The sequence below is a fragment of the Hibiscus syriacus genome, unplaced genomic scaffold, assembly GCF_006381635.1.
Source record: "Hibiscus syriacus cultivar Baekdansim isolate YM2019G1 unplaced genomic scaffold, ASM638163v2 tig00111096_pilon, whole genome shotgun sequence".
NCBI classification, from domain to species: domain Eukaryota; kingdom Viridiplantae; phylum Streptophyta; class Magnoliopsida; order Malvales; family Malvaceae; genus Hibiscus; species Hibiscus syriacus.
In genome coordinates this window covers 559,742-687,345 of record NW_024062981.1, presented here as the reverse complement: position 1 = coordinate 687,345, position 127,604 = coordinate 559,742, and the positions used below count along the sequence as shown (strand labels likewise).

The 127,604-nt window shown below is 35.4% G+C and overlaps 1 protein-coding gene and 7 pseudogenes across 1 annotated transcript; 2 read left to right on the top strand and 6 right to left on the bottom strand.

Moving 5' to 3' along the window:
• Positions 1–3,793: 3,793 nt before the first annotated feature.
• On the bottom strand, positions 3,794–5,628 carry LOC120152961 (small nuclear ribonucleoprotein SmD1a-like). Its single transcript, XM_039165018.1, has 4 exons — positions 5,513–5,628; positions 5,298–5,374; positions 4,345–4,536; positions 3,794–4,252 (listed from the first exon to the last, which is right to left on the bottom strand). The coding sequence occupies exons 1-4, from the start codon at positions 5,524–5,526 to the stop codon at positions 4,191–4,193; spliced, it is 345 nt and encodes a 114-aa protein (XP_039020949.1). The 5' UTR covers positions 5,527–5,628; the 3' UTR covers positions 3,794–4,190.
• Positions 5,629–27,402: 21,774 nt separating this feature from the next.
• Positions 27,403–36,260, top strand: LOC120152947 (annotated as a pseudogene).
• Positions 36,261–53,449: 17,189 nt separating this feature from the next.
• LOC120152937 lies at positions 53,450–60,207 on the bottom strand (annotated as a pseudogene).
• A 7,750-nt stretch (positions 60,208–67,957) lies between these two features.
• On the bottom strand, positions 67,958–69,529 carry LOC120152921 (annotated as a pseudogene).
• Positions 69,530–71,178: 1,649 nt separating this feature from the next.
• Positions 71,179–78,254, bottom strand: LOC120152935 (annotated as a pseudogene).
• Positions 78,255–79,038: 784 nt separating this feature from the next.
• Positions 79,039–82,492, top strand: LOC120152964 (annotated as a pseudogene).
• A 383-nt stretch (positions 82,493–82,875) lies between these two features.
• LOC120152946 lies at positions 82,876–86,361 on the bottom strand (annotated as a pseudogene).
• Positions 86,362–112,883: 26,522 nt separating this feature from the next.
• On the bottom strand, positions 112,884–115,001 carry LOC120152936 (annotated as a pseudogene).
• Between the last annotated feature and the right edge of the window lie 12,603 nt (positions 115,002–127,604).

The window sequence follows — 127,604 nt, the reverse complement described above, 5'->3', positions numbered from 1 at the left end:
AATTGTTTACAATATATTGTTTTTAATGAATAAAATGATTCATGTTATTGAACTATTACGTGACTTGATTATTAGTACATCAAATGTTAGTGAGTTATGTTTAAATGATTGTTTTAAACATTACAATTTTAAAGATTATAAAACGATAATTAAATTTATTGATTTGTTATAAAAACGAGTACTAAGACATTATAACAACATTAAAAAATTAATAAATTTAATGATTATTTTATAAAACTTTGATAAATTTATTATTTTATAATTTTTGAAAGTTCAATGACTAAAATAATTATTTAAGCATAATTCAATGACCTTTGGTATATTTTATCTGTAAATATAATAAGTCAAATTATGCTATTAGTCCATGTACTAATCATAAATAGTAAATTATTATTATTATTATTATTATTATTATTATTATTTAATCTTTACAATTTAATCATATCATATATTATGTAAATTATGATTAAAATTTTAAATATATAAAATAAAACCGACCAAATTATTATGTTGCAGTATCTGTTAAAAGATAATTGTCAATCATTTGAAATTGGATGATCAAACTTCTAGTATTTCTGATACTTAAATCCGAGACCTCAAAAAATAACAATAATTCTTTTACCGTTGAAGTCGTTTGATTCGTGTTAAAACCGACTAAATTAAAATGTAGTAGAGATTAATGACACAATAATTAGATTAACATGCAAAATCATTAAGACTTTGATAAGATAGGCATGGGGCCAGCCGACAAAGGAGAGGAGCTTAATCATATCACAAAGATGGAGGTCGACTCACTTTCTATATGAACATCACTTAAAAGCAACGAGTGATGGTGGCATTAAAAGATCATTTTTTTATTATTTTGAAAAATAAAAATTAAAAAAATGTTGAATAGATATGCAGAGGGATGATGGGGGCATATGAAATACAGAGTGAAGAAAAAGACAAAGTAAGGGATGTGATCTAGTTGGACCACGAATTGAATAAAGGAGGAAAGAAACTATCTTGGATTAAAAGGAACCGATGTTAGTGGGTCCTAGGGTTGAATTCGAGATAGACATAAAATTTTGTATACTGATAAATTTATAATTAAAAAAAAAAATTTATAAAATCTTAAGGAGTAAAAATAAATTATTAATAAAATTTTAAAAATTAAAAATATGTTTTTTTAGAAAGACGACTGTTCCAATACACTTTTCTTAATCTATCCCTTGATAATTTACTAGATCATTAGAGATAGTTTTTATCTCCTACTTGTTGGAAGTTTCCAAGAAACTATGTGTAGGAAGCAGCTTCCACTCTCATTGTTTAGGAGAAATATTTACTCATATAGTCATGCGGTTATTTATTACAAAGATAAAACCTTAAATAATCGTGAAAAATGACAAAAATTAGAGAGTAGAGGCAGAAAATGATTTTAGTACCTCGAAAAATAGATTATCGAACCTTAAACCTCCAGAAAAACTTGATGGGGGCAATTCCCGGTGTGGTTAGGAGATTCTTGATGCATTATGTATAAAGTTAACAATCCAACCCTGTATATCGACATCGGTTCACGACTCGAGCTTTTTCATGGAATAAAAGGTCAAAGCTTGGGCCAAATGATGGACCACATTTCCCCCCGTAGATAGAAACAAAACGAGAAGTGCTCTCATGCAGGTAGTTTATTAATTAGTGTCGTTCATACTTGACCCACCACATGTAAATCACACTGCTTTTATTCAGACACGACCAACGGAAGTGAAGCAATTGTATCACCAGAAGGACAACAGTGTCTAGGGGGAATGCACTGTTCCTCAGTCTCTCTGTCTTTAAGAAGAGCAGTCAATTCACGACCGCAGCAACATACAGGCCTTGTCAAAGTCGGCCTTGGTCCACATATTTCCCTTCACTATACGTCAAAGACCAGAACAAAGGGCATGTAATATTTGATAGGAGATAAATATAAGGTAGTAACTATTTAAGAATAACTTTCACCCATTTGACATCGAATGTTCATATCCCTGACATTCTTGATGTTCGAACTCAGAACCTCAACTTGAATAACAACAATTCTTTTATCACAAAATTGATTTGGTTTGTCTTAATTTTTACACTTACATACACCAAAGAGTTCTATCGGAGCAAATGGCTTTGGATTTAGTTACAATTCGGCCTTCCGCCAATACGCAAGTCCTAGCCCATCAACGTTGGGTTCAACGCCTGCAAAGAAAGAGGTACTATGTCCAGCTCAGAGCGGGCTCGGAACACAAAAAATTTAGGGAACACCACGTATTTAGTAGTTTAACTTGAATATTTTAAGGATACGAAACAAGTTACTTCGGTTATAAAGGTTGTTATTATTCATTGAGATCTCGGATTTGAGCATTGGACATGTTAAGAGTGTGAGCGTTCAATATCAAATGATGGAGAGTTATCTATGAATAGATATTGCTTTGTACTTACATAAGATTAATGGAAAAAACTATTATTTTAATGGTAAATTACATATTTAAGATCTAAACTAACAGTTTCTAATAGTGGGTACTAAAGTGAAACAAAATTAAACGTTAGACATGATTTTGAAAAAAAATAAAAGTTTAGGTACAAAAATAGACCAAGACTAATAGTTTATGCATGAAATGCATAATTTACCCTTATTTTAATTTTGTTTTGGTTATCCAACTATTTAAAAAAAATCACCAACACTATGTTTTGATTTCATTTTGATTGTCTACCGTTAAAAATTAATAGAACTATCAATGAAATTTTTTTATGATGATGTGACATCACCTTCTGGTGACACATCAACATCACCATTAACTTTTTAACAACAAGTGACCAAAATAAAATTAAAACATAACGTTAGTTATTATTTTTTTTAAAAAATGGATGATCAAAATAAAACTACAGTGATAATTGAGTAATTAAATATTTAGTTTACCCAAAAATTTAAGTCTATAACTAATTTTTTTTGTTGCCCTCCCGGTTCTATGGCTTCGTCTTAACTAATCCAGATCGATCCATGTCCCACACATGACTTTGGTGAGTGAATATCCCAACAAAGATTTTCTACATACACAGACTCAAACTTGAGATATTGTTTAAGCGATATCAAGCTACTTACCACTTGAACTAACCCCAGTTGGTTAAGTCATTAACTAATTATTGAGAAACTTTTTAAGGGTTTTGAGATTTATTATGTTTTAAAATTCAATCACTTACTGATTATTACATTATATTTATTAGTAGATTAATTTATATAAGATGTTATATATATTTATTATAAAGATACTTTTATTAATTTAATTTATTCTATTTATAATATCAAAACCAACCATATAAAAGGAGTCGATCGCAAACCTTTGAAATACAAGTCCACAAGTCTTGTCCCTGAACAAAATTCAACTGAAGAGAAGAATCAAGTAGTTTTCTTTATAATTAAGATATCATCGAATCAACTCATTTAAGTTTTTAATGAAAGTCGAATATGCTTCAATAAGCAAACCCTTAATTTTCACGTTTGGAATTGATCCTTCAATTTAGCTCCCGGCTTAAAAGAAAATTAGCTAAGCATGACTAATGTTATATATTATTGAAAGCAATTTTATTTTTCAATAGCTTTTACCTTTTCATGTTACCTCCTCCCTCATATATTATTGAGTTAGACATCATAATGCCTAAAATCCAAACTCTGCTACCCCTCCCATTAGTTGCTCTGACTTGATTAATGGTTTGGCTTTGCTTGATCAAGCAGTCCGATACAGTCCAGGCTTCACTAGGAAAATAAATGAATTTACTGGACTTGGAACTCAGAACAAGGGCCAAAATAACAATTATGTAACCAGTGCTCAGAAAACATAATTAAAAATAATGCGTTCATATCATCATAAGCCTATTTGATAACTCTAGCAAGTAACAACATCAATCGTCTTTAAGTAACATGCTCAACATCAACATGATCTGCATGACTCAAGTCCATGATTGCATCCTATTTTTACTTTCTCTCGTTCTAAAGGCAACAAATGGGAAAAGAAAGATTACCTGCTCACTTATCAGCACTAGATCATAGCATCTGATGTTGGGAATCTCAGGATTCACGTTTAAGCCATCCAGACCCAGGCTAATAATCATACACAACAGTAAAATGCCATATCTTAATATTTGAAAAATCACCCCTAGAACAAGAGTTTGGAAGCAAGGGCACAGGTTTAACGGCCTCGACCACGTCCCCTTCCACGCCCGCGACCCCGACCCCGTCCCAAAGGCTTCCCTGAATTTAACAATGCATTAAAAAAAAACAAAGCTTATACAAGTAGGAAACTTTCGAAGAGGGAAAATGGAGCCAGAGAGAAATGGCAGTACCAGCTGTTGGTTTCTTGGGTTTCACCCTAGGTGTCTCTTCAACCAGCAAGGTCTCAAGATTTAAGCTGTCAGGCAGAATATAGTAGCGGATATTGTTACCCCTCACACTAAGGTGATCCAAACTCACTGGATTTTTCCCCTTCAGTGTAAGTTTCACTGTTTTCAGATGAGTATTCATACTGACATCCACACCTACAACAAACACATCAAATCGAACGGTCAGAAAATTTGCATGCTAAAATGTTATGTTCAATAAGGAATTCCCTATGGTATAACCATTTAAAAAACCCAATACTTGGTAAAAGCAGATTTTGTCCAAATTAGAAACATAATCACCGGTTTCATATGAACTCCCACCATTCAAAATGCTCCAGAATAGAATCGAACAACTAAAAGAAAATAAACATGTCACAAAAAGTCATCCTATATACTATGAAAAGAAAATTTGCAGTAGATATAGGTTCATCACATAAACAAAAGTCTGTAAATGAGACAAATCCATCTAATACAAGTAACCAACTAATAACAAGATACCATACGTGCAAAGCGATTCAAAAGTCAAATAATTTATCAAATATAAGCTTCCTCAGAAAAAATGAGGCATAGTAACAAGCATAGCAAGTCCAAAACCAGTTCATCTTCAAAGGTGATAACAAGTGATATCGTGCACAAACACCTAAATCTATCCCCGATTTTAAGGTTAGTAATTTTACCAAAAGGAAAGCTACAGAATTCACAATTGAGAAGGGAATTATAATTACACTTAGCATTACTGACTTCAAGAAAAAATGAAGGGAAAAAAACTGAGAAAACAGAAAACCCTTAACTCCAGTCAACTGAGAAAAGATTTAGCAAATAACCTTCACCTTCTACAACTTGGCTAAAACGGAGAGTTAAGAGTTTAGCTAAACCCTAATGCAAGGGTTAGAAAAGGGGAAGGTAACGAAAGGAACCTGTGATGGTTCCGTGAACAACGGTTCCATTCTTGAGCTCAATCGACACCGTTTCATTGTTCAACTTCATCAAAAACCTGCTCCATCGTTTATTTCAAATCAGCTCCATTATATTGAGAATCAAAAAAAGAAAAGAAGATCTCCACATCAATTCGCACAAAGAAAGAGAATACAAAAGAAAAAGTATAATAAATCGCGATAATCAACAAACTGACCTAACGAGCTTCATGTTGAGGAAAATTAGGGCTTCAAGCAAAGGCGAGAGAGGCTATGGAACCGTGTGAATAAGCGGGGGGTTTAATGCCAGGTAGGGCACGGGGAGGAGTGGGCCGGTTTTTCGGCCGCCCGATCCCGATCCAAAAATCTTCAGCTTATATTCGGTCCCGTGCAGTCCAGATAATTTTTAGTTTTTTCCTCTCCCTGAATTCGCTCCAATTTTTAAATTAAAAGCTACCTTTTGAACCGACTCAATATGAATATATTAATATTTTAAAAATAATTAAAATAATATATTTTATAATAATTTATTATATTTTTAATAATTAAATAATATATTTTAATATTATAAAAATAAAATATTTAAAATTTATATATAATTGGGCTGGATCGATATTTTTAACTTAAACCTAATCTCATCCTAATCTAACTATTATAAAACCTACCCCCGCTTAAACCCTAAATTTTCAAAAATAAAATCTTAAAGAGTCAAATCAAGTTGAAACATGTCAGATTCGATTATTTTGACGTGGGAGGGAAATTCAAGGTTTGGAATAGTGCCACAAGCCCACAAGGCCTTTATACGACGCCGTAGCTGAAATCGTTGCTGCATTCTTGGGCCAAACTTTTATTAGGTATCCGCCCAAAACTCTTCCACCGGCTTAAATTTTAGGTCCAATTCTTATAGCGGTCCCTTTATTATGCTTAAATTTGTGATCTAGTATCTATATTTAGCTTCTTATGATTTAATCCTTTACTTGTACATTGTCCTTAGACAGTCCAAACAGATTCTCTTTATATAAATTCTAAGTTTAAGGGTTACTTTTTTTTTCTCCATTTAATAGACCCAATTTATCATTTTTGTTTATATGATTTTTTTACATCAATTTAGTTCTCGAAGTTATTTAAGGGTAACATTCTAACCCTTGAAGTCTATTTTGACTAACAAAACCGTTAAACTTCAACTTTTGTTGACACTAACAATTTCTGTGTCAGCCAATACTACTGATGTGACTTGACGACGACGTGAAATTTATTAAAAAAAATTAATAATAAAATGTTTAAAATATTTACTAAATATAACGGTTAGAAAAAAAATCCCTAAATTTTGACTTAATCTCTTAATCTCACTGAAATAAATAATAAAAATTTAAGAATTTTTTTAACTATATATTTAGTAAATATTTTAACATAATCTCTTAATCTACAGATACATAAGACTTTTGTTAGTCAAAATGATCAATAGACTTTAAGAACTAGGATGATGCCCTAAACAACTTGAAGGGTTAAATTGATTAAAAAATTATAGAGGTAAAAATGATAAATTACATTTACCATATGGATAAAATAGCTCTTAAATATAAATTATAAATCTAATTTTAATCTAGAGGAAGAAGTAACCCGCGAAATACGTTTTGTCGACCGTCTAAAATAAAATTAGATCTAATTAATTTCAATCGTTAGATCTAATTAATTTACAGCGAATACTAATGAGAAAATTAACCTTCAAATATTAGCAATATCAATATGTGTTTATGTTTGTGATAATACAGCTATATTTGTTATCTGTTTTAGTTTTAGGTTTTAATCTTTTAAAATTTATTAATTAGCGATTTCGATTTATAAATTAATTGATTTAAATTTATTTTACGAGTAATATTTGAACTTAGTACGATATTGAAATAAAATTTATAACTCCAAATTTACAGGAAAAATGCATATATCCAACCATATGTCATTTCCATATTATATGATAAAACAATAATTTGATAGCAACGTATATATTTTGTTCAGCATCAAACGATTCGAACCGGTAGCTAAAAAGCTACTGAAAAAAGATGAGTTCCGGCCGCCGTCGACCTTCGCATGAGTAGGTGACGCTGCATTTGTCGTCGACGACGATGGTGTACTTATGATTAGGCCTCCAAAGGAAAGGAGGCAAATGAATCAGAATCTAACACACACTAAAAGAATCTATCTGCTTCAGACATTCACAACAGTAACGTTGTTCAGGTGTCTCTTGAATCCCATGCCTCCGCCTGTGCCGGCTCCTCCGGTGCTTGGGGCCAGTGCGATCTATGCTCGTGTCCGTCTACCGGCGGAGGCATAGGGAGTATAGGCACCGTGTCACACGCGAAGTTCACCAGCGCGATCTGAGACCTGCAAAGTGGATGTCCGAAGGTTAATTGCTCTGGGATTACGGTCATGTTATTCGACAGTGCAACGAAGAACATGGAGAAGATGGATAGTACATGAATCCCAAGCTTGGCTGCCATTGTTGAGCTTTATCTTCAATATCTCATCTTCAACCTAAAAGAGAGGGGACTTGATATAACACCATTGGTGTCCGTTTCAATTTATACTCCATAAACTTCTTGTATAAAGAATATAAAAGAACTGGGGATGATCAAGAGAATGAGATGATGGTTTGTTGATGTTATGGAAGAGTTCAGGTTTTCATTATCTATCTTTATTCATTGATTTATATATGCTGCATTCCTTTAGTGTGAAGATTTTGTTAGGTCCCAAATTGTGTTAATAATATGAAACTTACCAGTCTGCAACTTTGCAAAACTATGACTCTGCAATAAACTTCATCCACCATACATACATACATGCACTAAGAACAATCCCCACCTCTTTTTTGAGGTGTGATTTGTGTTTGCAAACTATACACAATCATCCAAAACTCCAAGTGTATTGAGAAATGGTGATTTTCCCTAAACCCCAAAGGCTAAAAACCATTCATTCATGCCAACAGAGGAGCAACATGGTGCATCTCCATATGATATAAAGCCTAGCCCTCTGCTCTCTAATTTGCTTCGAACCCCTATGCCAGGAGCGACCCTTCAAATTCCTCGTCGAAAACGAGCGTTCTGTCGTATATACCAACAACAACAGAAACTAATCAAGAGAAAAAAACAAAGCACCTGAAGAGTTCCTTGTTTGGTAATAATAAGTGCAAGTAGTTTCAAGTTTTTTATAGGAAGAGCAGTTGGAGATTATGTGGTAGGTGACAATGGCCCCACCTGGTTGTGTCATTGGCGTCGGCAGGCACCCTCAGTGAAGAAGGCAAAAGGCAAAGCGGTTGTGGTGTATTAGTTTGTATTGTCTGCTTGCCAAACTAGTATTGAAAACGACTTGTCAATGACATCAGCTTATCGTCTCAAGGAAGAACGGGGGTCATTCATCTCTGCCTCCCGTGCATTATCCAGTCACTTGTGCTCCTGTTAGCTTTACCCCAATCATCTGTGCTCCTGTGTTCAATGTTTCTGTGTGTGTTTTGGGTTATTTTGTGGTTTTTGTTCTTTTTCATTGGAGATTTTCCTTCCGAAGAATTTGAAGATTTTGGACCCTAATATGCTTGAAATTTGGTGAAAGGGTACGCGAAGTCATGCAATTTTTATAATAATAAACGTGGTCTTCGTACTATTTTTTTTCAACGGGGGCCTTTCAACTCGTAAAAAACTTAATGTGATCAAAGACTATATTGACCAACGGCTCCGTTAATTTATGTTAATGTGGATGCTTTCTCAAATATGTTACGAAGGGAGTACTCTTTGCGGCTATTAGTAAAGGTAGAAATAATCAATTTCCGGTTACATGAACAATTGCTGAAGGGAAAGGAAAAGAATCATGGCTTTTACAAAAAATTCTGATTAATTTGGAACATTCTAATGGCGAATGACTTACACTAATATTGATCAACGACAAAAAATATTAATTAAATTACCACATTGATTTTTTTAAAATGAAGAGTCGTATTAAAAAAATTGTAAAATAGCCATTAGGTGTTTTTTTTCCACGTATCCTTTTACCTTGAGATTTTAATTTTGGATGTTTGTGTTTAGTTTATAGTATCGAGATTTTATCCCTCCTGTTTTACATAGAGTCATGGTGGATTTATAAAGTGAGGAATGATTTTTTTATTGATACAAGCGTCATTAAGTGTGAAATGTGAATATTTGAACTACTAAGATAGTATATTATTGTCCAATAAATGTCCTATATGTATTAGGACGTGAGTTCAAACTCCACTCAACACAAACTCTTTAGTTTCATTTTGTAGGATCGATTCTTCAAGCACACGTGTTATGCTCTGATTTTGTGAACCTTCTATAATCTTAGTAGAATTCGATAGATAAAACTCAATTTAAAATAGGATAAAGTATACAAATGGTCCCTAATTATAGGATATTACTTTATTAAGTCCATCGATTATTAAAAGTTACAAAATTGTCACTCGACTATTCATTATATTCCAAACTCATCATTTTCCATTAAAAAATTAGCAGTTGTTTAAATTAAACGTTAACATGATGACTGAGATATAATAGTCGTTTAAAATTTCGAGATCATATTTTATCATATCACAATCAACATGTTAACGTTAAGCTCATAATATCATCCATTTTTTCACGGAAAATGAAGAGTTTGGAACATAATGAATAGCCGATCGGATGACCATTTTGTAACTTTTTATAGTCGAGGGGCTCAACAAAGTAGCGCTCTATAGTATGAGGACTATTTTATAACTTTTAAGAATCGAGGGATCATCTGTATACTTTACCCTTTAAAATAATATCAAATAGTTCAATTGACTAATGAGATAAACGAGAGTTCATACATTTTTTTAATAAATCCAAAGATATCTCAATATTTTTAATTAAATTATATATATGCGTAAATAGTATGAGATAATTGTAAGATAAAATACGTTTAGTTTTTTTATTCATTAAACCCTGTCGCCGCCATCTTTCGGGTGTGTCTGGAATTGGGCTTTGACTTGAAAAGAATAGGTTAAAGTCGCCACCGATCATTTAAAAAAATATGTAGACTGATTAGACACCATCTTACCTGATCTGTGTTTTACCAGAAATATGTCAGGTTCGGGAGTCGGTTACAGTCAAGGAAGGATTAACACCCTTGAACTGCCATTTCAGTACCAATTAATTCGTCGGCTGTCTTAATTGCGAAAATTAAAATTTAAAAACCCGATTCCGATTACTTACCTTCGATTGATTAAAATTACTACTGAAAAAGTCAAAAATATGTTAGATGGTAAAATAAAAGAAATATCAAATAAAAATTACTTAATAAAAATAAAAATAAAAATAAATAACTAAATCAAAGAAAGAGAAAAAAAAGTGCTAAAAATGTTAAAAGAAAAAAATGTAACAAAATAAAAAAATGTTAAATTTTAGAAGGAAAAAATAAAATAATAAAAAATAAAATAAAAGAGAAAAAATAAAAAAAATGGAAATGAAATAAAAAAGTTAAAAAAAAAATAATAAAATAAATTAAATAATAATTAAACCTAAACATTCATACCAAATCAGTGACCAAAACAGAATATACACAAATATGAGGGACAAATTCGAATATTGACGTAATAACATAGTAAGTAATAACATGACTAAATTGCAAATATTTAAACATTAGTGCTTGAAATAAAAGAAAGCAAAGCTTCATTAACTGGCTAAAATGTAATATTACAACATAAGGGGACCTAAACTGCAATTAACCTATAATCAAAAACACGTAGAAGACCCCTGGAGAAAACGACGTCATTTTCATTCGAGTATTTAAACCCAAAATAAGGCATTTTTTCTCATTTCCTCTCATTTTCACCATTCTCCAAAAAATAAAGAGAGAGAGAGAGAGAGAATTGAGAATTCTCTCAACCTTCATCACCGGAGGAAGACCGACCCCCAGGCCGACCGCTCGTCTCAACGTCCCAAACCCAAAATCGAAGCCCAAACATCCAAAAAATCACTTCTCCGCCGTAGATCTAATTAAAAAGTTGCGACCTTTACCGTTTTTGATGAAACCTTTCGATTCTCCGGTGACTTTTCCTCTCTCGAGAAAAAATCGAAGGTTTTCTTTTGGTTTACGGGTTGCTTTCTTTATTGTGATTCTTGGTTTCTTTGTCGTGGATATGGTTTTGTGTTTTCGTGGTATTTAGTTGTTCGGTTGATTTGTATTCAGTTTTTCTTTGTTCGTTCTCCGATTTGTGTTGTGGGTTTGATTGTTGGTTTGTTGTTGTGTGTTGCTTTGTGATGGTTCTCGGTTGTTCGATTATGCCGTTTATTGGTCGATGTTGATAGGTTTGATGATGTCCCTTGTTGCTTGGCCTCACTGGAGTTTTTATAGCCCCGATTTTGGTCGTTTTGAGCCCTGAAATAAGAGGATTCGTGGTTGTTATGAGACCGGTCATTCCGGGATGGGTCAGTCTCGTGATATCAGCCGAACGTTTCGTGTTTGGCTCTGTTGACTGTTGGGGCACGTGGCCGCCACACGCATTGCTTGTGCGGTGCCTGACTAAGTGTCAAAAACCCTAGACTATTGATGGGCTTCACACCGGGTCTGCTTGCAGGTCAGGCTTGCAGGCTTGGTTTGGCTTTGACCTGAACCTTGACTTTGACCTGAACCTTGACTTTGGACATGGAAAAAATATTAAAAATAAAATAAAATGAATAAAAAAAAAAAATAATAATAATAATAAAATATTTTAAAACTATACATTACATATATTTTTAAAAAAGTTTTCAAAACTATATATTATATAGTTTTTCAAAACGTTTTTTTTAAATTAAATGCTATATATATTTTTAAAATGTTTTTAAAAAACAATATAATATATAATTCAAAATGATTTCTAAACTATATATTATATAAGTTTTTGACATGATTTCAAAACTATATATTATATATATTTTCAAAATGTTTTAAAAAACTATATAATATATACATTTTCAAAAATCGTTTTCTAAAATAAATATTTTCAAAAATTATACTATATATATATAAATACATAAATAATATAAAAAAATAAAATAAAAACAAATCCAAACGAAAATGAGTGTCTACAACTGCCCCTCTTTGTCTTATTTTCCTTTTTTCGTGTAACAAAAAATAGGACAAAGATAAAAAGATACAAATTTTCGTTCGATATGAAGGAGTCCCTGAGTCTAATATCCTCCTTTATGGCTCCTTTGTGGAGTTGAAATTGACTATGATATTGCAATTAGAAATAACCCCCTGTTAAATTGAGTTGCAGATGACTACTCTGTCGCGAAGTCGAGTCCATCTTGAAATGATATGAAATTGAAGCCGTAGTTTGAAATTTGAATCGGAATGTGGCTTCTCGTTGCCAATTGTAGTCAACTTCGGCCTTCTTCTCGGTTTAAAAAACTTGGTTTAAAAATTTGACTGGAAAATGGTTTCTTGACTCCACCATGTGGTTGACAGGCCCTCGAGTTGAACGAAATCGAACTCAAAAAGTTTTCTTTAAATATAGCTTTTCTCGACTTAAGCTATGTTGTCGGAAGATGATTTTTTTTCGCTAAAGCACAGCTAACCCAGGTGTTCTTCTTGACTTAAAGACCTCGATTTAAACTTTAATCGAAATGTAGTTGATACATCATCGAGCTGAATGGAATCGAACTTGAATATTTTATTTGACATATAACCCTTCTTGCCTTGAGTTATATTGTACTGAACTTGAGAGATTGCCCCAGATCTTCTTCTTGACTTAAAGACCTCGGCTTCAACCAGAAAATAGTTTCTCGACTTAAGTTATGCTGTAAATTTAACATGCCATTGAGCTGAATGGAACCGAACTCGAAGGTATTTGTTGACAGATAACCCTTCTCGCCTTGAGTTATGCTGTAAATTTGATATGCCCTTGAGCTGAATATAATCAAACTCGAAGGTCTTGGTTGACAGATAGCCCTTCTCTTCATGAGCTATGCTGTAAATTTGATATGTCCTTGAGCTGAGTGTAATCGAACTCAAAGGTCTTTGTTGACAGATAACCCTTCTTGCCTTGAGCTATGCTGTAAATTTGATATGCCCTTGAGCTGAATATAATCGAACTCGAAGGTCTTGGTTGACAGATAGCCCTTATCGCCTTTAGCTATGTTGTAAATTTGATATATCCTTGAGCTGAGTGTAATCGAACATGAAGGTCTTTGCTGACAGATAACCCTTCTCGCCTTGAGCTATGCTATAAATTTGATATGTCCTTGAGCTGAGTGTAATCGAACTCGAAGGTTTTTTGCTGACAGATAGCCCTTCTCGCCTTGAGCTATACTGTAAATTTGATATGTCCTTGAGATGAGTGTAATCGAACTCAAACGTTTTTTGCTACTAGATAACACTCCTCGCCTTGAGCTATGCTGCAAATTTGATATGTCCTTGAGCTGAGTGTAATCGAACTCGAAGGTTTTGGTTGACAGATAGCCATTCTCGCCTTGAGCTATGCTGCAAATAGTTCCTTTAAGTGAAAAATGGCTCCTCTTAACGGGTCTAAACCGGTCATAACTCTTTAGATGACTCCACTTCACGGGAAAGCCAAGTGGCATATTGTTGAAAACATTTTTGTATTTCGATATAACAAATTAAGTTAAATGAATTTTAAGATTTTACAAATGATTTTCTAAAAGTATATTCGATTTAATTACTCGAATATCAAATTATTACTCCAAGTCTTTTAAGATCAATTTCAAACCTTACTAAATAGGTAAAATTGTGTTTTATACTTAATATATTTTTTGAAACAATTTTCACAAAGTATTTTGAACCAAAATCAAGCCTAAAATCAGTTTTTCAGAGTGATGCACCGATGCACCAATCCATGCATCGATGCACCATTGAACATCGAATGCATTTCATGCATCGATGCACATACCATGCACCGATGCACTGAGGATTTTATGAAAACATCGAATACATTTGATGCATCGATGCACCAGCCATGCATCGATGCACTCTGGCTATTTTGAAACATCGAATGCACTTGATGCATCACACTCTTAGTGCATCGATGCACTAAGGGTCCAACAGTCAAAATATTTGAATTTTACACGGATGCACCGATGCACCATGGGTATGCATCGATGCACTGACGCTCCCAACTATTTTTAATTAATTGTTTTCACACTTAAACAGCTATATTGACTCCACTAATCATCCCCAACGTTCAACAGTGATTCAAGGTGTATTTAAGCAAGCTTAGAAGCCATTGATCAATAACAAGAAACATCAAGCAACTAGAATCAAGAGAGAATCAAAGAGAAAGCATCAAACCTCAAGTTTGAGCATTTCAAGCCTATTTTTCATTCAATATTTATTTTGCTTTCAAGAACACTTATTGTGCTCAATTGTATTCATTCTTGAGTGTTTTTTTTCTTTGTTCTAGAATTGTGCAAACAATCTACCTTGTGAGGATTTCCTTGTAAGTTTGCAAATTTGTATTGTTCTCTTTGGGAGAGAGTGTTCTCAAGAATTTGGGGTATAATTCTTGAGGGTTTGTAAGGTTACTCTTTGTCCTCAAAAGAAAGACAAATTAGTGAATTTGTGGAAAATCCTTAGTGTGCATAGCTAAGGTAGTGGACGTAGACTTTGGTTGAGAAAGTCGAACCACTCTAAATCGCTGCGCAATTTCTTTTAATTTTTTGCAAAAGCTTCCACCAAAATTTTTATTGCCAATTCACCCCCTCTTGGCCAATTCCGTCAATCGATTAACTCAACAATTGGTATCAGAGCCTAACGCATTTGAAGGTTTAATCGCCTCTTGAGTCGATTCGGGAAGAGTTACATCGATAATCAAAGTCATCAATGACCTCAACTTCAAACTTCGACTCCGGTCTCGATTCGATGCCCGTCAACAAGCCTCCTTTTTTCAATGGGGCTAATTATGCCTATTGAAAAAATAGGATGATGTACTTCATTCAAGCAAGTGACCTGAGAGCATGGAATGTCGTAAAAGAATGATACTTCAAGCCTCTCACTCATCCAAGATTATGGAGTGAAGGAGAGACAAAAATGTTCCAGCTCAACTCCAAAGCCATCCATATCATATTTTGTGCTCGTGGATCAGATGAATATGGAAGAGTTTCATCTTGTACAACCGCCAAAGAAATATGGGACAAACTTCAAGTCACTCATGAAGGTACCGATGAGGTAAAGAAATCTAAAATTAGTATTCTAACGCATAGCTATGAAAATTTCAGGATGAAACCAAATGAATATATCAAAGCTATGACTGATAGATTCTCAACGATTGTCAATGGTCTCAAATCATATGGAGAGATCATTTCAAATGAAAAGCTTGTGAGGAAGTTAGTGTACTCCCTCCCAAAGTCGTGGCAATCAAAGAAGACGTCAATCATCGAGTCTAAGGATCTAACATCCTTAACTCTTGAAGAGCTAATCGGTTCACTCCTCACTCATGAAATGATGCTTGATGATGAGGTAGACCTTGATTAGATTGAACAGACACCAAAGGAGAAGGAGAAGAAGAAAAACATTGGAGTTGCTCTCAAATCCACAAAAAATTAGAGTGATTCGGATGAAGATGACGATGACGAGGAAATGGCATTGTTTGCCAAACGGTTCAGAAAAATGATGAGACCTTACCGAGGAAGAAAATTTAAACGAAATGAAGGCCTAAAAAATGAACCAAAAGAGAAGGACCCGATCATTTGCTATGAATGCAAAAAGCCGGGGCATGTCAAATATGATTGCCCACAATTAAAGAGAAATGATCAATCAAAGAATAAGCACAAGGCTCATGTGGCTACATGGAGCGATGAAGAAGGTTCCGATGAAGAGGAACAAGAAGTAGCAAACTTGTGCTTGATGGCATTCGGGGAAGATTCTAAGGTAACCTCTAACTCATCTGATTTTGATGATTTATCCTATGATGAGTTATTAGAGGAATATAATGGGTTGGCTATGGATTATGAGAAATTGTTTTTAAAATATAAAAATGATGTTTCAAAATTGAAAAAAGAAAATAAACTCATATCCAAAACCAACAACGATCTTGAAAGTAAAATCAACGATTTGCAATCAAACTAGAAGAGTTTGAAAAGAAAATTTTGGATTTGCAAAATTTACTTTCAAAGTTCAATGATGATCATCAAAAGAAAATTGATGATCTTAAAATTTCTTTTGATAAAGTTGGAACAAAACGTTTTGAAAATGGAGAAAATTCAAAATCCAACTTTGTTAGAAAAAGTTTTAAAAACTACAATCATAGAGGTCCCCAAAGAACCTCTAATGGAAAAATCGTTAGAAGTATATGGGTTCCTAAAGAGCTCATTACTACTAAAGATAAGGATATCCTACACAACTGGATACCTAAGGGGACTAGGATTTTAGAAACTAATGAATATGGACCCAAAAGATTTTGGGTACCAAAAATTAGAAATTAATCTATGTTTGTAGGAAAATGAGCATTGCTATAAGGCACGGGAAATAAATCCAAATTCATGGTACCTTGATAGTGGATGATCAAGACACATGACCGGAGACAAAAATCGGTTCATTGAGCTTAACGCCAAAAATGGAGGAGAAGTGACTTTTGGTGATGATTCAAAAGGTCACATTGAAGGTATTGGTACTATTGGTAATACCTCTTCCATACAAATTAAGAATGTTTTATATGTGAATGGATTAAAGCATAATCTATTGAGTATTAGTCAATTTTGTGATAAGGGATTCAATGTCATGTTTGATATTAATGGTTGTAAAGTCATTGACATTGCATCTAATCGGATTATGCTTATTGGTCATAGAATAGGAAACATATACATGGTGCATTTAGATTCTATTGATATGACTAATTTGTGCCTAGTTGCTAAGGATGAACATGATAGTTGGTTATGGCATAGGAGACTAGGACATGCTAGTATGAGTGTTTTGCAATGGCTAACTCAAGGTGATTTAGTTTGAGGGTTGCCTAAGCTTAAATTTGATAATGATAAAATCTGTGATGCTTATGCTAAAGGAAAACAAAAGCGAGTTTCTTTTAAATCCATTAATGATGTATCAACTAGTAGAATATTACAATTGATCCACATAGCTCTTTTTGGGCCAACTAGGACTACTAGCTTGGGTGGAAAACAATATGGATTTGTTTTGGTAGATGAATATTCTAGATATACTTGGGTTCTATTCTTAAGTACTAAAGATGAAGCATTAGAAAAATTCATCATATTTTCAAAAGTAATCAAAAACGATAAAGGTTACTCTATAACTAGTGTTAGGAGTGATCATGGCACTGAATTTGAAAATCTTGGAATTACTGAGTTTTGTAATTCTAATGGTATTAGTCACAATTTTTCAGCACCGAGAACCCCTCAACAAAATGGAGTTGTTGAGAGGAAAAATCGAACTTTAGAAAAAATGGCTAGAACTATGCTTTGTGAAAATAATTTGCCAAAATATTTTTGGGCGGAAGCCACAAATACCGCTTGTTATGTTGTAAATCGAGTAATGATTATGCCTATTTTAAATAAAACTCCATATGAAATTTTCAAAAATAAAAAGCATAACATTAGCTATTTTCATCCTTTTGGATGTAAATGTTTTGTTTTAAACAACGGTAAAGAAAACCTTGGCAAATTTGATGCTAAAAGTGATGAAGGAATTTTTCTGGGTTATTCCTTAAATTCTAAAGCTTATCGAGTATTTAATAAAAGAACTTTAGTTGTAGAAGAGTCTATACATGTTGTTTTCGATGATAATCCTCTTCCGAGGAAGGATTCTTGTGTGAATGATGATGTAGGTATTATAAATACAAATGAAGTTAGACATAACGTTGAAGAATCATCATCAAAGGAATAAACAAAAGATGAGGTAACTCATGATCCTCTTGAGAATCCAACCATTGAAGAAAGGGAAGTATCTTATCCAAGAGAGTACAACTATGTCAAGGATGGTGAGATTATAGGTGATCCATCCAAAGGAGTAACAACTCGATCTTCTCTTAGAAATATTTGTAATTATGTTGCATTTATTTCATGCATAGAGCCTAAGAATATTAAAGAAGCATTAAAAGATGAACATTGGATTATGGCTATGCAAGAAGAATTAAATCAATTTGAGAGAAGTAAAGTATGAACATTAGTTAAAAGGCCTAGTAATAAATCTACTGTAGGTACTAGATGGGTATTTAGGAATAAGCATGATGAGAGTGGTAATATAGTGAGAAACAAGGCTAGACTTGTTGCTCAAGGGTATACTCAAGAAGAGGGCATAGACTATGATGAAGCATACGCTCCCGTAGCTATGATGGAAGCAATTAGAATGTTATTAGCATTTGCATGTTTTCATGAATTTAAATTATATCAAATGGATGTTAAAAGTGCATTTTAAATGGTTTTATAAAGGAAGAAGTGTATGTGGAACAACCTCCAGGTTTTGAAGATTCAAAATTTCCGGATTATGTTCTTAAATTGACAAAAGCGCTTTATGGTTTAAAACAAGCTCCTAGAGCTTGGTATGAAAGATTGTCAAATTTTTTAATTGAAAAAGGTTTTTCAAAAGGGAAGGTTGACACTACATTGTTTTTAAAGCACACAGGTAAAGATTTATTAGTAGTTCAAATTTATGTTGATGATATAATATTTGGTTCTACTAATGATGTTCTTTGCCAAGAATTTTCTAAGCTAATGCAAAGTGAATTCGAAATGAGCATGATGGGGGAGCTCTCATTTTTCTTGGGACTCCAAATCAAGCAAAGAAAAGATGTCATCTTCATCAATCAAGCTAAATACGTCAAAGACATGCTTAAGAAGTTTGGACTAGAAAATGGCAAACCTCATGACAATCCAATGAGCTCTTCAACAAAGCTTGACTTAGATGAATGAGATAAATGTGTAGATGTTAAAGTATATAGGTCAATGATTGGATCTCTACTTTATCTAACTGCAAGTAGATCGGACATTATGTTTAGTGTTTGCTTATGTGCTAGATTTCAATCATGCCCTAAGGAATCACATTTACTAGCCGTTAAGAGAATCTTTAGATACCTTAAGGACACTCCTAGTTTAGGACTTTGGTATCCTAGAGACTCTAGCTTTAGCTTGCATGTTTTTTCTGATGCGGATTATGGAGGATGCAAATTAGATAGGAAAAGCACCTCTGGTACTTGCCAATTCCTTGGAAATATGTTGATTTCTTGGTTTTCAAAGAAACAAAATTATGTTGCATTATCTACCACTGAAGCCGAATACATTTCTACTGGTAGTTGTTGTGCACAAGTTTTTATGGATGAAACAACAACTTTTTGATTATGGAATTGAAGTTGGTACCATTCCTATCAAGTGTGACAATACTAGTGCTATTTATCTCACTAAAAATCCGATCCAACACTCTAGAACTAAGCGCATTGAAATAAGACATCACTTCATCATAGACCATGTCACTAAGGAAGATGTAGTTCTAGAATTTGTTGATACTTTGCACCAATTAGCGGATATATTTACAAAACCTTTAGACAAGGAAAGATTTTGGACACTTAGGAGAGAATTAGGTTTGACCAACCTATCTTCACTTAGTGTTTAGAATAATTGTAGAACTTTTAAGACTAAATGAAAAATGCTTAATTTTTGATTGTATTCATTGCTATTAGTTAGGGGGAGTTTATGATTCTTGATGAAAATTTATTTTATGTTCAAAAGTTGTTTAAGGGTTAATTTGTTTGATTGAACATGATTAATTTTCTATATATGAGTTACCAATACCACTAGAGCTAATTATTTTAGTATTTTGAGTATTTTAAAACTAATTTTTGTCATTTCTGTGCTTAGTGCATCGATACACTTAACAGTGCATCGAAACATCCCTTTGAATGTGCATCGATGCACATGGTCATGCATCGATGCATCGGTCGGGTTTTGAGTTAAAATGCTTCATTTTCTTCATTTTCTCAAACCCTAAAAATAAAACTCTCCAAGCCATTCGTCCCTCTCTCTCTAAAATCTCCATTCTTTCTCAAAATCAATGATTTTTCGTCAGAATCTTCAAGCTTTTCAACTTGCAAACCTGCTTCAATCATTAAATCGTGCAAAACAACTCCTCCTCCCTTTCAATCCGAATTTTCAAGGTATTTTTCTAAAAACCTCTATTTTACAAACTTTTGATTTTAGAACTAGTTTTGATTAGTTCTAGAATGTACATTATATCGGGCATTGATTGTTTGTTGGTTCTAAACTAGATTTTACTACCAATTTCGTCAAAAACAAACAATTTTTAAATTTTTTTAATTTCGAAATTTAAATATATATATATGATTTCGAAAATTAGTAAGAGTTTTGATTTAATTGTTTTGTTTTCATAAAAAATATATATTATGATTATCAAAATAGTTTTCAAAACATGCCCATTAGGATATGGTTTAGAGAACCTTAAATTATTAAAGACTCATTTGAGTTTTGGGATTGATTATGCATATATGAGTTTCAAATTGCAGGTGACATTCCTTATTCCGATTTCCTTTAATTATGTCAAATCCTAAACGACCTAGGTCATCTTCGAGTCGATCAAACCAAAATCGTCCTCCCATTCCTCAACCTCCTAATCCCGTTCCTCCTCCACCTTCATCTCTATTAGGGTCTTGTTTTAACATGCCTGAGCGTCGTAGAGACGAATTGTACTCTAGGTACAAAAACTCTTTCCAAACTTATAGAATCCGTGAAGAACGTATTCCTTCGCTTCAAGCTATGATTGACAATGATTTCGAATACCTTCTGATTCTTAAAGCTTGAAAATTTGATAAATTGTTTAAGCTTAAACCTATCGTCTATCAACAATTGGTTCGTATTTTCTATTCCAATGCGGTGTGTATTCAAAATGAAACTCAATGTGGAACTATAGCCATTAGATCCTATCTTTTAGGCCAATATATTAATATTGACCCTGAGACTATAGCTTTCCGATTTGGGTTAGATGATAATGGTGTATATAATGAAAGTGAAAATGTGGAATATCCCTATGTTCCAAACTCAAGTGTTAGTACTCTACGATCTCATCACGATCGTTTTCTCCATTTGATAATCTCTTGGTGGTTTAGACCATCCAGAGGTAGGTACTCCACACTTCGTGCTAGGGATTTATGGTGGATGTATTGTCTTAAAAATAAAATCAAAATCGATCTACCCCATATTATCTTCAGTCAACTAGTTGATGTCATAAACATTGTTCCTTCAAAACATGTTGAAACATTAGTTTATGGATGTTTTCTTAGTAACCTCTTTATCAAACTTGGTCTAGACGTCTCTCTTGACAATCCTATCCCACTTCAAAATCAAATCAATCTCACATCCTTGAAGAAAGTAGATTGGAAGCAAGACGAGGTTATTGGTCAATGGGTTTTTAGACCCGGAAAGCAAACACCGGGAGCTAGTTCCTCACGAGCTTCTCCTAGCTCATCTCGTGCTCCTCCTCCTCCAGCTCTGGCTGATGACGATGATCCTAAATTTCAACAACTTATGCAAGACATCGATGATCACGTACCTGATGACGAGCCTGCAACGGAACCAACTCCACAAGAAGAACAAATGCCTCCGTATTTTCGTTCATTTTTGGAGACATTTGATTTACGGTATGCGTCCATGGATTCACGCTTCACATTCATTGAGTTCCAGCTCTCTACCTTGGGAGCTCGACAACAAGATATGAATTATCGTTTGGATGCACTCTCACTTGAGATGAGAGCTCGTTACCCTCCTCCTCCTCCCGATCCTTCAATGGATGAATAGACTTACCTTTCTTTGATTGTCTTTAGGATGAACTTGAATTGTTAAAACATTTTGGATTATCCTTCTTTGATTGTTGGATGACTGTTTGATATTTTATATATATTTTGGTTTGTTACAACATATGCATCAGTTATTTTTTAGTTGCAATATGACCAATTTACCATTTCACATTTTTATTATGAATATTGATTATGAAACTAATGGCTTACTCTCTTTTGATTGTGATCTTAGAAGCTTAAGCTATATATATATAGATATTTAATCAATTGGCTATGTTCAAATCGATTTTAAGTCTTTTTGATTTAATAAAAAGGGGGGAATATGTTAAGTGTTAAAAAGTGTTAAAATGTTTTAAAAGGGAGAAGTGTTATAGTAAGGGGGAGTAATTTTTCTAAAATTGAAATTGATTTCAAATGTTTAGAAAATATTAAAAATAACACAAATGTTTTGTTATATAAAAAAGGGGGAGATTGTTGAAAACATTTTTGTATTTCGATATAACAAATTAAGTTAAATGAATTTTAAGATTTTACAAATGATTTTCTAAAAGTATATTCGATTTAATTACTCGAATATCAAATTATTACTCCAAGTCTTTTAAGATCAATTTCAAACCTTACTAAATGGGTAAAATTGTGTTGTATACTTAATATATTTTTTGAAACAATTTTCACAAAGTATTTTGAACCAAAATCAAGCCTAAAATCAATTTTTCAGAGTGATGCACCGATGCACCAATCCATGCATCGATGCACCATTGAACATCGAATGCATTTCATGCATCGATGCACATGCCATGCATCGATGCACTCTGCTATTTTGAAACATCGAATGCACTTGATGCATCGATGCACTCTTAGTGCACCGATGCACTAAGGGTCCAACGGTTAAAATATTTGAATTTTACACGGATGCACCGATGCACCATGGGTATGCATCGATGCACTGATGCTCCCAACTATTTTTAATTAATTGTTTTCACACTTAAACGGCTATATTGACTCCACTAATCATCCACAATGTCTAGAAGTGATTCAAGGTGTATTTAAGCAAGCTTAGAAGCCATTGATCAATAACAAGAAACATCAAGCAACTAGAATCAAGAGAGAATCAAAGAGAAAGCATCAAACCTCAAGTTTGAGCATTTCAAGCCTATTTTTCATTCAATATTTATTTTTCTTTCAAGAACACTTATTGTGCTCAATTGTATTCATTCTTGAGTGATCTTTTCTTTGTTCTAGAATTGTGTAAACAATCTACCTTGTGAGGATTTCCTTGTAAGTTTGCAAATTTGTATTGTTCTCTTTGGGAGAGAGTGTTCTCGAGAATTTGGGATATAATTCTTGAGGGCTTGTAAGGTTACTCTTTGTCCTCAAAAGAAAGAAAATTAGTGAATTTGTGGAAAATCCTTAGTGTGGATAGATAAGGTAGTGGACGTGGACTTTGGTTGAGAAAGTCGAACCACTCTAAATCGCTGTACAATTTCTTTCAATTTTCTCCAAAAGCTTCCACCAAAATTTTTATTGCCAATTCACCCCCCCTCTTGGCCAATTTCGTCAATAGATTAACTCAACACATATTCTTCATGTGTTTCCCCTTCGTGGGTCTGAACCAAGTGAGACGATCTTTGGATAACTCTCATTCTCGGGAAAGCCAAGTGGTATATTCTTCAGGTGACTCCTCTTTGTGAGAAAGACAAGTGAGGTAGTCTGTCAGTTGGATATCATCTGTCTTGGAATTGAAATCTGGCTTGAAAATTTTAACTGGAAACTAGCCACTCGTCTTTGAGTTAAGCTGAATTGGATCCATTCTGAATTGGCTCTCGAACCCGTCTGAAATTGATTGTCAATCTTTCAATATGTCAAGTTGGTTGAGGTGTAGCTTCTCGCTACTGAGTTAAACAACCAACATTGATCTTTAAAGGTGTTTTAAAATCGAGTATCTTTTCTCTTGAAGTTGAAACTTGACTCTAAAAGCTGCAAAAATTATGTATGCGAAAAAAATGATAAATGTGATGCTCTTAAGTATGTCTAAGATGCATGCAACATGAATTAGTTCTGTTTTATCTCCTAGATGGAGTCTCGTTCTTTGACTGCTGATCTGGTCCTTAGAATCAATCATACCCCATTTTCTTCTCGGGTTGCTGACAATGTCACCATGGAGTGTTTCAAGTTCTATCTGATCACTCAGACTGGTTGCTTTCAAGGATGTGAGATGCTCGAAACTTGACATTGTTTATTCTTTCTTTAGTAGAGGCAAAATGAGCCTCAACAGTTTCAAGGACTTTTCACATTTGAGATTGTCTTGTTTGAAAATGTTTTTCTCCTTGTTTTATTTTAGGAGGGAAAAAATGATATGAGAATATAAAAATTTTGTAAAACATTGCCCCTTAATTCAAGCTCACAATCGAATCAAATCATAAATATAAGTTCACAAAAAATCAAAAGAATCAATAGCTCATTTAATGTTTTCAGAGTTATAGCTCTTTGAAAAATGTCCAAATTGATGAGTTGGCTTCAGGTTGGCTTCCTAATTTCTAAGGTTTCGACCACCAAAATGTCAGTTTTTTAACATCGCAACATGCCCCTCTTTCTCGGCTTGGCATTTTAATCGGATGCAGACAAAATGACGCAACTAGCATAATCAATTACTATACCTTCTATTTCGGTTCTCTGAAACCTTCCATTTGTTCAAGATTTGTAGGCTCATCTAACAAAGGCAATGTCGAAATATCGGTCTAAAAATGAAATTCCTGAGTGCTCATGTAAAATTGACTATAACAGGTGTTCCTTAACTCCCTTAGTCCATCTTTCCCGAAACTCCTTATTTAGTTAAATTTGATTTAATTTTCCATTGTCTGGCTAGCTGAATCCATAAAGCCGAGGCATTTAACCAATTGCTCTAGAGGGATATCTCAATATTATAATCACCTTTATCAGGCTAGCTGAATTTTATCCATAAAGCCAGGGCGTTTAACCAATTGCTTTAGAGGGACAACTCAAGATTATTGTATATTATAATCACATTTATCAGGCTAGCTGAATCTTATCCATAAAGCGGGGGCATTTAACCAATTGCTATAGAGGGACAACTCAAGCTTTATTGTATACATATAATATTATAATCTGAGTATGCAGATCCAATTTCTGAAGTTTGACAAGAAAAACCTGTTATAGTCTAGGTGTTGTTGAATGTCAAGAAATCACATTCTTAGAGTTCAATTTTCAAGCAACTAACCTAAACTAGATTCACTTACTCGACTATTCCATCTGTAAAGATCATGATCATCATTGAACGTCCTTAATAAAAGTATAGTAATGGCATACGCAAGATATGCCCATGTTGTCTGCTCCTATGCATACCTCAATATCAAGCCTCTTGTTCATTCCCTTATGAGAGGAGAATGCTATATTGGTTCTTGTAAGAGAAGAGTATGGTGTATGAGTGTATCTTCTAAGGTAAGGTCAAAGTCCTTGTTTTACCACTTTTAAATCATATCACTTTGTCAAAGATTTGCAACTCTGAATTATTTACAGAGTTTTTTTAATTCAGTTGATATTCAAAGAATTTCAAGTTGTAAATTTGATTCAATGCTCAGCATAAATTCATTGAAATGTCCTTATAAAATGAAATATGAGAAAGTTCAAAAGCAAGTTACAAAAAGAAATATGAGAAAGTAAATAACAAAGTTCAATCAGGATGCTGCAAAATGGAATAAAGCCTCATTAGGATGTCCCATTAGTTGGATTAGGGCATTCATCTGCACTTGCTCCCCATTTCTCAATTGTTTCACTTGCCATGCCTTCTTTTGAAATACCCTCAGACGCACGAATTTCTGTTTCGGGAGTGTCATTGCTTTTATCATAAAATTCCAACTCTTTTCTGTCAATCCGTAGCTGGATCAAGACTCTAAATTCGACATATTCTTGTACATCATGTCCATCTTCATTGTGATAACAACAATGGCTGCCACCTTTGGAATCTGATGTATTAGGATGTGGTGCAAGAAACCCCGTATTTATCATTTGCCTCCATACCCAAGCAAGAGGTGACTTCACTTCGGAGACTCTGGTTTTGGCCTTTTTACCCTTCTCCTTGGTGATTGCATTTTCCACATTCTCTTGATGATTAGACGGAGGGTTCTGTGCAACGTTAGGTGATTTTGAATTGTTGAAATGAATCCATATTCTGTTGCGCATTCTTTGGATGATCCTCTTAAAGGCGGGGCAATTTTTAATAGCATGCCTCGGAATACCACCATGATATTCACAGTGTGCATTTTTGTTATACCACATGGGGTATGAGGGCTTTAGAGGTTTCTCTGGATATGGTGACACCACATGTGTGTCAAAAAGCTGTTGATAAAGCTCCTTATATGTCATGGGAATGAGATCGAAATGCTCCTTCCCCTTTTCTCTCTTTGGTTCTCTCGAATCTTGTCTATAAGATGGTACAACTATAATTGGTTTTGATTTGGAGATTGTAATACCTTTGCTAGCGTTGAAAATACTGATGATCTCTCATTCTTTCTTCTTCAATGGGGTTTTCTACTTGACATACCTCATTGTTTAATGGTCGTTTCTACCATCTTTGTTTTGACTTCTTCACCAAATTTTGGATTGCGGTAATTATCTGAATTATTTTGAAGTCCTGATAAGATTTTAAGTGAAATAACCAACTGTGGAGTAGGCGGTACAACTGCCCCCTTAGATGCCCCTGCCCCAGGGGCATTCATTCGATTCAGGCCGGATAACATTGAAACAATCTGGTCAACCAGTAAGTCTTGGTTCCTAGTGATGGAATCCAAGGTATCTTGTTTATTTTCATTTATTTTTTCTTCCAGTTCCTTCCGTAACCTTAGCATGTTCTCTTCAAGTCGAGCAATCTTGGATTCCATTTTCTTTTTGTTTGAACGGGTATATCCAATGCTCGAGGCGGTATGTCCAGTGTTTGTTCCTTTTTCATGAGACATCTCTTATTAGTTAATTTGAATGAAATTAAAATGTGAAATATGCAAGAATACGTGATGCATGAAATGTTCGAGGCATTGATCCAAAAACACGTTTGTTATTATAAATAATTCTTATTGGGACAAAAGTTTTATTTCTTAAGAGACAACATTTTAAAGGTATATTCTTCTAGACCCTGAACAACTTCTGACAGGTTAATTCGTCTTCCACCTTCATCTGTCACTGGTTGAATACCCTGTCGAACCGTTCCGACCTCTCTGAGTTGCTTTTTGTACTTGTCCCAAGAAGTCTCGAATGGATGCATCTCTGGTTTTCACTCTTTGCTGAGTCTATTCGCAACGAAAACAGCATTGGAAACTTCTATCAATGGGAATTATCCGAAGTTTATCTGCTTGTTTCTTGAACTCGCCAGTAATGGCTTCTAGTTTCAGCTATTGCTTTTCCATCTTGTTCTCGTTGTCTTTGAATGGACTTCCCAGGTCAGTAACTTTTTTTCGCTTCTTGCCCCTGCAACTTTCGCCAAAAAGCTGACTTTTTATATGCTTGGTATAAACCCGACTCATTCTGAATCTTTTCTGACCATAGCCGGACTTCTGAGCTTTTCATCTCTTGTATTATGACCTCTTTGTCCATTAATGCAAATTATTTACGTTTAATGAACACGTTTTAGAGGATCATCACCTCTTTTGAATGATGCAAATGACAAAAAAAGAGTTAGTGAGGTAAATCAAAACAATAATGAAAATAAAAAGTCCTACCCCATATGATATCTACCCCACCTGCTTATTATTCCTACCCGGATATGATCTATATCCCACATGTTAATTTTGAACCAGACCTAACCGTATAAATTTCTAGTTCACATGCTTTGAACAGGAAATAAAGCAGGAAATAATCTCAAAGAAGCCTAGGGTTTGAAATGAGGTTTTGTGGTGGGCTCTAATTCCATGTAGTCTCCCAGTTTAGGTTCTAAAGAAGGTACCTGAGTTCTCCTTGCTGGTGCCCCCTTGGGCTTGCCAGACCCTTAGTCCTAAGCCCATTACAAACTTATGTGGACTAAGTTAAACTCGAGATGATACATTCTCTTATGCCCGCACGGTGAATAAATTCACACGAAGACATAAGGTATATGAATCCCGAAGGTTACTTGCTAGGCCCATACGGAGAATAAATTACCATGAATGCGTCACTTTCACCCCCACTTAAAAGGGTTCGGAGCTCGGGTATAGAGCCAGAGATGAAAACTTTTAAAAAATCTGAAATCATTGAAAGCAAACATCAGTACAACTATTTATTTGAAAAATAATCAAAGATAAATAATTAGAATCAAATAAATAAATTAAAATTAAAATTTATTATTTTCGCTTAAAAAACAACCGAAAATTAATTATGGCCTGACTTACTTACCTGTCCCCAGCGGAGTCGCTAAGTTGTCGCGGGCCGTCTTTCGGGTGGGCCCAGAATTGGGCTTCGACTTGAAAAGAATGGGTTAGAGTCGCCACCGATCATTTTTAAAAAAATATTTAGACTGATCAGACACCATCTTACCTGATCTATGTTTTACCAGAAATGTATCGGGTTCAGGAGTCAGTTACAGTCAATGAAAGATTAGCACACTTGAACTGCCCTTTCGGTACCAATTAATTTGTCGGTTGTCTTAATTGCGAAAATTAAAATTAAAATTTAAAAACCCGATTCGAATTACTTACATTCGATTAATTAAAATTACTACTAAAAAAAGTCAAAAATATGTTAGATGGTAAATTAAAAGAAATATCAAATAAAAGTTACTTAAATAAATAAATAAATAAATAAATCAAAGAAAGAGAAAAAGTGTTAAAAATGTTAAAAGAAAAAAAACGTAACAAAATAAAAAAAAACGTTAAATTTTAGAAGAAAAAATAAAAAAAATGTTAAAAGAGAAAAACTAATAAAAAGAAAAAAAACAAAACGGAAATGAAATGAAATGAAATAAAATAAAATAAAAAAAAGTTAAAAAAAATAATAATAAATTAAAGGTTGGGGACTAAATAATAATTAAACTTAAACATTTATACCTAATCAGTGACCAAAATAGAATATACACAAATTTGAGGGCCAAATTCGAATATTAACATAATAGCATAGTAAGTAATAACATGACTAAATTGCAAATATTTAAACATCGGTGCTTGAAATAAAAGAAAGCAAAACTTCATTAACTGGCTAAAATGTAATATTACAACATAAGGGGACCTAAACTATAATTAACCCATAATAAAAAACACGCAGAAGGCCCCTTGAGAAAACGACGTCGTTTTCGTTTGAGTATTTAAACCCAAAATGAGGCATTTTTTTCTCATATCCCCTTATTTTCACCATTCTCCAAAAATAAAGAGAGAGAGAATTGAGAATTCTCTCAACCTTCCTCACCGGAGGGAGACCGGTCCCCAGGCCGACCGTCACTCCGGCCGCCATCGTCGGCAGCCGGAAAAACAAAAATCCCCCTAACCGCTCATCTCAATGTCCCAAACCCAAAATCGAAGTCCAAACACCCAAAAAATCACTTCCCCGCCGTAGATCTAATTAAAAAGTTGCGACATTTACCGTTTTTTATGAAACCTTTTGATTCTCCGGTGACTTTTCCTTTCCCGAGCAAAAACCGAGGGTTTTCTTTTGGTTTACGGGTTGCTTTCTTTACTTTGATTCTTGGTTTCTTTGTTGTGGATATGGTTTCGTGGTTTTGTGGTATTTGGTTGCTCGGTTGATTTGTATTCAGTTTTTCTCTGTTCGTTCTCCGATTTGTGTTGTGGGTTTGATTGTTGTGTGTTGCTTTGTGATGGTTATCGGTTGTTCAGTTTTGTCATTTGTTGGTCGATGTTGATGGGTTCGATGATGTCCCCTGTTGCTTAGCCTTATCGGGGTTTTTATAGCCCCGATTTTGGCCGTTTTGAGCCCTGAAATAAGAGGATTCGTGGTCGTTGTGGGACTGGTCATCCCAGGATGGGTCAGTCCTAGGATATTGGCCGACTGTTTCGCGCTTGGCTCTGTTGGCTATTTGGGCGTGTGGCCGCCACACGCGTTGCTTGTGCGGCGTCTAACTAAGTGTCAAAAACCCTAGACTCTTGTTGGGCTTCCTACGGGGTCTGCTTGCTGGGTCAGGCTTGCAGACTCTGTTGGGCTTTGACCCGAACCTTGACTTTGGACTTGGAAAAAATAATAAAATTTAAAAATATATAAAATGAATAAATAATAATAATAATAATCAAAAAATATTTTGAAACTATACATTATATATATTTTTAAAAAAGTTTTCAAAACTATATATTATATAATTTTTCAAAATGTTTTTTTTAATGTTTTTTTTAAAATTATATACTATATATATTTTCAAAATGTTTTTAAAAAAAATCATATACTATATATATTTTCAAAATGTTTTTTTTAAAAACCATATATTATATATATTTTCAAAAGTTTTTTGAAAACAATATATATAGTTTTCAAAATGATTTCAAAACTATATATTATATAAGTTTTTGACATGATTTCAAAACTATATATATATATATATATATTTTAAAATGTTTTTAAAAACTATATATTATATATATTTTTAAAATGTTTTTAAAAACTATATATATCTTCAAAATGTTTTCAAAACTATATAAATATACATTTCAAAAATTGTTTTCTAAAAAAATATTTTAAAAATTATACTATTAATATATATATATATATAAATAAAAAATACATAAATAATATAAAAACAAAACAAAATAAAAACAAATCCGGACGAAAATGATTGTTTACAACAACACACACCTTGCAAGTATGGTTGGAACATAGAACTACTAAAAAGAACCAAACAATACTCCTAACTATTGATGCCCACATGATGAATTCAAGTTATATACTATCTTTTAGTTTATAAGACACAAGGAAATGTTAGATGCTAATTATTCAAGTAAATGCTTTAATGCAACTAATTTTGGGTTTTATATTGATTTAAAAATGGTTTATAACTGAAAATGAAATTAAGTTTGTTAATTGTTTTCGGTAAAATATAAAAATCAAATATTATAATTTTATTGTTAGGGGTGAGGTAAGGTCATACCACAATAAATTAAAATCAATCGAATGAATATTAAAAGCAAAGTGTGATTAATTTTTTTAATAACGCACCTTTTCTTTTATGTATTTTAGTTATATACCTAACACATAAATGTAAGACGATAGAGGAATTTAATATATTATTTAAATTTGATTTTTGAGCTTAAATTAATATTTTGAATTATTTTTAAATTAATTTTCCTTATATTTTGATATTATTTTTATAACGTCATCTATTGAATGTGTTCAAATTCGTATTTGAAGTCGAACTATTTTATTAATACGAACAAGAAATGACGTGAATATCAATTTAGACCATGTCACTAAATTCAAGTATTAAATTATATATTAACTCACTAATGATACCAACACATGTATATTAACATCAATATAACTTGAATTAAATCACACACATATATAATATGTTAAATGTAATTTTATTGAATTAAATCAGACACATATAATGTGGTTTTATTAGAATCGTGGTGTGAACAATGCATAAGTTGGTGAGTATTAATGATATCTCAATCCAAAGGGCGGGTGCCTGATGAGTCAACGCCACTACCAAGTTGAAATTCGTTTTATTCCTTTGTTTTGTATGAAAGTGATAATTAATATTATCCCGATATTATGCATTATTTCTATTAATTTAATTCTGATTATATTCCCATTCATCAAATTGTAGATAGAGGTGAGCACCAACATGACTCAGACCATGATGGGTCGTGCTGGTTCAAGATTTGACAGGCAATGCATGAATTTGCCCAGAAACGAGAATATGTGTATCACATTATATGTTTAATGGATGCATATATTATATATTCTAATTAAAAGTTTTAACTTTAATCAAGTTACATGAACAAATGCATTTTATGTTGAGCCATATAAATAACGTATCTGTTTTTCTAATATTGTTCTTAACTATTTTGTTGAAATGAAATTATTAAGTAATAAAAATAAAGGTTATTATATTGTTCTTAACTATTAATTACCTGTTAGACATTATTTCTCTTAACATTATCAATATAACATTTTTTATGACAAAGTGCTGATCACTATTCGCATCTTCATAGGGTTCTGTTTTAGTTGGCCTCACATAAGAGAAGACACAAATCGTCATTCGCGCTTTCGCTGAACCTCTAACATATACGAAAAACGTGGATCATGAAACACACATTCCATGAGAAATGTTAACATGTCGCCACGTGAGAAAATGCATTTCAAGGAGCACGTCTTCTAAAGTCCACATCATCCCTCAAAACATTTTAAAAATATATACTTTAAAAAATCAAAAAATAAAATTATAGGAACTAACATCATAATTTAATACATATTAATTACATGAGTTGAAGAGCATAATGAAGTTAGTTTATATAAACATATTGGAGTGTTTAGGTTATGTTTCTTGACAATTTGGGATAAAAGCTAAAATGTGTATTCCTTAACTTTTTTATCTTTATATTTAATGAATCTACTTATACATTATTGGTAACTCCTTCGGGATCTCCCCTTTAAAATTGTTAAAGCTCATATACCTAATCTATTTTTTTTGTTAGTAGAAAGCAACAATCTTGATTATCGTAACATTAAAAAAAATTACTTCTATGTGCTTCTTACAGATGTGTTAGACTCTTAAGCTCGTCAATTTCAGAAGGAAGAACATCGTGTAGCTTATTCCATTTCAAATTACTACAAAAATTATAATTAAATAAACTACATGAAAATTAAACATTATCTCATAATCTAGATTTAAAACAAAAGAACATACAATATTTTAAGGTGTTTGAGTCGCCCAAATATAATTAATCTTATATTCGATCTTACATGAGTATACCGTTTCCCCTTTCATATATACCAGTTTCAAAATTTAATTTAGTATAAACCTTAGTAATAAATATTAACCTAATGTAATTATTTAAATATATTAACATATAAAAATATCTAATATTAATTAATATAAACATTAATAATACATATTAACCTAATGCAATTTAACAATAGTGTATAAATAGATTCATTAGATATAGAAATAAAAAAAGTTAAGGAATACACCTTTTAACTTTTATCTCATATTGTCAAGAAACATAACTTAAACACTCTAATATGCATGTATAAACTAACCCTATTAAACTCTTCAATTCATAAAGCTAATATGTATTAAATTATGATGTTAGTCTCTGTAGTTCTTTCTAATATGCATTCCGTATGTGTCAGAGGTTCAACGAAGTAACAGATTGTTATTTGTGTCTTCCCTTACGTGGCGTCAGCTCGGACAGAACTCCGCGAAAGTGCGGATGGTGGTCTGCGTTTTATTATCATTTTGTCAGAAATAATGCTACATCGATAATATTAGAAGAGAAAATGCATGACAACTAATTAATAGGTCTGAGGGTGATATTTCGATAAAAACGTCGGTATTTAGACATTACACCATCGTTGTATGGATTGGTCTAGTTTTTTTGTGTTCCATCCAAGTAATGAGTTATAAGTGCCACCCAGAGGCGCATACTTCATGAAGAATCCGAGTCGGATGACATGGGGATACTAAACGGGCGAATCCTCCTCCTCGTGTTCGAGTCGATAAAATGGGATTTACAGATCCTTTATTTAGTTTCTTGTGTGAACCACAAGCTTCGAGCTATAGCGAAGCGGATACTATGGTGAAAGATCTGCGAGTATCGAGCGCCGCGCATGGTTGCAACATTGGCAAACGGAGCCCCCAACGGAAGAATTGGTGGTTCTACTGTCGATGTGAATCAACTTGTCATTTTAGGGTGAGTCGGCCTAATCCGAGTCATTTCACCTAATCTTCTCTGTTTTCCAAGCAGGGTCGATCCTGACATTTTAAGGGCCCTAGGCAAAATAAGATATATGGGCCCTTAAAAAATAATTTAAAAGTCAAGAATAGATTTTGGTAAACTCCAAACAAATTTTTTCATTAAAAATTATATGAGTAGATTCTATTACATTAACCAACATTATTTTACCAAATATATAAAGATGCATCACAAATTTTCACTCAATTTACTCCTATTAGATCTTCAATCATCTCTTAGAATCGTTTCTCTCAATCGAAAATTGACAACTCTCACCTACAAAACAACATACACAAATAAAATAGAAATAAATAGGATGATGACTAAATACAAAACGCGAGAGAAATATTAGGGACTAAACAACAGATTATCCAAAAATGCGTAACTTACATGGAAAAAGAAAAATTTACACATCAACACCTATAATAAGAGAATATAACTAAATTAAACCCCCCCTTATGAATAAAATACAAAACACGGAACAAATCAGGGGGACTCGTGAATAACCCATAAACCTATAATATATAACCCAACTTCATCCCCTTAGTTTCATTTTATCCCCAGTCCCCCAAAAGCAGAGCTAAAGCTCTCAATCTCCCTTCTCCCCCTCGGGCGAAAAGTTCGCCAAACCCGTGCACCGCCGTCTCAGCCATTGCTCCGGCCACCACATGTGGTGGTCGGACCCCTAAACTATCCGAAAGTAATCCTTTTTCTTCGATCTACCATTCTCAAACCAGATCCAACACCGAAATACCCCAAACATATATCGAATCCACTCGAAAATGGGTTGACCCTTCGAATGCCTAGCACTCTGGCGACCCACGACGACGGAGCAACCCCTACTCACCCCGAAACCTCCTAACCTGACCCGTTAAAAACTAGATCTAGACAGAAAAACAACATGCAATGACCTCGAGCTTCTAATCTGTTCGGCCTCCCTGCCATCGACCTACATCGGCGGCCTAACTCTGGTGAGACCCCTCTCTGTTTATTTTTTTGTTATTTTGCTGGTTAGCTAGGTGGATTAGAGTTGAAATAAACTTGTTTATTTTTTATTTGTTATTTCAAAATATACATATGGGCGCTACCATGCTCGAAAAGGAAAAAAATTATATATTTGAAATGCTAGATCTGGGTTTTTAGAAGAATTATCTCAGTAAAAAAAATAGTATGTAATATGCTTTATCCGAACTAAAAGTAAATATAATGGTTTGCTAGATAAGAAATGAACCAATAAAAAAATCATGCATTCGAACAATAAAAAAACAGTGAGTAATATGTAACCTTTGAAATCTATTATTCCTTGCAGATGAGTTTACAATGTCTTTGTAAGGATTTTTTTCGAAACCCCTTTACATTCTATTTGCTTGGGCCTTTAAATATCCAGTTACAATCGAATAAAAAATTATTTCACTTCCTTGTGTCCTTTTTTTTTTGCAGGTGAGTGAGATGCGTTGGAGTCCGTTAATGTTTTTTATATATCTCTATAATATGTTGCTCCCTATTGTTAGTAGAGAAAAATTAAATTAATCTCCCTTGTTTGGTGTGCTCCCGGATATACGTGAGTGAGTGGGAGTATAGGCACTAATGTATAATAGAATATAAGTGAGGTCTTGATCTGTTCAATTATAATGCTTCACGTTAGGAAAATGCATAGACAAAAAATGAGTTTTGAAAAAAAAAATGATGTATAAGAAACATGGAGTGGAGTTTAAAATAAAAAAAATAGTGTTTATAGTTAAATTATGTAAATAATTTTTTAATTCTTAAAATTTTAAAAAATATTTTTAAGAATAATCCTCTCCAAACCTAAATTCTAGGAGGTCCTCTTCTTCACTTGGGCTCAGGGCCGGCCCTGTTTCCAAGACGTCGGGTCGGAACTTCTTGACGAAGAAGTGTCGGGGTGATCTGTTGTTCATAAGCGATCCCTGCGAGCATCCAATGGGGTTGAAGAAGACTATTTGGGGATATATCGAGGGGTATTTCGGGGATTCATGAGATCCAAGACGAGGGCTTGCATGATCAGACGACAAGTAGCGTTCGACAAGAGGGTGAGGTGTCCTCGGCTCGGCTCGTCCCAAAAGCGCGGCTAGACGGCTCGTGTTGGGCGACCGAATGGTGGAGTATTTCGTTTGTGTGAACGGGCACTTGCATGGGGCTTGCTGGTTCATACCCCTATTGTCAGATGAAGAAATTTGCGATGATGATGATGGGAGTGAAGAAGATCTGGACGTTGACGATGAGATCAGCGGGGACGCGAGTAGCCATCAGACGGTGACGAACGGAAGCACGGGCTCGTTAGGGAAGATATTATAGGAGGTGAACCCATCGATTAATTGCTACTGTCGAAACGATTTTTTTCTTAAAAGGTGAAAAAGTGAGATTAAAAAACCACATTAATTTTTAATTTACATCTTTAAATTAATTTTTAATTTAAAAACAAATGTGATTTAAAAACCTCTCGTTTCGAAAAATTTTGGATTTCCTTTATAATCAAAAAAAAAAATACAGTTCAAAGAGTCACCACCAATCTTTGATTAGGGTGTGATTGGGCACCCAAAAATGCTTGTTATTTTAAATAAAAATTAATTTTAATTAAAACAACAAATTAAGGTCTGCGTTACCAAAAAATGAGTTCGGGAGTCGATTACGTGTGGGGAAGGATTAGCACCCCCACAACGTCCTAAATCGGTACCTAATTGATTAATTAACGTCTTTGCAATGAACTTTATAAATTCGAATTTAATTTAATTTTTGATCCCGTAAAACAACAAAAAAGTGAATTTTATAATATTCAAAAATACTCAAAATAATTAAATTAAAATTACCAAGTCGTTTTAGAAAGATAAAGAATGTTCGATTATTTACAAATATCGAGACCAGATCTTAAAGATATAACAACCTTTTCTCGATATATTTAAATAAAGGGTAAAGTATAGTAATGGTCACCGAACATTTCTGAAGCTTGCATTTAGGTCCCCCAACTTTAAAAACTTGCAATACAGTCCCCCAACATTTATTCCGTTTGCAATATGGTCCCCCAACTTAAACCACCGTTAGAAATTAGGGTAAATTATATAAAAGGTTATTGAACTTTTCAGACACTTGAATTTAGGTCCCCCAACTTTTAAAACTTGCAAAACAGTCCTCAATTTCATTCTAAACCCCAATTTCCAAAGTAATTCAATTTCATTCTAAACCCAAAATAATTCAATTAAATTCAATTATGTCAGATTTATTATTATTTAATTTCATCTTATTTAATGTGATACGTATTTTTTATATAAATATAATAGTATAATTCTTATCTGTTGAAGAAATTTTTTAATTAAAAAAAGTAGTTAGGATATAGAAGAGGTTGAAAATAATTCGAATTTTAAATTTATAAAATGTTATTTTGACGTATAAATAAAGTGTAAACTACTAGGTTGACAACTTAACTATCTAGCCCTTTTTACTTTTGTCATCGATCTTTTAAATTTATCAATCATACAACAATTATTTAACTGTTTCAACTAAGCCACTAGTCGTTACCAATTGATACAAATGACGAAGTGGCAGTTAAAAGGAATTGACATTATTATACATTCAGTCTTTATTATTTATATAATCAATTTGGTCCTAAATTAAATAGAATTTAATAAATTAAGCATTTAATTAGGATCTGACATGTGTTAGCACATGATCATGACACGTGTCAATGGTGACACATGTCACCACCTAATTATTTATATATGCTATCAATTTGGTCCTAAATTAAATAAAATTTAATAAATTAATCATTTAACCAGGATCTGACATGTGTTAACACATGATCATGATATATGTTATTGGTGACACATGTCACCACCTAATTAGAAGAAATTAAGTTACAAGAAGTAAAATTTGGGTCTTGGGCAAACTCAAACCTGAGTCACGCAAATGAAAGATACATGGTGGAGCCACTAAGCTAACACCATCGTTTGTGTTAAGAGATATACAATATACATATACTAATAGTATGACCAATGCCAGAAAAAAAGAATATAATGGAAAATGGAAATAATGAGATTTGAACTTCGGCAAAAAATTTGAAAGCAATAAATGATGGGAAAATATTATATTTTTTTACAATAAAAAATATATTTGATAAATTGTTTGATAGATTTAATATATTTTTAAATATTAGTTGATACAATATTTAAAAGAATAAATTTAAGATTTATATATATTAAACTAAATTTAATAATTATATTTTTCATATTTATAATTCATGATTATATATATAATCTTAAGTTGAGTATTTCTAATATAATTAATAATTTTAATTTCTTATTAAAAATAAAATATTCAAAAAATATAAATGATTCATACATTAATATATGAATATATTTTTTTATTTATACATCTAAATATAAATATACATTTATATAAATATATTTTTATTCGTATATTGAAATATTTTGATTAAAATATAAACATATTTTAAATACTAGTTTATACAAGAAAAATAAAATATATAAAAAATATAAATGATTCATACATTTAAATATAAATTGAATCATTTATATTTTCTATACATCTATATTTAATAAGAAAATAAAATTATTGGGGGACTGTTTTGCAAGTTTTAAAAGTTGGGGACCTAAATTCAAGTGGCTGAAAAGTTCAATGACCGTTTATATAATTTACCCTAATTTTCTAACAGTGATTTAAGTTGGGGGACCATATTGCAAACGGAATAAATGTTGGGGGACTGTATTGTAAGTTTTAAAAGTTGGGGGACCAAAATGCAAGCTTCAGAAATGTTCAGTGACCATTACTATACTTTACCCTTAAATAAATGAACATTTCTTTTTCTCTCGTTCCCAAATTTTAGGTGACGAATCAATTTTTTGGTTTCACTTTCGGGATACATTTTTATTTTAAAATCATTAAAAGCAGACCTCAAATCAGTTATGACTGCCCACTTAAAATAATTTTAAATTAAAAATATATTACCCTTAATCCAATTATGAATACGTCGAGTTATGCAAATAAGGCTATCATGCAAATTGTGGAAAAAAATATCATGCTAAAATCAATTAAACAAAAATAAAAAAAACATACAATGTGACATACAAAAAATTACATACATATATTTTAATTAAGAATTATAAACCATGCATATTAACATACAATGTACATATGTGACCTAAATACAAAAACAAAATCATAACATGCTAAACTATAAATTTTAAAAAGTGTATATATATACATGTTAAAATAATGACTAAATTTAAATATATGTAAAATTAAACATACAAATTGAAAATTAAACACGGGACTTAAATAAAAACACACATAAATATAAGGGATTTTAACATAAATAATCTAACAAAATTACAACTAAAATTAAAATTGGAAAAATAGCGAAATCAGAACAAACACAAAAGGTTAAATTCGAAAGCAATCCTGAAAAAGACTAAAGTGTAAATATGAGGCTAAAGTACAAGGAGAGCAAATTATCCTAAGATTTAGGTGGCTAAAAATTAATTAATCCAAAAACTATGATATCAAACATATTTTATACAACCTAAACTACCCAATTCACGTGTACACCTCACGCTTCACTCTTCTTCTCCAACCCCCCTCTCATTCTTACACGCACGGCAGACCAGAAAAGGAGACTGGTTGTCGTGCCTCATCCTTCAACCATCATCGCCGCCATGCTAGCCTTGATGGTTGCCTCTCAACACCACTGCTCCAATCCTCTAATGATGGCCAATACCCCAACGGCCCAACCCCTTTGCTAGTCGAGACTCTCTCGCGCCCATTCGTTCTTAAACAGAGAGTTACGAAACTCTCTCTACGCCAGCCACCGTACTCAATAGTTCCGGTAAAGACCCAAAACCTTCTCCTTCCTCTAATTTATTTTACTATTTTCTGTTTTAATCTCAGATTGGTTTTCAACAGGAAAAGAAAAAAAAACAAAAGCAAAAACAAAATGGTTACTGGTTTTTGTTAGAAACTAGACATAGGAAATACCTTTGAGAATATTTGAAAATTTGCGCTGCCCTTCGTTTTCGTGCTTAAGATTGTTTTATTGAATCGGATAAATGAAAGGAAGAACCCTCTCTTTACACACTGCTTTCCGTTTTCTCTCGTTTACAGTTGCTTTCTTCTCTTTTCTTTCTTGTGTGTTCTCCCTTTTTTCCCTGTAATTTGTGATGATTCCCCAAGTTGATGAGTGGTTATTCCCTTAAAAAACTGACCATCCCCTCCATTTACAGTTTTTTGATAACTCAAAATACCCCCCACTCTCTACAAACCGTTCCCTCTCTTTTCCTGCTCAAAACTGCCTGTCTTAGTGGCCTAATCCAACTGAGCACGAGTTGGGTTAAATATCATGTTGGGCTCGATTCGAATTGCCTAATCTGCTATAAGCTCGGACAAAACGAGCATCTACAGCTACCCCTCTTTGCTCATTGTCGTGCAACGAGAATAGAGCAAAGATCAATAGATGATCAAGTTTGTCCGACCATTAGAACTTCAAAAGATTAATCCGCTTCTCTGCTACTTCAGGATAAGCAAGACTTGAAAAATCTTCGAATGACGAGTCTGCTCCCTATTCGTTCAGGGAGTATAAGACTCGAACAATCTTCAGCAAACGTGTCTGCTCCCTATTCATTCAGGGAGTATAGAACTCGAACAATCTTCATAAAACGGGTCCGCTCTCTATTCCTTCAGAGAGTATAGAACTCAAACAATCTTCAACAAACGTGTCCGCTCTCTATTCCTTCAGAGAGTATAGAACTCGAACAATCTTCATGAAACATGTCCGCTCTCTATTCCTTAAAAGAGTATAGAACTCGAACAATCTTCAACAAACTTGTCCGCTCCCTATTCCTTCAGAGAGTATATGACTCAATCTTCAACGAACTTGTCCGCTCCCTATTCCTTCAGAGAGTATAGGACTCAATTTTCAACGAACTTGTCCGCTCCCTATTCCTTCAGAGAGTATAGGACTCAATCTTCAACGAACTTGTCCGCTCCCTATTCCTTCAGAGAGTATAGGACTCAATCTTCAACAAACGAATTTGCTTCACTACTCTTTCGTGAAGGCTTATAGATGATTTGCTTCAAAGGTCAAACCTGAAAATCAAACATTATTCATCATGAATGTATATTTGAAAAATATTATACTAAAAAATTTAGAAGTTGAGAAAATTTTTGAAAATCCATCTCCATCGTGAAAACTTGTCTGGAGCCATTGGGTATTTGAATCTGCTTTGACTCAATTTTCGTATAAACATCATTCTTGTCAAAATCTCAAGACCAGTTATCTTCATCTCGATGCTTTCATATCTTCAATCTTCAACTATCCCTGGGAAACCTGTAGATATTTAAGCCATCATGCGATTATGAATGCCATGATCCTACTCATGCCTAAAATGTATGCAATTATGAAATTCAATGCGTTTTCTTCTTTGAAGGAACTCTATCTCCTTTTGATCTCAATGGAACTCGGTTTCATATTGGGCACAGAACATTTAACCAGTTCACCCCAGTTAACAATCTCAATTCCATATCTCTCGGCTTAACAGTACCTTGACTTATTTCTTTCTTGAAACCCATCAGTACCCATGACCAACTTCTTGATCAATGATAACCTCCTTGGGTCATCTTTTAATGGCTGAGATTTTCTTTGAATTTGAGGATTTTAGTTTCCCATGGCCACACAAGCATACATGTTTAAACCATTGTCAACTTCAGAATACCTGCATTTCCAAATCTTTTGCACAATAATACAAAATGATCTCATGTACTTCAAGTTAAGCTATATGTTTTAACCTTTCAAAATAAGATGTTTGCAAAAGGGAAATTATCAAGAAAAGACATCTCTTTATTTATATAAATACAGAGAATTTTAGGCAACTAAATGGCAAACTTTTAACTGGAAACAGTAAAAGAACAAAAGAGTAGGCGTCTTCAAATATCAATAATGCAAATGCTTTTGAACTGGCACGCCGTTAGAATGTCTCGAGCATAGCTTATGTCAAAAAGATCTTCAAAATTATGATGCTTAAGAGTATGAATCTACTTCTAAACTCCCAAATCTCTATCATTAGATGCCCTAAACCAGTATTAAATCTCATGTGCATTCAATTTCTCTTGGTTATTTCAATCGAGACTCATTAATCTTTAATCTCATCCCTGATCACCAACTGTCATTATTACTATCCATATCAGGAGCTCTTTCCACTTCCAAAATTAATTCAGAACCTTCCACCATGCACGAATTCTAAATTTCAAATTCAACTCAAGTCGCCCTTTGCGGGTTTTCAACTTGAGACCTCCTTTGGTTCCAAGATGCCCTTTTCGGGTTTTCATCTTGAACCCTCCTTTTATTTCTCTTTTTTTTTTTCATTTTTCTCTTTTTTCATTTTTCATTTTTTCTTCCATTTTCCATTTTTCCTTCTTTTTTCTTCTTTTTATTTTTTCCATCATTTTTCTTTTTTCTCATTTTTTCATTTTTTCTCTTTTATTTCTTCTTCAAGTAAAATATCTCTTAGCAGCGTCGGAATTCACTGGATAGGGTAATTCTGATCCGTCCATTTCAGTTAGGACTAGAGCTCCCCCAGAAAAGGCCTTCTTGACAACATAAGGTCCTTCCCAATTGGGCATCCATTTTCCTCTGAATCCTTCTGAATAGGCAAATCCTTTTAAGCACCAAATCTCCCTCATGGAATTTTCGAAGGCGAACTTCTTACCATGTGCCCGTATCATACGTTTTTGGTACATCTGACCATGACAAATAGCTTTCAATCTCTTTTCTTCAATCAAATTCAACTGGTCATACCTAGCTTGGACCCATTCTGCCTCATCAAGCTTTACCTCTGACAAAATCCGAAGTGAGGGAATTTCCACCTCAATAGGTAAGACAACTTCCATCCCATAAACCAAAGAAAACGGAGTTGCCCAGTTAAAGTCCGTACTGAAGTTCGATAAGCAAACAGAGCAAAGGGCAACTTCTCATGCCAATCCTTATAGGTCTCAGTCATTTTCTCTATGAGCCTTTGATGTTCTTATTGGCCGCCTCTACTGCCCCATTCATCTTTGGGCGATAAGTGGTGGAATTATGATGCTTTATTTTGAACTGTTTACAGACCGAGTCCATCATCTTATTATTTAAATTCAACGCATTATCGGAGATAATCCTCTCTGGTAAACCATAACTACAAATGATCTCCTTCTTTAAGAATTTGCATATTGTAGACTGGGTAACATTTGCGTAAGAAGCCACTTCTACCCACTTGGTGAAGTAATCTATGGCTACCAGAATGAAACGATGACCATTTGAAGCTTTGGGTGAAATTTGTCCAATAACATCCATGCCCCACATTGAGAATGGCCACGGCGCTGTCATTACGTGCAACGGATGAGGAGGAGTATGTATTCTATCTCCATAAATCTGACATTTGTGACATTTTCGGGCATAATTGATACAGTCTGTTTCCATAGTTGACCAATAATACCCAAATCTCATAATCTGCCTAGCCATAGCATGCCCATTAGCATGGGTACCACATATTCCCTCATGCACTTCTTCAAGAATCAATTTGGCTTCTTTCGCGTCCACACATCTTAACAAGACCTGATCCAGACTTTTCTTGTATAGGGTCTCACCATCAAGCACATACCCTGATGCCATTCTTCTAATGGTTCTCTTATCATTATCAGTGGCCTGTTCTGGATAACTCTGATACCTTATATATTGCAAGATATCATAATACCAAGGGTTTCCATCTTCTTCCTCTTCGATATTAAAACAATAGGCTGGATACTCATAAGCCTTCATTTCAATGGGTATCATATTTGAATGCTCGTTCATCTTAAACGCTGCTGCCAGTGTGGCTAAGGCATCCGCCATTTGATTCTCTTCTCTGGGGAGGTAATTGAAAGTTACCTCTTCAAATTCTTCAACAAGCTCCATAACTAACTTACGGTATTCTACAAGCTTAGGATCTTTTGTCTCCCATTCTCCCCTGAGTTGGTATATTACCAAAGCTGAATCTCCATATACTTTAAGCATTTTTACTTTGCAATCAACGGCAGCTCTAAGACCCAGAACACAAGCTTCATACTCGGCCATATTGTTTGTACAATCAAAATTAAGCCGACTGGTGAAAGGATAATGCTCTCTCTCTGGTGATACCAAAATCACCCCGATTCCATATCCCAAGGCATTTGAAGCACCATCGAAGTTCAACTTCCAATATTTGCTAGTGGATACAACTGCTTCTTCTACTGAAATAGCCATTAAATCCTCATCTGGGAAATCAAAGCTCAACGACTCATATTCTTCCGAAGCCCTGCTTGCAATGAATTCCGCTATAGCACTTCCTTTAATTATCGTCTGGTTTATATACTGGATGTCAAATTCGGACAATAGGATCTGCCAACGAGCTAATCTTCCAGATAATGCAGGCACACCCATTAGATATTTCAAGGGATCAAGCTTGGATATAAGCCAAGTAGTATGATACAACATATATTGCCTAAGCCTTCGGGTAGCCCATACTAAAGCGCAACACAACTTTTCAACAGGTAAGTATCTTGTCTCACATTCAGTGAACTTCTTGCTGAGATAATAAATAGCCCTTTCTTTCTTCTCAGTTTGGTCACGTTGCCCCAGCACACACCCCATTGAATTTTCATAAACTGACAAATAAAGAATCAAGGGTTTGCCTGAGATGGGTGGTGCTAAGATTGGAGTGCTCGACAAATATCTCTTCACTGCTTCAAAAGCTCTTTGACAGTCCTCATTCCATTCTCCTGAGTTATTCTTGCGAAGAAGGCGAAATATGGGATCACACTTTTCTGTCAGTTGTGAAATAAACCGAGCTATATAATTTAATCTCCCCAAAAATCCTCTGACTTCTTTTTGTGTTCGTGGGGGTGGCAAGTTTTGAATAGCCTTTACTTTATCTGGGTCTATTTCAATTCCTTTTCGGCTCACTACAAATCCCAACAGCTTCCCAGATGTCACCCCAAAAGTACATTTATTTGGGTTTGAGTTTTAGCTGGCATCTTTTTAGTCTTTTAAAGAGCTTTCTCAAATTCTCGATATGTTCTTCCTCTGTCTTGGCTTTGACTATCATATCATCGACATAAACTTCTATCTCTTTATGCATCATGTCGTGAAATAACGTCACCATGGCCCTTTGATATGTTGCCCCTGCATTCTTCAGTCCAAACGGCATTACTTTATAGCAAAACGTTCCCCACATGGTAACAAATGTCGTTTTTTCCATATCTTCAGCGTTCATCTTAATTTGATTATAGCTAGAGAAACCATCCATAAAAGAGAACAAAGAATTTCCAGCAGTATTATCCACTAGAGTGTCTATATGTGGCAAAGGAAAATTATCTTTTGGACTAGCTCGGTTGAGATCCCTGTAGTCAACACACATTCGAACTTTCCCCCATCCTTCTTCGGTACTGGGACAATATTAGCTACCCATTCAGGATATTTGGCCACTTTAAGAAACCCGGCATCAAATTGTTTTTTCACTTCCTCTTTAATCTTGAGCAGCATCTCAGGTCTCATTCTTCTCAGTTTTTGTTGTACCGGTTTACATTCAGGCTTTATTGGCAGTTTGTGAACAACCAACTCTGTATCTAAACCCGGCATATCTTCGTATGACCAAGCAAACACATTCTTGTATTCTTGAAGCAATTCTATCAAATCATATCGACCTCCAACTGACAGAGTGATACCAATATTTACTTCTCTCTTATCCTCATCTGTCCCCAAATTCAAAATCTCAGTAGGCTCTTTATGAGGCAGAATATGCTTATCTTCATTCTCCACCATTTTCAGCAATTCAGAAGGTAGTTCACATCTCTCATCATCATCACAATCTTCGATTTCCCCTTGACATATAGGCTTCTCGAAATCAATCTCCGGGTCAGAGTCATTGGCATTCATATTATTGATATCTGAGCTCCTGAAAAAATAATGAAAGAGAAGATATATATACATATATACATATGGGAGGATCTTTTCCCATATAAATAAATAAAAAGAAATAAATACATACATATATACAACAAAGAATGAATGAATGAAATGCATGGGAGAATGTTTTTCCATTTGGAACTAACAGAATGCATCCTTTATTGAAAGCAAGAAAAAACAAACAGCTTAACCCTTTACATAAAATCACCTATTGCCCCAGGGTATGAACAACAGGGAGAAAGTTCCAGTGCATTACTCTGTAACAGATTTGTAAACTACAGGCAGTTCTTCCGCGGTCCAATTGTTCAACACGAAGCCCGGTGGTGCAGGATAAATGCCCATATCTCTCATTTCCTCGGATTCATCATCAGTTATAACATTAATGCCTAAATCTCCCAAGGCATTCTCAACCATCGTCTCAGTGTTCCTTGAATTCCCTTGAAACATATGCCCCCCAGACATGAAAATGCTACTCAACGGCGGGACGGTCATGGGTTCCCAGCTAAGGTCTTCACCAGCCAATCTGGCCTTTCTGATTTCTTGGCCCTTCTTAATTCCCCTCATCTTATCCCTCGAAGTTGGCTGATATCCCAAACCAAATCGATCTTTTTTAGTAATAGGGCATATGAGATTCACCGGTCCTTGCAACTGTCGGCCTAAACCCTTTCCAACTTTTGCTCCTCTTCCAAGAGTCAATTTAAGCCCCATCTTGGTACAGTTTGACAATCGAGGCTTTGGTATCTTCTTGCCTTCGGCCACAAACGTAGCATTGACAAACTCCAACGATCTGAAAGAACACTCGACGGCTTGCTCATCAACTTCAATATACGGAGCAGTAGTAGAAACAGAAGCAATAATGTCCTCTTCAGCATGAATACATACCAACCTTCCATCAATCACAAATTTCAGTCTCTGGTGCAATGTGGACGGAACTGCACCGGCCTGATGAATCCAAGGCCTTCCCAACAAATAATTGTACGTAGGCATAATGTCCATTACGAGAAATTCCACTTCATAAGTTGCTGGACCAATATTCAGAGGAACATCAATCTTGCCCAACACTTCTCTTTTAGTCCCATCGAAAGCTCGAACCATACTTTGACAGGTTCTCATAAGTGTACTATCTAATGGGAGCTTCTTTAGAGTCACTAAGGGCATCACATTCAAAGCTGAACCATTATCAACCAAGACCCGGGACAACACATGCCCTTTACATTTAACTATAATGTGCAAAGCCTTCTGACTACCAATTATCCCAGAAGGGATTTCATCCTCAGAAAAAGATAAAAAATTATCAGCTTGTACATTGGAAACTAACCGATCCAAATTTTCAATGGGCAACTCTTTCGGAACAAAAGTCTGGTTCAAAACCTTTAACAGAGCATTCCTATGGGCCTCTGAACTCAAAAGTAATGATAAAACAGAAATACGGGCAGGCAACTTGTGTAACTGTTCAACAACACTGTATTCACTGTGTTTCAGAAACTTCAAAAATTCTACCGCTTCACTCTCGGTTACTGGTTCATTGATAATAGGCTTATCTTCTTCTATCTGCACATCAACATTTTTCCCCTTATCAACTGCAACCTTCCTCTCAGACTCTTTAGGTGGATTAAGAGAATAACACCTACCCCTTCTAGTGAAGCGTCCCACCTCATCTACTTCCTCATTCTCTTTTGTTACATCTCCCATCTGGCAATCATATCTCCAAGGCACTTGTTTATTATCCCGATATGAGAATGGAGATGGAGGTGTAATAACCATTTTCGGGGCTACCTTCTCAGCAACTTGATTTTTGGGAGTAATAATTAGGGGACAACTGGCATTATATACCCCTTTAGACGATCCTTCTGAAGCGCAAACTTCCGCTTCCTCTTCTTCAGCAATCTCTCTAAAGAACTCAATTTCTTTACTGTCCATCATGTCTTGTACCAAAGATAGGAAGTCAGGACATTGCTGAATATTGTGTCCTTTACTGTTATGATACAAACATACCTCTCCACTGTTAAACTATTCACCTGTCAAACTGGGCTTCAACAATCCTACCTTGACCATCTGGCACCACACCCAACTCATGGGTGATACTACATCACTAACCTTCCTTACAATTCTCTTTCTTTTCTCTTCAGTAATCGTGTTAACTCCTGCCCCTGCATGGCTTGGCAACGGATTCTGAGCTATATTTGGCTGCTCACTATCACCAAAGTTGATGACATTCCTCGTTCTCAAAGCTTGGAGAACCTTCTTAAAAGTAGTACAATTCTCAATGGAATGTCCGGGGTTCCCTGTATGGTACTCACACTGAGCACTAGCATCATACCATTTGGGAAAAGGAGGTTGCATTGGTGTCACGTGATACGGCGAAACCACATGCCGATCATACAAAATCTGAAACAATTCCTTATAAGTCATCGGAATTGGATCAAATTGAGGCCTCTCTCTCCTCTGGTCCCTTGCTCCTTGTCTATTGTCATTTTGTGTTGATGACCCTACTCCTTGAGGACGGGAAACATGATGTTATTAGAATCGTACTGCCTCACATTACTGACTTCGTTTTCCTTTTTCCTCGTTGGTGGCCTCTTACTAGACTCTCCTCCCTCGAGCTTTCCACTCTTAACAGCCATTTCAATCATTTCTCCCGCCGTAACTACATCAGCAAAACTTTGATAAGGATTACCGATAAGATGCGAGAAAAAAGGAGCCTTTAAGGTGTTGACAAAAAGCATATTTGTTTCCTCCTCTTCCAATGGCGGGTGGACTAGCACTGCTACATCTCTCCATCTTTGAGCATATTGTCTAAAACTCTCGTTAGACTTCTTTTACATTCCTTGCAACATCATCCTGTTGGGCCTAACATCTTTCACATGTTTGTATTGCTCAAGAAAGGACTTAGCCAAGTCTTTCCACGATTTAATATTAGCTCTACTCAGCTGGTTATACCATCGGATTGCCGAGCCAGTTAAGCTTTCTTAAAAGCAGTGTATCAACAATTGATCGTCCCCTATGTATCCGATCATCTTCCTACAAAATATCGTGATATGCGCAGAGGGACACCTAGTACCATCAAACTTCTCAAAGTCAGGAACTTTAAACTTTAGAGGCAAGACCAGATCAGGAACTAGACTTAACTCCTTTGCGTCAAATCCATAGACACTGGTATCTTCCTTCATGGCTCTGACCTCTCTTTCTAACTGCTTCCATTTCTCTTCCCACGGATTGTTTTGGTCCTTCTTGGCTTCTTCATCAAGGTCCGGAACTTGATGATATTGATGTTCTTCCTGATACGAACTAGATCTAGGCTGTACGTTAACAGAAGCACCGACTGGATTAATGTGCATCTTCCCGACATGAACAGGGGTCACTTGAACATTTTGAGATTGTTCTGGGGTTAACCCTGGATGATGAAGTGGGTCCTCAGTTACACCTTCTGGCATAGGGCTTTTCCCATGTTCTGGATTTCTTCCTTCCAACATACTCGCAAACTTGGCAAACATCTCCTTTTGGGCATTCATCATATCTTCTTGCATTTTCTTGATATTATCTTGTAACTCCAACTGAGCCTTCTCAATTTGGGCAAGTTTGTCTTCCATGACTTTCTTCCTGGTTCTGTAGATATGCTTGGGATTTTCCAGTATTACTCTGTCACAGAGTCATTTTGTTATCACTGATATTTATTAATGAATATGAGATATATGATTATGAATGAATAAAATGCGATGCAAAAATTTAAATGTATTAAAAATGCATATGCAAAATGCAGGGTGTTGATCCTGGAACGACTCCTTAGAACAACTCTTTATATTAGAACGACGTTCAATTACAAAGTTGAAACATATCACAAATAAATATGCACCATCTCTCCTATTTCTTGTACGTGTGCTAGTAACTCTACAATCTTCTGGTTTTCTTCAGCCTCAGGATCTAGTTCTTTAGTCACATCAGCAGCTTCCTCAGATAGAATGACCAAATATTGAGCTATTCCCCGCGCGTGTTCTAGGTAACAAGCAATAAAGTCCTCTCTTTGCTTAACTCTCGCCTGAGCTCGCTCCCATCGAAAACGCCACTGTATATCCACCTCATAGGGAACTATCGATAGCTCACTTGCTTGCCTCTGAAACTCTTGAACCATGGCTTCAAGCTCGCTCACTTGTCTCTTCAAATTTTCAACCTCCCCCTGGCTTGAGCTACCTTCCCTGTTTCGGTATCGTCGTAATGTAGTCTCTAAACTTGAAATTTTCTCCTTCAACTTCTCATTCTGGACTTGACTCTTTTGTAACCGTTGCTCTAAAGAATCCTTTTCTTTCGATAAAATCTTCACTTGGTGCCTGCTTTGCTTGAGCTCTTCTTGACTCTCTCCGGCTACTCTTTTGAGGCTCGCCATCTCTTGCCTCCATTCGACAGATGACTTACTCGAGCTAGAACCTGTCTGAGCTTTTATCATTCGCTGATAAGTTGACCGAAGATCGTCAAAGTCTAGCCGAAGTTGTTTCTCTACTTTTTCAATTCGATCGGCTCTACTCTTCTGAATGTCAATCTCTAATCCCTTTTGATACACTTCATCTTCTAGCTTCTGTAAAGTCATTCTCCATTGTCTCCGTTCTGCTTCGAAATCACACTTGGCTAACTCTAATGGAGATGGAACCACTCTCAACTGTTCCTCCACCGGTTGAATATTTTCAGGATTCACCATCGGGATATTGTCATTTACTCGACCGCTTCTCCACTGCTCGTACTCTTGAGATAACTCAAGATTATAAGTGAATAAATTCACGCGATGAGTTTGCTTTCAGGCCTCAGCAACCCCTTTAACTTTACCCTTATATTGATCTCCTTTGAATGCAAAATCCGATCCTACCAAGTCCCACGTAGCTGGAATGAACTGCCTCGATCCATACTGTCTGGAAACTAGTAGCGGTGCATACCCAACAGAACCCCATATACCTGACAAAGGAACCCAATCTCGCTCTCCACATCGGTAAAGTATATCCGAAGAGGTATTCCACGAAGCTCGCCACAAAATATCTCCATCTCTGATATCCTTGAAGATGACCATCCATTTTTCTTCAGTAAAACCCCCAGGCCACTCTTTAGAAAGAAAATCTTTCAAAGGCAAAAACCCCTCTAGAAACACTCGTCCTGGTGCTCTTTCAACATGTTTAAAATGACTCAGAATCCACACTAGCAGCAAAGGCGCACATCCTATAAAGCGTCATTCTCCCTCGCGCCTACAAGAACTCAAAGACCGGAACGTCTCAGCTAAAATGGTTGGAACAAGATCCACGTGCTTGTCTAATCTTTCAAACAGGTCAACGACTGATACGTCTACATATCCTAACACTTTTGGAAAAATAACGAGCCCATAAATCCCTAAAGCAAACAAGTCAAGCTTCTTTCTCTTATCAGGATGATGAGCAATTACTTCTTTCAAAGCAGACCAAGAGATGCACTCACTGTCTCCTTTCTTCTTAATGTTTCTGACTACCCAATCTTCACTCATCCCGGTCATCAATAATAATTTCTTCTTAAATGAAGGAGTGACTGGCAGCTTGGTATATATTCTATCTATCTGGGACCTCGGACAACGGACCAATGCTTGATACTCCTCTATTGTTGGTGTTAGATCCACTCTACCAAATGTGAAACAGCCATAAGCCAGATTCCAGAACTGCGCCAATGCTCTAAACAGATTTTGGTCAATAGGAACATCCAGAAGATAAGGAATATCGCCGTACAACTGATAAAACATCTCCTTATCGGCTGCTTCCCATCTTCCCCAGATCTCTCTTAGCTCACTCAGATCATTCTGACGTACGTTGATGTGAGTGTAACCAAATAACTCTGACACATATCCAGGCATCACGCTGTCTTCATTGGTCAACTGGGACTGTTCCGACCACCTCAGAACATCTGCATTGTCCTCAACCTCTTTCCGAACCGTTCGTTCCATATTACTGGCCTTCTATATGGACATCGACCCCAAATCAACACCATGTAATGGACAATGCAATGCAAAACAGAAAAGAAACAAGGCAAAAACAACAAAAGATCGGTTAGTAAACATGAAGCAATTAATTCAGGATAATAATTTGTTCAAAAACCATACCCACATATGTTGACTACCCCCATGCTTTGTTATCCACAAAAAGAAATCCTAACCTCATGATATCTAATTCGCATGCTTATTCAAAAAAAAAAATAAACCTAACCGCATGATATCTAGTTCGCATGCTTATTCAAAAAACGAAAATAAATGACTCAAAGAAAAGCTTTTCCTTGTGTACCCTCCTCACGGGATTCTTAAGGTTCGGGTTTGGCTCAACCTAAGTTCGGGCTCTACGTTCACTATATGCCGGGTTAGGTTCTAAAGTAATAGGTTCTCGAATTGTCCTTGTCGGTGCCCCCTTGGGCTACCGAACCCTCAATCCTGGCCCATCACAGGCTTTAGGGGATCGAGTTCAATTTCGAGGGAACACACCTCCTTATGTCCATGCGGAGGTGAATACCATCACGAGGACCATAAGGCGTGAGCTCCAGGGGCGATCCACTATCCCATGCGGAGGTGAAAACCACACGAGGGCATAGTCTCTCACTCCTACTTAATTAGGACGGAGCGGGGTTTTAGCTCATGTTATGATAATGCAGCTGTGCAGTGTGTGAGGAAAAGCGAAAAAACAATAAATAAAATCACTCAAAATTTCTAAATTCACACAATTAATCTGAAATCATTAGCAAACAAATTAGTACAACTATTTAATTGTTAATCGAAAAAAATCAAAATACAAACAAAACTTATTAAAAACCAAACAATGGATCAAAAATCAAATTAAAACGAATTTGTAATTTTCAATTGCAAAGACAATTAATTAATCGACTATCGGCTTGACTCTCTAAAAAAAAAGTTCCCCAGCGGAGTCGCCAAGCTATCGAAATGATTTTTTTCTTAAAAGGTGAAAAAAGGAGAGGTCTTTTAAATCGCATATGTTTTTAAAATGAAAAGAGATAATTAAGAATTAATGCGGTTTTCAAAATTTCACCTTTCTTCACCTTTTAAGAAAAAAATCATTTCGACAGCTACTATTTATTTAACTTGCAAGAGGGAAAAGTGGATAAGATTGTTGGTCTCCATGATTTTTTTTAATGAAATATAGGAGGGATTGGGCCACGCGCCTTTGCTCATTTTGTTAGAAAATAGAAACTGATTGTTGGGAATCGAAAATTGATGATGTGGAGGAATTGAGACTTATGTTCTCTACCCAAAACTAATAGTGACGTGGAATTTCATATATAGTATGGTATGAACAGGAGCATCCATTATTAGTCATAATGGGGTTTTTTTATAAATAAAATAATTGGGTAAAGTATAGGTCCTTGATTATACTCGATTATTTATTTTGATTATTAAACTTTTAAGAATAAGATAATTAAACTAGTCATTTAAACACAATTTAATGAAATCTAATATACTTTAACAAAAATAATTTAAGCAAATAATGGAGAAAAGAAATAAAAATGTCGGGACCAAATTTACAACGGAAGTGTTCTCAAGCCTTGTATTGTCTCTTCAATTCCTGTCTGAACCATTCAATTGATCTTTGCAATGAATCTGCTTAGTAGTGTGAATATCAAGTTACAAAACAGATTGTTGTCTTATTTACAAGTAAGGGATTGGACAAAAGTTCAAGCTCCGATTTCGATAATCAATTCAGCAGCTGCACTCATAGCTCCGACTCCGCCTAGTCCGAGCAAGGCCATAGCCAGTTCTTCCTTGTTCCACCGCATCAATCCGTAACTCAACCTTTTCAAGACATCGGCATCGACATCCGGAACCCACTTCGGGGTGCAACCTGTCATCAAGCTAACAAACCAGACTATGTATGAACGCCAAGTAGCATAATTGCATCCGAGCGATATTTTACCGTCTACTGCACTTGCCAGAAACTCCAAGTGCGATCTGAGGACCTTAGGCCGTCGTTTCGATGCTGGCGAGGTTGAGTCCACGCCCCATGCAAATGTACCACAAAGCACTACAAAGTATGCAAGTGCATAGCCCCTCAGCATGGCAACTACGCCTTCAGGTTCCCTGTGATCATGGTCTGGTGAATGGGATGATACGAACCAAGAAGGTAGTGTTTCTTTGATCAGTGATTGGACCAAACTTAATCCACCGGAGAGCCAGACCAATGAAGCACCAAGCGATGCAGCGAGTTTGACACGTTCCATTGCTGCACCGAGTGAAACTTGTCCATATGGAAGTCCAAACTTGGTTGTTTTCAATTTCTCCCTAGATAACACACTACTGGCAATGTCTCTTACAGAAGACATTAGAAGAGAGACTATTTCTTCTGTCATAAACATGATATCTCTGATTGATCGATGCACTCGTAAGTAAAGAATCCCCGGGGAGACCGGAGACATTCCTCGGAGAAATGAGAGCCGAATCCATGGCCTAGGAGTGCTCCCACTCCGTTGCTGTAAATGTTGGAGGGGCTTAGTCCAAGGGTAGAGGTGAAACAACTCCTAAGTAGCTGAACTACGGCATCACTACTGTGGTGGAAGACGGTACGAGAAGCGGAGAACACAAGGAAATCGTTCCAACGCTTAACCTTCTGAGCCCATAGTGAAGCTATGATGGGCATGCAAGGCCAGGGGCAACCTTCAGCCAGGGAATTCAATCCAGGGCCAATTAGTACAAGGAAACGTTCAGAGGCTTTATCGAGTTTATATGTTATGGTGAGACTAACAAGGGCAGCCAAGGGTAAAGGAAGCATAGCCGGAGAGCTCCCCCCTGCGATCAATAAAACGGAAAAAGGAAAGACAGAGACAAAATATTAGCCAACATATTGACCAAATCATTGAAGTTCTTCAGTGGTCAGTGTAGCTGCAAGCAACATTTACTTCAAACAGTTACTTCTGGCTGCAAACAAAAACTTGGGAAGTGGTCACAAATATAATGGTACAAGATCATACCTATGGTAAGGCTTGGGACGTCAACACCAGTGGCAGCAATAACTTTTTTAATTTGCTGCTCGATGGTGGATAAGTTTGCGGCTGGACTTGGCCAATCTGATCCATTCATGAACGCCGGCTTCCAATATACCTCGGGTTACTTCAGCAGAAAGATAGCTGACAATGGTCGCGAGAGTTGCCGGTAGGAAATCGGCAAGATCTTTGAGTCCTGTGGTAGAGGGCCAATTAAAAGATCACATTGACCCCAACAGAACAGGAAGAAGCATCTATTAGTCACTTCCTCAGAAAGCTATTTGATGTAATATTACTCGTGGTTCATGATATACCTATATATTTTTTCATGTATATGCTTGCTTTTAATAAAGAAAAGGAAAGAGGACCGACCCGTTGCCAGTTCACGAGGCGAGAGTCTTCCATGGGCACAGGCTGTCAGAGCTGCATCAAGCACATATGGAGTGGCTTCCAGGATATCCCATGCAGGCACTTGTAGTATTAAAGACATGTCCTCAGATCCAGATGTAGAAGAACTACTACATCCAGAAGCCATGGAAGCTACAGATTGACCTCCCCTGCTTATCTTTCGGAACATCATATTGAGGAGTGCATCGACAATCTGGTGAATGGTGGTTCCTTGTACAAGTCCTGACAGGGTAGAAGCAATACATTTTTGATGCTGTCGGTACCAGCCTTTTAACTTGGGAAAGCAATCCAAAAATATGAGTTCCAAAGAGAAGTTCAAAATTTTCGACAGCCTTCTAAGTTTCAAACGATCCTTGGGGTATTTCCCGAAATCTGTTACTTTGGAGTTCCGAATCAACAACAGATATTCCGGAGTTCGTTGAGATCCCACCTGTGTTCCATCTCCCATCACATGTTCAAGAGGTGGATGATCAAACCTCCATAATCTCAGTAGAAGTGTAAATGCATTGGTGAATACTGCATGACTAGTCAGCTCTTCCCCTGTTGGAAGAGTCCATGAAACATCGGGCGAAGTTGTCCCGAAAATCTCGCAAAGGGGCATCAACATACCAGCAAGTATTGGAACCTGAAAAAAAAAATCAAATAACATCAGTGCATGGATGATAGTCAAAAACTGAAAAGATGTCACTGAGGAGGATCTTTCAGCAAACTTGTATAAAAACTAGCTCCATTGACCATTTTTCAATTCATATGACACAAGAATATTCACATTTAAGCCAGTGGAAAGCATGGATCATTTAAAAAATCCTACCATGCCATGTAAAGAGAAGATCTGGACGCAATCTACCGATGATATTCCAACAAGAAGAACATTCAAAAATGGAGCATAATGGATCAAATAGCTCTCACTACCAGAATAGTCTGAAGGAACTGGTGGTGACAACAAACTTGTAATGAAGAGAATGACATGTTCCTACAAACAAGCAAGACCCAAATAAAGCAGTAATTCGTACGAATAGAAACAAATTTAAAAGGGGGAAAAATCTGAAGCATTCAAGAATTACTGTGACCATGCGACAGTGATGCACCCTTAGAAAGTAACCTTCCATCAATTTACCTGTATATTCCAACCACGAACTAGAGATGCCCCACAAAGAATGCTGGCAGCAGATATCTTCTCATCATCAACTGAACTTTTGGTTGCAATCTCATATTTTCTCTATCTCCACTAAGCTTCCATCAAATCCATGAGTTCAAATTCAGTTGCCTTATACAGAAAATGCTACTACTATGAACATGAACAAATATATATATATATATATATATATATATATAAAGGGATATGTGTTGCAGTATACCTGGAAGCTGGAGTTGCAATCAAAGCATTTATCAATGTCGGAGTTAGAGGGCATCCTTTCACCAGTGATGACCAACCAGTCACCTGATAAGGAACACTACAGGGTATATTTACACATGCATTTACATAGCCTGGCCAGACATATGCGGATGTGTCCAATAGATTTCTAGCAATACAAGCCTCAACGATCAGATGCCACATGTTTCCAGCTGCAAGGAATGCATAATATCACAAAATAAACCAAATTATAAATACTGAATGAAATGAAAAATTAAGGGAAAAACCAACTAAAAAAAATTTAGAAAATGAGACACAAAAAACCTATTTCAAGTGAATGAACAAGAAAAAGGAAACTTTTATTAGAAAAGAGATCAGCTATCTATAGAGAGTGAGAGATTCATGAGAACAGTGTTCTACCAGAATAGTTCAGTCAGGAAAATCAACCAGATCAAATAATCAAAGCCTCCTATTTAGTTGAATGATTGAGCTTTTTAAAGGGCATACTTGAGTTGCTAGCATTATGCCTCTTGCACCGCTCACTAGGACTCTCCACTAAAGTTGACTTATGCATGAACATCATCTCAAAATGACCGTAATGGATTAGTAAGCTTCATATATCAAAGATGAGGATGGGGTCACTTACAACAATTCACAGGCATGTCATTAATGCTCATGCACTCGTAGTATCCATTACCAACTGTGAAACCAGAAATAAACATGATTGCTTTGGCGGCAGCTTGATTGGCAGCTGAACGAGCTGATTGAGGAGGAGTCAATAAAGCCTCATAATCATTCAACATCTGTAAGCTGGAAACTAGACCCTTACGACATCTTCCGGTGGCTTGTTTCTCTTTTGTTTGGTTGGTTTGGCTGCATTCACTTTCATCAATGAATTCGCATTCCTCTTCCTCTACAATATTAGTCATCACAAGCGGAGTAATAGATAGTAACATGCACAAGCAGGTATCGAGGCGTGGTATGGGACCCTCACTAATGTCCCTTTCCTATGAAGCAATAAAACAGAAAGGAAAAGATGATCAGTTTAGACACATGAAAATGTTGGAGAAAGAGCTAGAAAGGAAAGGATGACCAGCTTAGACACAAGCAGAAAAGTTGCAATCCATAGACCTAGAAATGTTGGTAAACAAGAGCTCAATCGAGTTTACACAAGTTCTTACCCTTTGAACAGCCTCAAAGCTGAAATCCATAGACCTAGAACGTATCGTGCCATGTTGTAACATTGGCAGCCTGTAAAGCCTTCACTAAGCCTGCAAGAATGACTTTGCCCAAGTGAAATAAACAAGGAACTAGTACCTTCTCCGCTTCAAAAAAAAGTACTACTTTGAGCATATGAAAACCATTAATAAGTACCAGTAAGTCTTTCGGTAGCACCGGTTACAGCCACTTGTGACCCATCCATAGCATCCTCAAGAAACAGGTCAATAGGGAGCCAATGTGCAGAAGGACGTGTTCCGTGACACCGACCAGATGCATGTGTGAGAGGCCTGGAGCCTATGACATGATTAAACTCTTGTTGTGATAATGTCTTACATTTCCTAGACAGAATATGTGTATCAGATGAAAGCTGCAAAAGGGCCTCTGGAGTTGTATGTTTGAATTCCTCAATATCACGACTTCGCTGAAAGAACTCTTAGTTGCCGATTGAAAGCTTCCCAATGTGATGGACTTAGAAGAGTATTGGAATATGTGTTAGTCAAATCTTACAACATTAACTCAGAGTATTATTAAGATCCATCCAAAGTTCAATAAATCAAATTCTTTCACCAAATTATACATTACATATAAGTGAAAAACCACCATATGAACAGCTTTTTCTTTCTCAGTTCTGTCCTAATCATGGGATATAACTAGCACCATAATGTCTCAAAAAGAAGAAGACGAAGAATAACAAATATAAGTTCTTACATGTTTCTTTGTGCCAATAAAATAATCCTTGAAGCTACTTTATTTTGCAGAAACTCCCCAATAATCTCGATAGCCATCAAAGTATTCCTTTATACAGCACCTCATGTGCTCGTTTCTTTTCATTAAAGTTACCGGCATTATCTATTTCCATGTCTTGCGTTACAATAGGCCTATCGGTCTCTTTTCTGGAGTAAGTTCCAGTAACCTTCATCATCCAATGATGCATCAAGCAGTTGCCATACGATTGAAAAAATAAATTCAACTAGAAGCAGACCCGGTTCAGATGCTTGATCACCAAATATGTGGGAAAGATCAAGAACATCGTCTATTGATTTCATAATCCTGTAATTTCACCAGGAGCATGAATTAAAATTCAATACTATTGCAGTTGCTTAACCAAGAGTCCCTGAAAAGATATGAGGTGATACATTGGCAAAGGAGGAAAGTTCATACAATCAGATCCAACCATTTTCATAAAATGGCAGTTTAAACACATTCTACTTCTATGAAGAAAACGTGGCAGCCGAAATTGAAGCATATTTGATAATTTGGTCCACTGATTTGACATTCAAGTGAGAATGCATGTCTCCGAAATCAGTTCCACGTAAAGCCGATATGCAGCGGGATGACTTACGATTTGGAAGACCCTTCCATGGAAGTCAAGTGTAACGAGTTTCAGTAGAAGAATTTCACATAGTTAAGACTTCAAAGGCCACAATCGACATTAGCACATCCTGTATTCTCTTGAGGAAATATACATGCATGATACGTAAACATACATACATACATACATACATACATACATACATACATACATACATACATACATACATACATACATACATACATACATACATACACATACATACATACATACACATACATACATACATACATACATACATACATACATACATACATACATACATACATACATACATACATACATACATACATACATACATACATACATACATACATACATACATACATACATACATACATACATACATACATACATACATACATACATACATACATACATACATACATACATACATACATACATACATACATACATACATACATACATACATACATACATAGAATATGTCAATACATAATGGCACTTATATTATTTGTACGATGGCAAAGGATACTTCAAATAATATGGTCATCAAATATAATCAAACCTGTTTTTATTATGTATGTACAAACAAAACAAGGAAAATGGACCTGGTAGAGAGAAGGGCGAGAACGAGCAGAGGAGGAACGAATTTGACAGTCATGGCCTTCTCTAGGAACTTCCACGCGATAGGCACGTGATTATCCCAACATATGTGGGACACAAGGAGGTGAGCCAGGTCAATTGAAGGCAAAGAAACTCCAGCCGAGTTAAGGCTAGAACCTAGCTGAACTACCCATAGAAGTGGATCAGTGTTCTTGTCCTGAGAAGACTTAGTGTACTCCAGTACCGAGTCCCAGACGAGACCCTTCGCCTCTATCAACACTGCCATGCACAACCGGAACGTGGTGGTGCGGTGGAGAATGATTTTACCGAGTATTTACAGTGGACTAACTCAGTGGAGTAGAGAGCTGAGTCCAGCACCCTTCATTGTTGTTTGTTTTTAAACTTGGGTTTGGGACAAAATGCTTGCTTTTGGCTCTTCCTGTCTCTTTTCTGATTCGGTGAGCATGTGTGAAAAGGATTTGTGCTTGCTTTTGGCTTGATTAATCAAATTCTGGGGCTGCTTGCTTTTATTTTCCTAGAGATTGTGTTATTGGTTACTTTCTGTGATTATTTTAGTGTTATCATTTCATTCTGCTTTTTGAAATCAAGTAAAGCTGTCTTCCTTCTCCTACAATCAATCACAGAATGAGAATAAAATCTTCGGATTTTCTTTTTCTTGTAGTGGAATAAATATTAAAAAAAATAAATTTTTTACTTTATGAGAATTAAAAACAGGGAGAATCAATTCTTTGTGAATGCAGCCCTGCATCTGTTTGATCATAAATTGAGGTCTAACACTGGTTTTCCGTGGCAATAAAAAAACAAGATCAAACTAGTTTGAAAAAACTTATGCTGCAAACATTAAAATTGTATAGTCAAGAAATGAATGAAAAGCATAGTTGCCTCTGTTTTCTAATAGAAACTAGTGCATATTAATATCCACATCTAAATGAATTATGATCACTGTGGTAGTGAGGGTGACGATGGTAGCGGCGGTCACATTGGTGGCAGCCTAACATATCTTCCTAACCGCAGTCCTCGGAAATCGCTAAACGTTCTTGTTTCGACATTACTAGTCTTGCCGAACCAACGAAGCAAGTACGTGTTTCTTCTTCCTCACGCCATGTTGTGAGCGATGCCAAGAAAATGTGCCTTTGGACCCTTCTGAAACATGATCCTTTACATCACTATCACCATTAGATTCATCGGTAAAACAACACTTTCGGTTAATCTCCCCTTGTTTAGGAAGAGAACGACCAGCGACTCGTTTCGAAGGTCGAGATTCTTCTCATAGGAGTAAAGCTCGGCCTTTTTGCCAAGCTTTTCCAATATCGTGACGATGAGTATCGATGGTTGCACAGTGCCCCGAACAGACACGAGCCCATTTTCAGCATCTATATCGATGTCAGACACATGTAGATGAAAAAGCGTTGGTCTTTTTAGGATTCAAAAGGATAATATCAATAATCTTTCAATGAGAGGAAACATACCATTGATTTTCTGCAAAATTTTCTTCACTTTCTCGGGACGTGTTGAACAACACTGGATATTCACTTTCAGAACACACGTCTGAAAACGAAGATTCAAAAACATGTAAAACCGTGAAAAAATAATGGGTATTACACAGATACATACATGTAAAGAAGAATACCGGGATATTCAGATCATCTTCCATTGGAACTGACATTCCATAAAATCAAGGTGTGTAAATGCAGAACTTCAAGGAGTAAATTGGTGATCATATTCATGGGTTAGACAGTCAATTTTATTTTAGGATTTGATTATGGTGACTGCTGTGTGTGTGATGGTGAGCTGTCCCACTTGGTTTTGGAAACCCAAATAGCATGATTTTGTTGAGTGTTCATTTTTGTCATTTTAGCTTAGACAGCAGAATATTATCAGGTTAGATCAGAACTTCAAGGAGTAAAATTGGTGATCATATTCATGGGTTAGACAGTTTTTTTTATGGATTTGATTATGGTGACTGCGTGTGTGTGATGGTGAGCTGTCCCACTTGGTTTTGGAAACCCAAATAGCATGATTTTGTTGAGTGTTCATTTTTGTCATTTTAGCTTAGACAGCAAGAATATTATCAGGTTAGATCAATCATGTGGTGTCATTAAAAAAAGGGATAATTACGTATTTAATATTTAAATTATCAATTTTGATCCGTTTTAATACATAAACTTTTAGTTTTTTTAAAATCATACCCAACATTTAATTTTTTTTATTTTAATACATCGCCGTAAAAAAATTAACGACGCTGCAATTTTTATGGGTAAATTAAATAACTCATCACTCAACTATCTTCTCACTCCTATTTTAGTACTAAAGTTTAAAAAAATTTCAATTTAACTACTCAACTTTCAAATTGCTCATATTTAATCACTTTAATTTATTTTATTAAAATTTTTGTGACTGATATTTTTTATTAATATAATTAAAAATGAATTGAAAGTCAGTGAGATTAAATTATGAGAATTAAAAATTAAGTAATTAAAGTAAACTTTAGAAACCAAAATAAGAGTGAGAATATAGTTGAGTGATTAATGATGCAATTTATCCATAAAAAATGTCATGTGCAAATCATCGTTAAGTTTTAACGACGAGATACTAAAACGAAACAAAAACTAAACGTTAGAATTTTTGAAAATAATTAAAAATTTAGATACTAAAAATGGACTAAAACGATAATTTAAATATTAAATGTATAATTTACACTAAAAAATTAAAAGTGTTTAATTTTAGATAAAATATTATACTACAAAATATAAATCGTATCAAACTTGAATCTAAAAAACTCTAGGTGTCGGTATTTTCCCTAAATATTATTATTAAAAAGTATTTTTGAGTAAGCTTTGAAAGTTTGGTGGCTAAAATATACACTTTGTAAAAGGTTAGGGACCAAAAGTGTAATTTTGAAAAGTTATATATTTTATGAAAATTTGAATGATGATAGATAAGGGTTGAAAATATTATTTCCATATTTTAGATAAGAGAATTTTAGTACAAAACAGTGCAATTTTTCAGATTTGGTCGAATAGTGTAAATTTAATGACTAAAATGCAATTTTTGAAAATTGCATGGTCAAAGTAGAAAGTCAAATTGATTTATCCTTGACTATGAAATATTTTAATAGAGGATAATGGAATGACATTTAATAATTATCAAGATTCATTAATGGTAAAAATGAAATTTCTCATTAATTGAATTTAATATTCAATTATATTGATTTTTAAGCCAAGTGTATGATTAAATCATACTATATTATTCAAGAAAAAGAAATTTTCAGCTTCAAACTCTCTCTTGGCCGAATCCACCATAGCTCCCCAAGGTAAATTTTATTTTTATTTTTGAAGCTATATACTTGATTTTTGGATTAAGCTATTTGATAAAGAATTGATCTACATGTATCTATCATTTGATATATGTATTACATGTTGAACATGACTATTTCATGAGATTAAGAATTAGGGTTTATGTAGGGTTTATGGATTTTGAAGGATTGATGAAAGATGATTATTATGTTTTTGATGTTGGAGATTAATTCTAAGGTATGTGTGATAATTAAAATGATGTGTAAACCCTTGTAGTTGATTCGGCCATGCTAGGGTTTTAAGGAAAGATAGGATTTTTGATGCAATTTGATGTTGTGATGAATATACTAACATGAATTTGTTGTAAAGAAGTTGAATTCATGCTTGAAATTGAACAAAAAGTGTACCCTAGAGAATATGAAGCATTCGACCATATGGGAAAATTTGGGGGGAAATATTGAAAAATTTCTTATGGTCTAGAATCGATATTAGAAGTGTTCTATGTGATTTGAAGACCAATTTGGAAGCTTGAAATAGTAAAAGGTCTATTTAGCAAGTTTTGAGAATTGTGGGACATTATTACATAAATGTGCAAATTTAGGCGTTCAATGTTATTTTTTTTATATTGAAATACCGGAATTTTAAGTTAGAAAGTTGATTGGAACCTCATTATAAAATTGGTAAATTTTCATGGTGGAATTCGAAAAGTTCTATAAATTAGGGGACTTATTTGTAAGTTTGAAAATGTGTTGGTATTATTTTGAACAAGAAATTACAATGCTGGAAATTTATTTAGTATGTTGATTTTTGAGTTTAAATATTGAGTTGAGATTTTGTTGCGTTTTGTGAGTAATATAAAATTATATGCAAATAATGTGCAAGTATACACAATCGCTCAAGTAATTAAGTGATGAGTGAGCATCGTCTCCACAGGGATTGGTGGAAATTACAAAGTTTAACCAAAGAAAAGCACTACTCTATCTAATTATAGTTAGTGTTGATATGTACTAATGGATAATGTCACGACAATGGAAAGTGCATGTTGGTTGATATGGATTGAAAGTCTGATGAGGTAGCAAATGAAAATGTAGTGGCAAGAACAAATTATAATAATAAAAATGATGGAAATGTCAAGGCAATGAAAAACAGTAAAACAACAAATAAATGATAGTTTGATAATCCTCACACAACAAGCTTCCACGGGAATGAATGGTAAGGATTGATTTAAGGATGCTAAAACTTATCTCTCAGACATATTTAATCTATCTAAACTTCACTTGTTCGACAGGGTTTGCTGAAAAAGTTCCCGCTATCTCTAGTCAAAGGAACCTAATAGAATAGAATACCACGACATCTCCTCTCAGTCTCAACTATGGCAGCCTACACTATTGATAAAAACTACCCCTTTTAGTCGTTTAAATCCTATCTTAGTCTCTCTCAAGCACTAAGGGATTAGGATATAGTATTACTAGCTAGATTCAAAGCTTAAGAAAATACTACACCCCATTGCTATGTGGATCTTACTTGTGTTTCTCTCGAATACTACAAGTATTATTAGCTAAGTTTCTCTCGAACACCTAGTCGTCATCTAAGTAATGAACACTCTCATGCCTACTATAGAATGTTGGCGCCCCGAAACGCACACGTTTCATTTCCTGAGTGGTGAAGCTACGATTACTTTGGAAGACGTCGCTTACCAACTCGTTGTTCCTGTGAATGGAGCCCCGTGGTGAGGCAGAAAGTGTACAACCCCTCGACGTTGGTCTTCCAAGTTCTGGGAAAATGACTACCATCCAACGTCATGAGGGGCTATCGGGTAATGATAACATGGTTGTAGTATGAATTTGAAGTGACTAACGAGTCTATCGAGGCGGAAATTGTTTTCGCATCCCGAGCATTTCTTCTCCAAGTGATCAGAGGAATATTATTACCGAATAAATTCAGTAATCTGGTGCACACTCGGTATATGCAAATTTTGGAAGACTTGATTGTGTGTCGTAATACCAGTTGAGGCTCGACGATTCTAGCATTTCTGTATCGGGAGCTTTGCATGGATGCAATTATAACGTCGGGTTGAAAAGCTGATGTAACAGGTTGTCTGATACTTCTATAGTCCTGGGCTTGGTATTGCTTCACGTTTTTTTACGCCAATTACATATGCCCCGGTCGAATTTCCGCTGGCTGTAATGTAATTATTTAACTTCATTTATTTAACTTTTTTTAATTTCATAAATTTATTTATTATTTGTTTATAATAATTTTTTATTTTTAAATATTTTAGATGGTGTCATAAAATAACAGAAATGAAGTTGGTGGGTTCCACTGTACGAGACATACATATGATGATCGACATCATCATTCGATTTGCAGTATGATATACGAAATTACTAATACTTTTCTAATCTTTTTAACTTTATATATACTAACTTTGATATTTAATATTTACAGTTCTTTGGGCTTCCGTATCTCGACGAGGAGAACAACCATGTATTGCTGGGACAATTTTTTGAGGGGTCCCATTTATGGTGTGTCATGACGCCGTTATTGCACCAAGTTATTGTTGAGTGGCACACGGTTGATAGAGTGATGTGCCAGTTTGAGGCGTACCAGCTGATTCCTATGCAAATGGAGGTTGATATGGATGCGCTCCATACAATCGATACGCGTGGGAAACATAATGAAAATTGGTCGGCGCGAAATGCTTACTACATCGACCTATGGAATCAGCGTGAACTATCGCTCCCCCATCGTCAGAATTTACACCGCTGGACTTAGATTTCGACCATTCTCCCTATCTCCGACTTTACGAACCCTCTAAAAAAAAGACTTCACGAAGAAAATGACAAATCATATCTCACGACACCGGAAGAGAAGGCAGAATTGCAATATCATCAGGCCACATGCACCAAGTCCAAGTCAAAGTCTAAGAAGAAAGCATCATCGTCGTCTTCCACTTAAACATCTGCTACTGAAGAGTACTATTATGCATCTCAGGCTAGTTTCGATTTCTTTCCTCCATTTCATACTTTAGCCGAGACCTGATCGAATTGTGTTGAAGGTTCATGGGATGCACCGTAGTACACTCAAGCATCTTCTACAGAACATGTGGTTGCAGGTAACTGGGACCATATCCTATATGATCAACAAAGTAGCAGCCAAGTCGAAGAAGTTATAGTGATGATGGCATCAAATGTCATAAATCCATCACTGTATTTCGAAGGCGGATCGCAAAGTGTGTTGGGTACACCTCCTCTGCAATACGACGATGACGATCAAGGCCTACGACCCCGGCGTACTCGACGATCCTGCGACATTATCATTCGACCACTTTGCGGCATCGTCAAGAACTTAGAAGACAATGGATAAATTTTTATTGTAATTTTCATGTAAAATTTTATTTTTTTTAAAATTAATTTACTTTGTATTTCGTAAAATTTTAATAAATTGATTTTTTCTTTTAATTTTAATTTTGTAAATTATCCCCGGACAAACTTATCATCTTTAGGTGACGAGTTCAAGTGATCATTGATGCCCGTCTGTCCATTGAACAACGATTAGCCAACTGCTAGTTTTTTTTAATTCAAAGGTACTCGTCACCTCGATGTGATGAGTTCCATCGAATGTTTTTTATTTGATTTTATAAATTTATTTTTAAATTTTTTTAATGAACTCATCACCTCAGCATGACGAGTCATTATATCATTAAAATATTGATCCACGTGGGCCCACTACGCGTGGACCATTGAAAAATAATATCCATGGAGGTGACGAGTTCCGTTTGGACTGTAGCAAATGTCGTATTTTTCTAAATAAAGTTTGGGTAGGCCCAGTACCCTAAATATTTTACCCGCATGGTATATTGGGCTAAAAAACTCTATATGTTTTTCTTGGCCCAATGAACATGTCATTGCTCAGCTTATCTCTTTGCTTGTAAAACATCTTAAATTTAAGACTTGGTCGATCTGAAACATTGGTCACTGACAAAATTATTAAATCTTAAATTTGTAACTGTCAAATTTGTACATGGCAGAGATAGGAACCATATGGAGTTATTAATGGCTACTGTGTATTGGCGCTGATGATGCCGGAACTGGTGTTCTACATGGTCCGGTTATCGTGCTTGCTCTTGTGGTGGAGCACGGTCTTCTTGCCATGGACTATGCTATCAAAGACACCTATTAAATTACGGAATTATTCTTTACTTCCCCTGTTGGAACAAGAACCAGGATTCAAGATGGAGGCAGCTCCAGGGCAAATGCAAAATGAATTGTTAAAGGCATTGTTCATGCACTTTTTTAGCTCTGAAAACAGCATTTACTTAAATGTACAAATGCAACTCAACGCTCAAGCGCTTCTATATTCATCTTAAAATGAGTAGTAAGCAGATCAAATTTAGTTCAAATGGATCCGCATTGACTATATAACTCGATTGCAGTTGCTGTTAGAAAATGCATAAAATGCAGTAGGCAATTGGAAAGCAATTCCCAAGTGACACTTTCAACTAGATTCTCCTACCATGTGCTCTCGAGCGAAGGCTAATGCAAGTATTGATCTAAAGGAAGCCCTTGAATACAGCAGAATGCGACATTTAACTTCCATTAGAGCCCCATTAATACAAGAATCAAAGAGAACAGAGAGGAGTGGAGGCTAAGTGATTCTCAAATGATGCAGCTAATAAATTTAGAAACCCAATGTTCAAGATCACCAATATGTTAATATCAAGGTTAGTAAAATGGCCATACCTAGAGCAGTTTTAGTATGTACATAGATGCTTCAATTTCATTTCAATCGTCTTAAAAGTACACCAATCATAGAAGATATTTGCATTTCAAACGAAATGTGAAATAAATACAAGGAAAAAGAAACAACAGAATACAATAAATTCTGAGAAATAATTTTAGTGAAACTTAATGTTTTTCATCAAGCTTTAACCGGTTCGTCATCATCTTCAATATCCCAGCTCAAATCTTCAACTTCTTCAGCAGTACTCAGCCGCTTTCTCAGCTCAGTCCTATTGGCGGAGCTCAGTCTCCCACCACGAGTTCCTTTCTTATCATCAATGCTGCTGAGATCCTCAATTTCATCCCACTCAAGATCCTCCTCCTCTTCAGTCATTGAAGGATGGCTTGAAACAACTGAAAAGTCAGTGTCTTTGCCATCGCCACTACTAGATTTAGGCTCCTCATTCTTGCCCTTCCCTTCAGAAGCTACTTTCTCAACAGATTTCGCCACTGAATCATCCTTGCAATCCTCCTCCTCCAAACAAACTTTCTTAGACACCACATTGCCACCACTTGATTCATCGTCATTTCCCTTCATTTCCACTCGCAGTTCATCGATCCGATTATTTTCCTTCAAATTTTCAGCAACTTGATCCTTACTCTCCAATACAATACCTTTTTCAGCTTTCTGTTCCACAGTTCCATCGTTCTCATTCTTCTCCACATCTTCTTGCTTCTTTAAAGTCGCCTTCGTCATTACATTTATGTCATCCACCTCTTCTTCATCCTCATCAACATCCCAACTCAACTCCTCTTCTTCTTCCCTTGAAATTGCTCTCTTAACAAGCTTAACCCTCGTATCCTCAGCTTGCTTAAGCTTAAAAACCCTATAAAAATATCTATACCAAAACGTCTCGTGATCAACCCCTTTCGAAACACCGACAACCCTTTTATAAACACTCACCATCTCTCCATTCTCTCCCATCAATCTCTCCATCTCTTCCTTTTTATCTACCAAATCAAACCCAGACTTCCACTTCTTATAATCCTCCAAATCCTCTGGCTCTTCAATATAAGTATTAGTATCTCCTTGAATTGCCCTTACTTGAGCATCGAACCGACTGTACCGTTTCGAGTTCAAGCTCCGCTGAGCAATCTGACTTTTGTCCTTGCTATCGGAAGAAGAGGAATCAAATTCGTTATCGGCAGCTAGAATTGCCTCCTTGCCTTGGTTTATGATCTGGGCCGTACCCTTTATCACCGTGTTCCCGAACTAATCAATGACTTGCCCTACGTGCCCTAGCGAGCCTTGAGCTACCTCGATTTCTTTTTTGAGACCCACCCCGAATTCTTCGAGATCGCGACGGTAAGTTTCGATTACGGATTCGGATCTGGTTGCTATCGTTTTGAACAGACCACCGAAACTCCAACCAGTAGAGTTAGGGTCGGAATCTGAAAATTTGGGGAACGAATCAGGGGTGGAGTATTCGGCTCTGGGAGTATCGGAATCCGGTTGGAGTTGGGGTTTAGGAGGATCTGGGTCATCGGCGAAAACTGATTTGAAGAAATCCATGATGAAAATTAGGGTTCTGTGTTAAGAATTGACTGGGATTTGGGGGATTAATTTCAGCAAGACACGAAAAAAAGAGGGAAATGTGAACATTATGGGAAAATACCAAAGCTTTTTGTAAATTTTGTTTAATATGTGAAAATTATGGGAAATGTGAAAATTTTGTAAATACCAAGTGCATACCATTAAATTTAATTTAATAAGTTAAAAATATAATTTTTTTTTATAAATCTATTATTTTTTAAAAATATATAAATTTTGAACTATTACTTTTTAAATTTTTAGATTCATCGATGTGAAGTGGTCTCAAAAGAGGATGAGGGTCTACGGTTGTAAATGAGACGAGACAGATCGCGATCTACTCAGAATCGATTTGATCAAGGTCAATAAATACTCGGATCGAATAGACTCGACTCGAGTTCATAACGAGCCAAACGAGCTACTTGATATTCAACTCGAAAAACTCGTGAACAGCTTGAAAATATAATATATTAAGATTTTTTAAAATAAATTATTAATAATATTAACATTTATGTATTGATTTTTTTAAAATACATTAAGATTTTTATGTATTTAAGGTTCATGTTCGAGTTTGAGTTTGAGCCTTCAATCGAGTTAAGTTTAAGATTTTTTTTTCATTTCGATCATTTTCGAACTGCTCACGAGCTTCAGTTCAGAATTTCGAGTTCGAGTCGAGCTTGAAAATTTTAATTTTGTGAGTTTTCGAGTCGAGTCGAGCTCTATTTCAGAGTTTTCAAGTCGAGTCAAGCTCAACAATACTCAAACTTGACTCGGCTCGTTTACACCCCTAGGGTCTGTTTCTTGTTGGTTCTCACCATGAACCGGACCCGCTCAGTTCTAAAGACCTTTGGGTTCAGGATATTGTTTGCTTGTAATAAAAGTTTAACTACCATTTTAATCCCTTTACTATGTTGAAATGAGAAATTTAATCATTCCAATTTAATTTTGTATAATTTGAGTTTTATAATCTCATATCACATAACTTGGAATTTATTACTTTCACATATTTTCATGATCTTCGTTCGAGCAATGCTTAATAGAGATAATTCTTTCTGTAAAATACGCATTTAATATCTAAACTATTAATTTTGATCAATTTTAATACATTTTTTTTCAAAATCATACTTAAATTTTAATTTTTGTTTCATTTTAATACCACCGTTAAAATCTTTAGTTTTTATTTCATTTTAGTGCCTCATTCAAAATTTAAAGTTAAGTTTTGAAAAAATTAAAAATTTAGTAGTAAAACAGACCATGCGTTAAGTTTTTAACAGTGAGATACTCAAATAAAATAAAAACTAAACGCTAAATATAATTTTGAAAATTTGAAAATTTAGGTACTAAAATAGATCAAAACTGATAGTTTAGGTACTAAATACGTAATTTATCCTTCTTTCTTTGGGGTTTCGAGGAATGGGAGATTTCATTTGATTATGAATGTGAAACGACATGAAAATAGAAAATGGATTCAGAATTCCAACGAGTGGAGAAATATACGAAAGCTAAGCTGACTAATCTTTATGTAATTGTAATGTAATCTCTGCTCGGAAACGGGGAAGGCCCCATGACAGTGTTTATGAAGTACTATGGGAGGAGGTCGGTATTCGAAAATTAGATGACACAAACAGCGGATTGGATCGATTATTTCACGTTACACTCACCGTAAAGGCTCTAGAACAATTGATCAATGAACTTGATCTTGGGCGTTGATGTTCCCATCGTTAAAGCTCATCATGAGGTTCTTGAAAGTACTGCTCATCCCAATAATATGGGAACTTCAACTTTGTTGCAGTGTGAGGCATGACCAATCTTCATATATGAACCTAAATGCAGATTTGAAACAAAAGAAAGAAAGCATCCTCAACATTCATGAAAGAGAGAAGAACGAAAAGAATCACAAGGAATGTATTTCCAGTTCTCACAAGGGAATTTGTTGAAACTATACTGTTTTCGGGTGAAATGATGAACAAATCTTACCCAATAATGTTCTCTAGATTCAATTTCGCATATAGTAAACTTGAGCAGCACCTTTATGTTGTGAAATAAACGAGTAACGAGTAATTTCCCTATAATCAGATTAGTGAGAATGTGAAATAAAAGCGGAAAAATAATACCCGAAATTAATAACGGAGTTCAGCCAATTTTGCTTACGTCTCCGGACTGCTGCAGATCTTTTACTAAGAGAAAATTTACAGGTGTTTACAAAACACTCACTACTCACAAGAAAGCTCTCTAGTATTGGGAGAAAGAAAATGATTTTGGAATGATTTTGAAACTAAATGGGTTAGGATATTTATAGTTGAAGCTTAAGGACTAATCTTATAAATACCCTAAAATACAATGACTAATTGTGTGATTTTACCCGTTTCAAAATTAAGCAATTGCTGCACCGAAATTTGACAATATCTGTGCACTTTCGGTACAACCCCCTTTTGATTGTGTAGCCCCTTTTCTTGACTTTTCATTTCTTAACTTTCAACAATCCCCCACTTGAAGACTGATTTTAATCTGTCTTCACACCTCGATCAATGCAGCAACATTCCTGGTCCTGTTATTCTAGCATGCCAACTGAAGCTGAACACAACTTCAGTTTGTCCGTAGTCACCGTCTTTGTCAACATGTCTGCAGGATTTTGAGTCCACTGATCTTTTCAAGTTTCAAAATCCCATCATCCAGAAGAGACCGTATAAAATGATATCTTAATTGTATGTGCTTCGTTCTGGAATGAAAAGACGGATTCTTTGCTAGATGTATAGCACTTTGACTGTCGCAATACAAAACATTGTTCTCTTGTTTCTTGCCTAACTCTTCCAAGAAACTTTGGAGCCAAACCATCTCCTTGCTGGCTTCTGTAACATCGACATATTCTGCTTCAGTTGTGGAGAGAGCAACTATCTTCTGTAGTTGAGAAACTCAACTCACTGCAGTACCTCCCAGAGTATAGACATACCCGTAGTGCTCTTTCTAACGTCAACATTTCTGGCTAAGTCAGCATCTACATAGCATGTCGGAAAAGTATCTCCACCTTTGAAACAAAATGTTTTGTTTGTAGTACCTCGCAGATATTTGAGGATCCATTTGACAGCTTCTCAGTGTATCTTGCCTGGATTATTCATGTATCTACTAACAGCTCCCACTGCATGTGCAATATTTGGTCTGGTACAAACCATGACATACATCAGACTTCCAATTACTGAGGCATACGACACCTTCACCATGTGTGCACGTTCTTCCTCCGTCTTTGGTGACTGTTCTTTGGAAAGTCTGAAATGAACACCTAAAGGTGTACTCATTGGTTTAACATCTTGCATATTGAACCAGGAGACTACTTTGTTGACGTACTCAGCCTGTGATAACATCAAAGTCCTCAACTTTGTGTCTCTCTTGATCCTCATCCCAAGAATCTGCTTTGCAGCGCCCAGATCCTTCATAGCAAACTGCTTCGACAATTCTTACTTCAAGGGTATAATCTCTTGCATGTCTGATCCTGCAACGAGCATGTCATCAACGAACGTACAACAATAAAATAATGAAGCTATTGTCGAACCTCTTGATGTAGCAACAATGATCTGCTTGGCATCTGGTAAAACCACTGCTACCCATGAAACTATCGAACTTCTTGTACCACTGTCTAGGAGTTTATTTTAAACCATACAAACTCTTCTGCATACTAGGTTTTTCTTGCTTGTCTTTATAAAGCCTTCTGGCTGCCTCATATAGATTTCTTCCTCCAAATCAGCATAAAGGAAAGCTGTCTTTACATCTAACTGCTCAAGATGTAAATTCTCTGCATCTACAATTTGCAACACCAGTCTGATTGTAGACAATTTTACGATTGGAGAGAATTTCATTGTAGTCAATACTTTCTTTCTGTTGAAAACCTTTGACAACCAATCTCGCTTTGTAGCGTTTGCTCGCATCATGATCTTTGATAATGTAAATCCACTTGTTGTGGAGCGCTTTCTTTCCTGGTGGTAATTCAGCTAATTGCCATGTCTGATTTGATATAAGCGAGTCCATCTCATATTTCATGGAAACTCCCACTTGACTGAATCCTCCACTTGCATTGCTTTATCATATCACTCTGATTCACCATTGTCAGTCAGCAACAAGTAGTGCAAAAGAAGGATAATATCGTTGGGTTGGTTTAAGAATTCTGGATGAGCGTCTCAGTTCTGGTGTGTCTGGTTCTTCTTGAACTGCTTTAGGATTGATCTGAACATCATTTCCAGAAATCTCCTCAAACTCAGCAAATTCATTTGTTTCAGCTTCGGTATTGGAGCTACTTGATTCTACAATTGATATGTCTTTGTACATCACATTCTCATTCAAAATGACATCTCTGTTTTGATGATCTTCGATTTTCGTAATCCCAAAACCGGTAATCGAACTCATTACCGCCATAACAAAAAAAAAGGCACATTTGTTGGACTTAGCATCAAGTTTACTTCTTTCAGCAGAGTCTATGTGTACATAAGAAATACAACCAAACACTCTTAAGTGTGAAAGGTTTATTTCTTTCTTGCTCCAAACTTCCTCTGGTATTCCGCTATCTAAGGGAACTGAGGGCCCACGGTTGATCAGGTAAGATACAGTGTTGATAGCTTCAGCCCATAGCAATTTATGCAAGCCGACGTGTATCCTCATGCTTCTGGCATGTTCATTCAGAGTTCTGTTCATGCGCTCTGCTACGCCATTCTGCTGCGGTGTCATGGGAACTGTTCTCTCCATCTTGATCTCATTGTTTGCGCAAAATTCTCTGAATCTACTATTTTTGTACTCTCCTCCATTATCAGACCTCAACCGCTTGGCTTTCAAACCAGTCTCGTTTTCCACCATGGCATTTCATTTTCTGAAGGTATCAAAGACTTCTGATTTCTTCTTCAGAAAATAAACCCACACATTCCTTGTAGAATCATCGATGAAGGTGACATAATATAATGAGCATGCAAGAGATGGAACCGGAGATAATCCCTATACATCAGTATGAACCAACTCTAACTTTTCAGCCTTGGGTGTCTTACCAATCTTTGCAAAACTGACTTTCTTTTGTTTGCCAAAGATGCAATCCTCGCATAGTCCGACATCTACATTCTTTAGATCCGACAACTTCCATTTTGACAAAAGTGTCTCATCAATTTCTCGTTCATATGACCAAGCCTTTGATGTTATAGGTTTGATTTTCCATCAGCATCTGCTCCAGCAATGATATTCTCTAAGTTTGATGTTACATAGAGAGTACCAGTCTTCTTACCACGAGCAATGAAGAGTGCTCTTTTAGTAATCTTCCATTCACAGCCTGAAAAGGTTGTGTTATATTCTTCTCCATCAAGTTGTCCTACAAAAATCAAATTTCTTTTGAGGCCAAGAATATGTCTCACTCCTTTCAGTATCCAGGTGGTCTGGTTTGACAACTTTAATCGGATGTCTCCTTTTCCGACGATCTTTAAGGTTTCATCATCAGCTAGATGAACCTTCCCAAAATCACCATTGACATAGTTCTCCATGATTTCTCGATATAGGGTGTAGTGGAAAGATGCCCTTGAATCCAAGATCTATGATTCAATCGGAGTGTTGACACTTAGAATCATGACATCACTTGTCTCCTCTGTCATTTGGCATATTCTTGTGCACTGGTATATTTCTTCAGTGCTCGACAATCTCTTTTAAAGTGACCATTCTTGCCACAATTATAACAGGTAAAATTTTCTTTCCTGTTCTTGATTTGCCCATTCTGGATTTCGATATGCCACGATTTGAATTTCTTTATGAAGTTCTCCCTCTGGACTCCGTGTGCAAGGCTGAGGAGGTTGATACTTCACCCGATTCTCTCCGTCGAATTTCTTCGTTTAATACCAGATTCTAAACATCGTCGAATTTTAATTTGTTGTTTCCCGACAAACTGCTGACTGTTGTAACAGTAGCATTCCAACTGTCTGGTAGAGATGATAAGAGAAATAAAGCTCGAACTTCATCATCGAATTCAATTTCCACTGAACTCAACTGGGTTGTGATTGTGTTGAGTTCATTTAGGTGTTGTGCCATCGATGCCCCTTCCGTCATCCGCAAATTGAATAATCGCCTCATCAAGTGCACTTTGTTTGAGGCCGATGGCTTCTCATACATACTGGAGAGAGCCGCCATAAGACCCGCTGTGGTATTTTCCTTTGCTATGTTGAAAGTAACATTTCGGGACAATATCAGTCGGATAACTCTGAGGGTTTGTCTGTCGAGAAGAGTCCAATCTTCATTCTTCATGCCCTCTGGTTGCTTTCCTAAGAGAGGTTGATATAGATTTTTCTGGTACAAAAATCTTCAATCTGCATATTCCAAAAGCTAAAGTCTGCACCATCGAACTTCTCAATTTTCACCTCCCCTTCGTCTGCAGCCATCGCTCCCACTCGAATCTGGCTTCGTTTGGATTGTTTCTGACAATTCTTGCAAACCACCATGTATTAGAACACCTCCGTCAACAAATTCGTATCGCATACAAAATTTTACTATTCACAAAATTTACTATTCATGTGAATAGTAACCTCGTAAAAAATTGACAAAATTCACAACCAAAAGCTCTGATTACCAGTTGTTGGGAAATAAACGAGTAACGAGTAATTTTCCTATAACCAGATTAGTGAGAATGCGAAATAAAAGCAGAAAAATAATACTCGAAATTGATAACGGAATTCAGCCAATTTCGCTTACGTCTCCGGACTGCTGCAGATCTTTTACTAAAAGAGAAAATTTACAGGTGTTTACAAAACACTCACTACTCACAAGAAATCTCTCTAGTATTGGGAGAAAGAAAATGATTTTGGGATGATTTTGAAGCTAAATGGGTTATGGTATTTATAGTTGAAGCTTAAGGACTAATCTTATAAATTCCCTAAAGTATAATGACTAATTGTGTGATTTTACCAGTTCCAAAATTAAGCAATTGTTGCACCAAAATTTGACAATATCTGTGCACTTTTGGTGCAACCCCCTTTTTGACTGTGTAGCCCCAATTTCTTGACTTTTCATTTCTTAGCTTTCAACACTTCAATCATGCAGGAGACATTATCAGTTGGGATTTCAATCATGATGCATGTATGCTAAAATAGTTGTTCACTTTCTTAAACGATTAGACAAAAATGGATTATGTTCTGAGAAAGTATTATGGATCGCGATTTCGAGCCATTTCTTCATTTCTCTTAAATTAATAAAGGATGGTTAAGCTTCAAGGCAAGTAAAATCCCATCTCGATGTACTCGACTATAGCAGCTTTAATGACTAAGAGATCAAGGCAAAGCCGTTCTAGAATGGGTGCTTTCAGTTTGTTTATTTTAAGGCTCGATCGATGCCATTATAAACTAGCATGCACTAACCACGAAAAGATACGATGCAAAAGTGTCAACCAACAAACACTTGGAAGGGTGAGGCCATAGACAACATCTATGGCTTTCAACTCGAAAAATATAATTAGACAACTATAAAAAATGGCGAAAATGTTGAAGGCTGGAGAAAATTTGCATACACTTTGATAGGAGGCTGAGATATTATCACAAGCATCTGCAAATCCTTGTGTTCGTTTGTATTCCAGACCTGCAATGAAGATGAAAAACAATTCAAAATCGAGGAATGCCTATGAGTATTGAAATTCATCAAAGTCTGTCAAATAATTGGATCATCTATTCATCTTATTACAGGCTTATCCCAAGACAAAATTTGAGATTTCTAGGCTTTTTAATATCATCACATTAATAATTTGGCGAATACTCTTACCTGGTGGACATCATTGACAGGTATATGAAATGTGCTATTCGAATATATAAAGTGCTCCTCTGGTTTTCCAGGGGACTTATATGAACTTGAGGAAAGATATAGGGTGCCACTCCCTTTGAGAACAACAAAAACTCTTCACACGAGTGCCGATGGATCGGTGTGCTTGACCCCAGTGCAAATGTTTGAAGCCAAACTTCAACCTAAGAAAAAAAAATCCAAAAAATTATCACATCCATAATCCAACCATAGAAGCAGAGATGGATGAGGGAAGACCGCCCCTCTAGAATTTTTTAATTTTAAATAATAATTATTTTCTTTATATTTTCTATTAAAAATATAATTTCGACCTCCGAAATATGTCACCATAGTTTTATTAAATATAAAATTCGCTCCGACATAAAATCATGCATCCCACTTGCATGCAAGTAGATTCAACATCTATTCGCCTACTACATGAAATCGAAAACATTTCTAAAAAAAGTTTATGACAATTTATATCATAAATCTAAAAGAACATCAAAAAACAAAGTGTATGCAATCAACATACTTCTTTCAATCCGTGCAAGAGTGAACCAGCAACAGTTATATGGGATAGACCTCCTCTTCCATAGTTATCCTGTGGGAGTTTAGCAATGTTCCTCACCAGAGGTAACCCTGTATAAAAAAAAACAATATCATTTCACACGAAATCAGCCATTAAAGAAAAGCATGGAAAAGAAAACTGAAGAATTCCTGGTAATCTTCTTAAATAACTCGCCTCATATCCAATAAATAAATCAATCAAATATAGCCCATAAAAGGCTAATAAACTGCTGCAACCTCCACTATGGTGCAAACTAAGACAGCCCAGTATGAAAACTGGGAAAATTGGTGAAAGATCGAATCATTAAAACATACCCAGAAATCAGATTGAGTGGAAAATGTTACCTTTGATGAAGCAATGAGAAGCTTCGAGAGTTTGAAAGAGTGGAACCAAGTTTAAGAAAAGGAAGAAGGAAACGAAGCAAAGTCCAACCATCGTCTCTTGTTTACTCTCTGGCTGAAGCCTGCAATTGGTCTTTTATTTCTCCATTAAAAGAAGTTATAATGAACTGATCTAAGGGCCCAAAGCCCAAAGAGTCTTCCAATTTGGCCATGTCATCACTACCCACCCCATGAAAAAAATATACTGTAAATTTATTAAACGAAAAAATATAAAAAAATATTTTATATTTATTTAATTAAATGAATGAACATGAATAAATAACTCATTATTATAGTCATCAACGTTTGATAATATATTTATTTATATCGTTTAAATGTATTCACATGTGCATTTCTCACTCAATAAGTCACTATCCTTTTAATTTCACCATAAATTGGAAGAAAAAACTAAAATATTTAAATTTATGTTTGTTTACATTCATTAGCATTTGTTTATGTTCATTTTTATTCGTTTATCGTTTTAACGAATGAACACGAACAAATTACATTTTTTAATGAACGGACACTAACAAAAAAAATTTATTTATTACGTTATTATGTTTGTTCATTTGTTTGATTAAAATTTAAATGAACAAACATGAACATGCTATCATTCATGTTTGTTTGGTTTGTATACATATTGGTGATCAAAATAAAAGTATGAATGAACATTAATAATGTTTTTGTCAAATATTTTTTTAATGAAGTACCAAAATTGGAGAGGAGATACATTGGTCACTAATTGTGTAGTTTTCACTTATTATATTTCTTCAGCTTCTCTTAAATCTTCTCCCACCACTACTCTCTCATTGTCTACTGTCGCCGGCCGCCGGTATCCAATTTTCACTACAAACTCTCATTGCCCTTCTCTTTTCACGCTATCAGATCGGGTTTCAAAAAAATCCCTTAAAAGCTTAGATCTACGACCAAAGTGGCAGCTTTCACCTCACTAAAAGCTCCATTTCCGCCGGTCCAAACGAAATCCTTTCATAGTATGCTGATATTCTTCCCTTAATCTCTCCCTTTATATAACATGAGCACAGAAATATCTTAAAATTGCTTGTGACCGATTCTCTCTCAGTTTTTTTTAATTGAAGCTCGTTTCAGTGGGTATTTTTTGTATCATGTATTTCTCTCAGTATGAGTATAATTTTTTTTCTTATTTGAATCCTATTTTATATAGTTAACTTCTTCTTGTTGGTGGTTGTTCATTAGCGTATTTGTTAATGGCTGTTCATCGGAGTATTGCATGATGTAATTTGCTTTGGAGTTAAACCGTGTCATCAGTTTGATTTTCATTTTCATTTCCATTACCATTAGCTTCTTCTTCTTCTTCTTCTTCTTCAAGTACAGATTTTGATCGAATTTTCCCATGTTCATACAGGATTTGTTGAGAGAGAGTCAACTTTAGAGGACATTAGATCGTTTCTTATTGTTGTTCATAAGATGAATGAAAAGAATGATAGTGATGGTGGTGTTGCTTATAAAGTAGGGACTTGTTCTATTTCACCTCATGAAAAATGTAGTAAGAACAAGAGAAAATTAGATGATCCCTCTTTAGAGTGTCCGGTTATGCTTCCTTTGTCGATGAGTGAATTCCCTCCTTACGAATTAGCTCCGGAGATATTTCGAGGCCCTATAGTTGGACCATTTGAGGTAGGTTCCTCTATGGGATCCCTTAGAGGAGATTTTGTACCTGCTGATTGGGATGATCCGGTATCTTGTCAGCTCGAGGAGTTACTTTTATCTAATTTGCTCACGATTTTCCGGAATGCAATTAAAAAGATTGTAGAGTGTGGGTTTAAGGAGGAGGTCGCGGAAAAGGCAGTTTCAAGGCACCCACTCTATCAAGGGGGTAAAAATCTTGTGTCAAATGTTGTGAATGATGCTTTGGCTTCCTTGAAGGAAGGGATAGAAGGTGATATTTCAAGTTATCTGTTTGAGGATTTCAGCAGCTAGTGGTGTATACGACGCTGGAGATGATTAGTGTGCTTAGAGAGGTTCAACCATGTCTATCTATTTTGGAAGCAATGTGGTGGTTGTTAATGTTTGATCTTAACATTTCGGTTGCATGTGAAGTGGAAGGAGAAATATTCCGAAATTTAGGTTGTATGGAAGTCTCAGGAGAGAGCTCCTCTGATTCTAACCCTAAGATGAGATCTGAAACAGATAATCCTGAAACCGTTATTCCTATCTCGAATGAGCCCAGTGTTACAAAACCATCATTCTCCTATCAGAATTACCAGCCTGAAGCACTCAAATTTGGAAGTTTCCCTAACTTACCTAAACCCGAAACTTTTCATGCTTCTGAAGGGCTGACACCAGAGAAAAAGTTTTTGGCCTCTACGAGTGCTTCTAGGGATAATGTCTTGATTACATCGATCTCTAAAGAAAAAGCAGTGAGTAGTAGAAAGTGGGGCTCCAAAAAGGAACTAACTGCACTACGGCAAAAGTCCTTCAACATGGAAATTAACAGGTCTGCTTATTTGAAAGGTTTTAGAGCTGCCAAACTGGCTGCCTCTGGCAGTGTTGTTGAAAAGAGAATGAAGTCCCTATCTGATTTACCAGCTGTGCATATGAAAATTCCGTCATCAAAAATAGTTATGGAGGCCAGAGCTTTAGCTGATGAAAGTCATCATGTTTCAACTAATTCTTCACCTGATTTAATTGTGGCAGACGACTCTTCAACATTGCTGACTAAGGGTACTAAATCTGTAGCTCCAACCACAAATACCAGGTGCGCTTCATCATTATCTTTGGAAAATAAACCTGTTTCAAAGTCTGAAGTAGGAACTTCAAAATCTTCTAAGACACCAGAACACGGTTTAGAAAAGAAAGCTGCTCCAAAGGCCGAAGGCAGCTCTCCTGTGTCTTCTAAGCCCATTGATTACTATGCTGGAATTCCATACAATGATTCTCTAGGAAAATACATCCCGCAAGATGAGAAGGATGATATGATTTTGAAGCTTGTTCCAAGGGTAGAGGAACTGCGTAATGAAGTAGATAGTTGGACTCAATGGACCAATCAGAAGGTCATGCAAGCTGCCGGCAGGCTTAGCAAGGACCAAGCCGAACTTAAATCACTGAGGCAAGAGAAGGAAGAAGCAGAGCAGCTCAAAAGGGAAAAGCAAATCATGGAGGAGAACACCATGAAGCGGTTGTCTGAGATGGAGCTTGCCTTGAACAACACAACTGGTCAGGTTGAGGACGCTAACTCTACTGTTCAGAAGCTGGAGGTGGAACATTCCATGCTGAATATGCAGATGGAGGCCGCTAAATCAAAGGCTACAGCATCGGCTGCAAGTTGTCGAGAAGCATTGGAGAGAGAACAGAAGGCACTCAAGCATGTTCAGTCATGGGAAGGACAGAGAAGCTTGCTTCAGGAAGAGGTTGCACTGGAGAAGCAGAAGGCAGCAGAGCTGCAAAAGAAAGTAGGCAAGGCTAAAATTATCTACAGACAAATTGAGGTATGATTCGCCTGGTTATAAACATTCCATCTTCATGTATAGCTTGATGCATGAAGAGGTATAGAGAAGTGCACTTAGCTGTTTATACCCTTAAATAGATTAATTCTATTTACACTGTATTTTTCTCATGAGAGAGGGTGAAAAGTTGCAGATGACATGGAAAGAGGAGAGGATGGCAAAGGAGAAAGTCCTTGCACAAGCTGCCTCCATACGAAAGGAAAGAGAACGTCTTGAAGCTGCAGAAAAGTGGAGGAGGATAAGATTAAACTGAAAGCAGAAAAAGATATGCAGAAATACGGGGAGGAGATAAAAACGCTTGTGGCCAAGTTATCTGAATTGAAGACAAAGCTGGATTCATCAAAAATAGCTGCACTTCGAGGAGGCATTGGTGGTGGCAATATCCAGTGCTCTTCTGTCAATGAGGTGAATCACATTCCAAGCTTCTCTAAGAGGGTGGTTGACATCAAGGATTATTCTGGGAGCAGGAGTTTGAAACAGGAGCGTGAGTGCGTCATGTGCTTATCAGAAGAGAAGCTAGTGGTATTCCTTCCATGTTCTCATCAGGTCCTATGTGTCAAATGCAATGAGCTCCACGAGAAACAACGGATGATTGACTGCCCCGCTTGTAGGACCCTGATCGATTGTCGCATATGCGCACGTTTTGCTAAGCCACAGGCTATGGCTCTCTGATTCTTTTTGCTTGGTTAAGACCAGTGAGTTAATGGCGGATAGCTTAAAAGGAGCTCGGAGAAGTCCCCTTGTGCTTTTTGTTTTGTTTTAGGGCCTTTTGAATAGTTTATACCAGCAGCTCAAAAGTATGAAAACGATTTAAAGAAAAAAATTATTTCTTACAGCCCTCTAATGTAGTTTGCTCTTTTTCATATAAATGATATAATATATGGTTTAGCTTTACATTACACCAAGTGTTCCTTAGTTTTTAGTCTTTAAACATATTTTTTAACAAAAATTCATGGACTACATTGAAATTTTCTAACTCCTTAAAAGAGTATATATGTAAAGTTGTAACCCAGAATTCGAAATACAAATTATAATACTGTTAAAATCAAACACCAAAAATAAGCGCAACGAAAATACTAAAAGGAAATTAACATTTTCAGTGTTAAATAACTTCTCATTGGCAATTCATCTTATAGGAAGAAGTTAACAAAGCTTGATATATATTTGAAATATTTCTCAGTAGATTCATTTGTGTAAAGAGATGCTGTCATCTCCTCCATTCTTTGATAAAATCTCATTCCCTTTACGAAAAATAACTTTATTACCCCAAATGTAGCATCCATTTTTGTTTGATTTTGAAAGCAACAGCAGACGGCAAGTGAGCATCCCGAATCTCTCGAAAAATAATCTGCTTCATTTTCTTGATTCTTTAAGCATTAATGGCTGCCTGAATTTGTTCCAAGGTCTTCCCTTTTGTTTCAGGTACCAAAGTGACCACGAACAGTATAGCCACCGCATTGATTGCAGCATAAAGAATGAAGGTACCTGCAATAAGAATCCACAAGAGTTGCTGGTAAAGTCACATTTTTTTTACTTAAGCTGGCAAAGTTTTCACTTTATTTACCATAGGAGCTCCAGCTCATAAGCAAGTTGAAAGTGTAAGAAACTGCCCATGCACCGAAGCAGTTCACCAGCGTTGCAAGGCTTCCGGCCACTCCTTTGATATTTATAGGGAATATCTGTAACCAAATGCCATGGTTAGAGGAGTTGAAGGATTAGTACGTGGATTAGAATAATGTTAAAATCCTGCAGGCATTTCTTTTTCGGTTACCTCTGACATTATAACCCAAGGAACTGCACCTATCCCAGCTGAAAAGGCACTTATGTATATCTGATGTCAACTAAGATTCATGTCAGAAATAACAATAAAAGAAATAGCAAGCCATAGTTTGACAATGAACAGACCGAATGATCATATGATTCGATTAAGTTACCAATATGCCTGTTACAGCAAGAATAGGAACTGGATTGAGTGCTAAATTATGATCCTGGTCAGAAAAGATAAATCGAAATGTCAGTAATTATGACAACAGAGGGAAGTATATATAGTTAGAGATAATAGTTTGATGTTTTAACCTTAAGATAGAATGAAATCCCAGATAGTATACAGCCGAGAACCAATCCTGTTTAAGAAACCTAGAATGAAAGAAACATTTGAGATTCATCCTCTATCCATGAAAGCAAAAGCAAATTGGCTCAGCAATTTGAAGGATCTGGCAACTGTTAAATTTTCTTGTACTTACCAGTAATAGAGTCTTTCTTCCTGATCTATCGATCACGGTCGTGTTAAGGCCGGTGATGACAACCTGCAGAAACGATTGTTTTACGTTATTGTTTGCGAGGAAGAAGTGCATGGCTTTCAAGGGAAGGGAGAGATGAAACCTAAAGAATAGCATAAGTTATTGTTCCAACAGTGGCAGAAGATCCTGAGACATTTCAAGTACAAAAAAAGCAGCAATGTTAATAATAGACAAGACTCTTAAATGTGTCGGGCTGCAAAGGTTTCGTTACCCGCCGACTCGAAAATATTGCTAGTATAAAAGCAGATACCATTGATCCCTCCGAATTGTTGAAAGACCATTAATCCAACACCTGTCTGTTCAAAGATAAATACTTGGTAAAGGAACATTAAAGAAGACGTAAGATTCAAATGCTATGATTGCTAATTGTTTAGAAATAGTGATGGTTACAATGACTGAGCGTAAGTATCGTCGCTGAAACAAATCGAGCATTTTGGCTTTCGGAAGCCTTTCAAGTCTCTATATAGTCCTGTCAAGCAATAGAATAAGTTAGAACATTTCCTCTATAATGCTCCAAGTCTATCTCAATTTCTCTCTTGGTTAGGATGATAGGTTTAGATTAAGAACCCGAATATCAGCGGCCTCCTTTGATATATCGGCATCCTTGCCACGAAGATCTTGTAGTGCAGCTTCGAATTCTTTTTCTCTTCCAATCTTTGCCTACATAATATCTAAGGTTTTAATCCAACTCCTCTTCAGGGTTAAAAGAACCAAGAATTCCAATTCCATCGTCTTTTCAGTGTCGATTTCTTACCAGCCATCTGGGAGACTCTGGGATGAAAAAGATTCCAAAGAGCAGAATTGCACAAGGAATAAGTCCTGCAAATCACTCTACTTGTGAGTCTCAGCTTGTGTTGTGCAGCTTTACAAGAACATTCAAACTTAAGCATGGCTTTGGAATAAGAATTTCGGCTTAGCACTTTTACCTGTTAGTGCTAAAGTCCTCCATTTTAGAACTGTCCCTATTATAAGGCAACGGATACTCCGGAACAGATCATAAGCTGTAAAATACGATTAGAAATAATCAGGCAAAACCGAGTGCATATGTATTTCGTTGATTTTAATCATTGTTACGCATTTCTATTGCACATTCACAAATTCAGTAAGTGGTGATGGTACTGAGTGCTGCACTTGGCAACCTGATTTACTGTCGTTAGAGCTCCTCGAAGATTCTTGGGTGCGATTTCAGCAATAAATACTGGTACCTTGTCATACATTCAACGATTCGGCATCATGGTCATTAGGAAGAGGTAGTTGTACAAGTACCATTTATAAGAAGCAGTTCATAAGTGGAACTCACCACATATGAGAAGACTCCCATTCCATATCCTGTTGCCAGTCTACCAATGTCCAAAACCAAAGCTCCCTTTTGTGTTCAATCAAGAGAGTAAAAAGGATTATTAAGTCACAGTTCTGCGTAATTGTCTCTGGTTAATCTGCAGCTTAAGCAATGGCAAATTTATAGGTGGGAAACTGAAAACCTGAGCGAAGTATATAGCAAGCCACCCTCCAAGACAAAAGCCAGCAGCTGTTCTCTTTGCCTGCACAATTTACATGTTTAGTATTGAAATTGATGTTACTTCAGGGTTATCTATACATATTGATCGATGATTTCTCGGCTTACCCCTTTCCGACCGAGGAAATCAGCTATCGTTCCACTTGTGATCGCACCAATCATTGCACCAAAAGTAAATTTAGAACCAAAAACAGTACCGTATATTCAAAGATTAACTGCATCAGTGTGAAGTTGCTTCTGTTAGTGAGAAATGAACATACCAATTGTGTCAATGAGAATACTAGCTTTAGCTTTAGCTAATATTGTAAGCATCAAGAACATGTTTGAAATTACAGGGCGATACATGTGGATAACATTCGATATAAATCTTTATATCGAATTCGAATACCTCTGCTAGAGTCAGAGAAAGATCATTCCTGATGGCAGCCTGGGTGGGTGACGAGTACCCTGCCTGGAAATGACTTGAACTTTAGGATTATAACTCGTAGAAGAAATATTACAAGCAAATTGAGGTCATCATATGGGACTTACACATGATCCAAACTCAAACGAACCGCACACTGCAACAAAGGTGCTGAAGTAAACCTTCCATAGACTCGCGATGGTGCTCATTCGATCCGAATATTCGTCTTCCTTATCGGCCATATCGTTATCTTCTCGCAAGAGAGGTATACTCACCTCTTCACCAACACCATGGCTACCTCTCTCGACATCCTCTTTGATGGCCATGGTCTCCTTTAGCTCTGTAATTAACTTTTGTGTAGACTGATGCAAATGGAAAAGAGAAGAAGCTCGAAGTAATATATGTTCCAAGTTGAAGAAGATAATGGAAAGGAAAAAAAAGGTAACACAGCGAACCTTTCAATTTTCACAAGGGAAATTGGAAAGAATTCCCTGTTCTTGCCAAATTTACCACGTTGTTTCTCTAATGTATTGAAAGCCAGATTCGGGCATATACTGTTGCTAGTTGTTTTCTTTAATGCTTTTATCACGATTGCCACATAACATGTGTTATTTCGATCATTGCAGATATTAACCATTATATAACATTCGTTATTCTAATAATATATTGTTATTTAAATCTCAATCAGCGGCTACGTTACATCACCAGTTAAAATGTACATACAAGTGGACAAAGCTTCGTTGGTATGCATACAAGATTCGTTTTACTGTTTATGTTGGAGATTCAATTTACCACCAGTCCCATCAAAAACTATCCTTGTTGACTTTTAAAAAATCAAATCTTTTAAATTTTAACTTTAATTATTTTAAATAATTAAATTTTATAAAATATATATTTAAAAATTACTTGATTAAATTTTTTAAAATATATTTTTATTAATGATCAATTTTAAATAATAATTAGTCAAATTTTAAAAGAATACAAAAAATTAATAATGAACAGTTTTTATAAGATAGAAGAAATAATTTATTTCAATAATATATTCTCTAGAATTCTAAAAACACGATGAAAAACACATGTTACCATTAAAATTACTGATTACTGACAATGACTAGCCGCCATTAGAGATCCATGGCAGCTCAGTTTAATCCTACAGACAATATGCTATTTATAGCATGTTCTGCAATCTTTTATTACCACTTAGACCTACCACGACAGAAATGCTTTCAGCCTTGAAGTAGCTTGTTCTTATTTTTCTGGGTAACTACTAGTTTAGTATCTAAACTGTCGGTTTTAGTCCGTTTTAGTACTTAAACTTTCAATTTTTTAAAATCATACCTAATGTTTAGTATATGAACTATCAGTTTTGATCCATTTTAATATCTAAACTTTCAAAAAAAATTTCAAAATTTAACGTTAAGTTTTGAACGAGTATTAAAACGAAACTTTAGGTATAATTTTGAAAAAAATTAAAAGTTTAGTACTAAAATAGACCAAAACTGATAATTTAGATACTAAATGCTTAATTTACCTTTGTTTTTAGTAATTTTTTTTGTTCGTCATTACAATCTCTCTCTCTCTCTCACTAATTTTTTTACTTGCATGACTTAGTGGGGCAAAAACCCTAAATTGAAAATTGAACAATAGAAGTTACATTCTTTTAGATATCCTTATGTTTTTGTTCGTCATTACAATCTCTCTCTCTCTAATTTTTTTACTTGCATGACTAGTGGGGCAAAAACCCTAAATTGAAAATTGAACAATAGAAGTTACATTCTTTTAGGTAAAATGGTATGTGAAGTTCATGTACTTTTAGAAAAAAAATAATATGACCTTCGTATTATTTTTTCTTACAACGTAACCATTCAATTAAAAAAAATTCAATGTGGTCCTTTAACTAACATTTCCCATAATTGACCAACGACTTTGATAATTTCTACTAACGTGAATGCCTTTTTTAACAAGATGTGGATTTTTTTCTCTTAAATTTGTTACAAAGGGAATTCTATTTGTAGTTGTTGGTAGGGACAAAAATAATCAATTTTCGATTGCATAGGCAGTTGTTAAAGGAGAAGGAAAAGAATCATGAAAATGATTTTTGTAGAAACTTATGGTTCACTTAAAGAATCACAATGACGAAGAATTTACATTAATATTAGTCAACAACGTGTCGACAATCATTTTCGTCCGAGTTTGCATATATTATTATTATTATTATTATTATTATTATTATTATTACTATTATTTATTATTACTATTATTATTATTATTTTTGGAGGCCCAATTACAAAGCATGATCCAGACCCGATTACAACCAAACCCAGATCAACCGAAGCCCAATAACCCGATACAGGTCCAAGCCCAAGGAGCCCAAATAACAACTATGGTTTCCATCATCTTCTCTAGTAGTCGCCAACAACCATCACTGTTGGATCGGAGAGATCCAACGGCCACAAATGATCCAGATGATTCCAAAAACCCTAGGGTTTCATTACACCCTAGGGCCTATTCCGACCGCAGCCTCCAGATGGTCCAACCACCCGCTGTCACGCCACCACCGCCTTAATGAAGACTTTAGAAGGAGCATAACAGCTGCAACCTCATCAACCTATGGTGACTCACCGATAGGGTTCATCATTATGGCCGAACTCGAAGGGCTATAAAAGGCCATCACCTGCAAGCAAAAAAGAAAGGAAGAGAGCATATAGTGACGAAACACATCAAATAGAAACGAGGAAGAGGGAAGAACAATAAAGCAACACGAATACACATAGTAAAGTTCGAATAACCAGCAACCAACTGAGAAACAAAATGAATGATAGAAGGCTTACCACGGTTGTTGGAGCTCCCACGCACCACCGGAGAAGACGAAACACTGAAGGTAAACGGTTAGATCTACGAAGATTTGTTGGGTTTTAAGCAAAGAGGAGACCGGATCTAGGTTGAGGGAAAATTAGGGGAATATTTTGGGGTATTATGTAAATTCTGGCCACCGTCAACGGTGGCCGACGACGGTTGTAGGCACCGACGATCGACGACCAACGGTGGTCTGATTCTTTCTGGCGAGGGAATCCTAGAGAGGGACGAGAGCTTCTCTCTCTTAGAGAGAGAAGCAAGGAGAGAAAATGAGAGAACTTGGCCCTTTAGGGTCGGTTAGGGTCTTTTTATACCCCTCCAAAAACTACGTCTTTTTGGGGAGTGGCCTCTGGGTAAATTTACTCATGGGTAAATTGCACCTGTAGCCCCTGTACTTTGTATTCTATCATTTTGGTCACCAAAAGCAGCCCTTTAGGGTCGGTTAGGGTCTTTTTATACCCCTCCAAAAACTACGTCTTTTTGGGGAGTGGCCTCTGGGTAAATTCACTCAGGGGTAAATTGCACCTGTAGCCCCTGTACTTTGTATTCTATCATTTTGGTCACCAAAAGCAGATTTCTACGCATTTAAATTTTGTCTTCGAATTTTATTTATTTTCATTATAGTCACTGCCTGTATATATATATTTAGGTTAAATATCCATTTTAGTCCCTTTAAATATTAATAATTTATATTTTAACCAGTTTAATTATTTATGGTTTCAATTACACTGTTAATACTTTAATTTTATAACATTTTAAATTAGGCCCATTATTTTTGTTATTTTACAATTTAAGCACCAAACTTAATATCTTTAATTTTTAATATTATTATTGTTTTATTTATACTTTTAGTATCTAAAATATGTAATATTTGCAGTAGTAACCTAGTATTTTGATATTTTCATATTTTAATCATTAAAATTATTATTTGTAATATGGTTATTTTATTTTATACGATAAGTCATAAAAAATATTTCCTTAACTTAATAGGAATATATTTTTAAAATGATTATCGGTATAAAATAATATTCCAAATGCTTTTTATGGGATCATAAATCAAAATTAAATACAAATTTATTAATTTATTGCAAAGAAAATTATCATATAAACAAAGGTACCAATTTTGGGCGTTGTGGGGTGCTGATCCTTCCCCACACGTAACCAACTCCCGAACTCATTCTCTGGTAAATAGACCCTCATTGTGTTATTTTAATATTATTCTCAGAAATTTTATTAAAATATCATAACATTTTGGTGACCAATCACACCTCATTAAATGATTGGTGTCGACTCTACAAATTTGTGTTATATCTTATGCCAGAAGATAAACACTTATATTTCTCGAGACAGTTACACTTATGTGTACAATTTTTGTTTGTCTTTTTCACCGGGCAAATAAACGTCTCGACAGCTTGTGACTCCGCTGGGGACATTTTTTTAAAGAGAGTCAAGCCACCAGTTTATTAATTAATTATCTCTGCAATAAAATTAAATTTGTTTTAATTTAGTTTTTTTCCTTGATTATTTTAATAACCATTTTCTGTGTAAATGGTTGTACTAACTGGTTTGCTATTGTTTTTAGATTTAATTATGTGTTTTTATGTTTAAAGATTATTTTTATATTTGTGTGTTGTATATTATTTGTTTATTTCTTTTTATGTTTTTCCTCACATACTGAGCACTGCATTCATGACATAAGCTAAAACCCCGCTCTTATCCTATTTAGCTTGAGTGAGAAATTACTCCCTCGTGTGATTTTCACCTCCGTATGGGATAGAGGACCATTCATTGAGCTCACACCTTATGTTCCTCGTGTGGTTTTCACCTCCGTACGGACATAAGGAAATTTGTTCCTTCAAATTGAACTCAATCCAAAAGTCTGTAATGGACAAGGATTGAGGGCTTGGCAGTCCAAGGGGCACCAACAAAGGATAATTCGTTGACACTTTTTACCTTAGAGCCAGAACCCAACATATAATAAACCTAGAACTTGAGTCTAGGTGGAGCCTAACACATATGAGTCTCGTAAGGTTAACACACAAGGAAAAGCATGTTGAGTCTTTTAATTTATGTATTATTATTTTATTTTCTAAATAAATGTATGCGAACTAGAGATCATGCAGTTAGGTTTATTTTCCAAACAAAGCATGGAACTAGAAAACATGAGGTTATGATGTATATATAGACACCATTATGGATATAATCTTTTTCTTTCCATTAATTGGTACTAACCATTTTATTTTTTCTATTTTGTAAATACATTATATGTTACCTTACCTTGTTTACATTGATTTCTTTGTTTTCACTGCATAATCATGACATGATTAAAAGGTGTTGATTCGAGAGTGGTCATCAAATTAAAGATTTTTATTATGGACAAAGGGTTTCATGATCAAGTAAACTATAACACAGCTAGGGAATGTCATTATAAGGGAATGTCATTAAAAGGGAATTACGAGAATAGAAGAAAGCAATGTACCCGAAGATCGTATGTCCGTTGAAGAGCAAAAAGAAATACGGGGTATAAAGGTGCAAATGTCCAAGATGATAGATACAATATCTATTTTGACTAATGGAAAAGAGACTCCTGCACAAAAGGAGAGAGAGCTCAATGAACATAATCTTGCAATCTCAGATATGCAAGGGACTTTTAATCCTAACCAATTTGAGAAATTCTGCACAGTTATCATTCGTACAAACAGGTTGTCAGGAGACCTTAAAGAAATAGTGACAACTGTAAAAGTTTCAAGAGATGAGAAGAAATCATGTAATCAGAACTCATCGTTGTTTAAGATTCATTTCCCTACTTTAAAAACTCAGGATCAATCCAAGACGAAAGAAGGTTCTCATTTTAATAATATCCCTATATTATATAAGGAGCTGTATGAGCAACTACTAGAAGTGAGAGAAGTGGCTCCGCAATATGTGAAACCTTGGCAACATCCTTATCCAAATTGGTATGATGTTAATGTTCGTTGTGAATATCATGCTGGAATTTAAGGACATTCCATTGAGAACTGCACTGCTTTCAAACATCGAGTCAAACTTCTCTTGGAGTATGGAATTTTAGAGTATGAAGTAAAAGATCGACCTAGTTTGGTCACTGATTATCCAAGCAGGTTGATACCAATATTCAAAGGTAAGAGTACAGTGGTGAATCTTTCAAACATCGAGTCAAACTTCTCTTGGAGTATGGAATTTTAGAGTATGAAGTAAAAGATCGACCTAGTTTGGTCACTGATTATCCAAGCAGGTTGATACCAAAGATATTCAAAGGTAAGAGTATCAGTGGATGAATCTAGAAGAAAGAAGATTTGCTGAAGAATGAGGCTCAAATATGTCATTAGAAAACTGAAAATGATAAACTGAGTGCAGAAATGGAAACCATACTTGAGGATATCCAAAGGATCAGTCAAGCTTTTCAAAAGGCTGGTTTAGGAAATACCTTGGAAGAGTGGATAACAGGGGTCACTAAACTGAAAAGGAATTGCAAGACACATGAAAATCGAGCCAAGAAGTTTTCTCATGATTTACGGATTGAAGAAGAAATGCACAATACATCTGTCATCAAGTTGGAAAGATGTCAAGTCGAAAATAAAATGTTGAATAAGGTTATAATCAACATGGAAGATTCATATTATATTCATCAGTGTGTAATTGAAGCTGAACTAGACGCTAAAGCCAGAAATAAGAAATTGATGACGCTTTTTTTATCCTGTACAAGAACTTATTGACCACAAAGATTCCCTTACAAGGAAAAATGAACAATATTGTCTATAAATTCAAGCATTGACATGTAAGATGAAAGAAAAAGATAATGTCATAAAGGAAGTTGCTGTCCAGGTGAGTAATGTGGCTCATAAAATGATTGATTTAGCTGGTTTTACGCAATAGTTAAAACAGATTGACAACTCTACACTTGAGAATGAGTGGAAATTAATTTGTCTTTTGAGGGGAATAGAGAAATTGGGAGTTAAAGCTATCCCTTATATGTAAAGTTTGTTTGATGTATCGAAACTTTTCTGTTCAATAAAAGTTGTTTTAAGATAATCACTCTCGAATGATACCTTTTTGCATACATACATTTACATTGCACAATTTGCATTCTCGTTTTTACATTTTTGCATTTACATCACATTTATTTATTTAAGTATTGCTACATATATGTAAATAATTCATGAAAGGTTTTATAACAGTAAAACTGAGATAATTCATTCATATTACCGTGTCATCATCATGAAAATAATGAGGCAATTTCATGAGGGGTCACAAAATTAGCTGCAAGAACAATTTGATGGGTTACATCAAGATATGAGTAATGAAACATTGGGGCCGAGTCATATGGTCCAAGTAATGGAAACTAAGACTGCTGATGAAGAAGAGATGACCGCTAAAAAGCAACAATGCTATCAGGTTAATACATCAAGAATGAAAATATACCCTGGGGCATCCCACTTGAACCTAAAGAATTAGAAGCAAGAGAACCCAGTTTGGTTCCAGATTTGGTTATCCCTCATAGATTCAGGATGCCTGATTTTGAGAAATATGATGAAACCAGTTGTCCACTAATCCACCTGAGAATGTTTTACAGAAAAATGAAAGGGTGCCTAAATTTTGATGATTTGTTAATTCACTCTTTCCATGATAGTCTCATTAGACCAGCAGTAGTATGGTATATTCATTTGAACATAACAAATCAAGAGATAGGTTGATTTTGTTGATGCATTTTTTGGACAATATCAATATGTTAAAATCTTAGCTCCCAAACGTAAGGATCTTCAAGAAATAAGGATGAAAGCCAATGAAAGATTTAAAGATTATGCCTTAAGATGGAGAGGAGTTGCAGCACAAGTTCAACCTCCCATGATAGAAGAAGATATATCATATATGTTTCACGATTCCCTTCCAACTCTTTTTTATGAGTTAATGCTCGCAAATTCGACAAATGAATTTAAAAACCTTATGACAAGTGGAAAATTGATTAAAAATGCAATTAACGAAGGAAACTTAAAAGTCAAATCCAAAAGCCCACATGATCAAAAAGCGAAAGCTGATGATATGAATGAATGTCACATCCAGATTGCCTGTAACGACAAAAAAAATAAGCAATTAGTGGTTCAGACCAACCAAAGAAAATCCCACGATCAAGAAATACGTTGGAGGTTTTCTAAATTTCTATCTCAAATCTATACCCTTATTTGATTAATAATCAATATGTCACATCAAGGCCAATGAAAGTGCCACCAAACCCTTTTGCTCATAGCTATGATAAAGATAGTGTTTGTGATTTCCACTTAGGGGTATCTGGGCATTCTATAGGAAATTTTAGGTCACTATTAAAAGAGATAGAGATGTTTATTGACATTGGGACATTGACACAAGAATTAATGGAACAATGGATGACAAACTCAAGTAGGGCATCAAAGCATGATTAAGTCAATTGTCATCACATCAGATAAGTAATGAGGCATCTTAATCAAAGAAGAGATCATTTCATCAGTCATAGAGTGTTATCTTATCTTGTAGTATCTTGTTTTTTGTTCTTTTCTCTGTCTTTTAGGTAATAAATAAATTTGTGTTATTTTTAAGGTTATGAGCATTGAATTAATTTTGTAATCTTGCATTTCTTTGAATATCAAATGAATTAAAAACTCTTTATGATTAGAGTTATACATCTTTGACAAAGTTTTAAGATTGAAAACTGGTAAAATAAAGTCCTTGACCTTACCTCAGAAGAAATACACCTAAACACTATACTCTCTCACAAATATGAGAGAGCCTTCTCCTATTGCAAGAAATTAGAAAAAAGGCTTGGTATTTATAGATAGGAGCATAAAACATGGGGCATCTTTTGTGTAACATTGCAAGACTATCTAGATTACTCTTCTATTGATGATATTCGAGGATGAAATCTTTACAAATGGGTAAATCTAGTCTAAGACAGTTGCTTGGGAATTGAACTCTACAATGAGATTTTCTGATTTCCACCAAACTACCTAGACTAGAACATGTTATTCTTAATAAGCTTAAGAAGTTGGAGTTGTATACCAATGTTATTATTATATATGCAATAAAGTTTTCCCTCTAGAGCAATTGGTTAATAGCCCCAACTTTATGGATAAGTTTCAACTAGCCCAATGAAGGCTAATTTCAATAAAACTAAATACAGCTAGCCAAAATGGAAAAAGGTTATTAAACAAGAAGTTGTTGTAAGGAAATAAATAATACTTGTTATAGTCAACTTCACACATGTACACCCAGAAATTTCATTGTTAGACCGATATTTTCGCACTGCTTTGGTTAGATGAAAGATTTCAGAGAATCGAAATAGAGGTATTCTAGAAAGACTAGTAATTGGTTATGTTAGTTACGTCTTTTTGTCCACATCCAGTTAAAATACCAAGTCAAGAAAGTGAGGTATGTGACAATGTTCACAAAGAGTGAGAGAGGAGTGACATCTTCAATAAGATGTAACCATAGAAAATAGGAAAGCCAACCTAAAACTAATCCCTCAATTTTGCTACTTGTCAAGGAACTATAACTCTAAAACATTAAAGAGCTTTTGATTCTTTTGATATTCTTTAAACTCATGATTTGATTCTATTGTAAACCTGTAAGGGTCAATATTTTACAAAATTCTTTCATTATTTGATAAAAAAGGAGGAAAAACATTTTCAAACAGAAAAGTCTCAAATAAGGAAAGTTTGTGAAGGAAGTTGATGCCTAATTATACATCTATTGAAGAAAAAAGAATGAGCGATACCAGAATTATGAAGCATTTCACATTCTTGAAAGCAAGTGGTCCAAGAGATAAAAAGTCTGGAGAATTGAACTTGTAATACTCTCTTATGACATTATCAACAGCTCATCAAGAAGAATTACCCTATTCAAATTGGGACATATCCCAGTGCATAGCAAAAGGCAAGAATACGACCGGTCAATAAGAAGATGATACATATTTTCAGAAAAATCATTGATTTGAACAAATATTTCTAATAAGATAGAAGGTATGAAGAATGAAAATGGTGAAACAATGACAATTGTATTATTCTGGTAATTTCACATACATTTAAGCTGACAAGCCAAAGCGTCCTACTTGTATTCCCATTAAGCTTTGTTCTTAAGTGTCCTTGTAATGTCATATAAAATCTCTGAACACTATTCAAAGAATTTCCTTGGTTGAGAAATCTAGGCAGAAGCCATAGGAAATGATGAATATGTTGTTAAATGTTTTACGAACCAGTAATTATGGTGCTAAACCAATGTTGTGATCATATGGTTTTCATTTGTTGACTCAAGATGAGGATTGTATTCCAAAACCCCAAGGTTGAAGTGTGAAATAATGAAAATTTCTTTCCAAAAATGGACGCTGAAATTTTAACAACAAACTAGTGGAGCCAACTAAGGTTGAACAATAGGTTGTTGTTAAATATCTCTATATGATATGATCTGAATAACCTTGTTCGAGATATGATTAGATGTGGAGACATTAAAAGAATTAGGATAAATCCTACTTATGATGTATTTCAAAAGTGAAATCAGAACAGACGTTGCTCTCCTGATTAATCTCTGCAGAGTTTAAACATAGTTACATCTACATTCTTCAAAGATGATATATTCTCTTTTCAAAGATGAAAGTTTTATCGGATTGCTACACAAGTTCAGGTGAAGAAAGCTGGTCTTATCAAGGACAAAATGGGGCAACAAGGTCATAATTCTGAGTGTGGCAATAGCTCCATAAATGAAACATTTATTCTGAGACTTTAATGTAAATTAAGGCAAAGATGACACAAAGATACAAGTTGATCAGATGATTCTTCAGAAATACAAGTTTGATAGCATAAGTTATTACAATTGAAGTAAACCCGGGAAAGGAATGATCAAGAAGAAGATCAAATTCACCACTTTGGAGACAAATGAAGATTGAATCGATATTTTTTGCATTCATAAAAACATTATTTGCATAAAAGAAATGCATTACATTGATACATTTGATTGCATTTGCATAAATACATTTTTACATGAAGATGCAGGAACAAAATACCTTACGAATATAAGGTAAAATTCAAATCACAAATGCAGGAATCATGTTAGGAGAGGCAAACATCTGAAGAATAGTGTAACATCCTCAATACCGGGTTAGTGACCAAATTGAAATATTTTAGAATTTATTGGTCAAAGTAAAATAGTTAAATAGTTCAATGATTTATTTGGAAATATTTCCTGAAAGTTATTAGTAATTATCAAAGGAATTAAAGGGTATTATGTCTTTTTATCTAAAAGATAAAAATCTATTTATTAAGAGATAAGCATGTGGAGAGAGAGATATATGGAAAACTCTTCTCCATTATTCTTCTTCCTCCCGTGAAGGCTCCAAGGCAAAGGTGAGTTTTCTGGTTAATCAATTATTTGTTGATTTTATGAGTTAGTTTTGATCATTAGATGATAACTTAAGGAAAGCTTAAGTTATCTTAAAATCAAAAGATGATGAAGTTATGAAAGATTAAAGAGAAGGAGTTTCTAAATGAATTTCTGGAAAAGAGTTGATAAGTTGAATTTGAAGTTAAATTTGACTTGTCATCAGTTTAATTAAGAGATATGAAGGTATAGAATTGAAATTATAACATATTGAAAATTGGGTATGATTTTTGAAATTCATAAAGAGGAGAGGATTTTGAGGTTTAAGATGAGATAAATAGATATAAATGAGTTTAAGCATGTATATGTAAGTTAAGAATATGAAAGAGGATGAAAATATGAAGTATTCAAGTTGAATTGAGTAATTTTCGTGCTTAAAATGTGATTTCTGGGATTGAACGAAAAATTTCAGATTATGCAGGGGGTACAGATACCCCTTGGGGGGTATCAATTCCCCCTAAAGGAAAAATGGAATTTTGGTTCATTAAACTAACTTAAGTTATTAACATCCAGTTTAAGGTTTAGGCTTCTGATAATTGTTTTGAAAATTATATTTATGTAGATAAAGAGCTTAAACGAGTTCCAGAACAATCAAAGAATTAGGATCGAATCAAAGCAAGGCTAAGGTGAGTGCAATTTATTTTGTACTTAGGTTCTTGAACAAACATTGGCTTGCGATGAGCCAATGATAGAGTTACTGTGGTAAAAAGTAAATTTTAAAATGTTATGTGATTATTATGTGTGTATTAGTATATAGAAATAGATATATATTCTTATATGTTACATGTTTTACATGTTTACGTGAAAATGCACTAGTGTTATATGTGATGTATTGGAAACATATGAGAATAAGAGACGATATGATTTGTATGATGTATGAATTCATGAGTAAAGGTATATATGAATATAATTTGTATGCATTATATGTCATGTGAACATAAGAGGATAGAGCATGTTATATGATATGAGATTAAGTGATGAAACATAGGTGATGCTATAAGAATAAGACATAAATAAAATGATATATATGTTTATGTGAATCCATGCAAAGTGATACGAGCTATGTGACATATGAATATGAATTCATATGAAAAGTGACATGAATTACATGAAAGTAAACTACGTGATTATATACACATGTATTATGTGATCATAAGAGCAATGATATGAGTACACGAATATATGAAGCAAAAGAAAAATGCTCATGTTATATGATACGAGAGCTATAGGTATAGCTGGCATGCCAAGAGTCGAGGGTTATAGTGGTCATTCGGGACAATACAGTGGTACTTCGGGACAATACAGTGGTCCTTCGGGACAAATTTCATATGCCACTCAGTGGGACTTATACGAGCTATGGTGACAACATTAGTGCACAACCTCAATGTACTCACATACCTTCAGTTCTCAATAGTGTACATGGGCTAACAAAGAAATTTAATAAGTATATTGAATATGATATGTATATGTGAATGGTTCTATGGAATAGATCACAGGATTTATGTAATGGTGTATTGTTTGGTTAATGCATGATATGTTATGTACAAGGTGGTTAAATTATAGGGATTAATGATAATGAATATAAAATGTTAAACGTGTTGATAAAGATATATGTGGATGTGGGTATATGTTACAGAAATGATATATGCTTTGTATATGATATGATCGTAATAAATGTTCATACATTTGATATGAATTATATGATGTTAAGAGTATTTCTTTATGATTTCCATTATATATTTTTATGCCTCACTAAGTCATCGACTTAGCGTGTGAGTGTTCCACAAGTAGGTTTGGAAAGCGAAAAGAGAAGTAAAGAGGAACAAGAAATGTCAGTTCTCCTTACCGAAGATCAGATCAGAAATGTAGTTCGAATTATATGTATTTTGTTAGAAAGAATTTAGTTGGCATGTAATAAAAAGGATTTGTATTAGAAACGCTCTGATCGAGTTTTGGAATGTTTTAAACGTATATATGTAAATGGTAAATATATAATGATGAACATTTTAAATTTTAGGAGTTTTATACATGTTTTGCCGAGGTACTGTAGCAGTACTGTAGAAGTATTGTAGCAGTAATGTAGCAGGGGAATCAGTTCCCCTATGCAATCTGGAAAATTTTAACATTCGAGTATTGTTCATAAATACGTTTTTGCCTCAAAATTTTATAACTAACACAATTGAACAATATATGATCATATTTTCTTAATATAAGTTCAAATGTTCTGTTATTTTGCAAGAATAAAGGTTTTGAAATGTCAATGTGACATATCAGACTCGTATTCGGGTCGGATATGGGTTGGGGTGTTACAAATAGATGGATGCAATCCGCAGAGGAAGCATTATTTTTGGGGCATGTTACCTAACCTAACAATTTGTTTCGAAGAATGAGAAAACGATGTTCAAAATTTCTCATTTAATGTTCTAGAAAATGAAATTCTTGAAAAGTAAGAAAGCGATTTCCAAAGTTCTTACCTAGTTAATTATTTCCCACAAATTTGTAAATCCTTCGGGTCATCTGTAAGTTTTTAGAGCATGATATTTAAATCCTTAGGGTCTTTTGTCAGTCTTTCGAGTTAGATAATAAGTCCTTAGGGCCATCCGTCAAACCTTTGGGTAGGATGTTTACATATGATTTTCGCATGAAAATGAGAAAGCGATTTTCAAAGTTTCTCATTTAATATTCTAGAAAATGAAATTCTTGAAAAGTAAGAAAGCGATTTTCAAAGTTTCTTACCCAGTAAATTATTTCCCACAAATCCTTCGGGTCATCTGTCAGTCTTTCGAGCATGATGTTAAATCCTTAGGGTCATCTACCAATCTTTCGAGCCAGATGATAAGTTTTTAGGGCCATCCGTCAAACCTTAGGGTAGGATGTTTACATATGATTTTCGCATGAAAATGAGAAAGCGATTTTCAAAGTTTCTCATTTAATATTCTAGAAAATAAAATTCTTGAAAAGTAAGAAAGCAATTTTCAAAGTTTCTTACTCTCATTTAATGTTCTAGAAAATTAAATCCTCCGGGTGATTTGTAAAACCTCCGGGTAGGGTGTTTTTACTTTTGATTTTGTAACCCCCCATACCGATAAGGGTAACCAAATCCGATCCGGGGTGTCACATTAGGGCCACCGGAGCGACCCATTGTAAAAATAGCGGAAAATTTAAATCTTTTTATCAGAACATGTAAACTTATAAAATCATTTGTCACTATTTAAAAATAAAACATATTTCCAAACTCGTATATAAATCAAAATACAATTACATGCCCCCTAATCACATGTACCATACTCTGCAACAACGCCGGAAGAACTCCCTTACTGAAGTCGATAGATGCACTGGTACAATTCTTTTAACCTGAAAAGGTGAGTAATAGAGTGAGCTTCGAAAAGCTCAGTAATACAGAACTACCATATGATGCTGAAAAACGTGCAGATACAGATAAACATATTTTCCTTATTGGTTCAGATATTTACAGATCTTTATGTTGAGCTGAGGTCCATTGATATCGCATGTAGTAACAAATAGTATTCATTTCAGATGGAAATATTTCGGATGTCTAGGTTCAGAAGATCAGAACAGGTTTTCTAGTGTGTTCCCAAAAATCATGTAACTTTTCAGATCTTTTTTTTAAAAACATATATATATACCCCCATCCAACAAGTCCAAGTTGTGTAGGTTCCCCAGAACCATACACCCACCATCAAGTCCAGTTGGCCCTGAGCACACAGCCGAGGAACCGGTAAATAAGGCCCTGAGCACACAGCTGAGGAGCCTCCAGGTATACTTCCTCCAACATTACCCCCCAAGTAAGATATGTCCGTCCGTAAACGGATATATCAAAAATCAAAACATAAATCAGGTCAAGTATCATATCAGAAATCAGGTCAAGTAACAGATCAGAATCCAAGTCAGATATCAGATCAGAATCCATGTCAAGTATCAAATCAGAAATCAAATCGAAATCAGGTAAAATATTCATGTGAGTAGGGAACACACCAGAATTTACAGATAGTATTCAAAGATATTGGATAATCTTAACAAGTAGGGGAACACGGATCTTTAGTATACCGATAGAATATCGGAATTCAGAATCACTATTGAAAGAGTTCAATAACTGACAGAATCATCAGTTATTCAGAAAGTGACTTGAGCTGATAAGGAAGAAATGAAGGTTCAGGACATTTATATTATCTATCGATTGATCGAATTATCGGACAACTCTTAGATGAATAGTTTCCAGAACTAATGCCTGTCGATTGGTCAATTCATTGTTCTTCCAGGGTATTTACTCTTTAATACCACAATTCTTGTCCATAGACCATTTTCGGAATCATCGTTGAATAGATCTTCCAATGTCTTTATTTCATTTCCACACTTCTACAATATCATGAAATGCTGACGTACTTGATTAATTTGTTCAAACTCATTGTAATTGTACACTACGTAAACTCATCAGAGTTTCCAGACTTATCCAAGTCACTTACTAAATCCTCAGTCATTGAAGTTACCTATTTCATTTAGCAGTCATCTCTATTCCAGTTACTTCAGGATTTTCCAGAGTAATTCAAACGTTCCTGAATTTCATATACATGTTGTACTTCCAATCCATTCAATTTGGTTTTCGTGGTTGATTGTCGAACAAACGTCCAATTCTTAGTACTGAATACAATCTAAAGCTGAGTTGAATACTTCCAAATTTTATCATCGAGCCAAACTTGAGAAGATGAACACATGTTCCAGTAATATCTATGTCATTCAGGTATTGATATAGCTTTAGGGTTGATCTATTCACTTGAATTGTTTTCCATTACCTTTAAAGGTAGTCCAATACTTATCTTACTTGGATTCCTTAATTAATCCAAGACATTTACTTAATTTAGGCCATAAGGGTATTTTGGTAATTTTGATATTCAGTTTTATTCCATTCATTTCAGAGCTCGAGGATATTCAATCATTCCTGAGCTTGGTGATATTCTTGGGTCATTTCTATTACAGGGGTATTTTGGTCATTTTACAGATTCACGGTATTTCAATCTTTTCCTTCCATCCGATCTTATTATTTAATTCAATCTTATCATTTACTTCAGTCCTTTCGAACAATTCTGACAGCAGAATACCCCCGATAAATTACTCTTCCAGTATTTACTCATTATTCGAATATTTTCAGGTCAAGTGTCTTTTCAGACTTTACAAACGGAATATCATAAATTTTCCTGCACTAAGTCGGGATCTTAACAATTAAATCCGTACTTAATCGAGTTAAGTACGAATCCTCTAAGTATTTTCTCATTCAGAGTCATCTCAGACTATTCTACCTCTTAAGGGCATTTCCGTAATTTCTTAACCAGATAAGTTCGATATTAGCTCTTAACGAAAATAATATAATTTAGAGATCCTATGATTAATTGCTTTCTTGAACAATCTCTGATCTTGAAATAATTCCCTTAACACACTTCTAGTATATTGCATAAACCCTCTTGGGGTTAAAAACCGGTTATCCATAATTTCTACGTATAACTATCATTTCTTATGCACATCAATATTTTTATCAGATCAATATGTCGGTAAAATCCTCTTATCTAACTTCCATATTCCAATCTTATCTTTTTATAACACAAGGGTATTTTCATAATTTTACCCTACCGGAGTATTTTCATAAATTCACATCCAAATGCCTTTAACATTTAACCTTTGATGAAATAAATTATAAGTTACAGATCCAGGTTGATTTCTTTACCACTAAGTACATAACTTGTAATTTAATTCTAGCAATCCCTTAATTTCTTATAGAAGTCATCTGAACCATAATCAATTACTGAACCTTTTTACCGTATTCAGATCGAGTGTAGAACTTCATTAATTACACATATGAGACCAAACATTTCCATTCATGTATTTACCAATACCAACATGTTCTATAACGCATAAAGAGGTAGTAAAAAATTACCTCGATTTCTGTGCAATACTGATCGACCATAAAAATTCCATTCGAACGCCTTTGATCTTCAATTCAACTTCCAATAATTCCTCAGATACATATCAACATAAATTATATCAGAAACGGAGCTTAATTACGATAAACGGATCGAATCGGGTGATAAATCAGTGAAAGATGGCTTACCGAGTTCGAATTTGGCGAAACGGACTTCGGATTCGGATTCAGGACGTCGAAAGCATAAAATATGACTTTTCGGAAATTTGGAATTTTCGGTCAAAATCAAAGTCAACGGGTATGACTGACAATTTCGAGGCCTTCGGGTTCGAATTTCGAAAAACAGACAGCAAAATCGGATTTGGAACGTCGAAAAATGTCAGGATAGGTATACTCGGTCGAAGTCAAAGGTCGTTTAATGCCCGATCAAAGCCAGTCAAAGTTTTGGTCAACAGTGGTCAACTCCGGTCAACGGTCAACGGTCAACGGGTCAACGGTCAACGGGTCGGGTCAACGGGTCGGGTCAACGGGTCGGGTCGGGTCAACGGGTCGGGTAAACGGGTCGGGTAAACGGGTCGGGTAAACGGGTCGGGTCGGGTTGTGACCGGTCAAACCGGTCAAAACAGTTCCAAAACCGGTCAAACCGGTCACTTTTCCCTTCCCCACGCGCAGTGGCGGCGCGTGGGGGCGCGTGAACAGTGATAAAATCCCGGAAAAATTTCTAAAAATTATTTTGAGCGATTTCGAGATACTTACAAAGCTCGGTTCACAATTTTGAACGGCGGAGAGCTCGATTTCAACAAATCGGGAAGTTTGACCGGTTCACCTCCCAAAGCGCTGCCGTCGCCGGAGAAAAAGGAGAACACCGGTGGACTCGAAACGGCACAAGGAACACGATGGTGCGGGAGGTGTCGTAAACGGATGACCCGATCGTTGTGAATCAATGAAAAACCAACTAAAACCGAGTTATTACCGACGATACTTCCGACTGAAATTCACGACGAACGGCGATGATTCACGACGAAAGGTTTGAGGGGTTTTGTTCCTCGGTTGAACGAACACGATGGTTGTTTCGGCTCGTCGTTTGGAGGTCGGACGGCGAGTAGATCGGAGTTGGAAGTTGGGTTGCTGGAGAAGGGAAATCTGGAAAATTTCTGCTGCCTGCGCACGAGAATCAGATTTATAATTCAACATATTAAAAAAATGGTTAAATCATGGGTTTAGCCACTGAACTTTCTGCACTTCTGAAAACGGTTTGCCAACTTTAGAACTTTACATATTAATCCCCTGTTTCTTTCAAAATACCAAATTAAATCCACCAATTTATATTTTCTTAAATTTAGCCCCTAAATTGGGGTGTTACAATTCTCCCCTCCTAAAACAAATTTCGTCCTCGAAATTCCTTCATTTCACATGATTGCATAAATGAAACTTCCATCAGTTCTTTCAAATCTATCAATAGCTTTTATAAAAGTACGATTCCTCCACTTATCCTTAACCAGCTGAGCATACATTCTTATCATAAATTTTTCCTTATTTCAATAAAAGAATTTAAAATTTTCTCGAGTAATCAATCTCTTCAGAATTCTCCCTCAGTCCAAGTAAATAATCAGAACAACTTTATTCTTGTGAAATCAATTCAGCATTGGATACGTGAATAGGCTCGTAGAGCAGCAACATATCTCAATTTCATTTCCGGAGTCGAGTCAGAAATTCTCAGATGAATAACTCTCACATGGCTCATGAGATACTTTACAGCGTTTAGACAGATGTTACTGGTATTCCTTTTTGTACAAGTATAGCCTTAACAGATAGAAACTTCGGTTTATTCGTTACAGATAGGGACTCAGCCCTGGAGTTCCGGCTCAGAGAGGTACGATTGCAGTCTAGGGACATGTACTGATCAGACATATTTTGACATTCGACCGGCCGGTCTATCTTTAAAAATTTTGACTCAAACCATAGCTCTGATACCACTAAATGTAACCCCCCAGACCGATAAGGGTAACCAAATCCGATCCGGGGTGTCACATTAGGGCCACCGGAGCGACCCATTGTAAAAATAGCGGAAAATTTAAATCTTTTTATCAGAACATGTAAACTTATAAAATCATTTGTCACTATTTAAAAATAAAACATATTTCCAGACTCGTATATAAATCAAAATACAATTACATGCCCCCTAATCACATGTACCATACTCTGCAACAACGCCGGAAGAACTCCCTTACTGAAGTCGATAGATGCACTGGTACAATTCTTTTAACCTGAAAAGGTGAGTAATAGAGTGAGCTTCGAAAAGCTCAGTAATACAGAACTACCCGATGATGCTGAAAAACGTGCAGATACAGATAAACATATTTTCCTTATTGGTTCAGATATTTACAGATCTTTATGTTGAGCTGAGGTCCATTGATATCGCATGTAGTAACAAATAGTATTCATTTCAGATGGAAATATTTCGGATGTCTAGGTTCAGGAGATCAGAACAGGTTTTCTAGTGTGTTCCCAAAAATCATGTAACTTTTCAGATCTTTTTTTTAAAAACATATATATATATACCCCCATCCAACAAGTCCAAGTTGTGTAGGTTCCCCAGAACCATACACCCACCATCAAGTCTAGTTGGCCCTGAGCACACGGCCGAGGAACCGGTAAATAAGGCCCTGAGCACACAGCCGAGGAGCCTCCAGGTATACTTCCTCCAACATTACCCCCCAAGTAAGATATGTCCGTCCGTAAACGGATATATCAAAAATCAAAACATAAATCAGGTCAAGTATCATATCAGAAATCAGGTCAAGTAACAGATCAGAATCCAAGTCAGATATCAGATCAGAATCCATGTCAAGTATCAAATCAGAAATCAAATCGAAAATCAGGTAAAATATTCATGTGAGTAGGGAACACACCAGAATTTACAGATAGTATTCAAAGATATTGGATAATCTTAACAAGTAGGGGAACACGGATCTTTAGTATACCGATAGAATATCGGAATTCAGAATCACTATTAAAAGAGTTCAATAACTGACAGAATCATCAGTTATTCAGAAAGTGACTTGAGTTGATAAGGAAGAAATGAAGGTTCAGGACATTTATATTATCTATCGATTGATCGAATTATCGGACAACTCTTAGATGAATAGTTTCCAGAACTAATGCCTGTCGATTGGTCAATTCATTGTTCTTCCAGGGTATTTACTCTTTAATACCACAAATCTTGTCCATAGACCATTTTCGGAATCATCGTTGAATAGATCTTCCAATGTCTTTATTTCATTTCCACACTTCTACAATATCATGAAATGCTGACGTACTTGATTAATTTGTTCAAACTCATTGTAATTGTACATACGTAAACTCATCAGAGTTTCCAGACTTATCCAAGTCACTTACTAAATCCTCAGTCATTGAAGTTACCTATTTCATTTAGCAGTCATCTCTATTCCAGTTACTTCAGGATTTTCCAGAGTAATTCAAACGTTCCTGAATTTCAGATACATGTTGTACTTCTATTCCATTCAATTTGGTTTTCGTGGTTGATTGTCGAACAAACGTCCAATTCTTAGTACTGAATACAATCTAAAGCTGAGTTGAATACTTCCAAATTTTATCATCGAGCCAAACTTGAGAAGATGAACACATGTTCCAGTAATATCTATGTCATTCAGGTATTGACATAGCTTTAGGGTTGATCTATTCACTTGAATTGTTTTCCATTACCTTTAAAGGTAGTCCAATACTTATCTTACTTGGATTCCTTAATTAATCCAAGACATTTACTTAATTTAGGCCATAAGGGTATTTTGGTAATTTTGATGTTCAGTTTTATTCCATTCATTTCAGAGCTCGAGGATATTCAATCATTCCTGAGCTTGGTGATATTCTTGGGTCATTTCTATTACAAGGGTATTTTGGTCATTTTACAGATTCACGGTATTTCAATCTTTTCCTTCCATCCGATCTTATTATTTAATTCAATCTTATCATTTACTTCAGTCCTTTCGAACAATTCTGACAGCAGAAAACCCCCGATAAATTACTCTTCCAGTATTTACTCATTATTCGAATATTTTCAGGTCAAGTGTCTTCTCAGACTTTACAAACGGAATATCATAAATTTTCCTGCACTAAGTCGGGATCTTAACAATTAAATCCATACTTAATCGAGTTAAGTACGAATCCTCTAAGTATTTTCTCATTCAGAGTCATCTCAGACTATTCTACCTCTTAAGGGCATTTCCGTAATTTCTTAACCAGATAAGTTCGATATTAGCTCTTAACGAAAATAATATAATTTAGAGATCCTATGATTAATTGCTTTCTTGAACAATCTCTGATCTTGAAATAATTCCCTTAACACACTTCTAGTATCTTGCATAAACCCTCTTGGGGTTAAAAACCGATTATCCATAATTTCTACGTATAACTATCATTTCTTATGCACATCAATATTTTTATCAGATCAATATGTCGGTAAAATCCTCTTATCTAACTTCCATATTCCAATCTTGTCTTTTTATAACACAAGGGTATTTTCGTAATTTTACCCTACCGGAGTATTTTCATAAATTCACATCCAAATGCCTTTAACATTTAACCTTTGATGAAATAAATTATAAGTTACAGATCCAGGTTTATTTCTTTACCACTAAGTACATAACTTGTAATTTAATTCTAGCAATCCCTTAATTTCTTATAGAAGTCATCTGAACATAATCAATTACTGAACCTTTTTACCGTATTCAGATCGAGTGTAGAACTTCATTAATTACACATATGAGACCAAACATTTCCATTCATGCATTTACCAATACCAACATGTTCTATAACGCATAAAGAGGTAGTAAAGTATTACCTCGATTTCTGTGCAATACTGATCGACCATAAAAATTCCATTCGAACGCCTTTGATCTTCAATTCAACTTCCAATAATTCCTCAGATACATATCAACATAAATTATATCAGAAACGGAGCTTAATTACGATAAACGGATCGAATCGGGTGATAAATCAGTGAAAGATGGCTTACCGAGTTCGAATTTGGCGAAACGGACTTCGGATTCGGATTCAGGACGTCGAAAGCATAAAATATGACTTTTCGGAAATTTGGAATTTTCGGTCAAAATCAAAGTCAACGGGTTTGACTGACAATTTCGAGGCCTTCGGGTTCGAATTTCGAAAAACGGACAGCGGAATCGGATTTGGAACGTCGAAAAATGTCAGGATAGGTATACTCGGTCAAAGTCAAAGGTTGTTTAATGCCCGACCAAAGCCAGTCAAAGTTTTGGTCAACAGTGGTCAACTCCGGTTAATGGTCAACGGTCAACGGGTCAACGGTCAACGGGTCGGGTCGGGTCAACGGGTCGAGAAAACGGGTCGGGTCGGGTCAACGGGTCGGGTAAACGGGTCGGGCCGGGTTGTGACCGGTCAAACCGGTCAAAACAGTTCCAAAACCGGTCAAACCGGTCACTTTTCCCTTCCCCACGCGCAGTGGCGGCACGTGGGGGTGCGTGAACAGTGATAAAATCCCGGAAAAATTTCTAAAAATTATTTTGAGCGATTTCGAGATACTTACAAAGCTCGGTTCACAATTTTGAACGGCGGAGAGCTCGATTTCAACAAATCGGGAAGTTTGACCGGTTAACCTCCCAACGCGCCGCCGCCGCCGGAGAAAAAGGAGAACACCGGTGGACTCGGAATGGCACAAGGAACACGATGGTGCGGGAGGTGTTGTAAACGGATGACCCGATCGTTGTGAATCAATGAAAAACCAACTAAAACCGAGTTATTACCGACGATACTTCCGACTGAAATTCACGACGAACGGCGATGATTCACGACGAAAGGTTTGAGGGGTTTTGTTCCTCGGTTGATAACGAACACGATGGTTGTTTCGGCTCGTCGTTTGGAGGTCGGACGGCGAGTAGATCGGAGTTGGAAGTTGGGTTGCTGGAGAAGGGAAATCTGGAAAATTTCTGCTGCCTGCGCACGAGAATCAGATTTATAATTCAACATATTAAAAAAATGGTTAAATCATGGGTTTAGCCACTGAACTTTCTGCACTTCTAAAAACGGTTTGCCAACTTTAGAACTTTACAATTTAATCCCCTGTTTCTTTCAAAATACCAAATTAAATCCACCAATTTATATTTTCTTAAATTTAGCCCCTAAATTGGGGTGTTACAGATTTCCTATAAAAATAAGTCAGTAGGATGAAAATTTCTTGTCTTTTTATCTTTGCTCTATTCTTGTTAACACAAAAATAAGCAAAGAGGGGCAGCTGTCGACAGTCATTTTCGTCTGAGTTTACATATATTATTATTATTATTATTATTTTTGGAGGCCCAATTACAAAGCATGATCCAGACCCAATTACAACTAAACCCAGATCAACTGAAGCCCAATAACCCGAGACAGGTCCAAGCCCAAGGAGACCAGAATCAGCAGCTAGGGTTTCCATCATCTTCTCCAGTAGCCGTCAACAACCATCAACATTCGATCTGGAGAGATCCAACTACCACAAATGATCCAGGTGTTTCAAGAAACCTTAGGGTTTCATTACACCCTAGGGCCTATTCCGACCACCGCCTCCATAAGGTCCAACCACCTGCTACCATGCCACCACCGCCTTAATGGAAGACTTAAGAAGGAGCATAGCAACCGCATACCTCATTGACCTATGATTAGTCACCACCGTAGGTCTGGTGACTCACTGGTAGGGTTCATCATTATGGCCGAACTCGAAGGGCTATAAAAAGCCATCACCTGCAAGCAAAAAAGAAAGAAAGAGAGCATACAGCGCCGAAACACATCAAACAGAAACGAGGAGTAGGGAAGAACAAGCAAGCAACATTAATACACATAGCAAAGTTCGAATAACCAGCAACCAACCGAGAAGCAAAAAAAAAGGATAGAAGGCTTATCACGGTTGTTGGAGCTCCCACGCACTACCAGAGAAGACGAAACACCGAAGGTAAACGGTTATATATACGAAGATTTGTTGGGTTTTAAGCAAAGAGGAGATCGGATCTAGGTTGAGGGAAAATCGGGGAACATTTTGGGATATTATATATAAATTTCGGCCACCGTGAACAGTAGCCGGTGACGATTGTAGGTGCCGGCTATCGGCGGCCAGCGGTGGCCTAATTCCCTCAGGCGAGGGAATATTAGAGGGGGACGAGAAAGCAAGGAGAGAAAATGAGAGAACTTGGCCCTTTAGGGCTGGTTAGGGTCTTTTTATACCTCTTCCAAAACTACGTCGTTTTGGAGAGGGACCTCTGGGTAAATTCAAGCATGGGTAAATTGCACCTATAGCCCCTGTACTTTGTATTCTATCATTTTGGTCACCAAAAGCATATTTCTACTCATTGAAATTTTGTCTTCAAATTTTATTTATTTTCATTATAGTAACTGCCTGTATATATATATATTTAAGTTAAATATACATTTTAGTCCCATAAATATTAATAATTTATATTTTAACCAGTTTAATTATTTATGGTTTCAATTACACTATTAATACTTTAATTTTATAACATTTTAAATTAGGCCCATTATTTTTGTTATTTTGCAATTTAAGTACCAAACTTTAATATCTTTAATTTTTAATATTATTATTGTTTTATTTATACTTTTAGAATCTAAAATATGTAATATTTGCAGTAGTAACCTAGTATTTTGATATTTTCATATTTTAATCATTAAAATTATTATTTGTAATATGATTATTTTATTTTATACGATAAGTCATAAAAAATATTTCCTTAACTTATTAGGAATATATTTTTAAAATGATTATCGATATAAAATAATATTCCAAATGTTTTTATGGGATCATAAAACAAAATTAAATACAAATTTATTAATTTATTGCTAAAACAATTATCTGATAAACAAATGTGTCAATTTTGGACGCTGTGAGGTGCTAATCTTTCCCTACACGTAACCGACTCCTGAACTTATTCTCTGGTAAGCAGACCCTCGTTGTGTTATTTAATATTATTCTCAGGTATTTTATTAAAATATCATAATATTTTGGTGGCCAATCACACCTCATTAAATGATTGGTGGTGACTCTACAAATTAGTGTTCTATCTTATGCCAGAAGATAAACACTTATATTTCTCGAGACAGTTACACTTATGTGTACACTTTTTGTTTGTCTTTTTCGCCGGGCAAATAAACGTCTCGACACAACGGAAAATGTTTCGACAACAGAAAACGTTAATCAAAAGAGTACATAATTCTCTTTAGTTAGAGTGCCACTAATTTGGAATGTTGAAAATCCTTCTTTTCAAATAAATAAAGTTGAACAAAATCGGCTGGTCCATTTCAGGACTCAATTTCCTAATAGTTTAAACTTACCAGGTATAAATTCAGGTACGTCTTCAAGAAATTATTATTACCAACCGCCTTTTCTCTTTTTCCTTTCTTTTTTAGGCGAATTCAATAAATTATTATTACCAACCACTTTTTTTTTCTTCGCCTAGTTAATTTTAAGACAATTCGAGTTCACGTTCAAGACGGTTGCATCACAGTATTCAGGCCCATTTATGAGATTTTAATGATTTGGAACCAACATAAAAATTAAGTTTTTAATAATAAATATTGTAAAAAAAGAATTTTAAAATAAATAAAACTAAATAAATTTAACTGTAAATTATCTTTTACTACGTTTAATAAGCTATCAAATAAATGCATCAAATTTTAAACATAAAACATCAACAAATTTTATTAAATATCCAATTACTCACACAAAATAAGCATGATTCTCTTTTAAGAGGGTACATGTTAGATTTTAGCCTTTTACATCTTGTCAAAAAAAATAATAAAAGAATAATTAAGTGGAACGTGAAAAAATAATTTAAAAATATCACATCAACATCGTTGTTAATTTTTTATTAGTGAGTAACAAAATGTAATGTTAAGTATAATTTTAAATAAACATAATAATTGAATAACTAAAACAGAAATAAAATAATAAGTAAGTGGCTAAATAAATAATTTATTATTTTTAATTCTATATAAATTTATAATTTTAGGTCTTGGGCGAATGTCCCTTTTGCTCATGCTCAGACGGGCCTGACAGTATTGTTGGTCAAGTCCAAGATAAGAAAGGTCAGACAGAAGAAAAGCTACCCTCAAGCCGTGTAATGAGAATCTGCATCTTCATCAAATTCATATTCAAACCATGTTCAATTATCGTCAAACTACGGCTGCTGCAACCGCAAATACTCTTTCTTTGTTCACATTAGCCGTAGCATTGCGCTGCTCTTGGTAGCCATTCCGTGTCCGAAAGCCGCATTCGATGCATACTCCAACAGGGGTACTATATGGGAACGTGATCGACCATCGGCACTCCTAGCACATGAAAGTTTAAGAGAAATGTATCTGTGTTGGACACGTTATGACCGTAAAACCCGAGTCCGAGTAAGATAACGATATACCAGCAAATTATCCGTCGAACCTCCGACCGGCACCAATTACAGCAGTTCCACCACACGCCATACATAATCTAATGTAGTAGGCTAGTAGCTATTGCCTATGCAGATCTAACAGCACAATGCAAGCAGCTACAGATCAGACAACAAGGTCTAGTAATCACGTTCATTAGACAACACTCAGTAAGACCAAAACTCAATGCCATAGATCGAAAAAAAAATGACATATATATGTACATATACGAGGAATTTTCAAAAAGAAAAAGAAAACAATGAAACATCATTTGTTGAGCAAATCAATTTGATTTCTGAAAATGGTGTATCTTTACAAACAACATATTAAAAATCGAGGTGAGCATACCCACGAAGGAAGCACCGTTGGAGAGTTCAATGGTCTGATTATGTTAATGTTGTGCTTGAAGAAGGTTTTGTATTCAATTGCTTGAACTTAACCCTTCGTCTTTACGGCCGGAGTGATGACTACTTTCATAAGTAAGCATCTGATAGCCTGAAACAAAGAACTGACCCGAGCCATTACTGCTTATGGATCTCTCGATGTCATCTATTTGAGCTACAAGAGGGATTGGCCGCTCAGGGATTGAGGGAACCGAAATGCCTGTTTCCAACATTTTTACGACCTGGTCCATGGTCGGTTGGCATTGTAACTCCGGCTGTGAGAAAAGGACACGATCAACACGTACTTCTTGAGAACCTCCTGTGGCCCCAACTCCGGCGTGCCATCTTCGATAACATCCAAAGCTCTCTTGGCCTTCACCAATGACCATGCCCAATCTGCACAAAATAAGGCTGGTTATCATCATCCATTACGAGTACTTTTTTCCGCTCAACAGCTCGAGAAGCACTACGCCAAAGCTATACACATCGCTTCTCTCAGTCAACTGACCCTACAACGCATACTCAGGGGCAACAAACCCCATTGTTCCAGCTACCCTAGTGCTCAAATGTGTCATCCCCTCCGGTGAGATACGAAATCAGCAACCTTGGCCTCGAACTTGTCATCCAAAAGTATATTACTAGCTTTGATATCTGTGAATGATTGCAGGCTGTGCCTGGTAATGCAAATAAGCCAGGCGCCAGCCCCCTAGATGTTCTTAATGCAATCTTTTGTCGAATAGACCAACTGAATTTCCTTTTCATGGAACCAAACAGATGGTCATACAAACTCCCGTTTTTCTTTAAATCGCAAACGATTATCCTCTGGTGACCTTCCATAGTGGTGGTGGTGGCCGTACAATATCCTGACTCTAAGAGCAACGCGATTCACATTTGAGCACTAGTAATTACATCGACTTCATGCGTGAAATTGGCATCACCGACGGTAGAACAGTTCTTGAACCTTTTTAAAAGCAACCTCGGAGTCGTCGGATAAGTAGCATTTGTAGACATTCTCATAGCCACCTCTCCCAATGATGATGTCTCTCGAAATTCCTAGTAGCTTCCTTGATTTCATCAAAGGTCAAGTGAAGAAAATTGGTGCTTTCGTCACTGATGGAACCCAAGCCAGAACCACCCATATCCAGGCTCCCGTTTCTATCTTTCCCTTTCTTCCTCTTCGAAGCCTGGTGTTTTCTATAAGCAAACCAAGTCCCACCAACCAAAAGAGCAAAACCAACACCAACACCAATCAAAATACCCAAAATCAAACCTATTCCGCTACTACCATTATTACTGTTATTGCCAGGCCCAACCGAGAACAAACAAGAGGAGGTGTCTGCATCATTTGGTCTGGGGCAGGGGCGGATGCACCAAGCTTCCTAGGGGTGTGCATCCCATTATTTAAGAAATAAAAGTAAAATTTAATATAACATATTAAAAAAAACGAAAAAAAAATTTCACCTCATTATTTTTAAGAAAATAAAATTAAAATTTTGAACAATATTTATAAATTTTTGAATCCGCAACTGGTATGGTATGACGTAGATAGAAGGGTAGGCAGTGCAGTCGGACACGTAGGCAGTTGAATTATTGGCCAAGTACAGAGCCTGCACATTGGCCAAGCTTCATGTAAAGGAAGCACAAGCCGAGCCCTACAATGACTGGTTATAATTCGAGAAGACGTCGGATAAGGCGGAGTTGGGGATAAGAGCTTCGAAGATGGATTTGGTGGTTAAGTTCAAGCAGCCTTGGGAGATCCAAGCGGTTTGGAAACCGTAAGAGGAATTCATGTCGAAGTTGGGGTCAAGGGATCGGTACGTTTGCCAACAGGACTCGGCGGTGTCCAAGGGACGAGGACGAGGTGCACTTGAGGTAGTCGGAGAGGACGAGGCGGAGGCCCTGGAGGACGTAGTGGCACTCCATGGAGGTGTTGAGGTGGGGCCTGAGGTTGGGGATGAGCTGGCAGAGGACAGTGAAGTTTAAAGGACATGATGTTTGAGAAAGGCAGTGTGAAGAAAGTTGAGATGAAGAAAAAGAAGAAGAGCAGATGGTGGAAGTGAGGGGACATTTGGGAAGGAAAGTGAGAATGTTATTATAGCAGATTAGCTACCGTAGACACTAATTTTTTATTTTATTTTTATTATTACTTTTATTATTATTATTATTATTATTAATATATATATATATATATATATATTATTAAATATATTATTACAAGCTAGAATACATTAATCCTAGAGCCCATTTACAATCAGGCCCAGTTAGCTCAACAGTAACCCCAAAATACAACTAGGGTTTACATCCCATGCACCTAGCCGCCGCTTCTATCAACCATTGGATCTGATTAGATCCAACGGTCCTCAGATGCACCAGAAGTAACCCTAGAGTTATGATACCCTAGGGCCACGTCGCTGACTCCTCTACTACCACGCGGCCGTCGCCTCCAACGTCGCTGCCACGACGCCCGTTGAAGCTCCCAGAAGAACCACTCCAGTCGTACGCGTGTCGCCATTCTTCGGTGAGTCACCACAAGTTCGGTGATTCACCAAAACTCATCTCTGAGACCGGTCCGAGAGCATCCTCGGTGGTGGCTATAAAAGCCACCACACCTGTGAAATGAAGAAGAAACCAACAGCCAAGAAGAACAACACCCAACAATAGCCAAATAAAGAAGGAGAAGAGAAAAGGAGACTTACCGAGGAAACTACAGTCATCAGAGACTCCATACGCCGCCGTAAAACAAAAAGGTCGAAGGTAAAGAAAGTTAGATCTACTTCGATTTAAAGGGTTTTAGGCTAAAAGAAATTTGGATTAGGGTTTAGAAAAATCGGGGCTCTGATTTGGGGTATTTTTGTAAAATCTAGCCACCGTGGGTGGTGGTCGGCCGGTCCCCAGACTCTTTCCGGGCGGAGGCTTTAAGAGAGAGATGAGAGAATTTTTTTCTCTTCTAGAGAGAGAAGAAAATGAAGAAAAGAGAAGAATGAAGGATTTAGGGTCGGTTTAAAGGGAATATATACTATCACCAAAACGGTGTTTCTGTAATTACCTTCAAGGGTAAAACCCTTTCCGCAACCTCTCTATGTTTGTATCTTTACAATTTGGTCACTGAAACTAATTTATATATGTTTTAAATAGATTTTTCAATTTTATTTAATTTATAATTTAGTCATTAACCTTATTTATATAATATTTAGGGTAAATACTCATTTTAGACCTTTAATTTTATTAATTTATAGTTTAACCCGAATTAATTAATTAAGGCTAAATTACATTATTAGCACTCAGATTTTTTTATTTTTCTAGTTAGATCCTTTAATTTTAATAATTATTATTTTAATCACTGATTAATAATTAAGGGATAATTACACTATTGTTAATTATACTTTTATAATATTTCGAGTTATTTTCATTAATTTAGATAATTTATATTTTAATACTATAAGTTTTTAATTCATTTTATTTTGGTCATTTTATTGCAATTTTATTCTATTTTTTATCGTACTTTATTTTTCAATATGTTTAAATTAGTATTTACTTTAATTATAATTATTATTTTAGTCATGCTAATATATATATATCTGCATATGAAAGATTTGTAAATATTATTTGATAAATTTCACAAATTAATAGTATTTATTTATTTTTAATCAAAGAAAGGGCGGTCTTAATATAACTAGATGTCCTATTCTGGTATTTTAAAATAAATAAATATGTTGCTTATAAAAACCAGAATATATATATATATATACATTGTTTTATTTAAATTATTTTCTTAGGAAAATTATTATATTTTATTTATTTATTTATTAATATTGAAGAAAGGGGTTGTCTTAAAATAACTAGATGTCATTTTTTGATATTTTTAAATAAATAAATATCCTATTTATAAAACTTTAAAAATATATATTTACTTTAGTTTTATAAAAAAATATATTTTAATATAGTTTTTAGAATTATTCAATTAAATATGGGATAATAAGATCATAAATTAAATTTATATTCGAATTCTAAAATTCTACTATTAGAGACAATTTATAATCGATAGGGACCAATTTTGGGCGTTGTAAGGGTGCTAATCATTCCCCAAACGTAATAGACCACAAATCCCTTTTTATTGTTAAAAAGAACGAATTTTTGATTAAACGCAGATCGATTTATCTTTTAACTGATGTTTTCTTAAAAACTCTTTTAAAAGATGATTTTTTGGGTATTCGACCTACCTAACCCAAAAGGCCGATGGAGACTCCAAACATTTCCTTAAAAAACCATTTATTTATCCACATCACTTTTCCTGCCAAGTAAAATTTCGTTCCCGGGTGAAAATCGGTTATGACAGCTTAGCGACTCCGCTGGGGACCGAACCCTGGTCAACCTAAGTCGATTATATGTTATATCTATAGTTAGAAATTGAGAATCCAATTTTATTTAATTTATGATTCTTTTAATTTCTTTAAATATCTTCCTTGTATATATTAATATTTAATTGATTCTTAGATATTAATTTTTGTGTGAAAATTTCTCCTCACACACAACACTTGCATTACATAACATAAGCTCTATACTTGAGCTCTTTTCCATTTTAAGTGGGAGTGAAAGCGACGTCTTCGTGAGAATTTATTCTCTGTGTCAGACCTAGCAAGTAACTTTCGGGGTTCATATGCTCTATATCTTCATGAGAATTTATTCTCTGTGTCAGGCATAGGGAAATGTGTCCCCTCGAATTGAACTCGATCCGCTTAAGTCTGTAATGGACTAGGATTAAGGGTTTGGCAGCCTAAGGGGGCACCAATAAGGACAGTTCGAATGCCTTTACTCCTAGAACTGAAACCCTGCATATAATAAACCCAAGAAATTCTCCTGATCTAAGACAATACTAAAACCCTGTCCGTAGGTGTACACAAAGGAGAAATAAGCTCTAGCTTTTAATTTATTTAATTTCATTTTTTTCTAAACAAAGCATGGAACTAGAAATCATGCAGTTAGGTTAATTTTTCCAAACAAAGCATGGAACTAGAAAGCATGAGGTTAGGATTTATACCTTGATAGATAGAAATTTTTTTTCTTTCCATTAGTTTGTACTAACCATTTTATTTTTTTCTTATTTTTTTCCCATACATGTTATTTTGCTCTAACTTGTTTATATTGATTTCTTTTGTTTGCATTGCATGATCATAGCATAACCAAAAGGTGTTGATTCGAAAGACTGTTCATCAAATTAGAAAGTTTTCATAAATGGAAAAAAAGTTTTATGATCAAGCAAAATATGACGCAACTAAGGAAAGACATCCTGAGGGAACTCCGAGGATAGAGGAGAAATATGCACCCAAAGATTGTATGCCCATTGAGGAACAAAAGGAGAAACGAGAAATAAGAGAGCAGAAGTCCAAGATGATGGGTAGAATATCTGTTTTGGCCAAAGGAAAAGAGATTCCTGCACAAAAAAGAGAGAGAGCTCAATGAATATAATCTTGCAATCTCAGATATACAAGGGACTTCTGATCCTAACCAATTTGAGAAATTACATACAATCATCATTCGTATTCACAATTTGTCTGGAGATACCAAAGAAATGGTGACAACTGTAAAAGCTCCCAGAGATGAGAAGAAATCATGTAATCTGAAATCGTCGATGTTTAGTCTGCTCCTGTTGACTAAAACTCAGGTTCAATCCCAGACAAAAGGCGGTTCTCATTTTGATGTTATCCCTATATCATATAAAGAGTTATATGAGAATCTACTTGAAGCATGAGAAGTGGCTCCGTACTACATAAAACTGTTCCAACCTTTGTATCTGAATTGGTATGACATCAACGTTTATTGTGAATATCATGCCGGAGCTCAAGGACATATCATTGAGAATTGTCTTGCCTTCAAAGGTCGAGTCCAAAGTCTTTTGGATCATGGAACCTTACAATTTATGATAAATGATCGACCTAGTTTGGTAATTGAATGTCCTGCTACATTAATACCAAAAGTGGTCAAAGGTAAGAGCATCAGTAGGGGCGCCCAGAAAGAAGAAGATTTGCTGAGGTCAAAGGCTCAAATACGTTATTTAAAGATTTAAAACGATAAATTGAGCACTAAAATGGAAACCATGCATGAATATTTCCAGAAGGTCAGTCAAGCATTTCAAAACGTTGGCTTAGGAAACACCCTAGAAGAGTGGATAACAAGGGTCACCAAACTGAAAAAGAACTGTAACATACATGAAGGTCGAGCCAAGAAGTTTTCTCATGATTTAAGAGTTGCAGAAGAAAGACTAAATACAATTGTCCAACTGTCTTTGAATCAAGAAAATATCAAGTCAAAAATCAAAGGTTGAATAGTGCTATGACCAACATGGAAGTATCATATCAGATCCATCAACATGAGACTGATACTAAATTAGAAGTCACTAAGACCAAAAACAAGACATTGATGAAATGTTTAGATGATTGTAGAGATCTTATACAAGAAATTCTTGAACACAAAGATTCTCTCACAAGAAGAAATGGACAACATTGTTTACAACTCCGAGAGTTGACATAGAAGATGAAAGAAAAAGACAATGTCATGAAGGAAGTTGCTGTTCAAACAAGTAAGTGGCTCATAAGCTGGTAGACTTAACTGGCTTCACGAGAGAATTAAGGCAAATCGATAACTCCACACTTGAACATGAGTGGAAGTTAATTTGTCTTTTAAGGGAAATAGGGAAATTAGGAGTGAAAGTTATCCCATACATGTAAAAATTTTGTTTGATGCACCGAAACTTTTGTGTTCAATGAAATCTGTTTTAAGATGATCACTCTTGAGTAACACCTTTTCATACATGCATTTGCATTTCACATCTTTGCATTTTCATTTTGTATTCATATTTTTATGTTTGCTTTTGCATTGCACAGTTTGCATTCTTATTTTTGCATTTATGCATTTTCGCATTTACATTACATTTTTTATTTTATTTAAGTATTGTTATAAACATTAATTATAAAAACATGTAAATAATTCATGAAAGGTTTTTGTAATAGTAAAATCGAGATCATTTATTCATATTATTGTATCATCATCATGAAAACAATGGAGCAATCTTATGAAAGACTACAAGATCAGTGGCCAGAACAATTGACAGGGTTACATCAAGATATAAGGAAAGAAGCATCAAATTCTCCACAAGATGAATCGAATCAAATTATTCAGGGGATGGTATCTGATAAAGAAGAGATAATTGCTAAAGAGAAACAGTGCTATCAGATTAATGAATCAAGAATGGTAACATACCCTGGGGCATCCCACTGGGACCCAAAGAATATCCTCATTACTTCTTCACAATATGAGGAGAGATTCAAAAGGACGGATGAAGCAATCAGAAATATGAAAGGTGTTAATGCATCCCACAAAGAATTAGAAGCAAGAGAGCTAAGCTTGGTTCCAGATTTGGTTATTCCCCATGAATTCAAAATGCCTGATTTTAAGAAATATGATGGCACCAGTTGTCCGCTAATTCATTTGAGAATGTTTTGCAGAAAAATGGAAGGATATTTAAATTCTGATGATTTGTTAATTCACTCCTTCCATGATAGCCTCATTGGACCAGTAGTAGTATGGTATAATCATTTGACCCAAGAACAGATCAAGAGATGGGTTGATTTAGCTGATGCATTTTTGGGACAATATCGGTATGCTAAAGGTTTAGCTCCAACACGTATGGATCTTCAAGGAGTAAAAATGAAAGCTAATGAAGGGTTTCAGAAGTATGCCTTAAGATGGAGAGGAGTGGCAGCACAAGTTCAACCTCCTATGTTAGAAGAAGAGATATTACATATGTTTCGTGATTCCCTTCCTACTTCTTTCTTTGAGTTAATGTTGGCAAATCCCACGAACGAATTCGGAATCTTATGACAAATGGAGAATTAATTGAAAATGTGATCAACAAATGAAACTTAAAAGTCACATCTAGAAACCCGAAGGATCAGAAAATGAAAGCTGATGATGTCAATGAATATCGTATCCAGAGTCCCAACAACTGCAAAAGAAAAAGAGCAAGTAATTGTTCGGATCGACCAAAGAAAGTCATGCGATCAAGAAATACTTTGGAGGTGTTCCAAACTTCTATTTCAGACTTGTACCCTCATTTGATTAAAGGTCAATACATCATACCAAGACCAACGAAAGTGACACTAAACCCTTATGCTCATAGTTATGATCAAGATAGTGTTTGTGATTTCCACTTGGGGGTATCTGGGTACTCTATGGCCAATTGTAGGCCACTGTTAAAAGAAATTTAGATGCTTGTTGACAAAGAGACATTGACATGAGAGTTGGTAGAACAATGGGTGATGAACTCAAGTAGGGCATCAAGTGTTGTCACATTGAAGAAGTAAAGGGGCATCCTAATTAAAGAAAATATCATTTCAGCATCTTGTTTGAACATGTTTTTGTTCCTTTCTCTGTCTTTTTGTGATAAATAAATTTTTGTTGCTTTTATGGTTATGAGCAAGGAATTTAATTTTAATCTTGAAATTTTTGAGTATCAAGTAGATTAAATATCCCTTTTCAAGAATTATAGATCTTTGGCAAGTGGTAAAATTATACGTTTCATCCAATGTCAATTACTTGATCCTTACAAAAACCAAATCTTGACCATACATTTATCTGAGACTCTGAAGTCATGTCTCTATATGTTTTTGAGACACTAAATCCAAATGTTTACCTTCTTGGGTAGAGTTGATTGGTTTATAACATTCCATCATATACACAACTTCAAAAGTCACACATTTGTCCTTCCAAATACAAAACCATTATAAACTAAAAGACCTCAAAAAAACCAAACTCTCAATTATCCGTGAATCTTCGTGCAAGAAGAGACGAGATGAGACATCATAGACCAACTTATCGAAGATAATTGGGGCATACTCAAAGCAAGAAGGAAAAAAGAAAGAGGGATTGAATAATTATATCATGCATTAATTACATTATTTTCATGTAAATAAAGATTAATCTTGAATATTCACCCCCTGGGGATACCTCTTTTTACAAAGGCTTTTGTGTATGAGATGACGAACGACATTGTTTCATTTATCCTTTCAAATATATGTATATATATATATCCCTTGTTGTCCTCTTTTGAGCCTATAATATTTATCTTTTGATTCAACCCTAACCAAAGATCAACCTCCACACTTGGGGGCAAGAAGAAGGATATCTGCTCACAGGAATAAAGATTATCAATTACGAAGACAAATCTTTATGAAATGAAGAGAGTTTTGAACTAAAAATTAGGTCAAATACAAAGTGCTTAAAGATCAATCCATTCCAGACACAACGAAAGAATTTCCGAAATGTAAGAGGAAAAGGAGTTGCTCAAAGCAATTAAAGTCCTATACTCATTCGTAAAAAAAAATTAAATCAAGATGGGTGACTCATTGAGCCTCAAGTTACAAGGTTGATCAAGTGTAATTAGTTCAAAGATTCATATTCAACAAATAGCAAAGAAGATCCAAGTCAAGCAAGGCAAGATTGAAGGCATCAGAATGAATTGATCCTTGGTTCAATTACCCTTAAACACTTGTTTGGGACTTTTTATCCTTTTTTTCGTAACCATAAGCCCTAGCCTGCGTTACGTACCTAAAAAGTCCATTCTAATCATACATGGATTTCTAATTAAAAGACTCTATCTTCAGATTTCATTCCGCTTCTCAAGATTGATTTTTATTTGTAAAAATTAGTTTTTAAAATCTTTAATTCATGATATGAAAAATGATAAAAGGGGGTTCAAGACGTAAAATTTCTAAATAACATCTTGAAATCAAAGGAGGATTCGAGTTAAAAACCTAAAAAGCCGGCTCGAATATCGAATGGTGCAACAAGGACATAAGAGACGATCTTAAGCTCTTGATGAAGCACCACACATCCCAAAGATGTTCCTAAGATTCTGGAATCAAGAAGTATCTCTATGAGATGAGCATAGCAACTACTTCTTCAAGTTAGTGGAAGCTCAAAGTGATAGATATCCTGGACCAACCTGAGAGACCTTACTTTACCGGAATCAACCTACACCTTAAATCAATCAATAATTTTGACACTTGCCATAGGACTATGATTTTTTTATTTAAAAGTGTAGTTGATTTATTTGATATTCATTAAACTCATGTTTATGATTTGATTCTATTGTGAACCTGTAAGGAGCAATACTTTACAAAATTCTTTCATTCTTTAATAAAGAAAGGAGGAAAACATTTTCAAACAGGACAGTCTCAAATGAGATAAGGTTCTTGAAAGAAGTTGATGACTATTCTACCTCTATTGTAGCCACTCATCAAGAAAGATTACCATATTTAAAAGGGACATTTATCCCATGATGATGACAATAAACAACACCAGACAAATTACTTCCTCCCATCCACCAATCCATGTCCTCTAGCAGATGCTCCAATCACAGAGCTATAAGTCTCATTAGGTGTTTTATGGGAATGAACAAGTCAACACCTGCACTCTGGTTATACCGTGATATTGGCTCAAGTCTTGATATATCATTGCTACTTCTTCCATGCTGATCATTTCCTTTGTCAAGATTATATCCATTATGTCCTTCAAAAGATTGCTGAACTTTAATTTGAGAACTTATAGGGACATAATAAGATATTGGAAATAGATTCTACACTTATAGACCTTTCATATTGGGTAACATTGGTTACAGGATTCCAAAAATAGAGATAACCAGTTTTATCATCAACTAAACATTTCCATGGTTCGGGAAGAGTGGGATATGGCAGTGCGTATCTTGGAGAAACAGAAAAGAAAGTCGTTGTAGCAGTCATTGCAAGAAAATACACCAACAAAAATCTTTTAAAACATCCCGATGATATTTATTCCTTCTAGTAAGATTGTTACACGGGATACCATCGACAATAAGGTCGAATACGCCAAATCTACTCATCAATTGCTCCAACTGATCACCATTCAGTTTTGCACATCTACTTTAAAAGATATGCTGCACTGTTAGAGGGCAACCTCTGCACCACCGATCCCAGAGAAAAGAGACATGACATTGATACCCTTCGGGAACATGTCTCTTAAGACTAAAATATGATAAGCCACTGTGTCGGCCTGAAATGGATCACCAAACTATTTATACCACTCTATCCAACTAGACCCCTCCATATCCAAAAGATGATCACCACATTCAGAAGAGGCACATATCTTAGACATTTCTGTCAGAATGATTGATTACTTCTTAAGTTTATGACAACATGAAGAGAATTCCTCAAGTTACTTGACAACTACTGTTTAGTGACACCAGAATAAGAGTATTCAAGATAAACAGATTTGGGGCACGAATAAAGCCACAAGTACCCACAACAGTGCATTGTTAAAATTGGACCTTGTGGGATCATGATATTCATGTCAAATAGACGTTGAGAGTGAACCAGAAATAGAATATTGAGGCATCTCGAAAACCATTTAGACATATCCATTGGGGTGTTTTGAAAGCCCACATCAGTATGAATATTTAGGCATCTTTGAAAGCTCATATTAGCAAGAAGCAAATGTTAGGGCATGCTGAAAGCCCATTTCAATCAGAAATTGGAATATTAACGCATTTTGAACATTTGTATCAGCAAATGCTGGGGCATGCTGAAAGCCCATTTCAATCAGAATCAGGAATGTTGATGTATTTTGAACGTTCATATCAGCAAATGCTGGGGCATGCTGAAGGCCCACATCATCATGTGTTAAAGATCATTGATTTGAGCAAATATGTCCAATGAGACAAAAAGATATGAAAAATGAAAATGGTGAAATAGTGACAGTAGAGCTGATTATACATAATTGCTTCGTTCATCAGGCAGTTATGTTAGGATCCTATTGTTGAAAAAATATACTCAACAAGTATGGTTTCAAATACCCAATCTTCTTAACCATGTATCACATGACAACGTGTTCTTTGTTAAGATACATCAAGATTGACCCAGGGTTCAGTTTTTCAAGATCTCAGCTTTTAATTTGGTCTTTTGTGTGTCAGTGATGATTGTACATGTTTCTTTGAGGTTCCTGGCGGTTAATTTCTATCATGTTGTTGGGGCTCCGAAGCTATTTTTCACAACAGTTTTTGTTTACTTGATGACATTGAATAAAGAGGCTCAACTTAAGTATATTACCCTTATTCTTGTTATTACTAGGATTATCATTGCCAGTCAGGATGAACTGAGTTTTCATCTATTTAGTTTTATCATGTGCGTTTCATCTACAGTAAAAAGAATTCCATGGACCTCTTTCTGTACATGGCTCCTATAGCTGATGTGTTTCTACTTCCTACACCACTCATTATGGAAGAAAACGTGATCGGTATCTCCTTTTCCCTTGCCCGATATGATATCAAGATCAGTTGGTATCTCTTATTCAATTCGACACTAGCATATTTTGTGAATTTGACCAACTTTTTGGTCATGAAACACACCAGCATCCCATTTGTATTCCCACTGAGTTTTGCTCTCAAGTGGTCTTATGAAATCATACAAAAGCTTTGAACACTATGCAAGAAGCTTCAATGATTGAGAAATCTGGGCAGAAGCCATAAGAAAGGATGAATGTATTGTCAAATGTTTTACAAACATCTGGGCAGAAGCCGCGGGAAAGGATGAATGTGTTGTCAAATGTTTTACGAACCTCTGGACAGAAACCACAGGAAATGATGAACGTGTTGTTAAATGTTTTACAAACCAGTGATTATGGTGTTGAACCAATGTTGTGATCATATGGTTTTCATTTATTAATGCAAGATAAAACATGTCTTCATCAATCCCAAGGTTAGAAGTGAGATATGATGAAGATTTCTTTCCACATAAGGAGAGCTGAAATTTTAACAACATGAAACTAGTGGAGCCAACTAAGATTGAATGATAGATTGTTGTTAAACATCTCGACATGATATGGTCTAAATGGCTTTATTCGAGATCCAATTAGATGTGGAGACATGAACGAAATTAGGATAAATCCTCCTTGTGATGTGTTTCAAGAGTCAAATCAGAACAGACACTGCTCCTTATTAATCTACTGAATTTGGTATATCTACATCTACATTCTTCAAAGATGATAGATTCTCTTTTCAAAGATGATAGATTCTCTTTACAAAGATGATAGATTCTCTTTTTAAATATGAAAGCTTTATTAGATTTTTACACAAGTCCAAGCAAAGAAAGCCGATGTTATAAAAGACAAAAATGGGACATCAAGGTCAGAATTCTGATTACGGCAAGAGTTCCATAAATGAAAATTTCTTTTAAGACTTTAATGAAACAAAAAAGACACAAAGATACAAGTTAATCAAATGGTTCTTCAGAAATGAAAGCTTGATAGCATAAGTTGCTACACTGATATCCAAAGGTAACCCTGGAAATAAATGATCAAGTGAAGGAAGACTGAGTTTACCACTTTGAAGTCAAAAGAAGATTGCATCAACATTCATGCATTCATAAGAACATCATTTGCACAATAGACAATGCATTAAATTGATACATTTGATTGTATTCAAACAAAAGGTTTTTTCGGATTTTCATATGAAAAAGAAGATTCATGACGCAAAATACCTCACAAACGTAAGGTAAAATTCAAACCTCAAATCCAAAAATCACTTCAAGAGAAGCAAACATATTAAGAATAGATGGTCGTAATCCATAAATGAAACATTATTTTGAAATGGGTCATGTTACCCAATCAACAAGTTATTTTAAAAAATGAGAAAACAATTTCCAAAGTTTCCCATTTAATTTTTTCTGAAAATAAATTGTTGAATAGTAAGAAAACGATTCCAAAGTTTCTTACATAGTAAACTATTTCCCACATCTGTAAGACCTTCAGTGCATGATGTTTTCAAAACCTTCAGGTCATTTGTAAGCCCTTCAGTGCATGATGTTTTCAAAACTTTTGGGTCATCTGTAAGCCCTTCAGTGGATAATGTTTTCAAAGCCTTTGGGTCATCTGTAAGCCATTCAGTGCATGATATTTTTAAAGCCTTCGGGTCATATGTAAGCCCTTAAGTGGATGATGTTTTCAAAGCCTTCGGGTCATCTGTAAGCCCTTCAGTGCATGTTTTCAAAGCCTTCAGGTCATCTGTAAGCCCTTCAATGCATGATGTTTTCAAAGCCTTCGGGTCATCTGTAAGCCCTTCAGTGCATGATGTTTTCAAAACCTTCGGGTCATCTATAAGCCCTTCAGTGCATGATGTTTTCAAAACCTTCGGGTCATCTGTAAGCCCTTTAGTGCATGATGTTTTCAAAGCCTTCGGGTCATCTGTAAGCCCTTCAGTGCATGATGTTTTCAAAATCTCCGAGTCATCTGTAAGCCCTTCAGTGCATGATGTTTTCAAAACCTTCGGGTCATCTGTAAGCCCTTCAGTGTATGATGTTTTCAAAGCCTTCAGGAGCTTTTTGATATTTAAAGCCTTTGGGTCATTTGTAAGACCTACAGTGCAAGATGTTTTCAAATGAGATTTTAAGAAACTGATTTTCAAAGGTTTCTTGATATTAAATCCTCTAGGTCATCTGTAAGACCTACAGTGCAAGATGATAAGACCTCAGGGCCATTCATAAGACCTCTGGGCAGAATGTTTTCAACATTTCCATCTTACTCAAAAGAAGTCAAATGAAAAAATTATTATCTTTTTCGTCTTTGCTCTATTCTTGTTAACACAAGA

Coding starts and splice junctions, on each gene's coding strand:
- LOC120152961 (XM_039165018.1), bottom strand. Junction 4,537..5,297: donor TGTTCACGGAACCATCACAG/GTTCCTTTCGTT, acceptor TGTTTGTTGTAG/GTGTGGATGTCAGTATGAAT. Junction 4,253..4,344: donor ACCCAAGAAACCAACAGCTG/GTACTGCCATTT, acceptor TGTTAAATTCAG/GGAAGCCTTTGGGACGGGGT.